The sequence below is a fragment of the Bufo gargarizans genome, chromosome 7 (assembly GCF_014858855.1).
Source record: "Bufo gargarizans isolate SCDJY-AF-19 chromosome 7, ASM1485885v1, whole genome shotgun sequence".
In the NCBI taxonomy this organism is placed as follows: domain Eukaryota; kingdom Metazoa; phylum Chordata; class Amphibia; order Anura; family Bufonidae; genus Bufo; species Bufo gargarizans.
Window position 1 is genome coordinate 28,699,772 of NC_058086.1, and position 144,179 is coordinate 28,843,950.

Genomic DNA, 144,179 nt, shown 5'->3' on the forward strand with positions numbered 1-144,179 from the left:
CGAGGTCCATATGGAGTAGGAGGTTGAGGAGGTGGTGGATGTGGCGGTGTAGGTGGAAGCGGCGGTGGAGAAGGAGGAGGTAGCCTACACTGCTTTTTGGTTTTAAATTTATTTTTATTAGGGTACACCCCAAATCATTGGGAAGGGGCAAGCTAGTACCTCCAAGACGTAAAGGGCAAGAACAGGCCATGTGCCCAATTTGGAGACCCATCAGTCAGTTCGTGTAGGCGTGTGCACACATTCTGCCCCACCATGTCGCACGTCATCGTGACGTCCACAAACCATTTGGATATCTTCTCTATCAACTTTCGATGTTCTTTTCTGAGCCTACCATGTTGATCAGGGTTATCAGCGAATCGGGGTTCCACTCCAGAGAGGGAGCGTGAGAAAGAGAGACCACATCCAAGGTAGATCAATGGATGAAATTTAATTGTGATCGAGCGGAAATATGGGAAAAGTTATTAAAGCAGAAGAATCGAAGGAAAGGAGGGGGTGCGCGGCAATTACCCACTCCGTCCTTGGGGAGCTAGTGACGATAAATAACAATACAGGACTGTTAAGATGCCCTGTTATTGGAATGATCAATACAAAATTATAGGGAATGTCACTGGGGTATTTAGGATTTGGAAACATTAGACAGGAGAGGCCCTGCTGCCGCTTTGTTGACTCTAGATAACTTCTGCCTGATCGCACGTCCCCGTGACGTCCACCATCCATTTGGATATCTTCTCTATCAACTTTCGATGTTCTTTTCTGAGCCTACCATGTTGATCACGGTTATCGGCGAATCAGGGTTCCACGCCGGAGAGGGAGCGTGAGAAAGAGAGACCACATCCAAGGGAGGTTCATTTTTTTAAATTAAATACGATCGAGCGGAAAAGTGGGCCAAATTATTGAAACGCAAATGTGGGACAAGTTAGCAAAGTTGAAGCATTGAATGAAAGGAGGGGGCGCGGATCAATTAAATAAAAAATTTTGAAATTTAATTCCCTGTCACCTATGCAAAGCATTGTATATGGCAAAATTGGTAAACTGTCACCTTGTAACAGACGATTTTATGAAATTTAGGTCCCTATCACCTATGCAGAGCAGGGGTTTAATCACTGCAAAAATGGTCAAATGTAACAGACAAAGTGATTTTTTTTTTTACCTGTCTACTAGGTATAACAGTGGTATATTACACCCAAAAATTGGCGAATTTCACCCAAAAATATAACAGACAAATTAGTGAAATGTTTTTACCTGTGTACTAGGTACAGCCGGGGTATATCACACCAAAAAAAATTGTGAATTTCACCCGAATATGTAACAGACATATTAGTGAAATGTTACCTGTCTACTAGGTAGAGCAGAGGTATATCACACCCTAAGGCCTCATGTTGTTGTGTCCCCTGTCCGTTGTTCCATTTTCCGTGATTTTCTGCAGACCAATTGACTTTCAAAATGCACCGTTTGTCATCCGCGTCCGTGATCCGTGTTTCCAGTCCGTGAAAAAAATAGGACCTGTCCTATTTTTTTCACGGACAACGGTTCGCGGACCCGTTCAAGTCAATCGGTCCGTCAAAAAACATGGATGCACACAAGATTGTTATCCGCATCTGTGATCTGTGTCCGTTTTTTTTCCTATCATTTGCAAGGCAAACTTGACTTAGATTTTTTTTCACTTTCCTTCATGTCTTATGATCCTCCAAAAATCAAGGAAGAAACACGGAAACAAAAACGGAAACGGATCACAGAACAAAGGAACCCTGTTTTGCGGACCGTGAAAAAATACTGTCGTGTGCATGAGGCCTTAAATTGATGAATTTCACCCGAAAATGTAACAGACAAATTAGTAATTTTTTTTTAACCTGGCTACTAGGTAGAGCAGTGGTATATCACACCCAAAAATTGTTGAATTTCACCCTAAAACGTAATAGACAAATTAGTGATATTTTTACCTGTCTACTAGGTAGAGCAGTGGTATATCACACCCAAAAATTGTTGAATTTCACCAGAAAATGTAACAGACAAATTAGTGTTTTTTTTTTTTACCTGTCTACTAGGTATAGCAGTGATATATCACACCCAAAAATGGGTGAATTTCACCCGAAAATGTAACAGACAAATTAGTGAAATGACATAAAATAAAATACGTACAAAAATAAATAAAAATAAATTCATTTATGAAGTGGAGGTCCATATGGAGTAGGAGTTTGAGGAGATGGTGGACGTAGTAGGTGTAGGTGGAAGCAGCGGTGGAGGAGGACGAGGTAGCCAACACTGGTTTTTGGTTTAAATTAAAAAACATTTTTAAATTAGGGTACACTCCTAAAGAGAAATCTGTGAAATATCCAAAATACAATGAGCAATTGCGCTGCAGTATAACAATGGCTGGTTGAGGCCGGTATACATGTCTATTCTGCACAAGGTATGGACAAGTCCTGTGAGATCCATGCCTGGTTCATTTTAAAGAACGTGAGCTTGTCTACATTGGCTGTGGACAGACAGCTGCGCTTGTTTGTGATAACGCCCTCTGCCGTGTTATACACATGTTCAGATAATACACTTGCTGCAGGGCAGGCCAGCACCTCCAAGGCGTAAAGGGCAAGCTCAGGCCATCTGCCCAATTTGGAGACCCAGAAGTTGAAGGGGGCAGACCCGTCAGTCAGTCCGTGTAGGCGTGTGCACACATACTGCTCCACCATGTTGCTGAAATGCTGCCTCCTGCTAAGACGTTCCATATCAGCTGGAGGTGCTGGTTGTTGTGGCGTGCTGACAAAGCTTTTCCACATTTTGGCCATGTTAACCTTGCCTTCTGAGGTGCTGGCGGTGCCCCAGCTGCATTGGCGACCTCTTCCTATTCCTCTGCCTTCGCCTTGTGCTTCCACTGTGCCCCCGCTGTCAGGTGGGAATGCCACCAGCAGCGTGGCTACCAGCGTGTGCTTGTACTCACGCATCTTACGATCACTCTCCAATGAGGGAATTAAGGGCAGTACGTTGTCCTAGTACCGGGGATCCAGCTGCGTGGCCACCCAGTAATCAGCACAAGTTACAATGTGGGCAACTCGGCGGTCGTTGCGGAGACACTGCAGCATGTAATCGTTCATGTGTGCCAGGCTGCCCAGAGGCAACGAAAAGCTGTCCTCTGTGGGAAGTGTATCGTCTGTGTCCTCTGTATCCCCCCAGCCACGCACCAATGATGGCCATGAGCTGGTCTGGGTGCCACCCTGCTGTGAACATGGTTCCTCCTCCTCCATCTCCTCCTCGTCATCCTCCACCTCGTCATCCTCCAGAACTGTGCCCTGGCTGGACAATTGTATGCGTGGCGTTTGTGGGTGCAGGAACCCACCCTCGGAGCTACTTGTGAATGACTGGCCGGAAACCCTATGAAATGATCCCTCTTCCTCCTCCTTTGCCACATCCTCTTCCATCATCGCCAGCAGCGTTTTTTCAAGGAGGCATAGAAGTGGGATAGTAACGCTGAGAACGGCGTTATCGGCACTGGCCATGTTGGTGGAGTACTCGAAACAGAGCAATGAAGAACACAGGTCTCGCATGGAGGTCCAGTCATTGGTGGTGAAGTAGTGCTGTTCCGCAGAGCGACTCACTCGTGAGTGCTGCAGCTGAAACTCCACAGTCTGACCAGCATGTGCAAGGTGTGGGCACGTCGCATACGAGGCGGTGAGCGGGAATGTCGAAGTTAGATGCAGCGCTGACAGGCGAGCAGCAGCAGGGTGAGAACACCGAAAGCGCGCACAGATGGCCCGCACTTTATGCAGCAGCTCTGACATATCGGGGTGATTTTTAAAGGAAACCTGTCATGTGGATATTTGATTATAATCTAACTAATTATATACAATCATTAACTACTAAAAATTGCCTTAGATGTATTCACTTACTGGTGTGACAGATGGTTACCTCATAATATACACACAAAGATGCCGCATGCCGCATGCTAATGAGCTGATTTAAGTCCAGCGTGATGTCATTGAGTCCAGTGTTTATTTAATTCAGAGCTATAGCCACGCCCCTGCCCACCTGCTGCTTATTCATATGGAAAATAACTGTCACTCAGCAGCAGGTGGGCGGGAAGAGTCAGGAGCTCATGAATATTCAGGACTCATCGTTATCAGCTGGAGCTTTTCAATACAAGATGTTGGCAGATTGACTGGGTCAATTAAAGAAAGTGACCCAGCATTTTGCTAAGAGAGTCAGTCACTTATTTATGTTGCCCTTAGTTAAGACACCACAAAACTGGTGACAGGTTCCCTTTAAGGAATCTCTGCACCACCAAATTCAGCACATGCGCCAGGCAAGGGATGTACGTCAAACCGGCTAGTCCCAGAGCTGCTACGAGATTTCGCCCATTATCTCACACCACCAGGCCGGGCTTGAGGCTCACTGGCACCAACCACTCATCGATCTGTTGTTCAAGGCCCGTCCACAGCTCCTGCGCGGTGTGGGGTTTGTCCCCCAAACAGATAAGTTTTAAAAACTGCCTGCTGTCGTTTACCCCTGGCTGTGCTGAAGTTGGTGGTGATGGTGTTACGCTGACCGGATGAGGAGCCGGTAGAGGATGAGGAAGCAGAGTAGGAGGAGGAAGCAACAGGAGGCAAACTGAAGCGCCCTGCAATCCTCAGTGGTGGAAGGACATGTGGCAAACTGCTATCAGCCTCAGGCCCAGCCACCACTGCATTTACCCAGTGTGCTGTTATGGAGATATAACGGCCCTGACTGTGCTTACTGGTTCATTTTTCCTAGTGAGGTGCACCTTGCCACAGATGGCGTTGCGCAGTGCACACCTTATTTTGTCCCCCACTTGGTTGTGCAGGGAAGGGATGGCACGCCTGGAAAAGTAGTGGTGGCTGGGCACGACGTACTGTGGGACAGCTACCGCCATAGGGCTTTTAAAACTCTCCGTCTCCACCAGACAGAATGACAGCATTTTAAAGGCCAGTAATTTTGAAATGCTGGCCTTCAGGGCCATGGATCGTGGGTGGGTGGGGGGGGGTACTTCCTCTTCCACTTCCACTCCAGTGTTTGGCAGATGGAGAGCTCAACGCTTCCGTGGGACATTGTGGAGATGCTTGGTGACCCAGATGGTGGTGTTGCTGGTGGATCCTCTGTTTGCGGGGTGGCAAATGGCACTTTCACTCCAGAGGTGGATGAAGAGGCTGAGACTGCAGCAGAAGAGGAATCAGGAGGAGCCAGAGACCTTTCTTGGTTTTTGAGGTGTCTACTCCACTGCAGCTCGTGCTTTGCACTTAGATGCCTGGTCATGCAGGTTGTGCTCAGGTTTAGAACATTTATGCCTCGCTTCAGGCTCTGATTGCACAGCGTGCAAACCACTCGTGTCATGTCATCAGCACATTGTCTGAAGAACTGCCACACCAGGGAACTCCTTGGAGCTGGCTTTGGTGTGCTCGGTCTCTTGCTGCGGTGGGCAGTAGCAGGCATACTGTCTAGTGGACGGCAGTTCCGCTTGTGCAGCCTGCTCTCTCTTCTGCTGTGCTGGTGGCTCTGTGCGACCACCGCCTCTTTCCCCGAACTACACAGGTCACTTGCATGACCTTGATTCCATGTGGGGTCGGCGACCTCATCGTCCTCCACATCATCTTCCACCCAGTCTTCACCCCTGCCCTCCTTGTCGGTCTGTACACTTTCGAAAGCTCCAGCAGTTGGCACCTGTGTTTCATCATCATCCGAGACGTGCTGTGATGGTCCTCACATGTACTCATCTTGAAACATAAGTGGTTGGGCATTGGTGCACTCAATCTCTTCCACTTCTGGGGCAGGGATAGGTGGATGGCCCTGGGAAACCCTGCTAACAGAGTCAACAAACATCAGAAGAGACTGCTGCATGACTTGGGCTTTAGACTGCTTGGCTGATTTGCAAGGGGATGAGGTGTAAGACAGATGCCCATGGGCTGCAGGTGCCAACTCTGCGGTTTCAGCAGGGGACAGGGTGGGAGACAATGTGAAGGAACTAGAGGCACTGTCAGCAACCCAATCTACTATCGCCTGTATTTGTTCTGGCCTCACCATTCGTACAGCCGCATAAGGCCTGACCAAATACGGCTGAAGGTTCTGTTGCCTACTTGCACCTGAGGAAGGTGTTTCACTTGTGCGTGTATCTGACACAGATCGAACAATGTCCTCTCCCTGCAACAGGAGCTCCACCAGCAGCACCACGACCGGGGCCACGTCCCTTATTTGGCGCTCTCCTCATATTTCTCAAATTTAGGATCTTGCCCAAAATGGGTGTTTTTTTTAATAACAGAATAGAACAACAGTATCTAACGCATGTATCTCACAATGACAGATGCAGCAAAGGCTGCAAAATTAAGATTTTTGCCCTAAATGGGTGTTTTTTTAATAGCAGAATAGAACAACAGTATCTAACGGGTGTATCTCACATGTACAGATGCAGACAAGGCTGCAAAATTAAGATTTTTGCCCTAAATGGGTGTTTTTTTTAAATACCGGAATAGCACAGCAGTATCTAAAGCGTGTATCTCACACGGACAGATGCAGACAAGGCCGCAAATTAAGTATTTTGCCCTAAATAGGTGTTTTTTTAAAACCCTGAAAATTATTGAAGTATTTAAAGCTTGTTTTAACAATAACAGATGCAGCAAATGCTGCAATATTAAGTATTTTGCTCAAAATGTTTTTTTTTTGAATAACAGAATTTGACAGCAGTATATAACGCATGAATTTCACACGTACAGATGCAGCAAGGGCTGTAAAATTGTGTATTTTGCCCAAAAAGGGTGTTTTTTAAAACCTTTTTTTCACATGCGCAGACCGGAAGGACGGATCCGGCATTCCGGTATTTTGAATGCCAGATCTGGCACTAATACATTCCTATGGGAAAAAATGCCGGATCCGGCATTCAGGCAAGTCTTCAGTTTTTTTCGCCGGAGATAAAACCGTAGACAGAATATGACAGCAGTACTGTATATAGCGCTTGAATTTCACACGTACAGATGCAGCAAGGGCTGTAAAATTAAGTATTTTGCCCAAAAAGGGTGTTTTTTAAAACCCAGAAAATTATAGCTGTATTTCTAGCTTAAATTGCACACTGACTAATGCTGAAAAGGCACCAGATGTAAGATATTGCCAAAAATGGGTGAGTTTGGATTTGAATGTCACAAAAGCACATATGCTGTGCTGGTGCACTGAGCTTGCGTAAAATGGCCACCACTGCCCACCTAACAGAAGAATAAACTTTCTTTTTCTGTGTCACTGGGCTCAGGGCAGGGTAAAAAGATTGTGCACTGCACCCACACAACTAAATCTATGTAGATGGCTGAGTTAACAAGTACTTCTGATTAAAGATTCTTTCCTATTCTCTCCCTCACAGCAGCAGCATCCTCTCCCTACACTAGTAACAGTGCAGCGCTACGTGACTCTAGCTTATATAGAGCCTAGGTCACATGCTGCACTGGCCAATCACAGCTATGCCATTACCACGACTCGTTACCACGAAGCGTGAGGAAATTCGCATTCATTCAGAATCAAATTTTTCCTGAAATTTCGGAACGAATTCGACTTTGTCAGCTTCGATTCGTTCCTCTCTACTGCTAATATTAAAGAAAGACTTCAGTAATAATGTTCTTTTATTGATAGCTATTCCAGCTATAGATACAAAACTGAGGTTATTACCATTATATTTTTTTTTTACATTTTTCTATTTAAATATGCAGAGATTTCTTCTGTGTGGTCACATGACATAATGGTGACCATCTGTGTGTTACTGGTCTTTCTGTTCCAGCCAGGGGTCTCCATCTCATGCATGACCAATTTCCTGCTGCCTAAAAATCCACCTCCTTTGTTTGCTAATTATAGGGGGATCTTGGGAAAGGTAGTAAACAGCAGGGCAGCATGATTCAGGGGCAGGGCACAAAAAAGGAAGAACTTCAATGAGAAGGAGAAAGATGTTTCCAAGGATGCTTGTCAATCCTGAAATTGAAGAACTAGTGGAAACGGTAAGAGCTGGAATCGTGCCAAAAATGCAGTTGTTAACAAAGACTACTAATTTCTGAGCAGAAAACTATATTATGAAAAAATAAATAAATTAATAATAAAAACATAGTTGTTTATGTAATACGTCTGTATAGCTGAGGATACCTAATTTACACTTGTCAACCTTACAACTGTCTTACTTAACTATATACTGACTCCTATAATTTATTAACTGGACTCCTATAATAAAGGGACTCATAAAATAAAGCATTTAAAAAAATAAAAACTTTCTCCCACTCCGCAGTACCTGAGAAAAAAGCTGTATTTACCTGCTCCTCATCACTCCATTGCTCCCCCAACCAGACTTCCGATCCCCGTCCGCATGGAAGGGGGTCACGTGCACCGCTGTAGCCAAACACTGGTCTCAGCAACCACATTTCCACAAGCAGCACGTGACCCAGCAGCGGCATGTCTTCATGGGGACATGTCACTACCTTAGGCCAGTCATTGGCTGCAGTGGCACACATCACCATGTCCATGTGGAAGTTGACAGGCGGGGACTGGAGGTCCGGTGAAGACAGCGGGGAGTTGTAACTGAGCGGCTAGTTGCAGGTAAGTATAGCTTTTTTCAAAGTGGGTGGCTTGGAAAAGGGGATACTTAAAATAAAACTATCCTGGACAACCCCTTTAAGGATTATATTCTTTAGCTAAATCGCTATTTTGCCGTAACTGCATATAAGAATCTATTTACCTTGATTTCCTAGGTACTGTACACTGATTATACAGTATGGTATTTTTAATTAACGTTGTATGTGACTGTACTGAAGCACTGAAGTGCTAGATTATCAGAATCTTTAATTTTCCAAGATGTTTCTTCTCACAATAGTCTTATATTTGGAATAAGTATTTGGAGTAGAAGAATGCTTAAAATGGTCGTCTCACTCCAGCAAATGGCATTTATCGTGTAGACACAGTTAATACCAGGCACTTACTAATGTGTTGTGATTGGCCATATTGCCTCCTTTGCTGTCTGGATTAATTTTTCCATCACATTACACACTGCCCGGCCCCAGGGGTTATGACCACCGTGCAATACAGCAGTAGTGGCCGTGCTTGCACACTATAAGAAAAAGCGTCTTCCGGGAAGGCGGGAGTGAGCATAGGAACGCATGCGCAGCAGCTTCCTTTCTGGCCACCTCATATCTGCACGGCAGTCGTAACCCCTGGAAACGAGCAGTGTATAATGTGATAAATAGATGAATACAGCCGGCAAAGGAGGGAATATGGTCAATCATAATACATTAGTGTCTTGTGTTAACTTTCTCTACATGATAAATGCCATTTGCTGAAGTGACACGACCCCTTTAATTTACATTCCTGGGATGTAGTAACTGAAAAGAAAACCAGATTGTCCTGTGTGATTTTAAATTGTTGCAAGATACTAGATGATTAGTGTCAGTATTTATTTTACTCATTAATACATAGTGCTGCCATATTGGATCTAATAGTAATGCACACATGTCAGTGAGAGATGCTTAGATAATGCCTTGGCAGTGGCTATTGTGATTTGTACTACAGGATGAAAATGTTCGAGCCACATTTATATGTTAGATATAAAAAGGAAAGCTTTTCATTAGCAGGTTTCAAGAGAGGCAGGACAGCATACATCCAGGCATATATCATACTAAGGGCTGGTGCACAAGAACGTCTTTTGTTTCCATGTCCATTCCATTTATTTTTTACAAATTGCTTGCTGGCCCATTCATTTCAATGGGTCCGCAAAAAATGTGGACAGCACACCGTGTGCTGTCCGCATTCATATGTCCGTTCCGTAGCCCCGCAGAAAATATAGAGCACGTCTTATTCTTGTTAGTTCTGCAGACAAGGATAGCATTGTTACAATGGATCTGCAAAAAAACTCATGCAACACGGAGGTCACACGGATTATCCTTATCTTTTGTGGATCCGTATTTTGCAGACAGCAAAATACATACGGTCGTGTGCATATAGCCCAATGGTGAAGCAGATCTTACATCAAACATTCAGGTATATATTTGTTGGTGAAACCCTTGTTCATCTGACGGCTATTCCTCCTAACCCCTCATACACTTACATGCCAGGCTCAGCCAAGCGTGCATATCTCCTGAATGGAGAGGGAGGAATGAGTCCTTGATAGATACCACTGGTGGCATGTCGAAAACCAACAGCTGATCCTTCTTTCCCCCAAACTTATGTATTGGGACACATTATATAGTCTTCTGGTCCTGCCAAAACCAGGGGATTTGGTTGAGAATGACTTATTTTTTTTTATCTTTCAGCCAGTCATTTTATTGATTGCCAGTTTGCTCTTGAACTGTGTTGGACCATGGTGGCCTGTAGAGCTTTTTTAGATACTGCTCAACGACAGGATGGGTAGAAAATATAGTAGTTTGTCTTTTGGATGAAAGGGCCATGGATATAAAATGATAAAGTGTAAGATATAGATGAATTCTTAAATTTATCAAAGGTCATTAGACTCCTAGACGGATGGGGCCAGTGGTCAATTTTTAGATTTTTTTTTATCATTCTCATATGTTAACTATAAGTTGCCTTAAAAAATGTGAGCACATGGACATACTTTCAAAGTTTTGCTCTGGAAAACTGGGGAGGTGGAGGAGACATAGGCTGTGGTCCTAGCACTGTCTCTTTGTGTTCAGAGGTGCTTACTTGAGGTGCTTACTTGAGGTAGAAGCAAATTTAAAATGCTTTGTCCACAACCTTGCCTGTAGATATTCTAAAAATACCCGTAACTCTAAAAAAATTAAATATATATATAGTATAAAGTATAGCTAACTTCTGACAATGTACTTTGTTTAAATTCAATTCTGTATTTCCACAAATTCTAATTTAATAACATACACTGACGGGTAAAAAGGTAACAGGGTTTTTAACTTTTGACTTTCAGGCTCCGAATCTCAGCATCCACTACAGCTTTGAACGTAAGTTGACGAAAAAGCTGTATTCGTATACAAGTGAGTCGAACAGTGTACACCAACATTGGGAACGTATAGAAGAGACCTGGGAACAGATTTCGGTCGAGACTTCAATCTGATCTAGAGCATGCCCAGAAGGATTCAGGCAGTGCTGAAAGCTAAAGCTGGATTTACAAAATAATAAAAATTAAAATTTAGAATTTTAGGAGCAAAACAGCAACATGCAGTTACATGACAAGAATCTGCATAACTAATCAAAGGCTAAATAGTTGCAAGTCCAATTAATGTATGAGAGCCAAGATGATTGTCTATAAAATGATGGTGGTCTCACGTTCCAAGCTGTAGTGGATGGTGAGATATGGAGCCTGAAAGACAAGAGTTCAAAACATTGTCACCCTTTTGCTCGTCAGTGTAACTATAACATGATCAGGCATTGGAAACCCAATCAGGCAGCCTCTCCATTTACACAGAGCATGTTCACATCCAATTTATTTCATTTGCATCCAAAACAATGTTGTTATCAGTGCACAGAAATCATTACAGGGTTACTCCAGCTCTCCTTGGGATAAGCCACCAATATGAGATTGTTGGGGGTCTGACTCTCAGTCCCATGTCAATTAGCTCCTTTTCAGGACTGCATGCCCTTCAATATACAGTAGTGGCTGTTCCTGGTCCTCGTCTGTGCTGTAGTACCAGACACAGCCACTCGAAAAAGTATGGAGCTGTGCTGGAGCGCCATGACCCCTACAATTAGCTGATCAGCAGGGTTCCAAGAGTCGGCACTCCACCAATCTTATATTAATGACTCTATCCTAAGGATAGTCCAACAATTTAAAGCTGGGCCTAGGCATAGTCCATTAATTTTAGAACTTGAGAACCACTATAATAAATGATAGTAAGTCGTACGTGAATTAAGCCAAGAATTGCTCCTGATAGAAAAAAGCTATTCAATTAAGAACATTTTGGAATTTGAGAAGAATGTTCCAACAAATTTGGGTTTGAAAGAATTTTAATTTTGTGTGATTTGTTTCAGGAGAAGAGAGAGAGTTTTTAGGCAATTGCGCACTTGCAATTCAGGTTGCATTTATTTGGAGCAAAAAAGTCCAAATGGATCCAGCGAGTAAAATCAATGATTCTTTATTTCTTCATTAAAAAAATGTATAAACAATAATCTTCCTGCATGTGCAGATCCGTGCAGAGCAGGTCCGAGCACCTTTACCACTTGAGAGCTGGACTTTGTTCTATCTACAAGCTGCATTTATTTGGGCCTTAAACAAATTGGACGACTGATTCGGACCTGAGTTGAATTCTAAGAAAGTCGTTCATCCCTAGTCTCTAGCAGCAGGGGATTGGCTCTGAGATTGTCCCCTGCAGAATCTTTAGGACCCATCACTGTGAGAACCATCATCATTGGGCATTCTGTTGGGTGAGTCAAATATTGGGCATTCTGTTGGGTGAGTCAAATATTGGGCATTCTGTTGGGTGAGTCCAACTCTGATTGTGACAAATATTTTCATTAAATCTATGATTATAATAATTAATCATAAAAATAAATCATTGTAAAAATTAAATCTTCATAAGTAGACCCAAAATCTGTTTTCCCTGCATGGGTGAATGAAATAAAATAAAATACACAAACCGAGCACGTTATATATAACCATAACAACGTTTTATTACCATTAAGACTAAACTTGTATTGAAAAGATTTGATATAACAAGACAAGAAAAAGCAATAGCAAATTGTAACTATCAACTAGATTATGCATAGTGAGTAACTTTTCCTAGTACTCAGGGAAGAGCAGAACATTTTTTATTATGTTTTATTTTTTAAAATATAGAACGGTACAGAGCACAAACATACTAAAATTATCAGTGCACTGGATGTGGGAGAGCCGATTCTTCCTTCGTCTTTAGCCCATAGCTCTGTTCGTGTATCCATCAGAAGTACATTAAAAATAAAGACCCAGTTATTATTATTATTTTTGTTCGTTTCTACTGTGCATTAAGAAAAAAGATTCACGACAAACATGACAACATATCAAACAATATTTCTACACAAGTTACCTTGATACGCTTGTCAATCAAGTATTATAAGAAAAACATTTTAAGACATATACAAACAGAACTAGCAAAGGAGTACAACTTAATAATAAATTAACAGAAATTCAAAAAGAAAATAACTTTATATATATATATTTATATAATATATACACGTACACACACAAGAAATGACACAATAATATGCTTCTTCCCATAGTTTAAGTAAACAAATAAATAGACTAGCCAAACCTGCTATATTTGATATTGGCCAAATGCATTACATCAGCAATTAAATAAATACGTGTTGCAAGCAACATAAAAACAGTGTTTTAAAATGTGCCAACGCGGCCCCGTTATATTGGAAAGGGCCGTAAAGTGAACTCGAAAACCCTTTTTTAACGAATTTAAAGCAAATGTTTCCTTTTATTATTCTAAACACATTACATTTAACTATGATACTAAGATATGTAAATGATTTTGTAGCACCTACAGCTCAAACTAAGGAAGTTTTTTTGCCCCGCCCAAAACAAGAAAAAGTAAAATAAGTACGTTTTCTTTTGTTCTGCAGATATCCCATACTGATGACTTAAAGAAAAAAATTGTCTTGCAATGCACCTCTTGCTTTGATTTGGGTTTTGACTGTGTGGTTTTATTTTTTTGGGGACCTGTGCAGTACACTCTCCCTCACTCAATAGTATAGTTTGCATTATGCTATGAAAAGATACGAAGACCAACTGTTTGTAATCCATCTTTCAAAAAACATTCTACTAATCCAATTTAAAACATATCTTGTTCTCTAAAAAGTTACCAGTGCAGTATGAATGACAAAGTTGTCAATTTTTCCCCCTAAATTAGACAGTCAAAATATTATTTTATTTTTTTTCTCAAATCCAGATTCTCTTGTAAAAATTCTTTATATTTTATAAAAATAGATTTTTCTGGAAACCCATTTTCAGCAAAGAGACAAACTCTTTGGCAACATTGTTCATTTATTTAAATGGTTTTGCGTCATCAGGTATTCTGACCTTCATGGTCCCCTCGGAAATCTCCTTTCAACACCTAAGTCAAGAAACAATACAATTGAATGCAAAAGTCATTATTTTTGTTCCCTTTTTGCACAAACATACTATATTGTTTCTTTTATGTTTTTTTTTAATTACCCTTTGAGTGTCAGGACCTTTGCTATATTCCCACACTAAAAGGACTTATGGAAAGGAGGGGGGGAACCGGTCACCAATCTGAAAGGATTTATTCAGTGAACAGAAAAGAAAGCTGAAAAAGAAAAGAAAAAACACTTTTTTCTTTTCTTTATAGTGTTACACTTGTAAAAATCGTTTTTTTCTCAAGTTTTTTTTAATAATTTTTTTTCATTTTTTACTTCTTCAAATGAACTCATGGTCATCTTAAAAACAGCCACCTTCAAAGAAGGTGTAAAACTAGCCGGCTGGGTTAAAAAAGCCCTGCTCATTGTAATCTATGTATATTATATTCAACGACAACAGCTATGAAAGAACATTCAATGCATCAAAGTTTTTTTTTCTTATTTTCTTTTTTTTTTCTAAGCGTTATAAAATCCTTTCCGGTTTATCACAGGATATCCAATGGTAATACTTAGGCAACATTGGCTTATAAAGTCCATGGTTGGTTATAAGCCATTGAAAGTCTTTTTTTTTTTTATATTTTCCCTCTTCTCTTTGTTCGTGAACAGAATTTTTGTTTTCAGGTTGATGTATATAGGCTAGAAATTCAAGACTTGTGGGTTTTGTTGGTTTTAAAGGAAACCTGCAGAACTCTGTCTCCCAGGCGATATCCATTAAGGCTGGCAATAGCCATAGCTGCTTCATCATAATTGGTCATTGTGACAAAGCCAAATCCCTTGCATTTGTTGGTGTTGAAATCACGGATGACTTTGACGTTGTTGACTGCCCCAAATGGGCCAAAAAGCTGCCAAAGGACACTCTCATCTGAGTCGGGGGAGAGGTTGTAAACAAAGATACACCAGCCTGTACCCGTGTGCCCAGGGATGTTCATTCCAACCAGGCTTGTCATTCCATCAATTGTAATTGGAGAAAACCTAGAAGAAAAGAAAGTAGAGGTCATCAATGATCAGAAAATATTAATAAATCGTAAAAGGAAAAAAAAAAGTTAAACACTTCTGACCCAATCTTTAAATTCAGAAACAGTCAAATAATGAAAAAAATAAAATAACAAAGATAATATTAAATAAAAAGACAATTTTGTACACATTTCCACTTTCTCCTAGTGGAACCAATGGAATGGCTCTTCGATAACATAAGGGCTTGTTCATATACATCCAGAGGTCAAACTCAGTTACCTCCTGCTATTATATATAAGTTTGGGAGAAACTGATGGCATAACTGTCCCCTCTGGTTTTTAATAGGGTGTGTTTCATGCCAGACATCTTTCAAAGCCATCAATTTAACCTAAAGGTGTGTTGCTATATATTCATTTAGGGGGTACAAGAAGTCAAGCTAACTCTCTGCTGAAAGGAAAGGATGGGAACTATATATGGGTCCACTGTACCTATCTACCAGATTGACATGACCCATGTCAAACTGATACATATGAACAAGCCCCCCCAAAAAACTAACCAAAAAAAAACATTTAGCTGCTATTGTAATCTTATAGCCTGAATGTGTAAAGTTTGTGTGCTTTTACAGTGTTTATATGGATTTACTTTAATCATATTAGTTGGCTAACTGGCTTTCTATGAAACTGAGACCTCTGGGTATGTGCAGCATTAGATTTAATTTTTAAAGGGAGGTTGCCAGCAGTTTTGCCCATTCTAAACTGCTGCTAGCACTAAGTAAAGGCAAGGGAGTGAAGCACAAACATTTTTTTCTCAGCTTTTATTATTAGGATTAGTGTGAATTGAATCTGCCAGATTTTGCACCAGAAAGTGCCCAGGGCACAGCTTCATTGTAATGTGCTCTGCGCACTGAGCGCCTCCCCTTTTTTGAAATGCACTATCAAAGGGAGGGACTCTGCAGCTCAATACATAGGGCACTTCACAGTGAAGCTCCAACTCCAGTGCACATAAAGAGCAGAATCTGGCAGAATGAAACATCATAGTCACACTACTCCTGATAATAAAAAAAAAACTCCACAAATCTCTTCCACACACTGCAGGCAGGAAAATATCTGTGCCAATTGACTTGTGGTGCGGGATTTAAATGGGTAGCCTGTAAATTCTTTCTGAGAATTTTTGCCTCAGATTTAACCCTTTGCACAGCATAGGGTAAAATCTACAAGAAGATCCATGATTTTTAATGTAAAATATGCCCAATCGTGATCTACCCAACATCAGCTGTTGGAGGAGAGCAAGGAGGTCCCACATTAAATGATCAAACATGTCAGCATCAATGGGTTTGACTGACAGATCAAATGTTGTGCTTGATCTGACCTTGAACTAAAGGTCACTGTAATGTTGCACTCGATATGACCTTGCTATGACTTTAATGTTGCACTTGATCTCACCTTGAACTAAAAGTCACTTTAATGTTGCACTTGATCTGATCTTGAACTAAAGGTCACTTTAATGCTGCACTTGATCTTATCTTGAACTAAAAGTCACTATAATGTTGCACTCGATCTGATCTGGAACTCAAACTCACTGTAATGCTGCACTTGATCTGACCTTGAACTAACGGTCACTGTAATGCCACACTCAATCGGACCTTAACTTATTGGTCACTTTAATACTGAACTTGATCTGATCTTGAATTAAGGGTCACTTTAATGCTGCACTTGATCTGATCTTGAACTAAGGGTCACTGGATGAAATATTACATATTGTGGATAATTATAATTTACATTAATTGTTAACATCTGCTACAATGACCAAACCAAAACTGCATGTTGGATTTCCTGACTACTGGTTGTTTATTAGCTTGTGTATCTCAATTAAATTAGGTAATTGCATTAGCTTCATTGCATATACACAACACATTTGGAGAGGTGTACGGAATGTGTGAAAAAATAATAAAAATCAAATAATCTAAACATTTTATCAGAGTTATTAAACCTGCAAACAAAAGAAAACAGCGAGAGTTAAGGCGCTGACAGCTCCACGGATCATTCACATTCATGGAGGCCACCTAATCTATTGGTGCTGAGTAGTGTTGAGCGCGAATATTCGAATATCGAATTTTTTTCGCGAATATCGGCACTTCGCTAATTCGCGAATATTTCGAATATAGTGATATAAATTCGATATTTCGAATATTCGTTTTTTTTTTTTTTTTTATTGTTATATTTTTTTCTTTCCCACTTCCCTAAAGTTGTTCTTACCTGTCCTTTGGATTCCTGGCTTCCTGGCTGCTCCAGTCAGTGCCCGTTGCCGCTTCTGCCGACTTCCATGCTCATGGAGCGTCCCCATCACCATGGGAACATCTCCATATACTAGAATGTACTGTCGGATTTGAGAATTACGTTGAAATCGCAATTCGATTTTTTCAAGTTATAATAATCGAATTTCGATTTTAACTTAGCACTGCTATATGCCATATTAGTTAGCCTAATATGGCATATAGCAGTGCTAAGTTAAAATCGAAATTCGATTATTATAACTTGAAAAAATCGAATTGCGATTTCAACGTAATTCTCAAATCCGACAGTACATTCTAGTATATGGAGTCGTTCCCATGGTGATGGGGACGCTCCATAAGCATGGAATATGGCTTCAATGGCTTGGTAGAATTAGCGAATTGACGAATATATTCGTTATATTCCACAAAACGAATATAACGAATGTATTCGTCATATTCCACAAAACGAATATAACGAATGTATTCGTCATATTGCACAAAACGAATATAACGAATGTATTCGTCATATTCCACAAAACGAAGATATCGAAGTATTCTGCATCTTCATTTTAGCTACCTATTCATCAATTTCGCTAATTCTAGCAATGATATAGGAAAGTTGACTATAGAGACAGCTAAGTATAATTCGCTATGCGATTATATGACAGCTTGTGTTTATAAATAGTATAATTATAATAATTATCAGGTATTATAATTATTCTATTTATTTAAAAAAAAAAAGCAGTAATATAATCGCATAGCGAATTAAACTTAGCTGTCTCTATAGTCAACTTTCCTATATCATTGCTAGAATTAGCGAAATTGATGAATAGGTAGCTAAAATGAAGATGCAGAATACTTCGTTATCTTCGTTTTGTGGAATATGACGAATACATTCGTTATATTCGTTTTGTGGAATATGACGAATACATTCGTTATATTCGTTTTGTGGAATATAACGAATATATTCGTCAATTCGCTAATTCTACCAAGCCATTGAAGCCATATTCCATGCTTATGGAGCGTCCCCATCACCATGGGAACGACTCCATATACTAGAATGTACTGTCGGATTTGAGAATTACGTTGAAATCGCAATTCGATTTTTTCAAGTTATAATAATCGAATTTCGATTTTAACTTAGCACTGCTATATTCCATATTCGTTAGCCTAATATGGCATATAGCAGTGCTAAGTTAAAATCGAAATTCGATTATTATAACTTGAAAAAATCGAATTGCGATTTCAATAGGAGAGTAGCCTTTAAGTTAAAATCGAAATTCGATTATTTAAATCGCATATTAATCGCGATAACAAGAATAATGACGAATATTCGATTTCGACGAATATAAAACGAATATTCTATCGAATATTCGCGAATTTCGTCGAAATCGAATATGGCACCTGCCGCTCATCACTAGTGCTGAGATGTAACCTGAAGCTCCTGGGCTCCCTAGCAAAATCTGAATCGCCTCCCCTCCTTACCACCACCATATACCACAATACAGGTGTCGGTTCATGTGGCAGAGGGGCTTTGGACACCCTCAGATGCCAGGGTCTTAGCGTGGCTGTAACCTCGAGTGTGACCTATAGCTACTGCATGCTCCTGCATTGATAAAGCTTTTCAGCTTAAAATTTTGAAAAATGGTGGTGAATTAAATTTCACCATCTTTTCTTGCAGGTTACCCCCAATACATTTCTTAGGTAAGTGGATTTTTTTTTTTTTAGCTACATAATACAACTTTTTAGATTCAGCAGATAAACTAAGTACTAAACTAAGGGTTGAAAATGAGTTAATGCTGACCCGTTACTTCTCCTGACTTAGTAAATACGCATATTCCCTATGCAATACCAATTCTGAAGGGTTCTCTGTGTTATGGTGTCCCTCTGTTATTTCCTATAGAAAATCAGAACTAGATGACTGGGTGTTTCTATTCTCCTTGACAAAGGCGACGTCACAGTCTGAAAATTGTAGCTTTTATTTTAATGGACAATCAAGGAACACCCCCCCCCCCCCCAACTGGTAACACCCAGTAGTCAAGTTATTAATACATTTTTAGGAGAAATAACAGAGGAATGGCACAACATAGAGTTTTAGGAATATATGCTTTGGAATTATCTTCTGGGGAAGGTACCATAAGTATTTACTAAAACAGACACATCTGGGCAACAGACAGGTCCTCTTTAAATCTCAGAGTACAATGCTACCCATTCCGTATCCTTTGTTAGGGCCTATAGGTCTCTTAGTGGGGGGTTATCTTGCAATGGCTACTGAGGGGAAGGGTATGGCTAGTGAGTTGGTGTCTTCAATACATTCCCTTTAATGTCACTGCACATGGACTCTGCTGACGGGTAGATAAGCTACAAACAACTGGGTGTAGCGGCCCTACCCTTAACCACAGGGCATCAATATATTCTATTGACCAGTGTAGCTGTCGCACCTTAACCGCCAATAAAGCCCACCTGTGAATAAAAACCAAATAGTGATAAAAATATGGAACACCACAATGCACTGGCATCTTCAGAAATGAAAACCAAGTCCCAACATAAAAGAACAGAATGTCACATGCTGGTGGGGAAAAAAAGAGCAATTAAACAAACACAAATAAAGTTAGTGAATTGAAAAAAAAAAAAAAAGCATAACAAAACAGAAAAGAAATAAATTATAGCGCCAATCTGTGCCAACATGGACATCTGGCATTCTGTGAAATTCTAATTACCTCTTAACGCCATAGGCCATATTAAGCAAATTGTCCAGCCTGAAAGAGAAGGAGTGTCTTTGGGTTAATGTCTTACAGATGGTAAGAGAGCTCAATGGAGCTGTTATTAATGACGTCCCTTTTCAACAGAAAGACAAATCTTCTACCATTTGATTAGGCTGATAGAGCTTCAGCATGTAGGAGTCAATCAAATCCCGGAAAAAAAAACTCCAGAAATGTAACATGCTGTCTTTTAACCCTTGCTCTGAACCTTAGGCTTTGGCCAGAAGGGGACTTTGGCTTCTCGCGTTACTTGAAAAGAGGCACCGATAGGTGTGACACAATTTGTGCAACATAAAGGGGTTGTCCAACCCCATAAAATTGTTTCAAAATTGATTACAATGGTCCAAAATACCAAAAGGACTAATACTCACCTTACCAATCCACAGATGGTCTAAAGTCAACACTTCCCTGGTACCCCGCCAATCTTTGTTAGGCTACTTTCAAACTAGTGTTTTTGCTGGATCCGGCAGGGTTCAGCAAAAAAACGCTTCCATTGCTTATACTGTAATACAACCATCTGCATCCGTTATGAACGGATCCGTTTGTATTATCTTTAACATAGCCAAAACGGAACCGTCATGAACTCCATTGAAAGTCAATGGAGGACAGATCCGTTTTCTATTGTCTCAGATTGTGTTAGAGAAAACGTATCCGTCCCCATTGACTTGCATTGTGGGTCATGATGGATCCGTCTTGCTGCACATCCCAGGACGGAAAGCAAACCGCAGCATGCTGCTCTCCAGTATGAGAATGGAACGGAATGCATTTTGGAGCACTCCACTCTGTTCAGTCACGTTTGGTCCCAATTGACAATCAATGGGGACAAAATGGAAGCGTTTTTTCCGGTATTGAGACCCTATGACGGATCTCAATACTGGAAAATAGAAACGCAAGTGTGAAAGTAGCCTTAACCTGGCTCCAGATGTGGCATGTTGACAAAACAGGTGACTACTGTAGTGAGTCACTGGTCACAGCGGTGTTTGCTGGCAGGGCACAAGGGAAGTGCTGGCGTGGGAGTGGCAGGGATTGGTAAGGAGACTATTACCCCTTTTGTGAAATACACATCTTGCAATTTGAGTCAAGTGATCAGTCAGTATCTGGGACATAGGACTGGTCATTGTCTACCTTAGAGTGTTCTGGGATTTTCCTCAGGATAGCTCATCAATAGGAGATTAGTGGGGGTCTGACTGTCGGCTGTTGGAGGAAGTCGCAGCTCTGGTGAGAATCGCTGGTTCCTCGCAGCTCACCAAGCACAGCACTGGACATTTGATAGTGGCAGTGTTTGATATCGCTGCTCAGCCCCATTCACTTGAACGGAACTAATCTGCTCCTAGGCCACATGACCGATAAATGTAACGTACTGACCGAGGAAGAGGACTAAGCACTCATGGAGCTGTTCAGGTGCGACGATGGGGTTCAGATCCCCATTGATCGCATACTGATGACCTATCCCAGTGATGGCTAACCTCCGGTACTCCAGCTGTGGTTAAACTACGACTCTCAGCATGCTCCATTCATTTCTATGGAGTTCTGAGAACAGCCAAGCAAGTGTACATCATGGGAGCCGTAGTTTTACCACAGCTGGAGTGCTTAGAGGTTATCCATCACAGACCTATCCTGAGGATAGGCAATCAAAATGAAAATCTTGGAAAACCACTATCCTTAGGACAGATCATCAATATCATTTTGGTGGGGTGCTGACACCAGGCACACCTGCTGATCAACAGCTTTTTTCGGCAGCCACTGGTGCTGGAAACTAAACAATGGACAGGACTTTTTGCTTTTGGTTCAGTCCACTATGTAGTTTCCGGCACTGGAGTACCACAGCTCGGCACTACATTGGTATGACTGCTGCAGAGTATACATTTGCATATATATATCGGCAGATTTACTACTCACAGTGGCTCAGGCTGGATAATAAATGTGGTGAGTGGCTAGACACACTTGTCTACCATCATGCCAACTATTGGTTAGCTTACTTTGAGCTTAAATTGTGGCGCAGCTTTGGTGTGCATTGTTGCGCCTTAGTCCACCCCCCCATAGCCAATCCATGCCTTCATGTTGGGCTACCAGACCGAAACAGGTGAACTAGGTGCAGTGGATTATTCTTTTTGCAGCATTTGCTTTATAAATAGGTCTAAACCTTGATGCGACATTACGCACCCCAAGTGCGCCAAATTTTAGCACATTTTACAAAAAGTCTAGCAGCAACCAATATATATATAAATATATATATATATAAAAATTAGTGAGTCATGAAAACTTCCTTATTACAAGCTCTTCTCCTTTAAAGGTTGCACAGCTGTACGGGGTATAGCAGAATACGTGATATTAAGTTAATATGCAAAAATGTGCAAAGCAACTCCACAATCTGCCACCCGTTTGCCTTTTTTTTTCTCCTTGCAGTCAAAAAATGTTAATTATACGTACTGCTTGAATTGCTCCCTGATCGACAGCAAATAATGGTTCATGCATTTTGGTCCTCGGCTGTCAGAATCGAGATGATTTTCGCCAGTAGACGATTGCTCCATTTTTGGAAACAGTCTTCAGACTACAGGATGTTACATTTTTGGAGGGTGTGAGGAAGAGGAGGGGCGGGTAGTGCTCACCAAAAATAGTTATACATTTTGGAAGAAGGCAAGCCATAATTCATCTTTTTTTTTTTCAGGCTCTGCATGCACAGATATTAAAAAATGATGACCAGTAAAGGATTTCAGCTCCCCGGCTCTGCCTGCCAGCTCTCTGGAGCACCACGGGAGAATATTGCAGAGAGGTTGATCAATACCTTCTGAAACTTGGCAGAAGATTAGTTCTCAGCCTTGAATAAAATGGGCCTTTGAGCAGGTCTGAGTGAATAATCAATCTATCTTACACAGAGACGAGGAGACATCCTCACTTACACCGTATTACCCTCTGAAAAAAAAACCTTTAACCCTTTCCAATGTGGCAGACGTGGACACAGAGAATGCTAATCCAGTGCCGTAGCTCGAAGGAAGCGGTCTCTTCCCGTCCTTCAGCACTGCGTTGGCTTTTTCATTGTATGAGTTCTGCATATCCAGACGCTTTGGTCTTTATTTGCATATTTTCCAGCCAGCCGTACAGTAAGTAATCTCTTACTATACAGATGAGGAAACTAGCCAACAAATCAATGACAGGAGATACGCGTATTAGCATAAACAACGTCTTGTGCTGTCGCTACATATGTCTTACCAGGCCTCGCCGCTCTCGATGGATTGAATGAAGAATGAGTGATTTATTATAAGGCAATTAATTAAAAGATATCATACTCAGTACATTCATGATGGGAGGCGATGAACCTAAATGTACCACATTGGGCTTATAGTTACCTGAACCGCTGTGCCTGGTGGTGGAGAGGGCCCGGGTAGCGTCTGTTGGGGGACTGGTAGAGCTGCGAAAGAAGCGCTTGGCTGGTTTTCTGACTGGGGTTGTTGGCGAATTTCACAGTTATCGGTTCAGTTGCTCCACTTGGCTTCTGTCCATTCAATCCCTTTATGGCTTCCTCGGCCTCTATTCTCTTGTCAAAACGAATAAATCCAACTCCCCGAGACACACCTGCAGAGGACACATTGTGAATCCTTTCTGTCGAACCTCAGTAGCTTTTGTCTTTAGCATCAGTCAAATGCATAGGAGTGTGAATATGTGCAGTGATACCATTCTCCTTAAAGCGGTATTCCAAGAGGTTGCCCCTTTTTAATTAGCCCACAGACTGTTATACACAGTATGGCCGTGGGACAGGTGCTTCACTGAAGCCAAGGATTGTCCTCAGTGGTGACATGACCCCAAGCAGCATGTGACACAGTAGTGACGTGCCACTTTAGGACATGTCACTACTGAAGCCACTTATTGGGTACTGTGATGCACGTGACCCCGTCCGTACCCCAGCCAGAGGTAAACGAGTCTGGGATCAAAAGATAGCCAAACGGAGCAAGAGCATAGGAATGGAACAGCGTGCTGCAGGTGAGCATCATTCCATTGTTAGGTACCCAATGCTAAAGGGGCTGGTTAAGTAGGGTAAAAATCCTGGAATAGCCCTTTAAGCTGGACACACACATTAGATGAAAGTTGGCTGAACCTGAAGATTTTGGCAGGATGGGATGAATATTTAATGTGTATGGGTCTCCTGACTCTCGGCCAATGGCAGATGTTGGGGAGAGAAAGAATGGACAATTGGAATTCCGTATGTCCCATCCTTTTGTTCTCAATGGAGATAAGCCACCACCAGTGATGTTTGATAGAGGCTTACTTCCCTCTCCCTACTGAGGACACATGCACACTTGGACAACCTTTAGAATGGTACATGTATTAAATAGTTCTAGATATAAGTATCTTAAAGGCGTCTATGACATAGGAAAAGTAAAATTTTTTTGTTAAAGATCCCATACGCTGTGTTTGCATGCTGCGGTAATAGGTCACATGGCCAAAGCCACAATGCGTTTTACCATGAATAATTGCAGTTTTTCAGGAAAAAATAAACACTAAAATACAGTATATTTCACCCGGAAAAAAGGAGGGACCAATAACCACATCAGAAAAGGGCTGCAAATCATGAAAAAACGTGGTTTTGCTGTAATTCTATTGGCCACATGGCACACTAGTGTGATGTGCAAACACAGCCTTACTCCTAAGTACCAATATGAGAAATACATGGTTTCCCTTTCATGTTATCAGCCTGGACAGGGTTTAAGGATAACATTTAGAAAAGGACACAGGACTACATCTGGGTCATGATCATAAAGCCACGTGACATCACTTTATAAGATGGGAATGCTGCTTTTAATATCATTTTTTTTTTTTTTTATAGTTGAAGATGCCACGTGCAGATAGTGGGACAACTTAAAGGTATCTATTTCATGTGCAAACTTTGAGACCAATTAGAAAACATATGTCCACGCACTACTGTTCCATAAAATTGGTTCCACTGACACATAGAGTAGATTTTTTTGTATTAACATGCCTGTTTAATTAATGACAGGATTTAAAGGGGTTCTCTGATGCAATAATGTTTTTTTTTTATCAGCCCATAGTAGCCCAAATGCTGCAAATTTTGCCCCATATACATATTTTTCAGGTCAGCACTTTCCGTTCCCTGTTTTCAGCATCACTGCATCCTGGCAGGATGTTTGCATGCAGAACTTCCTGTTTTCATCAGCTTCCTGCTGGGTTTTCTAAACAAACCTAACATGTTTTGCTCTGTAATGTTTTGTTCCACCCTTCAAACTGTGCCCTCTGATGTAGTTACGCCCCCTACACCTCCTCTTTACATGTTAGTTTGTCGAACCAAGTCCTGGAAAACATTACCGAACAAAGCATGCTCAAACCCAGCAGAAAGCTTATGAATGCAGGAAGTTCTGCATGTAAACTTCCTGCCAGGGTGCAGTGATGCTAAGAACAATGGAAGAAAATTGTCAACATAAAAACAAGTATATAGGGCAAAAGTATGCAGTCTTTGGAGTACTTTGGGCAGAAAAAAAAAATTCATTATACATACAGTAAGGTGGCGTAACAATAAGCTTTAAAGTGAACTTATTGGCACATTGAAAAAGTCAGGAGAAGATGAGCAGTTTAATATATAGTTTTATGGGAAAAGATTCTGTATAACTAGTAATTTATTCATTAAGCTCTCTGCTCCTTCTATTTAGCACTCCAGTGGGCGGTCCTACTCAGTGGCTGATGGCTATGTCTGTATGTACACTTAGAAAGGGAAGGCTGTCAATCACTGAGTGTGACCGCCCACTGGACTCCTAAGTATAAAGGCATAGTTGTCAAGTTTTACTGATATTTTACCATAAAACTATATGAACCTTCCTTATAGAATGAATATGCTTTATTTAGATGACATTGAACAACTCCTTTAATCTGAGTGATCCTTAGGCCTCATGCACACGACCGTATTTGGTTTCCGTGTCCGTTCCGTTCCGACACTGTGTGCTGTCCGCATCAGTATATCTGTTCTGTTGCTCCGCTAAAAAAATGGTGCACATCCTATTTTTTTTCTAGTTTGCGGACAAGGATAGGCATTATTACAATAGATCCACAAAAAAAAATTATCCGAAAAAAAAGGATGCCATACGGAACGTCATCCGCTTCTTTTTTTTGGTGGATCTGCAATTTGCGGACCGCAAAACACATACGGTCGTGTGCATGTAGCCTTAACCAATATACAAATATGCAGTTACTTACCTGTAACTTGATCCACTAAGATTCTTGAGGTGATGATGCGTCCATACTGTGAAAATAATTGTTCCAGTTCTTTCTGCGTCATAGTTTTTGGAAGGCCGCTGACATACAAGTTAGCATCACGAATTGATGCGGAACTGGGCCGGGCATAGGAAACCTGACAAAAATGAGGAGTTTGTCATCAGATCACTGGTAAAGAATAGACAAATGATATCTTGTTAGGGACAAGATGGCTGGAACCAATCTGGAACAATATTAAAGAGGTTTTCCAATCAGGGACATTTATGGCATATCAAAAACATACAATGCATTTGGAAACTTTAGTCCCTTTCACTTTTTTCACATTTTGTTATGTTTATGTTGCGGCCTTGTGTCAAAACAAAAACAATTCAAGTTTTCTCCCATCAATCTGCACTCAGCCCCCAATAATGAGAAAGTGAAAACAGAATTTCAGGAATTTTTGCTAATTTATTAAAGAAAAAACTCAAAATTTGCATGGACATAAGTCTTCAGACCCTTTTCTATGACTGCGGCCTCCCATTCCTCTGGATTATCTTTGAGCTGTTTCTACACCTTGTTTGAAGTGGTAAATTCAGTTGATTGAACATGATTTGGAAAGACACAGCCCTGTCTATATAAGGTCTTGCAGGATTGTGTGGAGGCGCAGATTTGGAGAAGGGTACAAAAAAAATTCTGCTACACTGAAGGTTCCCGAGAGCAAAGTGGCCTCCATAATTCTTAAATGAAAAAAGTTTGGAACAATGAGGACTCTTTCTAGTGCTGGCCGCCCCACCAAACTACCTAATGGTCACTCTGTCTGAAATCCAAATATCCAGTGTGCAGATCGGAGAAACTTCTAGAAGGTAAACCATCACTGTAGCACTATATAAGTCTGGGTTTTATGGCAAAAAAGAAGCCTCTCCTCAGTGAAAGACACATGAAAGCCCACCTGGAGTTTGTAAAAGAAGAGCACCTAAAGGACCTGATCTAGAGGATCTGGACCTCAGACTGGGCAGAAGATTCACATTCCAACAAGACAATGACCTTAAGCACACAGCTGTGAATGTCATTGAGCTGCCCAGCCAGAGTCCTGATTTGAACCCGATAAAACATCTTTGTAGAGACCTGAAAATGCCTGTCCACCGACTGTCCCCATCCAACCTGACAGACATTGAGAGGATCTGCAGAGAAAAATTGCAGAAAATCCCCTGGCTTGCAAACTTGGTGGCATCACACCCCAGAAGACTGGAGGCTCTAATTGCTCCCGAAAGTTCTTTTTCCTGAGTAAAGGGTCTGAATACTTATGTCAATGCAAGATTTTAGATTTTTCTTTTCTATAAATTAGCAAAGATTTCACTTCTGTTTTCACTTTCTCATTATGGGGTATTGAGTGCAGAATGATGAGGGAAACATGAATTTGTTTTAATTTAAACACAAGGCCTGAACATAAAATGTAAAAAAAGTGAAAGGGTTTGAAGACTTTCCAAATGCACTGTATGACATAAATGTCCGATAGGTGCTGGTCCCACCTCTGGAACCCTCCTGTATCTCAAGAACTGGTCTGGGACTTCTGAATATAGCCAAGCGTACTCGCTTGCAATATTTGGAAGTCCCATAGCAATAAATGGAGTGCAACAAGAATGCTCTCTGTTTACAGTGATTTCCTCACCTCAAGATAGGAGCAGGTCTTAAGGGTGGGACTCACACCCATTGGACATTTATGGCATACCCTAGTGATGTTCCAGATGTTCCAGATGGGAATACCCCATTAAAGTATAGTTCAGCCATTTTTTTTAAAACCGGTTACTGTATAAAAATGAAAAGTAATATTCACCTCACCAAGCCCCCACAGCTCTCATTCCAATGCTTCCCTGGTCCCCTGCCAGTCTCTGTTTCCTGTTCCTTCAATCACTGCCATTGAGTGGCTGCGAGGTCGTTTCCTGGGTGTTGAGAAAGACCAGGAAGCAAAGACTGGAGAAGGACCTGGAAAGTGTCCAAACGGCAGGACATAATTAAGATGAATATTAATTTTGTTTGTGTACAAAAAAATATTGGCCCGGCAACCTCTTTAAAGGGAATTCCAGTTTCAAATCATAAAACATTTTCTAATACTACAGTTTTCAATTCCTCAACGTTTTCAAGATCTCTTCTTGCAGTCTACTTCCAGAAAATGAAAACCTGTCCTGGACAAGTGATAATCACACACACTTATTATATTAGAAAATTACATAACCAAACAGTGACATAGCGTGGGTTGCCAACACCCGGGGCAAGCCAACCATTGCTCCCTTTACCTGTGAAAATGCCCCTTTTCACACAGACGCAGCCTGAATCTGAATGAGGATCTCCTCTAATCTAAACTCTGTGTCATTTCTCTTTTCTCTCTGCTGACTGTCCGTCTGTCTGTCCCTTATCACTGCTGCCACAAAAGCATTAGACTCGGTGTATAATGTTCTGGTGACACACAATTCTTTTAACTCAGTAACTCATCTGATGACTCAGGATTCTTTAACTCAAAGAATTGAATGAGTCTATAACTAAGTAGAATCATTCGATTCTTTTAACTAGTAGACTCTCATTACATTCTTAGGGTACTTTCACACTAGCGTTATTCTTTTCCGGCGCTGAGTTCTGTCCTAGGGGCTGAATACCGGAAAAGAACTGATCAGTACTTTTATCCTAATGCATTCTGAATGGAGAGCAATCTGTTCAGGATGCATCAGGACGTCTTCAGTTCAGTCTTTTTGCCTTGTCAGGACGGAGATAATACCGCAGCGTGCTGTGGTTTTATCTCCGTCCAAAATTCTGGAACACTTGCCACAATTCTGGAACACATGCTTTACCATTGAAATGCACTAATGCCGGCAAATGGATCAGTTTTTGCTGTCTGCCCATGCTCAGACTGCAAAAAAAGTGAAAAAAAAAAAAAGCGTTTTCCGGATGACACCAGAGAGACGGATCCGGCATTTCAATGCATTTGTCAGATGGATCAGGATCCTGATCCGTCTGACAAATGCCATCAGTTTGCATACGTTTTGACGGGTCCGGCAGGCAATTCCGGCGACGGAAATGCCTGCCGGAATTCTCTGCCGCAAGTGTGAAAGTGCCCTTAGACTCAGTGCTTGCTTCACAGATCTGATTGGTTGCAGGGCGGGGAGGGCAGGGGCTGGCAGAAGCCTGCTTCGACTCTAGGATCATATTACCCAAGACCTGCTTCTAGAGTCTCTGCCGTGTACTGAGTCTGACTAAGCAGTTTCAAACGGATCAGCTCAGTCAGTTGAATCGACTCCTCCAGTTCAGTGAAAAGAATCGATTAAAAAAAACGATTCGTTCATGAACAGGACATCACTAATGTCTAGAGAAGTGCGCCAGCAGGGGATAAAGGAACGTTTTCAGAGCTTTTGCCGCCTCTGCCCCTCAGGAACAAAATCAGAAACACACTGCTGGCTACTCTCAGGTACTGCTGGTGGCTTCAGATGGTTTTTGGAGGTGACAGGTTCCCTTCAATCATGGATCCGATATTCCTAATCTTCATAATGAAGCTTTAATTTGGAGCCATTTTGGTTTTGGACAATTGCTATATATGTAATTCCCAAATACAGTCAAGCGGCTTTGAGTTTAGGTTTCCATATGAGGCTGTTTGCAGTCTATTGCCAAAATGCTGGCTCCGATCCCTAAGTGGTAAACAGTAGTTGTTCCAAGATCAGGAACCTCGTCTAAAAACTGGATAGGACAACCACTTTCCATATGCCCTATTATAGAGGGAGTCCGTTGCTCAGGGCCATATGCTATGTGCACGACTGGCGAGCCCTGTGCATGATTATATACAGTGACACCTCTCCAAAAGACTACCTCTTAGAGAAGACCACCACCTTATCAAGAGCTGATTTCCTTTGGCAGATTTTCTGGTCCACCATATATTACACATACTACCCATCTTCTTTGAAAAGACCACCCACCTAGAAAAACACTTTTTAATACAATTGGTCTTCTCAAAGTTTCACTATGTTACATGGTTCATAAGATTGTAGTGAGCACCATGAGTGGCGGCCCTGAGCTTCACCCTCTAACAATAGATGATCACCCTTTTTTAGAGAGGCCATAAATATTAGCAGCACAGCTTATCTTTTTGTTTGAGACCCCTTAAAGGGATTGGCCAATTTAGGGCTCATTTACATTGCCTGCAAAAATAACGGAAGAGACAAATTTTTCAGATGATGGACAGCAATGGCACCCTATGGACTCCGTTGACTATAATTGGGCCTGTCGGGTTTCCATCATGGTATCTGCCATTTTACAGGACAAAATAGTGCAGCGTGCCTCCAACGCAGATGTGAACACACCCTCAATGTCATTCTCTTACTGTTATACGAGAATTGCTTGGTATAGTTCTGAGGATCTGTGTTCTGCAGACACAAGATGACATGTAAAGTGCCTGCAGTCTGCTGATAACACAGTGATTGCTTTTCACTGCAGGCTGTACTCTCCTGACAGCAACCACAGGCAACGTAAAACTTGCAGAATGAAATGAGCATTACAGATAATGACATTATGTTTAGGGAGTTTTGCAATTCCTGAGAACCCCTATATTAACCAGTTGTAGACTAGGCCATTCCAGCCGTTCGTGACCTGTCATGTTTTAGTATGTGCAGCTTTGAAAGCAATAACTTTTTTTTTTCGATAGACTATATAAATAATTTGTGCTTTTTTGGTGATATATGGGACTTTATTTTATGTCATTTTATTATATTAAATTTTTTTCTACCTAATTGTCTTTTTTTCACATTTCTTCAATTTTTTTTATAGCATAAAGTGCAAATAAAATACCGGTACTTTTTAAAATTCTGTCCGCTTTATGTTATGGTCACTCGCGGAGGAGGGCAGGGCTAAAATCTGTGGTGTGGGCCCGCGATGGTGGTCTTTTTTTATTTTATTTTGTCATTATTTTTTACTTTAAACATTGTGCTTCTGGATAAGGTCATAAAGGTCCTTTGGGGGGCATTTTAAGTTTACATTTTTTATTACAAATTTCTCCTGTTACTTTGGCTAATACATACTGTATCGAGATAAGCAAATACATTCTTAACTCATCAAATTCAACCTGAATTTTGTGTAAATTTGATTTGCATTCGAATCCAAGTTTGTGGTAATCCGATTTGCCCAAATTTTCAGAGCGAGAGAAAAAAAAAAAAAAAAAAAAGAGAGAAAAAAATTTGTCCGAGGAGACCTCCGAGTGTCATACAAAAATGTTCAGGCTAAGTGGAGCGCTTTCGATTAAAGTAGAATCAACTTGGACCCAAATTGACTCTTCGACTGAATCCGAATTGAATTTTGATTGATTCGCTCATCTCTAACACTGTATTAGCTTCACTTACAGGGGAATACAGCCTCCGGAGCCTCACTGCAGAGCTTATCTGGGTCTGCTAAGACCCAGCAGCATCTACAGTTACCAGATACCTGGCGATCACATGATCACCGGGACAGAGACAGGAAGCATCATGGCCACTATGTAGGCTGTGATCGGGAAGGCAGAGATGGTAAATCAAAACTGACAAAGTGGAATTCGATCTGAATTTCATAAAAAAATTTGATTTGCACCGAATCTGAATTTCCTCGTGATTCGTGGTAACGAATCACATTGTTTCCTAAAATGGCTGTTGCACATATGATGACATGGAGCAAGGAACTCTGGGAAGGCGGGATCACTCATAATGCCAAGCATTCAGCCAATCAGCAGCCAGCCAGCCCTGTGATGTCACAGCCCTATAAATAGCCTACAGCCATTCTGGATTCTGCCATTTGCCAGTGTACTTAATGCAGGAACATATGTCAGAAGACGCTAGGGACAGTGCTAGAAAAGACTTTATTGTGCTAAAAAACAATTTACAAGTGCAGGGAAAGATTATTCAAGGTGTAGGGAAAGGATAGGGAGGAATCATTCCACAGCATCTATGTTGAACAGGGTTCAGTAGGGGAGGTTATAGCCTGAGCAATAGGAACAATCCTATTACACCTTGCTGCACTGACTGCGGATCCAAATTGCCATTATACAGCTCTGTAATTCCAGCAAACTGTTCTTGTTATTAGGATGCAAGTGTTTTTTGACACAGGCATTAACAGGGTTTATTACAAGGAAATATTTCTACTTCGTATTTGCCCTTCTGCGGTGCAGTTATATGTTCTAAAGCATTTTTTGGCTTGTATTAGTGGAAAAATAGGGCTTATTAGCCGTTGTGTGGTGAAGTTGGAAAATTTCAGCCCTTTTTGTCGTGTATTAGTGGCAAAAGAAAAATCTATTTGCCGTTCAGCGGTGCAGTTATATATTCTAAAGCCTTTTGTGGTGTATATTAGTGACGTCAACACAAACGTACTGCTGACACCCTCTCCACTCTGTCGGGGGGGCTCTACTTGTATAAGCGTTTAATAGAACAGGTTCTGTAGACATCTACGTGGAATCAGCTGACGACGGTGTAAAATGAATGCGCTTCTTCTTGGCGCTAACATCGATCTGTAAGGCTGAGTTCACACTTGAGTTATTTGGTCAGTTTTGGCCCCGTGACTGCCCTAATAAGTGATGTGTGCAGTGATTCTAAGAGCGACGCCTGTCATCTGCATGTCATATGGACTCACAGTATTATTTCACTACCACAGCAGACTCCCTATACGTGTCCTACACCACTATAAAGGCTCTGTGCAGCCAGGAAATAACCGTTTTTAAACAGAATTTGCAGAGAATAAATTCGGAACTAACCAAAGTTTTTCAAACCGGTGAACCAGCCAAATCGAATTTTTGAAAAATTCGCTCATCTCTAGTAATAAACTGTCTCTGCCTTCTCTCTGCTGATCTTCATGCAGCTGCAAACTCAGCAAGGATGTTTATAAAATACGTCCCTGCAGAGCCCTATGCAGCCAGCAAGTGGTTAAATATCAAGTCGCCAAACAACAGTCAATAGAAATACAGTACTCAATAGGTCTGATACTAAAAAAAAATTGGGCAAAAAAAATTGCTTTCCATTAGTCTTGATATCTATTAGATCCCCCTTCAGACACATCAAAGCCGACCAACCCCCCAAACACAAATGATCGGTTTCCATCTTTATCTGTTCTGCGTTACAAAAATAGCTGTTGACTCAACACGGAGAATGTGACTAATGTTAGATTCAGCAGAACGGGTAAAGAAAGACGGACTTGCAGTTTTGTATGATTGGCTGAATGTGGGTTTTCTAGTTCAGCGCTCATAGTAACTGTAAATACTGCTTGTAAAATTCAGTCTTGGAAACATGTATCTCAAATGTCATTTGTAGGTCAAACATTGCTTTGTGATTTCAGCTTCCAGTCTGCAAGAATAGCTGCAATACCAGATAGGAAGAAAGCCAGGGAACAAAAAAAATAAATAAAAAATCCTATTTCTGGTCTGGTTTCACAGAAATGCATTTTTTAGTAAGACATTTTTAAGTGCCTTCGCTATAACACTATATTATAGGTCCATTACAGAACATGGTGACCTCAAATATTTTAAAAGGGTTGTCCCACAAAAAATATTCTGCAGTTTTCCAACCAGCACCTGAATCTGAATACTTCTGTAATTGCATGTAACTAAACATTTAGTATAGCCAATAAGTTATTCAATAAAATGTAACTGTATAGCGCCACCTTAGTTTTATTTATTTTTTATGCTGCAGTCTACGACCTTCCCGCACTAACGCCAGGTCTAAAAAAGTGGACGTGGCATGGGTGGGTAAGGGCGTGGCCCGACAGGCCCTTTTCATTTACCATTTTCTACGCCTGTTTTAGGCATAGAAAATGGTCTGCTCGGAAGCTACACATTAAGCTGATCGATCAAATTTAACCCCTTCCCAACCTCTACCCTACATGCACACGATATGTCGGGTCTTTAAAAAGGAATGTGTCTCCTATTAAAAAAATTCTGCCAGTTAAAACTAGATAGCGACACCTCTCCTTTTTCTCTAATCTGTTCTATTTCTAATTGTATTTTAAATTCTATTTACTCAACATGATTATGGGGGCGGCCATCTTGCCTGAGCATTTAGAGACGTGCTTTACAGCAGCCACCATGGACCACAGACACAATGGACAGGAGGGAATTCTGTGGGGGAGTGTTGTAGGCATGCTCTGTGACCTGTGCAGACGTCAGGAGGGAGTAGATAAGCTGTGACATCACCTACTGCGAATGGTGGATCCTGTGTTATTGATATATAGAGGTGATATTTGTCATTCTAATTCTGCATGTAATGATAAGCAGATGACTGCAGTTAAGTGATCTGTACAAACTAAGAAGTGGCACCTTAGTGGCCTGGGCAAAAACTGAAGAATGTTTTATTTTTCCCCCCCTTTATAATAGATAGTGGCATGAAAAAAAAAAAAAAAAAAAAAAAAAAAAATATGTTTAACTTAATAAGCTGTCATTTTCTGATGACACATTCTCTTTAAAGATGCCCCCCAAGTGCTGCTGTTTTTCACTGCAAGCATCCATGACCGGAGACAACGCCGATCATTGACATTTAACCACTCAGATGCTAGGTCTAGGCTCATATCCCTCTGACAAGTCACTATGAAATGTTGAATCTTTTCTTTCATAAGGTGGCCTTTAAGTGATTATATCATAGATAGGTCATATGATGTTCTTCAGACCAATGTTTACAGCACAACTGTTATAAAAGAATACATTATAGCATCCCTAAGCTTGAGCGTTAACATAGATGTGTCCTCACCTTGATGGTTTTGGTTTGTAGTCTGAGTCCATTTAAAGTGTTAATGGCTTTTTCTGCATCCTTTGGATCAATGTAATTAACAAATCCATATCCTAGACTCTGCCCTAGATGGAAAAGAAACAGCAAATTAGGGAACAATCATCTTATCCGACTGAAAACATGATTTACATAGAAATGATCTTCACCAAGGTTGACCAAGCTATGAAGGTCAAAGGACCTTCTTTTTTGTTATGACAGTCAGAACAGAGGCTGGAACGATATGCACTGATCTTGTTAAAAGGCAACCGTGAAATTTTCTGAACAGATAAACATTTCAACCTGTCATGTAAAATTAGCGAGGACTAAGGCCTTTAATGTGTTTAGGAGAAGAGGGTTTTTCTGGTTTTAATGACATTTATTGGTTTGTGGCAGAAAAGCTGGCCCGAGGCACTACAATCTCATAACGGAAGCAATGAATTTTTAACAAGACCTTCCTCTTGATTAGTATGAAAAATCCCCAGTAAGAATGGTCATTTTATCACACATGCGTCTTTATGTCCTCGAGACCTCTGCAGTGTCAGTCTAAAAATGCTCTGTATTTAGGATAGAAAAGGCAATGATGGCTTCAGGTAGACCTCTCTGTATTGAGGTATCTATCAGATGTCCTTATAGCACTGTACCGGTGGGTGTAACAGCACCAATGGAGTAGTCCCCTTGTTAGGGACTGACTGGAGGTAGACACTGTATGCTTAAACGCGTTGTTCAGTTCACCCGTGGAGGCGTTTTCCACCCCCCCCCCCCCCACCAGCATGGCTGAACCATATTTACCTAATCCCTGCCATTGGGCTCTGGCTTCATCAACCTTCCTCTGCCACAGCAGATCTTAGGTCTCCCCGCTTCAACATCTGGCTTTACATGGGTCACGTTGCCATTGCAGTGATGTGTCACCCTGGTCTCATGTCACTGGGTCACATGTCACATGGGCGACGCGTTACTGCTTCAGCCAGTCATTGGCTGCGGCGGCTATGTGACCCGTGTCAAACCGGATGTTGACGCGGGGAGATCTGAGACATGCAAAGCGTGAGGGGGAGCTACGGAGCTGAAACATAGTGGCAGGGATAAGTTAAGTACAGTTCCCGCTCCAGGTCAAGCCAGGATGTGGGGTCTGTAGAAAAGGTCCCCAGGAGTGAACAATCCCTTTAAAGGGGTATTCTCATCTTAACATTAACAGCCTATCCATACTCCATAAATGTCCAATAGGTGCAGTTTCCACCTCTGGGTCCAGCCCTATCTTGCAGCGGCTGTAAATGGAGACACATTCACAACTCTGTTCATTCACTGAATGTGGAGTTCCGAAAAAAGTTGAGCAAGCAAGATGAAACTTAAAGGGCTTCGGTCACCCCACTAAAGTGATTATTTTTTTTTGGGCTGGTGAAATTAGTTATATTGCGATATATGACAATATAATTGTGTTACTTACTTTGATCCAGCAGTTTCTGCAAAAAACGAAGTTTTAATATATGTAAATTCGGTCTCTACCAGCAAGTAGGGCGGCTACTTGCTGGTAGCTGCTGCAGAAATCCGCTCCCTCGTCGTGTTGATTGACAGGGCCAGCCGGGATCTCCTCCTCCGGCCAGCCCTGTCGGCATTTCAAAAATCGCGCGCCTGTGTTGATTCGGCGCAGGCGCTCTGAGATGAGGAGGCTCGTCTCCTCAGAACTCCCTCAGTGCGCCTGCGCCGATGACATCACCGAAATAGAAGACATCATCGGCGCAGGCGCACTGAGGGAGTGCTGAGGAGACGAGCCTCCTCATCTCAGAGCGCCTGCGCCGAATCAACACAGGCGCGCGATTTTTGAAATGCCGACAGGGCTGGCCGGAGGAGGAGATCCCGGCTGGCCCTGTCAATCAACACGACGAGGGGGCGGATTTCTGCAGCAGCTACCAGCAAGTAGCCGCCCTACTTGCTGGTAGAGACCGAATTTACATATATTAAAACTTCGTTTTTTGCAGAAACTGCTGGATCAAAGTAAGTAACACAATTATATTGTCATATATCGCAATATAACTAATTTCACCAGCCCAAAAAAAAAAAATCACTTTAGTGGGGTGACCGAAGCCCTTTAATGGCAATGTGAAATATGGATTGGGGGGATGGAGGGTCTGGCATGGCATGAGGTCCCAGGTACAGGGTAGAGGGAGTATATTTTCACAAGCATCAGAAGGAAGAGTTATAATAAAGTTTTGATAATAAGGGAATACCCTGTATCTATATACACCAGCCAAAGCAAAGTAGCTTATTGGCACCCTTCGTCCTGGCACCCTCCCAGAATATGGAAAACATGTCCACTAGGCCCTTTGGGTGTTTGTCCTTCTTTTGAATTCCTAAGGTGAATCATCTCATCCTCAATCTAATATCTTTTAAAGTTATCCCTATCATCCAAGTTTTTGGAGTGGAGTGGATCCAGCAGAAAGGAGAAGTCCTTCCTTTCATATTGGCCATTCCATTTGAATACACTTCTGGCTTTGGCTAAAAAAAAAAACTGCATCAAAACCTGAAGTGTGTTTTTTTTTCCCAAAAAATCTTGTGTCTTATAGAGGCTGTAAATAGGAAATTCTAAATGTCTAAGGGTATGAATTGCCTAGATTTGGTCTACACGCTTGTTTGGTTCAATCTGGAACCATAAAGAGTTGTTTGACCCTCAAAGGATTTTAGTATTGATGGTCTGTCTTCAGGATAGGCCATTAATATCAGATTGGTGGGGGTCCTACATCCCAAACCCCCGCTGATCAGCTGTTACCCTGTAGTTCAGGCTCCAGACGTTGGTGCTTGAGCTACACAGGTCCATCCATTGTGCAGGGGATAGAGTGTGTAACTCCAGTGCTGATCCCATTCACTTCAATGGGACCAGTGCTGTAGTTACAACTTCTATCCACTACAGAATGAATGGAGCTATGTAGTATTGGCACTGGCCACTGGTGCTGAAGCTACATGGTAACAGATAATCGACAGGGGTGGTGGGTATCAGCCCCCCGCCAATATGTCAGCATGTCTTTTAATATCAGTATTCTGCACAGCCCCTGTAAGGAAGGTGCAGAGGCACTAAGCACTATATTTTCTGTAGCTATTCTATACCGGACATCAGAGAACGATCCGATTTTCAACTTTCACGGTGTGCAGAGACAAATTTTGAAGCCCATGAAAGAATAACAACTCAGCAACTAACTATTTATAAGACTGAGGGGTCTTTATCCTTATTAAAATATCTATTCGCTGCCCTATACTTCGCACATTCAGCAACCACCTACAAGTTTTCGGCAACCTCCTCCTTAACCACTAATGGCTGACAGCTTGTCTGCGCAAGCTCTTACATAGGATGTGATTAGAAATGAAGTATTGATGTTCACTCAAATTGGCTACAGACATTAAATAAATAGGCGATAAAAATTATTGTACAAATGGCAACTGTTCTCCATATCCGATAAGATTTCATTTCGCATGTCTCATGCAGTAGCCGTCAGCACCAATAGTTTTAGCAATTTTTTTTAGGAAATAGAGGGGACTTCTACCTAAATTTCATCAAGCTTAAATATTAAAAGGGTCGTCTAGGATAAACTGGTAACTTATTTTTTTTCTATTAGCAGGGAAAGGTTTTGATTTTCTGTTGCTCTAGAGCCACCGCTTCGGTGCTCCCTGCCGGTCTTTAGTTACTTCCGTGCATCTGATCACGTGTCAATCACTGGCTGTGTGTAGATTGGCCGCACAGAGACCTGCGGGGAGCCCCCGGAGTGGCATCTGTGCCTATTAAACAGATTAGTATTTTGCTAGCAAATTGATGCGAAACAAATGAGATTTGACAGAAATTTTGTAAAAATTTGAGGTGAATCCAAATCCAAATTTTTGCTGATTCCATTTGGGCAAATTTTGGAGACAGAGAAAGAATAATAATGCAAATTTTACTTAAAAAGTAAGAAGCAAGAGAGAAAAAAACATGAGTCCTAGGCAACTTTGGAATGCCATACACAAATTTTCAGGCACTTTCAATTTGGGTAAAATTTATTTGGACCAGAATCGGTCAAGCCACAATTCAATTTTTTATAATTTGCTCATTTCTATATTTTGCTTTTTTTATTTTATTATTTTAAACCTGTTTTTTACCATTCATGTCCTGGCTTTACATTTTGTTTTAATCCTAGACAACCCTTTGAATTTGTTTGTTTGCTACAATGAAACGTCTTTGAGACGACCACCTAAAATTGCACTGAAAAGTGGTCTTCTTGGCAGATGGTTTTCTCAAAGTAGATAACCAGTATCCATAATATATGGTGAAACTCACAATCAGTCAAAGGAAATTTGATTTGGATATGGTGGTGGTCTTCTCAAGGAGGTGGTAATTTGCACTGTATATGTGTTCCTAGGAACGTTGGGCAATGTCATTATAGCTCCCGTTAATCTTATTGCTATGAGAGGAAATTGATATTACTGAATGATGAACAAATTATAAACTTTTTATGCTTTTGAAGACTAGCAGAGTTTATGCTATTTGCAACAATCACAATTGCAGCTCAATACGTTCTGTTTTGTGTTCAGAAATAACCATCATGTCTTCCTGGTCTAAGAAATAAGAAATTGGGTCTCGGCTGAAAATTATGATTTCTATAAAAGAACTGAAGCTATTTTCGCATGGAAATGATGCTGTAGTTCAAAAGGGTTAAAATGTACAAAATATTGCATCCATTAAATACAGGTTACTCTACACACAACACTACAACTCCCAAGACCATACCAATGAATTTACCTAGAATACTCCCATTATACTATATACAGAAAACGTCAAGCCTCCCAATATGATCTGCCCACTGGACCTCAGCATAATATAATTATATTATACTCTATACAAAGAACACAGCCCCTCCTAACATGCCTTGTCCTATGGACATAATTCCCAACATGATCAGACCACTAGGCAAGACTACATTACAATAATATATACATGGAACCCTACACTTTTCAAACATCACTATAATACAATTTTAATATACTATGTAGGCAGTGACCCGCTGGTTCACTGCTAAAGGGTTAATACAGTGATTCACTGTTAAAATGTTTATACTCCGGTTTGCCACTTCAAAATGTTTGCTGTGATGATGATTTATGCACTGTTTATACCAAAGGGTTATATATAGGTAAGAAGTAGTTACTGGCAGTCTTTAGTTGGTTGCTGGGGGACAGGCTGGTCCTGATCCCCTCCCTTGGCTTTAAGAGTAGAGAGTTCCTAGTCAGTAGAACTACAGACAAGACCTGTGTTGATGTGTTCTGCCAAAAGAGTTCCTAGCCAGCAGAGCATAACCTTCTTTGGTGAGCTCTGCCAAGTAGGCCACTAAAGAGAAGTCTTATCCAGGAAAATATCGTTCCTAAAAATGGAAAGCTGCCAGAAAGAGCAACTTTGCTAAGAACTAAGCATTGAATATTTGTAGAAGCTTGTGAACCATTTTAAAGGTTGTGCTGCATAGAGACAGTAAGGTAAAAGCACATTTATGGCAATAGACTTTACTGCATGTAGAAAGGGTCAATTGCTTCTGGTGCCTGCCACATTTCTGAGATGGACTAGCCGACCGAATCTATGAGTGTGCCCCGCTACTGAAAAATGCAGAAAGTATATTAGGAGTAACTGAACGCCTGTGGTTTATTTGGAAGGATTGCATAGTGTATCTAGAGAAAGACTCAGGGGGGATTACTACCGCCATTGCCGCCTCCTAGATCCAACCTTTGGGAACAGTCTACTCTGTGCAAAACCTGAGAAATGTGCCTGTTACTTAGATTTCTACTGTAACTCCCATAAATTGCTTAGTAAAGAGAGAAATTATATTTATTATAACCAATTGGGCCTGATTGGCTCCACTATCCATCTGCAGGCTCCCTACTCCAGCCCCCCTGCCTTGCACTCTGATACTCATCCACCTAACATCAAGGGGACCAGGACCGTCAGACAGGAGCCTCCAAAAGTCCAGAGTGTGTCCTGGGGGATGAAAGGGTGCACACTTCTCTGACTGCACGACTAGCTACTGTGGTGTACTACACCCTACTGCACCCTACACCCTCAATGCCACCATTTTTACTCCTATCCTCTCCAGTTTCCAACCACTACACCTCCCCTGCAGGCCAGTAGGCTGCATATACACTGAACACTATACTATACTTTCCAATGTGACCATAATACAATACAATTCTATTATACTACATCTATAAAACACTACACCTCCCAACATGATCTGACCACAGTACAATTGTGTATTTACTCTATACATAGACGACAACACCTCTTAACATGCCAAGCCGTATGAGCATGACTATAATACAATTCTAATATACTATACATATAGAAAACTACACCTTGCAACATAACCTGACCACTGGCCATGACTACAATACAATTATATTCTACACATAGAACACTACACCTTCCGACATGATCTGACCATTGGGCATGACCACAATGCAATTATATTATATTCTATACTGTACATATACCTCCCAACATGGCCTATAATACAATACTATTTTACTATATACATTCTGTAAAACACTATACCTCCCAACATGATCTACTTGTTGGACATGACCACAATACAACTGTACTATACTCTTCGCAGACATAGGACTTACCCCAACATGACACAACCACTGGGCATGCCTATAATAAAAAATGCTAGTACACTGTATACATAGACACTACACATTCCACCCATGATGTGATCAAAGAGAATGGCCATGAAACAATTCTACTACATTTTATATAGACACCACCTCCCAATGTGACCTCACCCATTGGCATGACTATGATACTACTAATTGACTGCTAATACCACTGCTACAGTGCTTTCGTTAGACAAAGAACACTACACCCCTCATTATCCTCCCTACACCATTGAACATGACAAACCCATATGTACACCTTTGTCGTAACATAAACGCTCACATCCTTTGCAAGCTTTTCCTGCTTTTAGACAAACATTCAAGTATTTTTCTAAATATAATATTCCACGTTTCCAGCTTCCTTCTTTGCATCTCAATCATGCATTAACATTATGAAGCCAAATCATTTCTAAACTCATTTCTGCTTGCGCTCAGTCTATTGAATAGAATTGAAGCTTAGTTTGTATCCAAGGGCAACCAAAAAAAGCCTACAAAAGGCAATTAGGTATTGATGAAGATGAAACAGTGTATCTGGTGAATGTTGCAGGATGTGCGGGATGAAAAGTGAGCGCACTATTGTTACCTGAAGGTGACTATGTTATTATAACCACCACCAAACAGCAGACAATGTAAAATATGTATTTATCCCCATGTGACACTACTTTATAATAAAGGATCGTAAGAGAAAAAAAAACAAAAAACACATGCAATGGCATCTGGGCACCAGCAGCACGCAGCATAGATTGTACTGGTCAGCTATTCATTACGCAGCAATGGGATACTCTCAGCAAATAATCTCCTCAAGGGCACTTTCAAATGTGGAACTGGGCTTGGAAACTGTATAGCATTAGAGCGGATCGGCAGTACCTAGTGTCGATGGCTAAGGTTCGCCATATATCTGCATGGAGTGTGTATGTCCTTCCTATGTATCTGTAGGTTCTCTCCAGTACCCTGATTTCCTCCCACATTTGGAAAAATGGAGATATGTTAATTTGGAATTTAGACTGGGAGCCCCAATGGGGCCAGGAACTGAAGTGAGCGCTCTACAGAGATTGTACACCACTGCAGAATATGTTAGCGCTGTATAAATGAATAAAATAAGACATCTTCTGACCCTGACATTCCTAAAAGTGACTTGAATCGCAAAGGTCCAATAGTCCAAATTTTTTCAACGTATCTACCTATTTAACAATCTATCGCCAAAGTCCCAACCTGACCAATACACTTGAGTACAGAACATCTTAATGAAGACAAAGACAATCACTACTGAGCCGACGGATTTTTTCTTTATCGTTTGTTTGCTTCCTAAATACAACATTAAGCGACCTTCTAAACAATCTTCACTGAAAAGGTCCCACCACTTTGCTACTGTAGAGCGTGTGTAAGTCCTTCACCTAGCTGCTGGTGCTGCTGAATCTGCTCTCCCCCCTTCTGTTAGTGTTAGAAAGAGCAGCAGGAGATTGTACACAACAAATGTGAGTGGGGAGAGACGAAAACACCCAAGGAAGGACATCTCACACCGACTGTAGATCGAACTGTAGACAGAAGGAAAGCACACACAAAAAGGCAGTTTGTAGGGGAAAGACAGCAGCATCCTGGACACACAGGCAAAGCATGTATTACTAGGAGGGACATGTCCACATTGAGAAAAGTCTGAAAATAGGAGCAGGTTGCAAACTGAATATTAGGAGGTCTGAAGATGAATGAAGGAATGAAGATTGCAAACTAAACCAGTGCAGCTTTTTTCACTTACCTCCATGTCTAAGGCGTCTGTAATCTTTAATAAAGATGCAAATATTGTTTTCTATGATACCTGGCAATGACTAGACTTTATATGGTACATGAAGTGGATAATATCTTCTGACTGGTAGTAATTATAGGGTCATAGTTTCATTTTTCAGCCATCTTTGCTCCAGTGATGCTATAGTCTATTAGCTTTTCTGTCTCCTCTTTGCAAACCTTTATTACTCTATCGCAATTTACGTTATAATCCACAGTGCACCCCATGCCTATCAAATGACACGTAATCTGAGTATGAGTTTGCAAAGTGGGCTGCATGTATTTCTATAGGCACAGACGGTACGGTATATAGCACACTAGCTATTATTGGATTCCTGCTGCACAAATGGAAGCCTCTCTCATGAATAATGCAGGACCTATGCCGTGCTGAAGGCGGCGGCAGCAGATGTGCATACAGAAGAGTCAGCAGTGTAATTCTAAGGTTAAAATAATGCAATCCACAGGGATCAAAAGGTAAAAATAACCCTGCTCTTACGCAGAGACAGCAGACTCAGATTCATTCTGCTGCTCCCTTGTATTCTGCTGATAACACACAGTCCTTGTCCAATGTCACCAGCAGCAGACTGGTGGCTCTGAGCATTCAGCTCATCACACTGATCAAAGCAAATGCTGAAAAATGTGACTTATGCACACTTCAGTTATTACCCTAGTGTATCTGAATATTGGTATGTTTTGTCTCTTCCCTGCTGACTGCACTGCAAAACAAAGGAAGGGGCGCGAAGGCCTACGTATACCATTCACTAACAGAAGGAACTGACTACTGCTTGGCTTTACTGGTAAAACGTGTTTTAAATGACTTGAACTGAATAAGTCAAGCTATGCATTTGCAAAGATAGATAGAAAAATACACTAAATAGAGCATAAATACATATAGGGGGTCGTTTATTAAGACCAGCGTTTTAGACGCCAGTCTTAATAACCCCTGCACTGGCGGTGGATCCGCCAAAGTTATTTAGGGGAGCCGGCCACTACATCTGTCAGTCTAAATCTACTCCAGCTTCCTTGCTGGCGTAGATTTAGAACATTTTCTGGGCCTAAAACAGGCGGGGCATGAACGGGAAAAAGTGGAGGCTCAAATATCTGGTGTATATCAGTTGGTAAATGACCCGCATAGTGTATAGATGTCACAGTACGCAAAATACAGTATGCCTCCTCCAGAAGAAAGAAAACTGCCTCTCGAGTGCTACATATAAGTAAGCACTCCGTAAGTCAATGCCCAATGCATAATAGAGCCTTGAGACATGACCAAGGTTATAAGCCAGACCAGAGACACACATCTGTAGTACTGTGTTAGCGATTTTCACTCCTTATCAATATGGAGTATGGTCTCGGTTGGCTACATGAGATTGCCTTTGAAGCAGCTTTTAGAAGGTACTGGTTCTTCTTGTGAAGATCCAATTAGTGTGCTTTTCCCAGGGTGCATTGCATTGTCGACACTAGCTGGGTCTCCTGAAGTAGAAACCGTACCTTCCAAGAGATTCATAATGTAAAACCATCAACAATGGGCTAAAGAGTATGTACTACGCCATGGAATGAATGGCAATTTAATAAATAATAATAATGTTCAGAAGTATAAGTAAAACTATTGATCTAGAACAATCTCTCCAATTCAGAACAGGGCAATGATAAATGTATAACTGATGGATATGTAATGTATCTAAATATAAAGTCCAGATACTGGCAAGGGGACCCATAAATGAACTGGGGTGAGGCTGCCCAACACCAACGCAGCCAATCATGCATGAACCACATGCTCAGGCAAAACCCTCTTTTCAAGATCTCCATGCAGATGTTCACACTACCACTGTTGGGTTTCCACTGGGCGTGGGTCTGTTATTTTTAATGGCAAAATAGGACAGTTAGTAGTACTATTCTTGCCATCAGAAGTCTGAAAAACGCTGACAGACACCATTGTGAATCAACTTGGTTTGTGAGGATCTCAATGTATCAGTTTTAAATTGGCCCCAGCATAGCTGCCATGGTTCTGATGGTCATGACACTAGTATGAAGAGAGCCTAACATGTATGAAACCAATGGTGGAAGTAACAAATACAAGCAAAATAAAGTGAATAAAAGCAATAATGCCTCAAATCTACGATGACTTCGCTTGTCCCTTCAATCATCTGTACATATCAAAACATATATATATATATATATATATACTGTATATATACTGTATATATACACAGGCATGCATTAGGAAACTCAAGTTATTTGCTTATGCATAAGACACATAAGATCTTGTGTATCACTGAAGTCATACCCACGCTCTAAACTGATAGGCTGCATCATAATAAATTGAATGTAACATATATCTATTTATTATGTTTTAACGGTGGATGATTCAGCATTTTCTGCAGAAATGCTCTGCTTAGGAAAAATCATTATTAATTATCCTCATTAAGAATAACAGCAACTTCCATAACACAAATGTAGTTATCTAGAACATGCAGGAAGCAGTCTGAGCAGAGATCAGTCCAGGCAGATACTTAAGCCAATCAAGAAGATCTGTACAGGATAATTTCTAATCATCTATTCTATCCTGTTCTGTGAATGCTCATGAATTAAAGGAGAATATCAGTCTAACACACACTTTTAAGGATACTTTTTGGAATAAAATATTTGTGTAGATGAGGGATAGCACTGTATCTAGTCTTGCATTTATCAGCAGTTTCCCCTTCTGCTGGCTCAGTCTCTTATTATTCTCCCCCCTGTGGTAGCTAGTAAGAGACTGGCTGCCATAATGTCTCCCATACACAGGAGATTATGCTTTCTAACACTCACTCGCTCACTCAGAAGCACCATATAGGACATTAGAGAGAAGTACTAAACTGTATTGATGTGAATAAAGCACATGGATGAGATTTAAAGCTATTAGCTGCAGCAGCCTTTATGTGTATGTCTCTGTTTATCTCTCACTTGGAATCTCTTCCTTCTCCTCTGTCTGTGTGTGTTTCTCTGCATCTTCTCCCTCTCCCCTCTTCATAGACGTTTATTGGCAGCATGTAATCTGATGGCAGGGGTGGTGACCAATTAAAGAACCTGTGCCAGCTCTCTCCTTACCGAGCTGCTTGGTCTCTATGAGAATGTTCTTAATTTGGATCCCAAATTCTATTTCTTGACCTTCTAACTGAATGAGCAAGAAGAGAAGAGTAAAGCGGAAACAGATAATTTCATACAAATCCCTCGGCAAATAAATGGAAGAAGTATTTATTCATTAGAGACACCAATGCACATCTACGACCTTGTGGAGAACCAATGGTCAGTCCCATTCAGTAAGAAGGGTTGATGTCACATTAGGTATTAATGTTACGGTTTTAGAGGGGGATGGAAAAGAGTGGCCGGAGATGTTTTGTTTGACCCAGATTTCATTTTTTTAGCTTTTAGAGGAAAGGGGGGCAAACTTTTGGATCATTAGCCTTTAGCATTGAGTTCCACGCTATGGGCAGCTATGCCAAATTTATCCAACACAAGGGTTAACCTTGAGCTTAATGGGTATTACAAAATGCTGTATTCCATATCACATACACAAAACGGCCCTGAGGAGCCTTCAATGTGTAAGACATTGTAGACCCCTCTGTCACCAAGCTAGATTGTATTAAAAAGCAGTAACAAACACTACTGACCTTTCCCAAAGATAGGGCCCTCTTCAGTAAGGGATTTCCATTTTGTGCCAGTAGCTAAATCCTTCAAGTGTTCCTCCAATTGTGGGCCTATGGCAAAAATCCTTAGTGAATAGGGCCCAATAACAGTTACAGCTTGGTATATTTAGTGTATAGATATATAAATATATAAGGCATGCACAATATGAAAATTTGGGAGCATTATACTCCTGCAGAAATACAGGAGAATATCAAATATAACAATAGAGTATATTACAGGAAAACCATCATACAGATGCAGCAGACGTTAACTTGATGCTTAATGCCATAAAGGCACATTCATTTTTCAATGGCTTTTGTTGTGTCAATTTAAAGTTTGCTGCAACTGTGTATTTAACGTGTCCAGTGTCAGGTTAACGTTTGCTGCATCTGTATTATGTACACATTCTGTTTTAAATTAGTTAATATTTGTCATTTGAAGACATTACTCTATGGATAGGGTCAATATGGAGGTGACCTAGAGGACTACCGAACAACATTACTGCAGAACTTCATGTACGATGCTCAGCATGGCTGCTCATTTGAGGGTAAAAGACTGTTTTATTAAAATTACAGCAATAATCAACATATCTTAACTGGTGTTAAGGCAGCTCTAGATATTAATGTGACCATACATGGTCCAAAGAATGGATCTGATGACTAGAAGCAAGTGACACTGCATACATGAGATTTAATGACCCCTCCCTATAGTTATAGCAATATATTACTATGTACAAAAAAGAAAGAATCAACCCCACCTCCCTCCCCTGGTGCCAGTGTTGCCTAACTATAGGTAGATATAGATATCTCACCAACCATTGATGGTGGACTTAGGGATTATCCCATAAAAGGAATTTATCACTTATCCTCATGCGCGATCTCTAGGGGCACCACCAATGACAAAAATGGGGATACAAGCCCCCATCATGCAGGAGTTTGAAAGTACAGGGTGGTCCAAAAGTATGGAGACCCCCTGAATAAATAAAAAACGGTGGTTGGGAACACCATCCTCTTTGTGGCATGTTGCTAAGGGGAATGGGGCATTTCCAAAAAGGTGGCCATTTTGAAAGCCACCATCTTGGAAGTTGATATTTTCAAACGGAAAGGGGTGCATGTGACATATTTATCTGATATCAACTTGGTTTCAACCTTATTGGACACTACCCTTCACAGATTGGACCCCTTCCCTTTAGCAACATGCCACACACAGGATGGTGCTCCCAACCACCGTCTTCCTTTTATTCGGGTGTCTCCATACTTTTGGACCACCCTGTAGTGGTGGTCATGCATGTACACCGTTGACCTATTCAATCGATGAAAATAGTCAAGTGCCATCTCCGTCAGTCACATAGACTTGAAAAGATTGGCAGTGCACGTGCAACCACCATGTCACTCAGGTTCCTCCATAACGGTGGCTTGGGACCACTTTCTGGTGATCATTGGTGCCCCCATCAAACATATCCTCTTCTTTAAAGGGTTTGGATGAGACTTGTATTATATTTTCCAGAAACTGTGCCCCTCTTGATTAGTGTTGCAGCTCAGACCCATTTACATAAAGGGGGCAAAGCTACAATACTGGTCACAGCTCATTGACAAGAGTGGTGCTTTTTCCAGATTTAAAAAAAGCAGACCCTTTATTCTAGTCTCATAAAACCCTCAAAAACAAGATGCTTTTTGTGTCATTGATCGCAGAGCGAATCTCCGCTATGTATCCGGAACGAAGAGTCTCTGTAAAGAGTTATTTCAGGAATAAACATGTTTTGCAGATCTTATGGTTAATCGTAAGGGAGAAGATTCTAGACAGCTGCCATTTCCTTTACAAACCCCTCTGCGCTTTTGTAATGTCCCACACATGGGAACAAAACACATTTGATTGTGATTGAGGGGGGGGAAAAAAGGCCAGAATTTCAAATGCAGAAGGGGAGGGTGCGAGCGCAGGGAAGGCGAAGACAACCAGTCTGGCAATTATAGCTGCCAATGTAGGCTTGATCGGACTATCACAAACAATATACTGGGCCTTTCAGGATTTCATTCTCATCTGAGGGAAAGATCACTTAACTCTTCTGTGGAAGGCTTGGCAAGCTTAGCATGAATTACAGCCTAAGCGTCTCTTGACGGGGATTTCTTCGCATGCATTGCATGGGATTAAACAGATAGGGGCATTTACTGCATTAAAGGGAACCTGCCACCATAGAAGAGCTGAACTGTCTACAGGAAGCATTTTATAGAACAGGAGGAGCTGAGCTGACTGATATCTAGTGTCAGTAAAACTTGTTATTTACGCATATAAACCCCTGCTCTTTCAATGAGTCGTGTGAGTGGTCCTACTTATTGATTGACACCTATTTGTGTATGCTTAAAGCGGTTGTCCCTTGAAAAATATTCTACATATTTCAAATCAGTATTTGGATCTGAATACTTTTGCAATTTTATGTCATTAAAATTTTTATATAGCCACTGAAATCTATCTCTATAGCGCCACCTGCTGTCTGCTCTTTTTCTAATTTTTCTGTCCTGCTCACTTAGTTGGAAGCACATGCTCAGTTCCATCCTTCAACTGCCACTAGCTGCAGCGGACAGGACATGCCCCCTTTTCATTTTTTTAATTAGTCAAGGGATAAACCCTTTAAGGCCCTATTAGACTGCACAATCTCAGGCCAATTATCAAGAATAAGAACGCTAGTTCCCGATAATTGCCCTGTACAATCAGGCAGCCTGTCAGCTTATGATGGGCATTTTTTGTTACCGATGATCTGCAGGATTATCTGCTAGTGTAATACAGTCTTTAGTCATGCAGGGATAGTGATCAACCACTGATTTGGACCGGGCAAATGACATGTCAGATAATGCAGTGGTTCAAGGGAATAAATTACAAATTTAAATGAATTGTTTCCCATATATGTCGCCTGCTCAGCTCCTCCTGCTCTATACCAAGCTTGCACTGCAGAAAGCATGGTTTCCTTTAATACCATTTCTTATTAGGTGCTACCATCTAAAGATTTCCCACAGAATAGTTAATAGCTTTGCATAGGTATTAAGCAGAGAATTTAACTAGTTAGCTACCGTTATAGAGAAGAGCATATTGAGCAGTGAGTGGCTGCCCTAAGAAGCTCCCCCTTGGTGCTTGATTGACAGGGTCGAACATCTTACCTGGCCTTCACAGTGTTGCAACTGCTTTTCTGAGCGCAAGCACAGAGGCTCTGCTACTTCTACTGGAGCAGCTCTGGTAGCACAGCCTCTGCGCTTGCACCGCTACTCTGAGCAGCGGCACAGTCGTGAAATTGTCAGGACCAGTCAAGCTGTCCTACGCTGTCAATCAAGCAGCAGGGGGAGCTTCTTCAGCAGCAAGGGGACAGCACTTTCTGCTCAACAGATCGATTATCTCATCTCTTAACAGTTTTTTATCACGTTCCCAGCTCTTGCACATTTTTCTAAATCCTGGACAACCCCTTTAACTGATTGTTGTATTCCTCTTCTATAAGTCCATCTATACATTTATATAAAATATAAGGTGCTAGGGAACATGTGAAGGACCTATACTAAACCCAGTATTGCCACTATATTGGTGGGACAAACACGTTCACAATATGGATACAACATTTGGGCATATTTTTTTCAGGCCTAATGCACACCGTTCTGTTAGGGCTCAAGTGTCACTTGTGGCTGTTATAACACCTATAGAGGTCTATGGGTCCATACTGAGATCCCCGGTGGGCCTCTGTTTTTATATGTCATATTCTTATAAAGTCAAACAGAGATAATACTGTGTTCATTGCTACACTGCATGCGTTACATTGTACGGTGGAGGTATTTTCAAAAGATTTACTACTAGAAATTTAAGAGTATGACCACACTGTCAGGTTTCCTTAGGCAATTTGGGGAGAAAAAAAATCAGCGGTGGGTCATAATAGGCCATAAAGTATAAAGGACAGATGCAACTTCTTTTTTTTAATTTACTCCTGATTTTGGCTTCCAAAACTGCATGCAGAAACCTAACCCCTAAAGAGGATTTGCAGAATTAGAAAAAAGGGGTATATATTTTTCTAGAAAAAACACCAAGTTAGCCACTTTCCCTGCTGGAATACAAAACACAATCCATGGAAAGGAGGGGGCCTTTCTCTAATGCTGGACAAACCCTTTGAATACCAGGAAAGAGATGTTTCTACTGTAAATCCATCAGGCATCCATGTAGACATAATGTCAGAGTTGGACTGCGGTTCCTTAGGCCCACCGGAAGAAAACAGCAATCATCAAAAAAGTCAGATTGGTTTTGAATGCAAGAAATAGACCCTAGTGGCAGGTGCTTGGCTCCAAAAAGTGAGTGGGACTGATCTGTATTCTCTCGCACTTATTCCAAGGCTCCTGTCTCCACAGGGGTCTAGGCAGAACATGCAGAACAACAGGACCACGTTCCTGGAGCCAAATCTGCAGGCTGGGGAAGATAACATTTATTATTGATTAAAGTGTTGCTAATGGATGCTACATTGTAATAAAAAAGGAAACAACTTGGAAACTGTTCCATCTTATGGGATTTGCCTTTATGCAAAACTGCTCCTGTGCACCGGAGCTGACGCGGGGTCACGGGCGCTAATTCTTCGCATGCTAACACAGAATGGCTTGCATAGATTGTAACACATTAATCTTGTTCCTGCCGTCTTTGAATCCATCTTGCAGCAGGTAGAGTGCTTGCAGACTGCTTATTAACCTAGATCAGACATGACTTGCTTTCACTGTCTGTCACTTGAGCTGTTCACAATTTAAAGACTTTTCATCCCCACCGCCACCCCCAGGCCCTGAAGCAGCTCTCTGTCATGTGTGTTTGTGTGTGTCGGGGGTGTTTTTTTTTTTTAACAGCTGCCATCCCTACCCCCTCCTATGCAAATGATGCTGACTGGCACGCACGCTGCATATTGCTTTATCTGCACAGCATCGGGCGCTCTGGATATGTATGGATTCTAATTCTCTTTGAAAAAGCAGCTCATTAGAAATACATCACATGATTTCAGGTCTCCCGTGAGATAAGGCTCTAAGCAATGCAGGATATTACAGGAGACTTGTACAATAGTCATTCATTACAGACTATAATATTTTTTTGCATGGATGTCATCAGCATTTACATATGAATTATAGAGAGAAAAAAAAATTATGTATTTAAAAAAAAAAAAAGAAAGGTTCTCCCCAAATGATATTTTTATGCTCGGAATTGGCAAAGTACCAAATGTGAACAGCTGCTAGCATGGTCTGGTCCTAGCAATCTATTTCTCCATGGAAACTTAAAGGGGTTCTCTGGGAATTCGATATTGATAGCTTATCCTCAGGATAGGTCATCAATATCTGATCGGTGGTGAACTCCTGCTGATCAGCTCTTCGAAGAGGCTGCCAGTGAGGTCCCGTTCATTGGACACATGGCCTATGTGCGGCTCATCTTGGCTGCAATACCAAGCACAGCCATTATACAATGTATGGCGCTGTGCTTGGTAAGCTGTGAGAAGGCCGGAGAACTCATCGGGGTACACCTCAGCCTCTTCAAACAGCTGATAATTGGGAAGTCGGATGTAGGACCCCTAACAATTAGATATTGGCAAATTACCGCATCCTGAGGATAGGCCATCAATATCAAACTCCCCTAAAAAACCTTTAAGGTATTCATACACCTTCAACAGCTGTCAGCCGAATGCTTGTTTGGCCCACAGCGATCACCCCCCCCCCCCTTCACACACACATGCACTTAAATTTCCGTCCGAGCATTGCATGCGTTCTCTACGGGGAGCCTCTGTCAGACACCTCTGGCAGCGGCTTATCTGCCTTGAGAACAAAGGATAAGGTTTGCTGAATTTCAACATTCCCGTTCTTTTCCCCCCTAACATTTGGCAAACAAACGATGACTGAACAGTTTATGAATGTTAGATGGTTGGCTAGACCCGCCAAAATTGGGGATTCGGCTGACGCTATGACTTGCAGAGCTATATCCGAAATGAAGTGTATGTGGGGTTTTTTAAATATATTTTATATATCTTGTAGAAGATTTGTGCAGAAAGTAAAAAACTGCAGCTGGTGATTCAGCACAGGGATTTTCCAGGACTTTGATATTGATGGCTTAGACCAGGCATCCTCAAACTGTGGCCCTCCAGCTGTTGTAGAACTGCAACTCCCACAATGCCCTGCTTTAGGATGATACCTGTAGGCTGTTCGGGCATGCTGGGAGTTGTAGTTTTGCAACAGCTGGAGGGCCGCAGTTTGAGGATGCCTGGCTTAGACCAAGTTCACCCTTCAGTTATTTGGTCAGTTATTTCCATCAGTTAGGGCTTGTTCACATGAACGTGTGAATCCCGTGCTGTGGACCGCAAATAGCGCTCCGCTAAGCATGGGCACCTGCCGTGTGGCAGCCGCATAGGGATCGCAGCCCCATTCACTTGAATAGGTCCGCGATCCCTCCGCTCTGCAAAAAGATAGAGCAAGCTCTATATTTTTGCGGTGCGGAAGCACCGAATGGAACCTCAGAAAGCACTCCGTAGTGTTCCGTTCCACACCGTTCAGCATCTCCGGATTTGCGGACCCATTGAAATGAACGGGAACCGTGTATTGCGGATCCGCAATACAGGCACGGGCTTCACACAGTGGTGTGAACGAGTCCTTATAATGAGCCAAAACCAGGTGCTAATCTTGCCATTACACCTCATCTCTGCGTAGGCTTCACTACTGGTTTTGGCTCACAATAACTGATTAAAATAACTGACTAAATAGCTGAAGTGTGAACTGAGCCTTATCCTTTAGACCAGGGATGCCCAACCTGCGGCCCTCCAGCTGTTGCAAAACTACAACTCCTAGCAAGCTCGGATAGCCTACGGCTATCAGCCTACAGCAGGGCATGGTGGGAGTTGTAGTTTTACAACAGCTGGAGGGCCGCAGGTTGAGCATGCCTGCTTTAGACAGAATAGCAATATCAGATCGGTGGGGGTCTGACTCCTGACACCCCCACTAATCAACTAATTGAAGGAGCCGAGGCACTCCAGCGTTCAATGTATACTCTTCCTGACGTCTAAGGCACAGCGCCATCCCTTTTGTAGTGGCTGTGCCTGCGACTGCATCTCTCTGCCGCTCGTTCCCATTCAAGTAAACAATGGAGTTTCATGGCCTCTTCGTTTTTTTCATTGGTGGGGGCTCGAGAAGTTGGTTCCCTGCCTATCTCATATGGTTGCATCAAGGTCACAGAAAACACCTTTAATCGGGTCTTATGCTTCAGATGAATAACTTTGTAACAACATTGTATCACTTATTTAATCCCAGTGCAGAGCTGCTTTCACGATTCCGCTAGCAGTTGGTGGACTCCTCCAATGCAGATCTCGAGAACAAGCGTTAATGCGGCAAGGACTGCTGGGAGAATTCTGCTCTGCAGCCTCCGGATTGTGAATGGAGCTTTGTCTATAATACAGGCTGTAACTAAGGATCGGCACACGATAAACGATACAATGTTATTTCATGTTTAAAAAAAAATAAAGATTAATTCTATATGGGAACTGTAAATGGTTGAGCATATGTAAGCCTCCATATCTTGCTTTGCACGCCCAGTAAAAGTAACGTTATATAACTAGTCTTAATACTACGGAAACAATATGGGGAAGTAACAGAGCAAGACGTCATTGTGCTTTTTCATAGGGCTGCAGATAAATCCATTTATCGTACAGGGTTAGAAAAAAAGATCTATATTTTTTGGGGTCCCTCTGTTAATGGGATGGGTCTGGTATTGCACATCGACCCCATTCATTTCAATAGGAATGAGCTGCAATACCATCCACAGCCCATGAACAAAGGTGGCACTGTTTCTGGGCCATGAGATGGGGGGGGGCAGATTCTTTTATTCTAATCTTGGAAATCACTATTACAATGGGTAAAGGGAGACTAAAGTTTTGTCTTGTCAGATTAAGGAGTCTTATAGTATAAGCCAAGCAATACTACCTGGAACAGAGGACTATGAATAAGTTCTTATCGAGGAGGACCCAATCTGGCTCGTTAGTGCCACCTATAAGGAAGACTACCATATAAGTCATGTTCCAAGGCCTGTTTAGAGGGCCTGACATTAACTTCTTGGGTAGCTATCCAATAGAACCCCCCCCCCCCTCTTCCTGCATAATAGCTTATTTACACGATGGGTGAACGAAGGGTTAAGTAGATTCACCTTTTATAGCCCATGGTACGTAGTTGTAGGCTACGGCTGTAAAGACAATAAAGCCATTCATTAATCCCTATATATGGGCCGCTGTGCATTCCCATTAAGCAGGTTTATAAAGAGCCAGCACCCAGCGCCCATTCATTGCACTCTAGCCTCATTTATTCATCTCGTTTTTGCTGAACAGGTAATAAAGTTTATTTTTTTTATTTTTTTTTCCATCCTGGCCTCAGTACAACGGCAAGGGTCCTGGAGGGAGCCGTTTTATTGTTAATTTAAAAAGCCAGAATTAATTAGGTTGTGGAAATGAAAGTTCTAATAAGCTCACTTTGTGGCCACATTGCGTCTTTCCAGCTTGCTCTATCTCAGCATCTTTACAAGACAATACCAGGTATGAATCATAGCGACTGACTTCAGACTCGTCTTATTTATGTATTTGTTTTCCCGTCATAGCACTTATCCCTGTGCATTATTACTCAGAATATACTATGAATAGTCTTGGCGGTGACGGGCTTAGCTCACAGCAGGCGGGATCCGATATACGTCTTTTAAGTGACAAAATGGGAAATGCCAAGATATCCGCAAATTAACGGTATCATTAAACCGCTCATAATGAAATCATCATACAATGCAGAGCCTCCAAGGCAATTGTGTTTTCCTGCCTGGTCTTAAGATCTATGCCAGTCATTATCTATCAGATGGTTGAAGAAAAACGTAACAAAATCCGTTGGCAAAAAATGGCAGTTTCTGTTCATCGTAAACGATTAATAGCTTTAGGCCAATAGGTTATTTTGGAGCCAGTGTTTCTCTGTCCAATGGGGGCTATGGCCATTCACTTTAAAAAGAGGCCTGCAGGCCACTGGACTCATCAGTCCATCGGACTAGGGTGTTTTCTTTATGGTTCTTCCTAAATCCAAACTAAACTATTCCCACTCCCTGAAACAAAATATATCACTGTTCCCTTTATGAATCCAATACCAAACCAATACCAATCCCTATCATGATGCTGCTTTCAAGCAAGTATTAATGAAAGCCGGATCTCTATCATAGAGCTACTTGAAGAAAGCTGGATACATATCATGACACTGCCTTCAGGGAAGTATTAAATAAAGTTGGATCCTATCATGGAGCTACCTTAAAGGGGTTCTCCAGGAATATAAAAAAATAAAATACTTAAATATTATTTTATAATAAATATATTCACAAATACTTTTCATTACTTAGAATGGCTTGTTTTGTCTAGGGAGCAATCATTAGGAGAAAAAAATGGCCGCCGTCCTATCAGTACACACAAAACCTGTCCTAATCACACAGCAGGACAAGTTACTTCACCGCAATGAGCTGCCTCGTCCTCCTCTCTGCTTGTCAGGAATCATGATCATGAATACAGGTGAATCTCTGTGGGAATGGAGATGAGGAGGAAACATGAGAGGAGGGTGAGCTGTGGCTAATGAGCAGTAGCTCTTGCATGCAGTCTCCATTGCCACAGCAACACATTACCACAGCCTGTCCTGTCCATCCGCTGTACTTCATGTCTTCTCATGAACTAAATTCTCCAGAGATTCAGCTAAAGTTCTTATCATGTGTTTTCAGGATCATAATCCCTGACAAGTAGAGAGGAGGAGGAGGATGAGGCAGCTCTTTACCTCAGTGTTGTAAAGTAAATTGTCCTCATGTGATCAGGACAGGTTTTGTGTGAACTAATGGGACAGCAGCCATTTTGTTTTCCCTGATGATTGCTCCCCAGACAAAACGAGCCATTATAAATAATGAAAGGTAATTGAGAATATATTTATAATAAAGTAATATTTAAGTATTTTTATTTTCTTAATTCCCGGAGAACTACTTTAAAGGAAGTTTTGAAGAAAGCTGGATCCATGCTACGGTGCTGCCTTCAGTGAAATATTTAAGAAAGCTGGATCCATATCATGCCACTGCCTTCGGGGAAGTATTGAAGAAATCAGGTTCCCTATCTTGATGCTGCCTTCAGGGAAGTATTGAAGAAATCAGAGTCCCTATCTTGATGCTGCCTTCGGGGAAGTATTGAAAAAATCAGGGTCCCTATCATGGCACTGCCATCAGGGAAATATTGAGGAATGCTGGATCCCTATCTTGATGCTGCCTTCAGGGAAGTATTGAAGAAATCAGAGTCCCTATCTTGATGCTGCCTTCGGGGAAGTATTGAAGAAATCAGGGTCCCTATCATGGCACTGCCATCAGGGAAATATTGAGGAATGCTGGATCCCTATCATGGCACTGCCATCAGGGAAATATTGAGGAATGCTGGATCCCTATCTTGATGCTGCCTTCAGGGAAGTACTGAAGAAATCAGGGTCCCTATCATGGCACTCCCATCAGGGAAATATTGAAGAAAGCTGGATCCCTATCATGGCACTCCCATCAGGGAAATATTGAAGAAAGCTGGATCCCTATCATGGCACTGCCCTCAGGGAAGTATTGAAGAAAGCTGGATCTCTATCAAAGCACTAGCTTTAAGAAAGTATTAAAGACAGCTGGATCCCTATCATGGAGCTGTCTTCAGGAAACTATTGAAGAAGGCTGAATCCTTATCACAGCACTGCCTTTAGGAAAGAATTTGGGGATGGATAATTGTACAAGTTATTTTCATTGTCATGTGTTAAACAAGAATCTGAACCCGAATACATCCCTGAGGGCAGCGCCATGATAGAGATCCAGCTTTCTTCCTTCCTGTGTTTTCATTCTGGCTTGTCTGACTGTCTGGAGCAAGGGCTGCAGCCCAGGTTATCTAATACTCACACTTACAATGGTGTTGTGCCTACAGGTAGGTGCATCACTGTCTCTTTTTTTATTTTTGTGTATCATTATTATGGTCCTTCCCATAAGGCGCTACTCTGTTTTCTCTTTTGTACAGTCATATTTGTCCCAGTATGACCTTCTTGGACAAAAGCCTACATATGCCGGAGCTGGCCTTGGTTGATGAGCATTACTATATCGTCTCGGAGCACATCATTGACAGCACAGAGGTTTCTGTAAACACGCCACATTCTTATATTCAAGCTATAGTTATATCCAAGCTATATTCTACTAGATATGCCAACTATTAAACATAAAATTACATCCTATCTCAGGATGGGGCCGGGTCAGCATAAAATATTGAGATCTAAATAGCTTCAAGCAGCTTAACCTTTAAAACATCAATTTTAGCAGATATTTGTTCCACCGAGTAAAGCTTTGCTGTACTACACTTTTTGACATTTAATGCTTGCATAACTTGCACAAGAAAACATTATTGACTACTTAATTACAGGGTATCCATTATCTATGAGCGTTAGACTTGAATTGGCCATATATACAGTAGATTAGTCTGTCATGTACTGGCGGGATACTCCAATGTGTATGAAGGGTGAAGACTGCTCATGCAGTGAAAGTGAATTTTTTGGGTTTACTCCCCCATACTCCTCTATAGAAATAAACATTCACTTTAGCTTAGCCAAATATGAAATGGGAGATTGGGGGAATGATATTTACTCATGGGAATTCTGGTCTTCTCTATATCCGCTTACTATATGTTTTCCTGTTTTAAGTTTTTTTTTTCTGCAGTGAAGGGTAAGGCTATGAAGAACAGGGTAGAAAAAAATAAAAAATTGCCTCCTGATGGCTCTGGTTTGGCTGTTTTTCGCCAAGATCAAGGTCTCTGTGGAGTCAGTAATGAGAGGGAACTAAAGGGAACTTAAAGGGAACTTATTTGCAGGTTGCCTGTTATAGAGCAGGAGGAGCTGAGCAGATTGTTATATAGTTTTGTGCATCCTCACACAAGGCTGCCTTTAAAAAAAATCGGACTGCCCACTGGGCTCTTAAGCAGAGAATTTGCATGGATTTAAATATATTAAATACAGGTTCTACAGAATCTTTACCCGCAAAACTATATATCAATCTGCTCAGCTCCTCCTGCTCTATAACATGCTGCCAGCAGATTGGACTACACTTTTAGTGTGACAGGACCACCTTGACCTAAAGTCTCTTAGAGTAAATTATGTAGAATTGGGACCCTAGCATAGGTTCCCTCTAAAGATTTTTTCCGAATGGCATCCCAATAGAAATAATATCAAATGACTTAACCAGACTAGTAAAAGATACAAGAGACAGTAAATTAACATGAGAATCCATAGGCAGGGTTGTCGTGGCACCAGGTAGTGGTTCCCCTTCTAACATATGTGTTACTGCTTATAGTTATCTGTTCACCTTGTCTGGTTAGAAATCAGAAGACAAACTGTCTACGCGTACCTGTGATTTTGTCCCGCACCAGCTTGCAGGATTCTATCTCTCCAATGCTGCCAAACAGACTCCTGAACTCTTCTTGCGTCATGTTTTGCGGCAAATAGTTGACTATGAGGTTAGTTTTGCTGTCATCTGTAGCTGCCCCTGTCTGCATAGGAGAAGCACAGTTTCGACTATTACTGGATGGTCCATTGCTCGTATTGGAAGTTGGGCCATTCGACACCTGAGGTTCCATGGTGCTAATTATCTGCAATGAAAAATATGAAAAGGATTAGCATATTATGCTCATCTGCAAGAGCGGCATTATCGTAGGGTAACCATGGGAGCCATCGGCCTACTAGAACGTATGGCTGCCTCTGCTTTATATAGAATACAATGCTCTCTCAATTGTGTTGAAGAGCCTATTATTAAAGAACACGGTGGTTTTTATATTTATTGCATTCATGTAATACAAACAATGATCATAATCCAATACAAACCACTTGAAAGTAGAAGAAAGTAATTCATCTAGATCAGGCATGCTCAACCTGTGGCCCTCCAGCTGTTGTAAAACTACAACTCCCACAATGCCATGCTGTAGGCTGATAGCTGTAGGCTGTTCAGGCATGCTGGGAGTTGTAGTTTTGCAACAGCTGGAGGGCCGCAGGTTGAGCATGCCTGATCTAGATAATATGTTCAAGCTACTTAACCCAATGATCTGGAAATCGTCTGTTTTATTAGTTGCTGTTTTATTAGTTTTCTCGTATGCAACCTTCTCCTGACTACTTATAGGCAACTCTTATACAGCTAATCAGCAACATGTGCTCGACATAACCACAGACCTGAAATGCAAATACAGCATTAATTCTGCAAAAACCATTATGCATTTTTGTTGTGCTGTCCTTGACAATTTGTGATAAAAATAAATGGCCTCTACTGAATATGCAGACTTTCTGAGTAAAATTGCTAAGGCCTTCTTTCAGCTGAAATCCAGCCACATAAACAGTTAGAAGGTGATAATATGTGAGAAGCAGCATGGGGCTGATTAAATGAGGAAAGACAGAGAACAACAAATGACCTGTCTCTTTGTACGTAGTTGTCCCATGGATGTGTTGGAGCAATTAAGTTACTCATGAACACAATGGGGGAGTTTTATCACAAAGGGAGCTTTTAAAGATTGATTTGAAGGAGTCTGCAGTGATTTGTATCAAATTTATCATACTTTTCTGCTAAATCTCTTCTCAAACTCTTTCAATCTGGTTTTCACACCCTACAGAAACTGCCCTTACCAAGGTGTCTAATGATCTCCTGACAGGGAAAAGGAATGACAACTACTCTCTAATGATTCTTCTGGATCTTTCTGCAGCATTTCACTCTGTCAACCACACACTCCTCCTCAGTATACTCCACTCTACTGGCGTAAAGGACACTGTTCTCCCTTGGTTTTCCTATTTCTCTAATGGTTTCATCAGTGTATCATTCGCCAGATCTACCTTATCTTCTTTTCCTCTTGCTGCTAGGGTTCCTCAGGGTTCATTTCTAGGTCCTCTCCTCTTTTCTCCTTTCACAGCCCCATTAGACAGACCATTAGCAGATTTGGTTTCCCGTACTATCTCTATGTTGATGACACTCAGTTATATATCTCTTCCTGGGACATCACTCCAACAGTACTTCAAAACACCAGTAATTTTCTGGCAGCTGTCTCTAAAATGATGTCCTCTCTCGATGTGAAACCGAATCTCTCAAAAACTGAACTTCTTGTCTTTCCCCAATTTACTAACCTACCTAAAGCTAATATTTCAGTTTCAGTCTGTGGTACTATAATAACTCCTGGGCAGCACGCCCGATGTCTTGGAATTATGTTTGACCCAGAGCTTCCCTTTGCTTCTCATATTCAATCGCTGGCATGCTCATGTCATCTGCACCTCAAGAACATCTTCAGAATCTGCCCTTTTTCAAAGTGAAAATGACCAAAACTCTTATTGTTGCTTTGATTCATTCTTGTCTTAACTACTGCAACTCATTACTGAATGGCATTCCCCTCACAATATGCAATATTGTTTTAAAGAAAAAAAAAAGAAAAGAAAAAAATCACTTGTACCACCGCAAGATCCAGTATAAAATATCTTTATTAAGGATAGCAATTAAAAGTCCATAGATAAAAACACTTTTGGAAACCAACCAGCAAATTCTTTTCTTTCTTTTTTTTTACTCACTTCAAGACTTTTCTCGAGCGGCATCAACTTTCTGGAATGCACTGCCTTGGAAAATCAAGTTAATTCCCAACTTCCTTAGATTTAAACGTGCCTTAAAACACCCTTTTTTTGCAGGATTATCATGTACCCTAAACAGACTCTTCCCCGATTAAATCTTCCCCACTCATTCTTCAGTACTGAGTGCCATCTTCTGACATTAATTGCCACGTTCAATGCACTCGCTCATTCAGCTCTGCCTGCACAACTCTAGTTAGTACAACGATGGCTGGACCACTTTGGAAATCAATCAGTTTTCCTTTTTGTGTCTACCTAATTTCCTCATAGATTGTAAGCTCTTGCGAGCAGGGATCTCACTCCCGGCTGCGGAATATGGCGGTGCTATATAAATAAAGATTATTATTATTATGATCATTATTTTTGTTATCAGTAGCTTAATACAATTGGTCCATTAATTCTGTCTTGAGAAGTTACTCCACTTTCTACGCCACTCCTTTAATGGAGTAAGACAGCAATCATTTTTGCAACTTTTAAAATATGCACAGTAGATTAATCTTGCTTGCAGGGGTTTTCTGAGACTTTAATGCTGATGACCTGAGGTCATCAATATCTGATAGGTGGGGGTCCGACACCCAAGACCCCTGCCAATCAGCTGCAGTAGGGCAGTGGATTTCTCTCAGTGTGTCACGTGTCCTAGGCGCAGCTCAGCCCCATTGAAGTGAAAGGGGCTGAGCGTGATACCAAGCACAGCTATACTATGTGACGCTCACAGGAGTGCCAGTGTCTTCTCAAACAGCTGATTGGCCAGGGTCCCAGGTATTAAATCCCCACCGATCAGATACTGAGGATCTATCTAGAGTATATGTCATCAGTATCAAAGTCATGGAAACCCCTTTCATTCAGTTTAACATCAGACCATTTACCCTTCTTCCTGACCAGATATACTTTTTTAATACATGTGTCTTTGAAAAACATAACTTTTCTTTATTTTTATGTCTTTTGAATTTTAGTATTTATTTTTTATTTATTTCACGTGCCTTTATATCGCTGACATACAGTATTCCACAGTGCTTACAGACATTTGCACCACTTGCTCTCCACGGAGGAGCTTACAATTTAGATTCCCTATCTGTATGTCCTTGAAGTATGGAGAAAACGCGCGCAAACACGGGAATAACTTAAAAACTCCTTACAGTTTTTTTTAACATTTTTCATTTTTTTAAATAACACAATGTACCAATTTTTTTTTAATGATTTGAGGTAGTTTTGATGTAGGGGTGTATGGGTTATGTTTTCCGAGGGCAGGGCAATTAAGTGTTTATTGTTATAATTATAAATTTTATAATTATGATTTCTTTATTTTGTCTTTGTTCCTCCCATTAACTTACATTTTTTTTTTTTACCTCCCCAGGGAGGTTGTACAGAGCTGATCTGGGTCTGCTAAGACCAAGCAGCTCGTGCAGATACCGAGCCACCACTGATCACATAATGCCTAGGACTGGAGCAGGAAGCAGAGGCATTGACATTTCCTGATCTGTATATATCACACTCATTGAGTGATATAGATGGCATGAACTGCCTTCTCTATGGGGAGTTTTGTTGTGGCCGATAGTGGGCTCCTGCAGCTTCATGGTTAGCGTACAACTGCCATCTCTGGAAGGACGCTCAAGAACCTTTATAAAAATATATAAACTCATCCATATAACTATATAGATGTGAAAATGTAACCCAGGGGTAAAGTGCAAATTATCCAATAATTTTTTTCAACTCGTCCATCAATCAGAAGGAGACCATAAAGTCCATTACCTATAATACAGCATTATAAATGTTTCACATTTACAAATTAGGTACATTTATGTAGGAGAATCTATGAACATATTTAAAAGCCAAATGACACAACACTGAAAAGACTAAAATAAATATCTCATAGGAAATGCCACTGCATTGATGCATAAGAGCACTTCACCTGTAAGAACGTTATATACAGAACTCCCAGAGCTGTTACACATCTAAGGCATTAGAAAGATTCACTCCCATTGTCAATCTCTATGACACAAGTTGTTCTAGATTGTGTCTACGGGAATAGTTGCTGTACCGCTGCAGAAAATGAACAAGAACGAGTCCATCAATGGCAGGAAGATAGACTGCATGTGGTGAGCGCAGACAGAAGAGCGCCCCATTGTGGGCACCTTCATGTCCAATGGGTAATTTGCAAAACAAGCCGACCATCATCAAACTCTCTCTTCTACTGTGAACCAATTTCTCTGCCGAATCATAATCCTTCAAACAATTGTGCCAAGGTAATCGTTCTAGTAAAAAGTCTGAGGGGTATCTAAGGGGGTTGGTGGGTGTAGCAGCAACAGGATACTCAACCTGGGCCATGGTAGCTAGATACAGGGCTAGGGCGGTCTTTAGGGGGGGAGGACATTTATCAATGGCTGAGTATAGGTCAAGGGCAGACTGGAAAATTTAAGTGGCCCTGGAAAAAAAATTAAAAATGCCTCCTTTTTTATAGAATGTCCAAATTCATAGAAGATGAGGCGACACAAGCAAACAGGGCCAACACAAATAGGCAGGGGAAGCAATACCATAGAGCAGCAGTAAACACCCTCCCAACAGAACCAAATACCACAATGCAGCACAATATTACCTGAGTTCTGTCCCAGGTTGTCACCTCCGGAGCAGCCTTTTCCAGCCTGTGTCCCTATGCCATTTGAACATTGCCTTATATAGTGGCATGTGGCCTATGAAGGTGAACAGCAGGGCAGGTAGTCATGTTATGTACCCGGCCAGCGGCAGTGAGGAGGGCTTGGTCAGCCCCCTGGGCATTGGCAAGTCCACCCCTGGGATAGGTCATCAGTATCTGATTTGTGGCAATCTCACTCCTTTTTGAAGAGCCCCCGACTTCTACCTAGGCCACTGACGTCACGTTCATGACTTAGACTCAGCTCAGTCCCTTTTAAGTGAATGGGTCTGAGCTGGAATACCATGGATAAATCATGAGTATTAAACACTTGGAAATCACCTTTAATTTCAAAGTAAAACCTATACATATATTATTGTGGTGGCGGCCCCTTTGTCTGTACAACCCCCCTCCCCCCATGTTATAGACATATATGTGTTAAGGTAAGTATAATAATACGCGGATGAATTTTTGAAACCGTGTCATATTGTATCAGAGGGATGATTTTGACTTCAGGCTCCAGGCCGTATCCTGTGAAGTTCCCACAGTAACAGGCTGCTCTCATTTCCCAGAAATAGTAAATGCGCTTTCGTTTGTTGTCATGCATCATGCAGAAAAAGCCTCCCAGAAGCGTCTAAAGTGATCGAAGCTCAGTCACATCTCCCTAGTTCCCTGGCAGGTCTATTTGAGGCTTTGTGATAAGCAGGTCCAATCCAGACCCACCTGTATCTAAGGCAGTCACCTTGTCACCCCCTCCCCCCCTCCGCCGTTTTCCAGTTCCCCCATTCAGCCTTTAGTTGGATGCCCACCGTCCCTGCTAATGGCACTTGTGAAGCAGCCTCCATCAGTGTGGAAAGAGAAATCTTTCAATGTGTGTATGACACTCGGTGCCACTTCGCACCTGCTCTGCAGATCTGCTAATTTCACGCTTGCCGCTTCATATCAGGAATTCTCTCAGACAGATTGAGGTCCCTTAACCACCCCTGGTGTATACGAGTGAGGAGTGTGCCCTTACGAACGCTTAAAGATATGACTTGCAATATGGATTGGAAGGTCCCCTTTGCTGCATTAGAGGAGCCCTCTCTTGTCTTCATGACCTTTGGGCGCCTGAGCAGAAGCAGGAGTCATTTTCACAAACGTATACCATATATTGCCTTCCGTTTTCTACCACATTGTGAACCGACGAGCCAAGGTTGTTAAAAAAAAACAACATAATGTAGAAAATGCATCAAAGCAAATACATTTATGGAAGGCGAAGTCGTATCACTCGCATAAATATAATCCATATACAGAAGGAGAAGTATTCCTCCACTGAGGTCGCCTTGTGCCTTTTACAGAAGACCCATCACTCCTCCTGAAATGACAATTCTGGAACATCTATTGTTTGTAATATAGTAACATAGGGGCACATTTATTAAGACCCGCATTTTACAACTCACAATCCAAATACAGGTTTAAAGGGGTTGACTGGGAGTTCATTACTGACGGTCTATCCTCAGGATAGGTCATCAATACCGGTCAGCTGTTTGAAGAGCCACTACCTCTTCCTAGACAGGTTTGAGACAATATTGGGTTGCACTCTGTGTCCTGATAAGTGAGGTGCAGAGTGCAACGGAGTCTGTCCAAGTCAGCGCATATCGTGCTGAGTCTATATGTGCCACCCCCCCCCTGCAGCGCTCTCCACCGTTCCATGCGGACTCCACATCTTTGCATTATCTTCTCTCCTTGTGACAAGGTCCACAAGAGGACGGAAACGTGAGAATCTAGTCACATTACTTTTGTTACCCATTATTTGTTTTTGGATTGAATTTGGAAAATATTGCATACATTTGGATAAAACTCTTCGATTGCATCATATCTTGGAGAGAGCAGTGGTAACTTTGTACATCTTCCCATTCCTCAGTCACATGGCCTATGTACCAAGAACCAAGCCCAGCGACTATACCATGTACGGGGCTGTGCTTGGTATAATGTGCGGAGGCCACATCACACACCAGCCTCTTCAAACAGCTGATCAGGTATTGATGACCTATCCTGAGGATAGGCCATTAATATTGAACTTTACGAAAAAACCCTTTAACCTCTCTGCATGTTTTCGCAAACACAGGGAGGACTTCGGTCAGATTCGAACCCAAGACAAACAGTGCTAAAAACGGAGTCGCCATGCCGAATAAACCACATATTATAGATATTCCGGTCTGTTTTTTTAGAGCATAGTCACAGGGTATACTATACATGTCTGACCCTATACCAGAAGAAGTGGCCGCATCCAGACCCAAAGACGAGGATGAGTTCTGGAAAGTGCAGAGCAAATGCCACCAGGACAGTACGTCCTATAGACTTGAATAGAGAGAGCTCTGCTAGCCACGGCTCTTTACTGATTTGGGGTCATTGCGAAATATCAGGAATAAAAGAGAATATTCCATGACTGCGCTTAAGTTAAATTATACATTTTCTCCGAAGCAAAGACCAAATCCAGCGTGCGTCCATCCAGCCGATATATTTACTTGTACCTTTAGAAACATTCGTGCGCCTCTCGCTTTTCAAATCAACAGCTCCATCAATACTTCCGTTTGATTCCAGGGTTTAAGACGAAACCTGTCTCAACATTGATAATTTGTCATCCTGCTCCAGACAAAGCAGCCTCGTACGTGCAGCCATTTTACTTCTTGATCTTGTTACTCTGATTCATTTGGCAAAATCTTTATATCGGTTAGTAAGGCTGAAGCGCGCCTAAAGCCTGTGCGCCGCCTGTTATCACTCCTATTCCCTTCTTTCCGCTACCCGACAGAACGCAAGCTTTTTAGGCTGCAAGACTAATTCTTCCATGTCTGAATGCTTTGAAAAAAATAAAACATTTAAAAAAAAAAGCTAATTAATTCTAACAGTTAATGATTTAAATTGTGGCACGACCCCTATCTCTGATTTGCACTTGAATTATTTATCCAGGGAGAGGTGCAGTCAGGAAATCTGAATCGTACCTTTTTTACTGCTTAAAATGCCAGGCTGATTAATTAAGATAAATATATCAAAATGGGGAAAAAAGTTACACTTGTCAGCGATTAGAATTTAGCTATTGCCACCGGCGTTCCATAAAACAAAAAAAAGGGTATTTTTACTTCTACAGCCGAGCTCTACGGCACTGCCTATTCTCAGCAGTTCACAAAGGCTATATTCCCTCACGAGGATAATGTGTAGGAGGAGGATGCGTCTGTAAAACGGCAGCAAAATGATAAGAAAACAGGGCAGTTGATTTTCCCGTTATTTTCTTGAAGGGGCTGAGTACGTTTCTATTATTTTATTATTTTATTTTTATATAAATTACCATTTGTCCAGATGCCTGGCCTGTAGCTTGTTTTTGGTGTACAGTGGCTGTGCTTATCATGCCCCGTTTTTATGAAGTAATATGTTGGCTGCTAGCTTCTCGCACCCATCTGTGTGAGCTCCTGTCTTGCACATGCTCAGTCTCATCCACCTCTCCTTTCTCCTGCCTCTTCTTGCCTCATCATTTGGACTGAGCAGACACCAATAGGAGCATCACTTATACTTCTGCTCTGCCACTTTATTCAGCTTTCGAGGCCTCTGTTTCTCTGACCACATTCCCTTGGGATGCGTTCGGAGCATATGCATTCTGAAATCCCTCCTGCAAGACACATCCCGGGAATCTGCGCCATAACAAGAAGGATGGCAGCGCGCAAAGGGCTAATGGACAGATGGGAGAGGTTAGCTGCCAATATATTACGTCATAAATAGAGATGAGCAACGTTTTTGAAAATTCAATTCGGCTGCTTCGCCAAAATTTGCTTTGTGACAAATGACTTCATCATCATGAAGCGCCTTTTTGGTAAGTGGCGGGTGCAATGACAGGGAGCTGCGATAGCGCCAACCCCCATCATTGTACCCCTCAGATGCAGAGTTCATACATGATCGCAGCATCTGAGAGTAAAAACTGTGTAAAATTAAATCATACTGCCTCCATTTGCTCACGACGGGCCTTGCTTAAAGATCTGGCGCAAAATCTCACACGGCCAGTGTGGTGACGTCATATCAAGATGGCGGCGGCCGGCCCGTCGCGAGAAAATGGAGGAGGTAAATATGATTTTTAAAAAAATACTATTTCAGGTTAAATTGATTCGCTACCACGACGCATGAGGAAATTCGGCTTCGTGGCACATCGAATTTATCCAGAAATTTGGATAGAATTCCACTTTGTTGGATTTGATTCGCTCAACTGTAGTTATAAGAACCGGCTGCGATTAGCACAGCCACTGTATACCTCTGAGAATGCACACCAAAAACAAGCTACAAGTCAGGCATCAATGTAAGTAGCATGTATCAATGAAAAATAAAATAATAGAAAAGTGGCCAACCCCTTTAACAAACCAGGTCCAACCTTGACCAACCTACCAATTTCAGTGGCCTCGGTTAACTATCCTCTGTGTATGTTTAAATTTTAACACCCAATCCTTTTGTTCTTCATGGATATAAGCTGCGGCCAGATGTGTCTGGCAAAAACGTATTCTTCTCTTCTCAATGGGAGCACATGCATGCTCCTAGAAGGCAAGTGTCTGAGGGAGTCAAGAGGAACATCAGGATTGTTCAGCCGACAACTACTGGAGATGTGTAGACACCTGCTTATTCATGTTGTGCACATTTGTAATATGGCACCTATAGAAATATATAGGCCCTTTCTATACCTTTCTTGGCTTCCAGTTCCAGACTTTCCTCACAATTTTAACATGATTTGTGAGAAAACTAATTTGGCATCAGTTGCCATATTATGGAGGTATTGTCCCCTAGAAGCATTGGTCATCAAGACAACTTTGAATTCCCCATGGTGCGCCCACAGCTTCTTATTATGGAGCTGTAGCCAGGGTCGGACTGGTCAGGCAGGGTATCAGAGAATCCTCTGGTGCGCTCAGGCTCTGATGCAACGTTGGGCCCCAAATGTCCAGAAAAAAAAAACATTTGGAACCGCCTTTGGAGCCAGTCACTTTCCACTATGGTCTATATCTTTGATTCAAAACCTATTAGACATTATGAAAGATACGGAGCTTGGACCCCAAGAATAATTTCCTCTGGTGGGAAAGAACCCCAGTCCAATACTGGCTGTGGCATGGGTTGGGGGAAGTAGAAAGCAGCACCATTGAGGTACTGTAGAAAGATGTCAAAAGGCACAAATCTTTTAAAGAAGCAATTTTTGGAAATTGTCCTTACAATTATTCATGTGGAACACAGCACTGTAGTACCATAATCACAGCTCTTACATGCGGTAGTCCACATTGCGATAATTTCTTAATGTATAATTTATACTGCGATTTATTCAGATCGATAAGGATAGCGCCATACAATCGCAATCAGTAGGATATGTCTTAAAAAAAAACAAAGTATGAGATTTGATAAGGTTCCATTTGTTTCTTTTGTATCTCCGGGTGCTCAAGTAAAACGTAAAAAAAAATCTGAAATGTTTAATGACTGTGTTTCTGTATTCTGTAAATTGGCTATCCTCTAGGAGGAAGAAAACTGTCCATAGTGAAAGCCCATATTTTATTGGACCAGTATGTGGCTACATTCACACTGCAGTGTCCATAAGAGACGTACAGTACGTCGTATGTGTACCTCAAATAGATACCGTAGTGTGACACACCCTGATCAGGGACTCCTATGTTAAAAAATGTATAGTGCCTGGTATACGCTGTTTAGTGCATGCATACTGCGCTATCCCATACAGCATGCCAGGGGACACTCCACTGGGTGAAAGAGGACCAGTGGGTACACCATTAGCTGTCTTATGGCAAAAACCTAGAAGAAGGGATCATTTCCAGATGACCTTTTCTGGGCATATGGTACTTTCCTCTTGGGCCAATAACCTATTCAGGTAGTCACACAGGGCACATTGATATGGGAGTACCGAGTGGCACTATTGCTGTGGTTGGCCTTATTAGTGGTGCATTAAAGTGATTCTGTCATTAAATCCACCCTATTAAAACCAGCTTACATGTCCGATGAGCCCCTGACTGCTGAATCTAACGTTCTTGCCCCCAGGTGGCTCTGTGGCCTTATTGCAGAGAAAACTGCTTTTTAAATCATATGAAAATTGGTCCCTGGGTCAATGAGGGCGTTGCCTCGCCCCCACCTTTTTGACTGAAAGGGCCAGGCGTGTAGACTTCTGCACGCATGGCCCTGAAGTCTCGCGGCAGCGAAATTGCCACGGCGTTTGGTTGGCACACGGTTGAAGCTCGCCAGGTGCTCAGCAAGCTTCATCCCTTGTACTGTAGTGGGATTTTTGTGATGGGTCATGGTGGCTGTGTGTGTTTTTTATTTTTTTAAATATAGCTTTTTTACGTTATGAAACCACTGCTCCTTTCACTGTTTTGGAGGTTCACAGCAGGTGGCGGAATTACAAAAGCATTCAGATCCTGGTGCTGGTTAGAAAAGTGTAGAATATTTTAAAGGCAGAGCATTGTTTTTACGTTATTTGACTCCATAAATTGCCACCTCTCTCATCGGTGTCCCCAACGTCCACCGTGGCATGGCTACCCATCGACCTGGTCCTGCTATAAACAAAGCCAAGTTATTGCAGCTAATCCACACTAACCTTCATTGCTTCTCCTTCCAACTGTGTCTCTGCTCGCCTTGTGGGCGCACTATAAAACAGAGCTCAGGGTTTCATTAAATCCGTGTTGCTCCAAATACAAAAAAAAATACAAAAAAAATATTAAAGTGACCACCGGAAAGATGGTTGTAGAGTCTGGAGTTCATTTGCAGCTGAAGTAAACACAATTACAGATCATGACAGTCTACACATGAAATGCATGGTGAAATGGAAAATACAATTGCTGCAATTTACTTGTAATAATATGATTTAAACCCTGTGGCTAATGCACCCGGCAGGCCAAGGTCCACTATTAGCTGTCTTATTCTCTGAAAGCACCATAGTCACAAAAGTCAATTAATATTTCCGCATTTCCTTTTTCCAAATGTGCTAAAATAGTTCCGGGGCCGAGCAACTAGTGACCCAAATATACAAGATCACGTGATTCTTCAAACGGTGTTCAAAAGACTCAACCAACTCAACGCTACCGAGGAGCCCCTGCGGCTATGAGTAATATCCATTCTCTAGATTCCCTCACCTTTCACTGCATGGAGCTCAATATAAGAGCACATAGTCGCTATGTAATCTAAAAACACACTAAAAATACACTGAAATAATGCGCCATTCTACATTTCATATCTCTCCCATAGAAACCATTTAACCATTAATCGCAGTTGTCGTAGAAAGCTACCAATATGTCAACGTAATGTTCTGCGATGCCAGTCTTGTCCTACATTTGCCCAGATGCAGATTTCTACTGGGAAAGGCATCATTGTCCTAGCATTAAAAGTTGTATCATAAAACAAAAACATAATTGAAAGGGTTGGAAAAGGTCACCTTTCCCCCCAGAAATAGCACCATTCTTGCCTATGGGCTGTATCAGGTATTGCACTTTGTTCAGTTGAAAGGGGTTAAACCGCAAAAAGTATGACTATGCAATGAACAGAGCATTATAGTACAAGTATTATTGTCCTATAGATGCAATTCTGTTTTCCTCTTTGGTAGCGCCCCCTGCTGTTTATCCTTCAGAGCCACCTTCTTCTGCATTCAGAAGTGGACTGACATGCTCAGTAGGCTCCCTGCTCCCTCCTCTCAGTGGCTGGTGAAGTGATCTCATAGAGAATGGGATAATGCAGCCCAGACACCATTCATTCATTCCTACTTTGACATTCATGGGAACATATAAGTTATTACTCTCTCTAGAAATTGGGAAAGGAAGTTGTGGGGGTGTTCCATGAAAATCTGCTACCCGTGAAAATCTGCTACCCTCGTCACTCCCGGTAGTGACGTAGCAGCATCGGAAGGCTGAGAAGAAGGTGTGTCTCCGAGCTCGCCACCTCAGTGGCTGAAAAGAAGGTGTGTTGGCGCCTGTGCAGAACCAACTGGTGTAGCGAAATTTCACGGGGAGTGCATGTGAACGCGCCGAGGAAGGGTAGGTTAGATGTACGGCCCACCGCGCATGTGCGCAGCAGGCAACCCTATTGGCTGGGGAGGTAGGGACATGTAACAGGTAACTCGAACAGCAGCATCTGAACGCGCCGAGGGGGGGGGGGCGGTAGGTTAGATTTATGGACCACGTCTCCCTACTTCCCCAGCCAATGGGGTTGCAGGCAGCGCGCATGCGCAGTGGGACGTAAATCTAACCTACCCTCCCTCCGCGTGTTCACATGCACTCCCCGTGAAATTTTGCTACCCTAGTTGGTTCTGCGCAGGCGCCAACACACCTTCTTTTCAGCCACTGAGGTGGCGAGCTCGGAGACACACCTCCTTCTCAGCCTTCCGATGCTGCTACGTCACTATCAGAAGTGACGAGGGTAGCAGATTTTTATAGGTAGAAGATTTTCATGGAACAGGGGTACTACCTACCATATGGGGGGTACAACCTATCTCTGGGGCTGTATGTAAGGAACAAATTGTAGGATGGGGAAGAAGAGGTTAACAAGAAAATAAATCTTCAATGCAATGCATCCTGGGAGATACAGGTGCTTGACTGTCTCGTGTGAGCTTCTGCATACCCACAGAAAGGGAAGAAAGTCCTCAAGATAAGCAGATAAATAAGCAAAAAAGTTTTAAATTCATGGGATAACCCCTTTAAGTACCGTAAATAGGGCTGAGAGGCAATGCCAGAATAAGCCCTTGGACAGAAATATCACTGTTACTGGAAACAGAAGCAGACCAGACCCCTTTTCAAATCCTGGGCAAATTTTAAAAGCTACAACGTATATATAAAAGATAAAATTCTTAGTTTGGAGTTTTCTTACAATAACCTAATGCAAAAGTTCACCTCTATATCCATATGATTAGTAAGGCTTGGTAGGTTCTCAAGTGCAGTATGGCTAGGGCCTTGTACACATGGTCATATTATGGATCTGTGTTGTCCAGATCCGTAATACTCTGCCCATGGCCGTCTATCACCCTATACTGTGCTTCTGTGTGCTTAAAGGGCATCTGTCAGCAGATTTGTCCCTATGACACTGGCTGACCTGTTACATGTGCGCCTGCATTGCTGAGAAAAATAAGGTTTTATTCTATTCAAATTTGCATATATTAAAACCTAATTTTTCTCAGCAATGAGGGCACATATGAACATGGGACCGACACAGATGCCTTCAGCTGCCAAGTGCACATGTAACAGGTCAGCCGGTGTCATAGGTACAAAACTGCTGACAGATGCCCTTAAGATTCCATGCGTAGGCACACGCAGGTTGTTTTTGTTTCTCACAGATTGATAGATTCTTGAGGCACAATCAGGGCACCCTTCAACACCTGCTGTATTATGCAGACATTCCCTCATATCAAGGCATAGAGAGTACCTACAGGTCCTAACGTTGCGGTCACTGTATTGAATTAATTTGTTCGTTCCTGTGATTCTGACAATATAACTGTCAGAACTTTTTTTTAAAGCAGCTATAAAAAACGTAGGTAAAAATGAGATTGCATATAAAATGCATCATATAGTTACCCACATTTTTTTTTTTTTGTAATGATGAATGGAATTCTACTATCACACATTTGGCAACACTGTTGTATATTAATACGGAAGTCATCAAGAATTTTGCCAGGAAGCGAATGTGCAACTTCTGTTCTGCCAGCGTGCATATCAGCTTGATCCGTGACAGGTCTTAGATAGCGAGCTCATCTCTACCCAAGTAAGCATTGAGCATGCACTGAACTTCAGACTCATGAAAATGTGCCCAGAATGCTGCATTTATTTTGCTCACTTTGTATCGGCCGAGCATGGTCGCTCAACACTAATCTGCAATGGAGTTTGTATGTTCTCCCCATGTTTGCATGGGTTTCCTCCGTGTACTCCAGTTTCCTCCGCAGCGCTTTACAGACATGATCATTACTTGCTGTCTCCAATGAGGCTCACAGTCTAAGGCCGAGTTCACACGAACATGTGTGACCCAAGCTCGTGCTGCGGCCTGCAAATAGCAGGCCGCAATGCACAATCGCCGGCCGTAGGTCAGCCGCATCGGATCGCGGACCCATTCACTTTAATGGATCCGCAATCCTCCCGTTCCGCTAAAAGATAGGACATGTTCTATCTTTTTGCGGAACGGAGGTACGGGACGTAACCCCACGGAAGCACTCCGTAGTGCTTCCAAAGGGCTCCCGTCCCGTGCGGCCATTCCGTGATTCCGGATTTGCTGACCCGTTGAAGTGAATGGTGGTACTCGGCCGAATACCGCATGTGCTCGAGCGCAATGCTCGAGTCTCCTCCCTGCACGTTTCGCGGCTGCTTAGCAGCCAATAAACGTGCAGGTAGGTACTGGCACGCACTGTAATTTAGTAGCCATGTTGGGAACCTGTCACCGGGATTTTGTGTATAGAGCTGAGGACATGGGTTTCTAGATGGCCGCTAGCACATCCGCAATACTCAGTCCCCATAGCTCTGTGTGCTTTTATTGTGTAAAAAAAACTATTTCATACATATGCAAATTAACCTGAGATGAGTCCTGTCCCCGACTCATCTCACCTACAGGACTCATCTCCGGTTAATTTGCATATGTATCAAATCGTTTCTTTTACACAATAAAAGCACACAGAGCTATGGGGACTGGATATTGCGGATGTGCTAGCGGCCATCTAGCAACCCATGTCCTCAGCTCTATACACAAAATCCCGGTGACAGGTTCCTTTTAAGGACTATTATATGTGACAGCAGCAATATATATTTTTAGCGCATCCTGCGCTAAATAGCGTTTAATAGGCTGCTGCGGACAGTTAAATAATCAGCGCCACATCTCCTGTGTAAAGTGTGCGACTGCACATCCCTAAAATATCAGTGACATCCAGTGTACTTTTTCCATAGACAGTGCCCGCTGCAGACAGTTAAATTAGCTGTGCCACATCTCCTGTGTAAAGTGTGCACCTAAAAAAATATCAGTGACATCCAGTGTACTTTTTCCGTAGAAGGTGTCTGCTGCGGACAGTGACATTAGCTGTGCCATATCTGCAGTATAAAAAATGTATCAGTGACATAGAGTGCACTTTTTCAAAAGACGGTGCCCGCTGCGGACAGTTACATTAGCGCTGCACCACATATCCTGTGTAAAGTGGGTGCCTAAAAAAAATCTCTGTGACATCCAGTGCACTCTTTCTGCAGACGGTGTCTGCTGCGGACAGTTAAATTAGCTGCGCCTCATCCTCTGTGTAAAGTGTGCGCATCCCAAAAATATCTGCGACATCCAGTGTATTTTTTCCGTAGACGGTGTCCGCAGCGGACAGTGACATTCCCTAGGCTAAATCTGCTGTATAACGTTAGCGCATCCAAAATATATCTGTGAAATTCTAAGTCTTTCTTTATTTCTTCTTGTTCTTTAGTTCCTGGATTTTGTTCCTTGATGTTTTCCTGCTCCTCTGATGTATTAATGTCCATGGAGCACATGCTTAAGATACTTGCATTATCACCTAATGAAGAATCTTTCGCTTCAGAGAACTCGTCACGCACTTTCCTGTTTTGAATGTCAGATGCTTTACTGGAATTTTCATAACCTGATCCAACTGAAATGAAATTTCCCTGACGGCACATTGGGTGAAAGTTGTGGAAGCCGGGAGCAAGTTGGCTGTTGGCACCAGACTTGCCCTCCAATAGATCCTCGTTGAAGGATTTAATCGGGTACTCATTCCAATAACAGCGTCTTTTAAGAGTCCTGTATTGTTATTTATCACCATTACCTCCCCAAGTCAGGGGTAATTGGCGCGCCTGCTGTCTTCCTTGGATGTGGTAGCCGTTTCTCAGGCTCCCTCTCCAGAATCAAACCCTGATTCCCTGTTACCCGTGGTCACCATGGTAGGCGCAGAAAGGAACATCGAAAGTTGATAGGGCAGACATCCAAATGGATCGTCGCCGTCACGGGGACGTGCGATTGCCCAGAAGTTATCTACAGTCAACAAAGCGGCAGCAGGCCCTCGCCCATAATCTTTTTAATGGCCAGCTCACCTACAGGCCCTCGCATATAATGTTTTACAGGGTCAGCTAAGCAGCAGGCACTCTCCCATAATTCTTTTAATGGTCAGCTCAGCAGCAGGCCCTCAACCATAACGTTTTAGAGGGTCAGCTCAGCAGCAGGCTCTCAACCATAATTTTTTTTGATGGTCAGCTAAGCAGCAGGCTCTCAACCATAATTTTTTTTGATGGTCAGCTAAGCAGCAGGCACTTTCCCATAATATTTTTAAATGGTCAGTTCAGCAGCAGACCCTCACCCCTAATGTTTTAGCGGTCAGCTCACCAGCAAGCCCTCATCTACAATCTTTTACAGGGTCAGCTCACCAGCAGGCCCTCACCTACAAGTCCAGTCTCACTATCACGGAGTCTGGTCAACACAATCCTCACCGCCGGGGGTCATGTAACTAATTAGCACGGAGGAGTCTCATTCGTTTTTGGTATTAATCAGACAAATCTCTCCACCCACTCAGAACGGCCATGCACCACCACCCACAGAATCGAGAAAGAGCTATCCATCTGTCAATCCTTTCCGTGTTGCGGCCGGGTGAGGTTCCCCATGTGCAGTCAAATTAATCCACAGGCTCCACTCCTGGTGGTGCCCTTCCGTCAATTAGTATAAGTTTCAGCTTTGCAACCATACTCCCCCCGGAACCCAAAGACTTTGGTTTCCCGGAAGCTTCTCTGTGGGTAATGGGAATAACACAGCCGGATCGCCTGTCGGATGGTCTAAGAACCTCCGACTGAAAAGATTCTTGGCAAATGCTTTCGCTGTGGTTCGTCTTGCAATAGTCCAAGAATTTCACCTCTACCAGCGCAATACGGATGCCACCGGCCGTCCCTCTTAATCATGGCCCCAGTTCCAAAAACCAACAACATTTTTGGCAGAACTTGCACTTTATATACAAGTAAATATACAGGAAAGAATGTTTCCTAACAATTTTTCCTCTAAAATCGAATTTATCTTTGGTTTTATACGTATTATTGTCAGTCTGTAAAAGCTGCGTACTACTCACACAATATCATTCCCAGCAGCGACCTGGGAGTTCAAGATGCATCCAGACATCCTCCCCATGCTGTTCCCGAACCATTTCAGTGGTGTTTCTATCAATTTCTGAACTTTACCTATGAACCAGGCACCCTCCCCTCAGAGCAGGGGGTACCTGGTTTAATGGTCTGGTTCTCCCATTGACTTCCATTATACTCAGGTGCTCGGTAGAGCACCCGAGCATCCAGATGTGCTCGGCCAGAACACCCGAGCACTGTGGTGCTCGATCAATACTATTGCATGTCCTTGGTCGGATTTGAACCCAGGGCACCAGTGCTGAGCCACCTTGTTGCCCATGATGAAAAGTGCGAGTTTTATACACAATGCAAGCTTGAAAACAAATATAGAAAATACTATGAAATCAAAGAAAAAATTCCTTCACATTCCTTAATCTCTAAATTTATTTAGGTCAAATGGATGGGACATAGTTGAGGGTAGAAGGGCTGGCAGGATCGGAGGGGGCAGTAGGGAGGGTCACCAAAAAAGCCACTCTGCTTATAGTAGGTCAGGATGCAGAGCTAGAGTTCTGTATTGGGTGAATTCTACCAATGACTCCTGTAAACCACTGCTATATATATGACAACCAAAAGACCACCAAAAACAAACCTGACTAGGGCCCTCAAACCACTACGTTTACAAAGAGACAAGAAAAAGGCTTATATCGCTGCTATAGATGTCCTATCCTGAGGACAGGTCATTCATATCTGGTCAGTGCATCAGAATTAGTTCTTGAATGGAACAGGAAGCAGACAGCTCTATTCAAAGTGCAGTGGCCATGCTGGGTTATTGCAGCTCAGCTCTGATTGAGGTGACCCAGTATGGCCACTACACTTTGAATGGAGCTGTCTGCCTCCTGTTCCATTCAAAGTGCTAGTTCCAGCGACGGGAGCTGCAGGGAACAGTTGATCTGTGGGGGATCAGGGTGTCAGGCCCCTACTGATTGGATATGAATGACCTGTCCTTAGTATAGTTCATGAATATCATCAGTAGGAAAACTCCTACTATTCATAATATGGTTGACCTGACGGCAATGCAAAATCACAATATGAAGTAGTTGTCCTTATTGATTATAATATATATATATTATTTGTGCTAAATTTCTACATTTGATCCCCCTGTTCCCTACATCCACACCTTCTATTACCTTCATTTTGTTAACCAAATCGGATGATGAAAATGTCAATGAGTTGGCTACGATTAGAAAACAGGGTTGATCTATTTTCCACAGAAATAGCGCCCCTCTGGTCCATGGGCTGTGTCTGACATTGAATCCCTACCCCATTCACTTGAATGAAGCTGAACAGGAATACCAGACATAACCCTTAGGCAATCGGGGGATGTTTTTTGAATAAGAAAAATAATAGCAAGCTTTTTTATATCAGTCAACGCTTTTAAGTGGTTGTAAAATGTACTTTAAATATATTATATAGGGAGAGAATTTCTGGTTTTTCTGCCAACTGAATTGATGTGAATTAATGTTTTGGACCCTAAAAGTAGCCATTATTCTGAGGTCCAATGTATAGGGTATACTGTATGTATGGTAGGATAAGGATTACCCAAAATGTCACCACTTAACCTTCTGCTCAGTATAGACAAATATAACAGATCCACTACAGCAGACATGGGTGTACTGAGAAAATTCAAAGACCAGATTAGATATGAGTGGTTCAATTCAGAATTTATCCCAAATTTCACCAAAAAATGGATTGTAACAACCCCAACTTTCTTGTAATTGGTTTTAGGCGAATCATGTGAGAGAAAGAGACCTATGTGTAATACTCCAATTAAAATAAGACATGTAAGCAAGTTCTCATTACAAAAGGACAAGAGTACTGATTGGCAAGAGAAAATGGCCTTGAGGGTACTCTTGGGATGCTCTTTCTCATTAAGGAGACCACCAAATATGCATGAGAAGTATCATAGTCCAGCCAACGCTGCTCTGCCTTTTTCGGAAACATATGTACACATTTTTGTATCTTACATCTGCAGGCATGAGCCAAAGACATTAGTGGGTTCAAAAGGAATGGGAAAAGATAAAGGAAGGACTAAATCCTGGTCCACAAGTAGATTTCTGGTGTGGATTACATGAAAAAAAAATGTTGGGTGATTGTTTGCAATGAAATACCATGCTGCCCTTCACACAGCCATGATTTATTGCCATGGAAATAAAACCAAGGCATAAGAAGCAGCATGCCCTGAATCCTCGCTGAATCCTCGCACTGTGGTGCGTTTTTTTGCATATTTATTTTTGCACAGATCGTGCCAAAAAACTGCAAGCAGAAATGTGGATTTGCATTGAAGTATACACCCCCTTAAATAAGCATGTCAAAATCGCACAAAACAAATCACAGTAAAATCAGCGTGGATTCAGCGTTGATCTTAAAAGCGTTTTTTAATAATCCATGGTGTGAATGTATTCTTATACTTCTCCTTCTGCCTGTATCCACGTCTGTTTTGGCTTAAAAAAAAACTGAAAAAAAGCTGAAGTGCCATTAAAAAAAAAATATTATAAAAAATAGCCCTTAAAAAAGTTTATTCGAAAATATAAAAAACTAATTTACAGATTCCATGGAACAGTGCCCCTAGTGGCCAAATTAGTGTGTAAGAGGTTCGGGAGAGCAACTTTGATAGGGGGTACTCTTACTGTAATTTGTATGTTCGCTGTACGGTAGCATTGAATATGCAGGGACTGCCCACACCTTGGGCGGCATTATCATGAGAATCATGACCAGGACGCGTCTATTTATATGTGTCCAACTGCGGTTTGTTTGGAACACGTCACCCAACGGGATTCCAAAGAAGTGAAATATTAGGGAAGAGACAGAAAACATGCTGTTACCATCCGATCCGGAGAACAGATTGCTATTCTTAGCAGCCTGGAGAAGTCCAAAATATTATCTCCGCACAAGAAACTCTTCCCTGCACCTTTGTGCCAGGAACAGAGATAGTGGTAAATTGCACTCATGAACTATTCATGAGCTCTGATTTCATATTATTTCTGCTCTTCATTAATGAAAACGTGTCTTACATCCGGCCATAAGGAAAGGGATTTAAATATAAAATGTTGTATGAGTCAGGGCAAAGCTAAAGCCAGGCCTAGATTCCTATTCTTTGCTCCATCGACAGCCTGCATATCTCCTCGTATGGTTATATAGGGTCCTATGTACAATTCGGACACGGGGGTGCGAGCTATCGCTGTGGGATAACAGGTGATTGATACATTTGTAGAAGGCCTCATGCCCACGACCGTATGTATTTTGTGGTCCGCCAACTGTGGATCCGCAAAATATGGATACCAGCCATGTGCAATTTCCGCAGGCCTCCTTGTCAAAACGCCTTTTCTTGTCCACAAAACAGACAAGAGTAGGGCACGTTTTATTAATTTGCTGGACGGACATGCAGACAAACAGGTATGGACAGTACACATACAGGCATTATTTGGCAGCCCTATTGAGATGAATGGGTCCGCATTGAATTAGCCAAAAATACAGATCGGATGCAGCTTTTGGATCCAGACCAGCGACGTCTGCATAACGGAAATGGGACGGATCCGTTTTGCAGCCCATAGACTTCTATTATGACGGAATGAATAACGGAATGCCTCTAAAGGCATTCAGTCATAGAATTGCGTTATGGTCCGTGGTAACGCAATTCACCCTTTTCTCATCTCTAGATACAATGCATGCATAATGTGTTACAAAAGGAAACATTTCCTTTGTTTGCGCTCAGCGCCTTTGATCCTGCAGGTATATCTGCTATTAGGACACGGGTTCGTCAAAATGATATTCTTTCATTAAAGATCTATATCACGCCGTCGTAGGCTTTGTCATAGGAGGCTTCTCAAAAACCAACGATAGACAATGGTCATAATATAGAAAATGGCAATGTATGCATTCGATATGATTTGTTTACTTGAAGCCTCCGTGCGTTAACAATTGTCAAAATGAGTCATTTTACAGGGAGTCTATTGTGCATATTAAGGCTACTTTCACACTCGCGTTTGGTGCGGATGCGTCGCGGATCCGTTCAGATAATACAACCGTCTGCATCCTTTCAGAACGGATCTGTTTGAAAGTCAATGAAGGACGGATCCGTTTTCTATTGTGACAGAGAAAACGAATCCTTCCCATTGACTTGCATTGTGTGTCAAAACGGATCTGTTTGGCTCAGTTTCGTCAGATGGACACCAAAAAGCCAAACGGAAAGCTAAAATGCCAGTGTGAATGTAGCCTTATGTACATATGGGCAGCAGCAAAGATGAGCCCAACTCACTACACAGAGAAGAAAAGACTGTGGAGTGAAGTGAATTGCAAAAAAATGATTTTTAATGCTTGAATATAAAATACCAACACGCTCATTTACTAATACACTGCAACTAACCTTGGAAATGGAGCAGGTAGGTACTACGGAGAAAGGATAAAATACTAGAAGCTGGCAAAGCATGAGCGCAAGTTTATATAACCACCTAAAAAAGCCATTGATTCACATAAAGATGACTCAAGCTGTATCGACTCAAGGGTGAGTACACGCATACGGTTTTTTATGTTTTTTAGTGGTGTTTTTTGGTGTGTTTTTGCAGTAAAATACATCAGCTCCAGCGGTTATCTGAAGGTCTTTGGGAATGATAAAATATATGATAGACAAGCATTTATTTTTTCTACTGGTGTTTTTGTTCATTATGCCCCCTTGTTTTTCTTTCTTTCTGGCTTCTTTTAAAAAATGTAGGCGTTTTCCCATCCCCTTCTCTAAGGGGGAAAAATACCATGAAAAAAATGCTAGTGGTAAGATACAATGGTCCAGATTTAATAATAATTACTATTATTATTTCCCCTCTATGGGCAAAAAAAATGCCATCTACAGATTTGTTTTGAAACAAAAAGTGACAAAAAAAAAACATGAAAAAAAAACATGAAAAAAAAAAACTGAATGCAGTATGAAAAAAAAAAAAAACATAAGCAGTTTCTATGGCATTTTTGTAGCGGTAAAATAAAAGTTAGGGGCCCTAACATTGACTTTGCAAAAGGAAAACACATACAATGTTTCAACTCTTTCTAAATTGGGGGTGTTTCTTTACACAGGGTTTTGAATATATACATTTAAAGGTGTTACCCAGGATAAGAGAAAAAATATCCCCCCCCCTTCCCTGAAACAGCATTGCAATTGACCATAGGCTATGTCTGGTATTTCAGTGCAGCCTCATTCACTTGAATAATTCCCATAATTAATTTTATTTAATTTTTTACTTAGATCATAAAATATATACCAATCCATGTGCGGGTCCGCATCTGTGCAATCCGGCCACAAAAGATAGAACATGCCCTATTCTTGTTTTGCACACATAGTATGCATTTTGACAATGGTGCCCACAGACAGTGCTGGATGCACACGACCGGTATCTGCATTTTGCAGATTGATTCTGTGGTTTGTGGACTGCAAAATGAATACGGAATTGCGAATTTAGCCTTAGGGCTCATACACACGAGCGTATTGCGGACCACAAACAGTCCATTGACTTGAATGGCTCTGCAATCCTCAAGATACGGAGAGGTGTGGAGCCCCACGGAAGCACTATGAATCGCTTCTGTGGGATTTCAGTCCGTGCCTCCGCACTATAAAAAAATAGAACATGTTCCTATTTTTTTGCACTGAGGACCGTCTCTTGTGGATCGCGGGCCCATTAAAGTCAATGGGTGTGCATCCTCAAACGGCGTGCACACAGACGATGCCCATGGTCCGCAACAAGGGCACGGGGCACACATGCTCGTGTGCATGAGCCCTAAATTGGCAAGTTCTACATTTTCTGCTCACTCTTATTCCATCATATGGCCTCATGCACAGGACCATTTATTTTTCCCGTTTACGGGCAGTTTTTTGCATTCCGTATACGGAACCATTCATTTCAATGGGTCCACAAAATAAACTGACCCATACGGAAATGCATCCGTATGTCTTCCGTATCCGTTCCGTTTTTTGCGGAACCATCTATTGAAAATTTTATGCCCAGCCCAATTTTTCTTATGAAATTACTGTATACTGTATATGCCATATGGAAAAACGGAGCAGAAAAATGTAACAGAAACGGAAACACAATGGAAACAAAAAACGGAACAAAGGATCCGTGAAAAACGGACCGCAAAACACTGAAAAAGCTATACGGTCGTGTGCAATAGGCCTAATCCAAATAAATATCAGACTCTGCTTTGTACTACATTCGTATTTGAATTCAGTAGAGGAGCATTGTCACCAAAGAAAGACATTATAAAATAAAATTGTATTTTTCATGTTTTTTATGGTACCTGATTACCTAACCAATTAAAGATTGATGGGGTTAGTAGATGAGTATTGGAGATCAATGGGGATTGAAGAATGCACCCAAACTTTTAATGACTTTTATGCACTAGTGCCAATTACAATACAATACTTAATTGGGTATTCTACATCTAGACTGCTTGACTTAGCAGGCAATTATCAGGTAGGGACTGATCCCAATAACTGTCTACTCGTCAGAGGAGGTAAGAGCTGCATTTATATGCAGCAATCTCCTTCATTGTATGAGGACAAGGGTTGGCTACTGCCATCACTCATCCTCATACAGATTAATTGTTTCTGGGCGGAACATTACTGTTTACACAGGATGATCTGCTGCCCAGAAACGATAATTTTATGGGCCGCATCAACGATGAATTCACATGGTTCATTGGGTGATCGTTCAGCAGATTTACACAGACCCATTATCGGGAATGAGCAATCGTAGTAACGTTTGTTCCTGATAATTGGCCCTAGAAATCCGCCTTTGGTCATTCCAACAATATGGTATCTCATAAGAAAAAGTTGCTATAAAGTTTGGGATTTTGCAGGAATCAAGTTAGAAATACACAGAGGGGCCAAGACATCACCTTAAGGGCTCATGTACACAAACATATTTTTTTCCATGTCCATTCAGTTTAGTTTTTTTTGGAACCGCTCACTTAATTGAAGTAAATGGGTCCGCATCCATGATGAACGGTGGCCCGTGTATTGCAGATGCCACGGTGCCCGGTGCAAATGCGGTCCGCAATACGGCCACGGAGCGCACATGTTCATATGAAAGAGGCCTTAGGCTGATCATAAGGTGTCGTGTGGATAAGACCCCAATTCCACTGCAATAAATGAAGTATCAAATGACTAGCTTTATGATCAATGAGATGTCCATGTGATGGACAACTGTGAGCGGTTCTTTTTGTGGTTCACTTATATAAATGGAAAAAAGATCAACCTCAAAGGGAACAATACCCAAAATACCTTATCGACTGGCTTCTATTTGCCCTGGATAAAGGATACCTATACTATTATAATAGAAAAGTAATATAGTACCACCACAAAATAATAAGTAAGAGGTTCAAATCCTTAAGGGGCTTCTGAATATGAGCCTTTTCATATGAAACTCAATACAAAATATTCCAAAGTACAATGAAATAAGGGATCCTTTATTCACCCATTGCAGTGTTTCAGCCTGGCTCATCAGGGCCTTCCTCGATTTTGAAAAAGGCCCCATTAAGATGGGTTTCCTCCTTTTTATATGTTTTTCAATGAATAGGGCACAAACAGGAGATCATATCCTTCAGGCAGCACCAAAAATCATCATTTGTTGGTGGCACATTGTCACATGTAAACAGGGACGTGCTACCAGCCCTATGCAAACTGAACAGGAGACGAATGATTGTTCATCCACCATTCATTCTCATGAAAACAAGAGCCGACCGACTTGTATAACATTGAAAGGTGCTTTTTCGGGGCTAAAATTGGCCCACGTGAAAGAGCCCTTACATGTGGTTTACATGCATTGCTCATTTTTGCTATACCGCAACCTCCTGTAGTGACGGAGATCAGTTCTTGTGGTCTGAATTTGAATACACTTATTTTTGAACACCACGTTGCCTCCATAACATTAGCCCTATTTTTTTTAAAAACCATAAAACCTTTTTAAACCACATCTATCTTATCTTAGGACAGGAACTGAGACAGCTTACAACAGTGTTTCCCAACCAGCAGCTTAGCAGATACATGTGGCCCTTGGGCCCCATGCACCTGGCTTCGTAGCTGTTAGAAGCAGCACAATTAACTCTATACATAAGAGCCCTTAAACTCGATCATATTGACCATACCTTTCACTTTTAATAGTCACCTGTCACATTGAAAAGTGGCTCACGACCTAAAAAAAAAAAAGTTTGGGACCTTTGGCCTATAAAGTAAATGCAGGACTTGCACAAAAGCATCACATTCTATGGAATAAAATGCACTACTGCTGGGTGGAAAGCCCTGAGGTATGTCATTGTTGATTTGTATCCTTGTTCAACGGTTCATGTTTTACAGCAGAAAACCAGAAAACTGGATATTCTCATTGGAAAATACATTTCTAATAATTCCTCTCATCTACCCAAAACTGTGGTTTGCTTTGCTCCAGGCTCTTCTACAGCACACCAGGAGCTCCAAGAAAGCTCAGAGATAGGGCTCTGCAAAGCTGACAACTTCCACGTGGATGTGATAATTACTTCTCTATTGCAAGATCCTGCACATCTGGCTTCAGCCTAAAACTAATTGAGAAGATGATCAACTTTGTTGAAAGAGGTCTGTTAAAGCTGAAACAAAAAATGCCCAGTATTTAACAGAACTTCTACATGTTGAAATTTGGTAAACTGGATGTGGTAGATGCAACTATACTGTATTTTGTGTAGATTATGGTTTACACCCAAGGTTGGTCCACCAGAGAAGATGAGAATGAGGGTCGTCACCCGTCATTGAGCTATACCGAACAGAACTCATTGGCCTTGTTGAGGCTGGAGCCTTTAGTGGGCCAGTCTGACCCTGTTTGTGCCAAACAAATGCAAAGAACCATCAAAATGTAAATATCATCCTTACCATACATATGTAGAATATCAAGTCAAAAAATCTGTGTTATCATACCTTTTATTTCTCCTGTGATCCTTTTCTATATGCATTAAATGCAATATCTTATAGTGTTAGGGCTCAGCCTCAGGGTAGACCTACCCAAGAGAACAAGAAGAGTACCAGACGATAACACCAGGCCAGGCACAATATTGGACTGTTAATATAAAATGGAGGCTCAAAAGACAACCCAATTTGAAGGTGAATTTGGAACCAATTACTTCCTGCTAGGAGTTATTTCTTATAGATTAATTCACAAATAATCAATTTGTCCATCACTAAGTCGAGATGGGACTAAGAACCAACCACCAGGTGGGCCAGCCCTCTGCTGTTTCAGTAGCTACCACTGCAGTGCAACAGGCCTCCCTGTTGTTTCCCGGCCACCTGGGCCAACCTCTTTAATATGTTATGTGTGTGAATAACTTCCACTGGTGGGCCAAAGGAATCCTAGCCCAAAACTGGTCAACCTGGGTGCTGTTTTTCGGTTGCTTGTAAATGTCAACATACAGCAGTCCTTCAAGTTACAATGGCCTTAAGTTACAATATTTCACCATGTAATGGAGTTTCATAGGCCATAGATTTCCATCTTGTATATTAGTCTAGTTAGTTTATCTCTACCTTTTTGAAACCTTTCCAAAAGACGACCTCACTGAGAAAACCACACCTTTATCCAGACCTGATTTCATTTGACAGATTTTCAGTTCCACCATATATTATACATACTGGCCATCTCCTTCAAGAAGACTATCCCTCTTTTCTATGTATTTTTGGGTCACCTCAAAGACTCCTCGCTGTACTAATTTTTTGCAAGTTATGATATTTTCATCTTAGGCCTCTTGCACACAAATGTTTTTTTTTCCCCGTTTGCGTTCCGTTTTTTGTATTCCGTATACGGACCGTATACTGAACCATTCATTTCAATGGATCCGCAAAAAAAAACGGAAGGTACTCCGTATGCCTTCTGTTTCCATATTTCAGTTTTTCCATTCCGTTCAAAGATAGAACATGTCCTATTATTGTCCGCATAACGGACAAGGATAGTACTGTTCTTTCAGGGGCCAGCTGGTCCGTTCTGCAAAAAACGGAAATGCACGTGGACGTCATCCGTATTTTTTGCGGACTGCAAAATACTAAAAAGTTTGTGTGCAAGTGGCCTTATAATGGTCTTCCTGGAACAAATTAATATCGTTACTTGAGTGACCACTGAACATGGTTGGACGGGAAAGAAGATGGATGCCTCACTAGAATGCACAATACTTCCCGATCCTGGTGAGGTTCACACAACCATACCCTCCATCTTCTGACATGTGTTCTTTCCCTACCTTCCCATCTATATGGACAGTACAATCTACAGATGGTATCACTGTAGCCAGGAGAAGAATGGCAATTACAATTTTGAATGTCATGATTTTCTTGATGATACTTTACAGAGAGACATACATTCCAAATCCACAGAATCTTTGACGTTCTGCTATCTGTATTCCAGCAATGTAACCGGATGTAACATATCTGCCTTTAACAGTTTTCTCAAGGTAGAACATAAAACCAGTAATGTGATAATGAAAAGCTGATACTAAAATATATATTTTTACCAATGTACATGCCAATCTTGTCAACCACATGCCCCCAATTTGAAAGGAGCTCTGGTCAAGTATGAGCACCACCGCTCCAATAATCTTTATAGGACTGTCAGAGTACAGCGCTCAACTATTTCCGATGGTCCCTCAGAAGTGCATGGAACAGAAGTGCACATGTTCAACCAGCGAGGGTGAAGGGTACCCCATTCTCGTGATCTAGGGGATCTTTGCAGTCAAACCCCCACAGATCTGTGAATGGGCAAAATCTTGTTCTAACGAAAAAAATCCCCCCGTCAAAGACCCAGGACCTGACCATCACCTAGTGCCGGCTGAATCTGTAAAAAGGCAATGAAAATACATAAGGCAATTGCCTCCTCTGACCATAATTAACTTCCTCGGCATTATGTTATTAAAATGAATTTATGAGGAACAAACAATACTTGGCCAGTCGGATCACGCACGCACAAATTCAATCCGATATTAAAAATAGCCCAACACACAATCGTCTTTTTAATAATACCCAAAGATATTTCATGCAAGGAAAAAAAAATGCTAATTTGAAATGAATAAACTAGCAGGAAAGGAGTCTTTGAAAATTAAATAAAACATAGAAATATTAAGAACACAGTGTTAATTAAACTCTCAGGGGGTGATGATTTAGCTAAGTGCAAATGCCTTATAATTGTATACCTGGAGGATATCAAGTTGACAAATAGCTTCATGTTAGAAAAAAAATAATATAGCAGCTAATCATATAGCGAATGACAGACCCGAGAATATCCGTATCTGACCTGCTAGTTGACCCTTTTACTGTACAAATGTAGCAGAGCTGGATTTGTTTTTGCAGCAGGTGATGATTCTCATTTTGGCATAGACCCACTTTATTACTATAAAGAGCTTGTCTAGGATTTCAAAAACATTTATTAAAGCAGGGCATGTGATAAAATGTAACTAACTACTAACCACTTAATTCCCCGCCACTGCAGTGCCACTACTCCTGGAGGTCACCGCTCCCGGGGGGCCACTGCTCTTGGGGGTCACCGTTGGGCTTTGTTTACGTGTTCTGCAGTAATGATGTCAAACACATTCACTTGACCGCTGCAGCCAATCACTGACCTCAGCGAGGTGCCGTGGAATAGATAGGACCATCGGAGCAGTGATGATGGAGCAATGGGGGATTTACCAGGTAAGAACTGGTTATTTTTTTATTTGATCACATTCCCTGCTTCTTAGTCTGCAATTTGCGGTCCCCAATGCACAGGCAGCATCTGTGCGGCAGTCGGGACGGATCAAGACCCATTCAACTTGAATGGGTCCGTGATCCGTCCGCACCGTAAAAAATAGAACATGTTGGTGCGGAGGCACGGACAGAAACACTACGGAAGCACTCTGTAGTACTTCCGTGGGCCTCCGATCCGTGCTTCTGTTCGGCACTGCACCGCATCTCCCGGATTGCGGACCCATTCAAGTGAATGGGTCCGTATCCGTAATGTGGAGTGCACATGGCAGGTGCCCGTGTACTGCGGACCCGCCGTATGCAGACCGCAAAACGGCCATGGCCGGGCAACGGCCGTGTGTATGAGGCCTAAGGGTGAGTTCACATCACTGTTAAGCTTTCTGTTCTGATCCGTCAAAAGAAGAGAGAGAAGAAAAAAAAGAGGATCCTGTGAAAAAGAGGATCCTGTTGCATAAGTTGTCATCCTTTTCAGCCATATCCGTCTGAAATCTTTTTTTTTTTTTGACGGGAAAAAACCCCCTGCATGCAGTGCTTTTTCTATCCCCAAAAATGGATCTCAGATGGAAATGACTCAAACGGGTAACAACATTTTTTTGTATAGAATCCTGTAAAAAAACTGATGCAACAGGATCTGTTTTTTTTGCGGGATGCTGTGGATATTTTATTTTTTCTGCCTGGGGTCATGTCATCCTCCTTCTTCCTCTTTCCTCTCCACTGATCTGAAAAATGGCTAACGCCATATTGGGAAATTCAACCAAACTGAATTGCCCAAAAAGAATTCTGATCTGGATTTGAGCCAAATTTTTGGGGAAAATTCAGGTCAAATCTGATTTGTTTAGAATCCATTCGCTCATCTGTAATAATTGCATGTTTGGATTCCACAATACGGTGCCCAACAGAGGCACCATATGGCAGCACATGGAGTGCTTATGGTTCTGTTGTATGAGCCATAGCTATCTGTAAAGATCCGCATAGTCTGCACATCGCCGAGGCCGCGATCAGCCACTTATCGTGATGCACAACGGCTGAATGACAAATTGACCTCTGCTACATCGATATTGCTACAAATTGTGTTCCAATGGTTTGCATTTTGCCGGAAAACAAATCACTTGCTCCGTTTAGCTATCAATACAGTCGAGGCAACAGGACAGAAATACTATATCGCCAGACCCCATGAAACTATTCCATCAGCCAGTGTCTCCCCTATAGCGTTTGATTATATTTCCATCAATTCAATACGTCTCCGCTGTTTTTAATGACTACATTAAGGACAAGCTGGTCGCTGGTGAAGCCAGAAACACACTTATTTCCAGAATAAACTCGAAACGCGAGGACTCCTGGTTCTCTCTCACTTCTTCTCCGTCTTTGTTGTGAATGCAGAGATAATAATTAGTAGCTAACTAAGCATCACATACTGTGAGGAGGAAAGCACAATCCTATAGGCAGGCATTGAAAGCTATGCGCGAGCTCTGGAAGTTGTACAATATGGAGCCCGGGTCGCAGATAGAAAATGGAGAATTCCAATTTGGAAGAACAAAAGCATGTCGACCCAATAGATGAGACAAAGGACCTAGATGAAGAGCATCGAATGTTGTTTGGAAAGGCAGATTATTGAAATTTGATGTATTTAGAACAGCACAACTGCACGGGCTGATACATTGCGGATTTTCCGTCTAGATTTTGCAAATGGAAAATTTGTGCAGAATCCGCAAGGAAATTGGCGATATTAAAACCGCATCATGGCAATTTAAATTTTTTATTTTTTATTTCATCCTTTGCAATACATAGTGGCAAAACCGCAACAAAATCAACAACTAATCTGCAGGTATCTTAACGTATATGGATTTTGCGGCAGATTCGTGGCAAAATCTGCGCTGATTTTTTGCCATTCACTTTAAGTACAGTGTGGTAACATCCGAATAATGTCATTCTTCAATGGCCTCATGCACATGGTTGTCCTGAGTTACGTGGAAGTTGGAACCTTAAGGCTGGTTTCACATGGGCGTTGCAGGAAAATGTGCGGGTGTTATTTTCACTCAACCCCATTCATTTCTATGGGGCCTACGTTACATGAAAAACGCAAAATATAGAGCATCCTGCGATTTTCACGCAACGCACAAGTGATGCGTGAAAATCACGGCTCATGTGAACAGCCCCATAGAAATGAATGGGTCGGGATTCAGTGAGGGTGCAATGGGTTCAACTCATGCATCGCATCCGCGCAGAATACCCGCCCGTGTAAAAGGGGCCTAAAGGGTTTGTTTCACTTCAGCAAGTGACATTTGTCATGTAGGGAAAGTTATTACAAGGCTCTTACTAATGTTTTGTGATTTTCCATATTGTCTTCTTTGCTGGCTGGATTCATTTTTCTATTGCATTATACACTGCTTGCACCTAGAGGTTACGACCACCCTGCAATCCAGTAGCAGTGGTCGTGCTTGCATACTATAGGAAAAAGTGGCGGCCTCTCTGATGGCCTGGTTCGTGAGAGCACACATAGTTACGCTTGCGCAGCAGCTCCCGCTCCAGCCACCTTGTATCTGCGCTGCAGCTGTGGTCGTAACCCCTGGATATAAGCAGTGTATAATGTGATCTACGCCATGTAGTTCCAGTGCCGGCCTACTGAGCTCAGCTCCCTTTCACTTGAGTGGTAGCTGAGCTGCAGTATCCCGGCACGACCACTGCACAGTGTATGGAGCTATCTTCTCTGTACACTATATAGCCGCTGGCACCATGGCCACCACTGATCAGATATGAATGACCTATCCAGGGGGTAAGTCGCCAATATCTGTAGCCCAGAGAACCCTTTTTACCAGATAATATAGTCTTTGGACATGTGGCAATTGGCTAATGGAGCCTCTGTAGGTCCGTGTTATGGAGCTATAGACACTTCACATATGGTGCCTCTACCAGAGAATGCCTCTATTCAGGGTAATGCTATGTGCCACGTTTGTTCCCTGTGGAAATAAACAAGAGGACATGAAGGAAGAGAACGGGACTGGTTATGAGGTCATTATTACTGGATTTATAATATGGGCTTGTGCACGAGGCTTTATATTAAAATCATCATAGTTTCTGATTAATTAGTACATGGATTACACAGATTTACAAAACTGACTAAAAGAAAATCTGCCATTGTTGCCCATGGCAACCAATCACAGGGCAGCTTTCAGGTAACAAGAGCAGAATACAAAATGAAAGCTGGACTGTGATTGGTTGCTATGGGCAACAATGAGCCTTTCTTTCATTTTCTTAAATCTCATATGTTTAGACAATCAGGACGGCATTAATGGACAGGCGTGGTTCACATGGCAGCATTAGGCATTAGTATTTCACGTCAGCATGTAAAGAATAAAGTTTGGGAAATGTAAGGCCGGACCACCCGGGAATGGGCAAAAAACATTTAGGATCTTCCAGAAAAGCACCTACTCGGGGCCTTAAGGAGTTTACGGCCTGCCCCTTTACGAGATTGTCCTACCAAAATGGAGCCTCTTGGCATCAGTAAATTTGAGAGAAAACCCGGAGAGGAGCCTGCACAGAGTAAAGATATAGTAGAAGGCTTTGCTCGTCTTCAGTGTTTTGGACCCACAACTGGTTTTAGCTTGAAAGGGGATGTCCGGGTTCAGAGCTGAACCAGGACGTACCTCCATTTTTCCCCAGGCAGCCCCCCTGACTGATAGAATATTAAATAGATATTAGATACCGTAGGTAGATAGATAGATATTAGATAGATAGATAGATAGATAGATAGATGCTAGATAGATGCTAGATAGATGATAGATAGATAGATGATAGATAGATAGATAGATAGATAGATAGATAGATAGATAGATAGATAGATAGATGCTAGATAGATATTAGATAGATAGATAGATGCTAGATAGATAGATGATAGATAGATAGATAGATAGATAGATGCTAGATAGATATTAGATAGATAGATAGATAGATAGATAGATATTAGATAGATAGATAGATAGATAGATAGATAGATAGAAGCTAGATAGATAATAGATAGATAGCAGCGTTGACAACACTGCTGCGGCTTTATAGGTGGATACTTGTGTCTATTAGGATATTGGAATCCTAGTAGAGAGCCACATAGAAGGAATTAAGAAAATCAAAATACTTAAATAGGAGAGCATCGGAGCATGAACTGCTCCGATGCTCTCCTATTTAAGTATTTTGATTTTGTTAATATCTTCTATTAATTAAAGGGGTTTTCCAGGTTTTTAATGTCGATGACCTCTCCTATCCAAATAAGCCCAAAAACTTTTTGAAGCCAAAGTTCTGGAGTGCAGGGATTAATACATTTCCCCCATAATTTTTTTTTAAAATTGTGGCTCTCTACTAGGATTCCAATATCCTAATAGGCACAAGTATCCATCTATAAAGCCGCAGCAGTGTTGTCAACGCTGCTATCTATCTATTATCTATCTAATATCTATCTAGCTTCTATCTATCTATCTATCTAATATCTATCTATCTATCTATCTATCTATCTAATATCTATCTATCTATCTAATATCTATCTATCTATCTATCTATCTATCTATCTATCTATCTACGGTATCTAATATCTATTTAATATTCTATCTATCTATCTAACTACAGTATCTAATATTTATCTATTTAATATTCTATTTATCTATCTGTCATTATATGGTGCATTTGATTCTTTATTAACAGACAGCAGCACCAGGCCCCTCGTCATGTTCCCAGCACACCGCTATACACTGGCCAGGTGGCAGCTCTTTTTCTGGCCCCCTAGAGACGGAGCCTTGCTGTGACTCTATGATATTGCATGTAACATTTGTTTAATATATTTTCAGGAATTGTAGGCAGTTGGTGAACTAAAAATATGAATATTTTTTCAGAAAAAGGAGTTTGCATTGCACATCACAGATGTAGCAGAGCAGAAATTGCTACATCGCATAGCGATATCTCAATATCTTATCGGTGGAACTGCAGATAAACATCCACCCATCGCTATTCACATGGCAATATTACTGCACAGGCAGAAGCATCATAATAAAATACAAAGATGGAGTAAAAGCATTGTTGCTTCCAGGAAAAAAAAGGCTCAGCATCGCCGGTGAATAATAGGGTTAACATTTCCTGCAGGAGAGGGAGCACGGAGCTGCATTTTGTGAGCTGGCTCTGCATTTTGTACTGTGCTGCAGTCACATCTTTGCAAATGTGCGTGTGCATCCATTTATCCGACCTTCTTACCCCCTCCCCTTCCCGCGCGCACATTCACCCTTGCCATGTCTCCATCCAATTTAATTAAAGATTCTCTGTGCTTCTAAACACTTCCTTAGCCTTTCAAGATCACCTGATCCTCTGGGGATACAGAATAATGAGGGATGGCGGAGCAAAGCAGGAGGAACTCCGAGTTTCCAGTTCTTCTGGTCTTTGGAACAAGTCTGGGTGAAAAATGATGCAAGGCCAAGTCAATTAAAGGCCATTTAAACCACCTCATTGCCCTTTCATGTCGGGGGAGGGGAATTTTTAGGGATGGTTTTCAGAATGTATTAGTGGACGGTATAGACACTCGGATCCTCCTCTGTCCTCGACGAATACGAAATGTGACAAAATGGGTTCGCGCAATGATTTCATGTTGTGTATTGCTATTTGTCCCCAACATGGAAATTAGGAGATTACTAATTAAAGCCGATCACAATGATAATGGATCAGTAAGGATTCGGTCACGCGCTCAGGCTTCCTGATGCAGTTTTAGAAGCCAACATCAGAAAGTATAAGGCTCATGCACATGGCCATATGTATCATCCATGTGCTATCTTCTCAGGATAGCACGCTGACCCATCCTATAGGGCCATGCCCACATCTGCATTTTTTTGCGGATCCGCTCCATAAATTATAGAGCATGTCCTGTTCTGGTCCGCTTTGCAGACGAGAATAGGAAATTCTATTGATAAGGTTGAGAAAAACTCAGAATGCACATGGAAGGTATCCGTGGTTTGTGGATCCGTGGTTTATGGACCAAAATAAGGATACGGTCGTGTGCAGGGAGGCCTGAAGGAGATATGCAGCTTTCGTGTTTTTTAATTCAATCCTGGTTTTGCTTCCAAAACTGCAGCAAGAAACCTGACCGTGTGGCCATTCTCTTATACAAGGGGATAGTATTAGTGCTAATCTTCAAGGCCTCATAGGTTACGTTCCTCCCACTATGGTTGGATACAGGGGTGCACCTAGCCTTTCTGCTGCCTGAGGCGAAAACCGAAACGGCGCCCTCCCTTGATACCAATTTCTTAACCTAACCCCTTTGCCACAATGAAAGGGCTCATTGCCCATAGCTCTTCTGCTGCCCACCTCTTGCCCCTACTTGTTGCTGCCTCAGGCGATCGCCTCACCTGGCCTCATTGGGGGTGCACCCCTAGTTGATCAGCTGCAAATTCTCCCAATATACTGTATATATCTGCTGTGCACAAGACATCCATATTAGACAGTCGTAGTACCTATTGGCAGATGTTTGGTTGGTATATGCCAGTAGTATACATCCACCTCAACTGTTGTGCTATATAATATATATATATATATATATATATATATATATATATATACCAACTTAACAAATAGCGCTCAGTTCTATTCACCCGGGCACAATTTGCATAGTGTGCACTTGAAATACACTTAATATATAGGACGCTGCACTACACAAATAGCATAGCACTATGTCATACAGTTGCTTCCGTATTTCTGGGAGCAAAGCTGTGAACCTACCCTTAGTAGCCATGACCATTAAGTACCAGCAATGCCAGAGACAGTACAGTACACCATACATTTCTTATTCTAAGACCAAGTAGAATGGTTACATAATAATAATAATTATTATATTATTATTATTATTATTATAATACAAATGCTATATTATTATATGATAACTTATTTGATGACATGACTATTAATATATTATTCTACAATTGCTACATTATTACTATTGTCATATGATTACTATTATCACGATATGGTTATTAGCACATTACTATTATACAACAATGAAGATATTATCATTAGGTTACTATGATAAGTAATACATTCTTATTATTACATAATTGGCATCTTGCTACCTAACAGCATTCCTGCTTGTAGCATTGACCGCCTGCACAGACTCCTCTCCCCCTCATCTTGCATTACTAACTAGTATGATATAGATTTTAATATTTTATTACATGTGAATAGATTCATTTTCCGAGTGTCCCCGCAGATTCTATTCATATGTTGCAAACTGTATATATAATATAGGACAGGGATATACCGTATATCCAGCCAGTAGATAATGAATTCCTATATATCAGACAGAATGAACATAGCAGCGGACAACTCCATACAGCCTGTACTGGGAGAGTCTCTTTACTGTACGTCCCAGTTGGGAGAGCCTTATTTAAGTGTGCTGGGATTCAAATGCAAGAGTACCACATGCGCTGGAATCTTTTTTTCCCATTGACTTTTAATGAAGAAAAAACATAGTGTAAAAATGTACATTATCTATGGTGTTAAATGGAATACTAGTTTATGCTACGCAGAACCTTAAAAAAACGGTATCCAAAGGTAGACCTATCAAATGCGGGCTAAACCCCCTATTCTTTTGGCATACATTTGCCCCAGAAATTGATGAGAACGTCACAATGTTCTTCATATGGCCCAAACGTACTCCCAACGTGAATATTGATAGTGCCTCTATTAATACTACAGATGTGGATGACTTTAATGGTGTAATACTTGTACTACTGCTATTCACAGAGGAGAAGTTTTTGTATTGGACTATAGAATTTTTGGGTTGATTGGTGAGATATTATTCCATTCACCACCTGTAATGTCAGTGATTTTATATGATATGTCTTTTCAGAATCTTATCATACAAGGTCAAAGAAAACACTAATTTATGGTATTTTTGGTAACACTGGCGTCTCTTATGTGCATTTTTAGACACTGGACCCACTAAAATACTCAAGACCATAACTGTAATTGCACACAACCTGTTACGTAGACCACCTAGAATAACGTGAGGAAAATCCAATAGTCATGTATAGATATATTAGATAATGGGAAAACTGGACCAATATCACTGGTCCAATACATTACATTCTTCTACTTTGACCAACCCAATCTGTCTTTTCAATATGATGCTAGGGACGGTCTAGGCTTCTATTAGAAGGGTTTGCATCACACATAGTCAGTGCGTAATCTAATTCTAATAAAAACCTAAAGGGGTTCTTTGCTTTGGACCCCCATAAATAAGCTGGCAACAGTGGTGTGCGGCTGAGCGCCTCCTCTGTAATCTATGTGGGAACTTGGCAGCAAACTGCTCTGTTATCCTGCAGCATTCCTACAGGAGAAATGAGGTATTACATGGCGCAAACTTATATTAATTAAGGTGTCTGTGGCAGTGTGGCATTCAGGACTGGTCGAGTCCACCAGAGAGGCTCTTCATAGCCAATCTCTGCTTTGGGTAACTGATAGAGGTTCTGATTGAGGAACCTTCACTCTTTTAAATCATAAAGCCCTAATACTACCGTATATTTCAAGTGGTTGTTGAATCTAAAAAAAACTTTAATCAAGTGGATTACCTGAAAGTTTTACACATAATAAAATATAATAAGGGTTATCAGAGGCCTATGAGTAAGTGTAGATGGAAGCCATTTTTGCTTTTCTTCATACCCTGCCCGCTCACATCAATCTACCTCCTTGCGCATACAATAATACCGCCAAATGTCTATTGGACTCAACAAAAGTCTTTTCTCTCTTTTATGAGCTGTCACGGAGCTGCAAATATTTGCATCTTAATCCTTCCTTTATGCATCAGCTCTTTCTTGTTTTCCGGATGGCTGCGTCTGAACGGTTATGTTTATAGCTTTATAAGACTATCCTTTATGGTGCCGTAAATGTGACAGTGCCCGGGGTCAGGGGTCGTTACAAGAGTGCACATTTAAGCGTCCCTAGGAATCAATGTAATGAGGAACAATTGACTACACAAGACATAAACTCTGTCCACCCTGGAAGACGGCGCCTGGAGCTATAAGAACGAGGGGATGTCTAATTTATTCAATAAAGTGTTTATTTTAACCTGCTTATTCTTATGGTGGATTTTGGGGCACACGTGTCAGGCGTCTGCAATGCTCCTTCAGTCTCTTACTGGTTTTATATCAGAGGGCAGCTATAGATTTTCAGCAAGATCAGGTTTCTGACGGACATAGACTAACCACATACTTAAAGGGAACCTCTCATCACCTTTATGCTGCCCATACTAACGGCAGAATAACGTAGAGACAGGTGAGCTGATGTCAGCGGTCTATCATTTATAAGATAAAAGTAAGTGGTTGCCGAGAACCAACATCACAATCATTGCACACTGGGCCTGGAGAAGAGTCACGGCCACCTGAGAAGAGTCCTGGTTATTCATGACTTCCTGCTCTCCTGCCCACCTGCTGATGACTGACCGTCTAATGCCGAGTTTTCTCCCTTTCTCTCTAGGAGAGAACTGCCAATCATCAGCAGATGGGCGAGAGAGCAGGAGATTATAATAACCAGGACTCTTCTCAGGTAGATGTGACTCTTATCAAGGCCTGGGCTGCAATGATTATGATGCTGGTTCTCAGCAACCACTTAGTATTAGCTCATGAGTCACACACCGCTGAAATCAGCATTTCTGTCACTATTTTATTCTGCACCCAGCACTCTGCCCTGCCTCTATGCTGGATGTTGAATGAGGCATTGGTGTACATTTTGGCCAAAGTGTAATAAGCCACTCACCACGTCAAGGTCGCCTCCATGAGTGGTCCCTAACACTAGTTCCTACCTGTTATGGACTTTGGACCTGGACTTTGTGTGGCTTTCATGGCCCATAACAGGTAGGAACTAGTGTTAGGGACCACTCATGGAGGCGACCTTGACGTGGTGAGTGGCTTATTACGCTTTGGCCAAAATGTACACCATCATACAACATCCAGCATTAAGGCAGGGCAGAGTGCTGGTTGCAGAGTGTGATTGCATTTGTGTTTTTGCGTTTGTATCTGTATTTCGCCATAGCAATGTGCACCTGCTAGGGGTTGTGCTGACTGAACCCCCCACTATTTTATTCTGCCCTCAGTACGGTCAGCATAAAGTTGATGACAGGTTCCCTTTAAATCCTTGCATGCGCCATTAATTTAGTGCATTTTACAGAATTAATGGATTCTACAAGTTTCAAATTTTTCCTCGATAAAGATGTCGCAAAGTTTAGTTTGTCAATTAACTTTACGTTTGTGCATGGAGAATACTATTACAACCGTCTACTTTTCTTTAATGTATAAATATCTATTATAACATATGTATAAATACGTATTGTGATATGTTTATAAATAAATATGGTAAAGTTGCCTATAATGTGAATTAAGCCCCCCTCCCTTTACAGCTGTGCATTCACTGATGTAGCAGAGCTGAATTTTTATACTGCTGTATCCTTTCACATCACGATTGCTGATAAAATAGCCCTAAATGTCTATCTGCGATCCCATGGAAAAGTGTGAATAACACACTATATCATCCTGCTCTATGCTACATGACAAACTCAAACTCTCCTAGATATGGAATGTTTCTCTTTTATTACTTCACGTTAGATAATGATAATGTGCATTACGTAACACCAGACCAATGGTAAAGTCATCCGTTTTATTTTGACGGGGCGTTTACTTCGTACCCTCACTATTTTGGGGGCTGGTCCAGAAGAAATTTTAAACTGAAGCAGGTGAACGTCCCAGAGCAAAAGAAGAGCGACTGTTGATTGGACTCATGGAGTAACCTTCACAAGCTGTCCCCTTTGTGGATAATTGGTGAACCTTGAAATTATTTGCCAACACAAAAACAGAGGGAGGAGAAATTTAAGGATGTATCACCCCCCCCCCCCCCCTTTCCATCTGACAGGCAGCTTGGAAATTAGACATGCCTTTTATGACGTCCCACCAAGTACAATATTTGTCTAACCCTAAACACCCTTATGACATTGAAAAAAATACTGCATTGCAGCACTTTATTCTATACGTCCACACACTCAGCTGTCCCATAGACAAATAACTGAGTGGCATGGCATGTACGCCGCTCAGCAAGTCCGCCAGGCTTGGTATCAATATATGTCCCCTGGGCGAAGGGATATTTCTCATCTATATTTCTGTTATTTCTCAGGCACATTCCTATCACTATAAGCGAAGAGCCTAAACGCAGAGCGGGGACAGGACACCACTTCACCCCACAGTCCAAAAGGCAAATGGAGGACAACCGATGGAGGTGTTCAGTGCAGGACAAGCAAAGATTACAGTGCCGATGCTCTGTGCATTTGGCAAACAAAGAGGTAAAGAATAAAAGGGAGGAGGGGGTGTTTCATGGAAATCAGTGGCTGCTGAGAGACAGTGATCATTTCAGAACAAAGGAAATGAGAGGGAATTGGGTTTTAAATTCACAAAAGAAGATCCTAAGACAGCGAAGACGATGTCAGTGTCTGAGACTCGAAAAAAGGATTGACCAAGGCCTTTAAGCTGCTGGCCGTGGTGCTGAACTGTTAGCATATCGAGAGAAGCCAGGATAGTCTATGGAAGAAGAATGTGGGAACAGCCTTCTCACCACATGAAGGGCATCGATAGTCCACATTATTGGTTTGAGATCATTCGGCTGAGGTGTCCGTGGAAGCTGTGAGCTCATAGCAATAGATGAAGGTTTGCATTAAGCCAGGGAATTCAAAAGGGTTTTTAACCATTCCATGTTCTACGATTCTAAATCTACAGCGCAAACTATTCTTTTCATCTGCACAAACCATGAAAAAAATCCACACATCTGTGTTTCCCGCTCTCCCTACAGAGCATAGGGTTATTCCTTTTGGCTACCCACAGTAAGGGTACGATCACATGGTCAGGTTTAGAACCCCAAAAATCAGGAAGTGGATCATAAAGGTCAGATAGGACTTCCAAAATTGCATAAGAAAACCAGACCGCGTGTCCGTACCCTAAAGGATGCCCTGACACAATACCACATGCATGCAATGCGCTAATAACTGGAGACTTTGTTTTCCCTCTACTCTCCAGATAGCAAATCCAATGATCAGACCTCCTATCGAGCATGTGATTGAGCATCCTTGCACAACATATTTATGGGCACACCAGCGATGTTGAAACCTAAGCCACTTCCACACCATTTCCAATCTCAATGAAAAAAAAACATCATAGCAGATTTTTTTTCTATTGAAGTTTCCATCACTCCAGCCTCCTGCCATAGACTTCCATATTCCAATGGGAATGCAGTAAAATAAGGACATTTTTTCCTCTTCTCATCCCCCCCCCCCCCAGGAAGCTCTGGGCAATGCAATTCGTAACAAACAGGAAGTATTAGTCCAGGCGTACAGTAGCTTGGATGGTAAGTCAATCAGTGTCTCTATGTTTTTTTCATCTTAGACCAGCAAGGGAAGGAGGTGATACACAGAGATAGCCCTCAATATTACTAAATACACCTTATAATGGGAATGTGATATACCAAAGGACTGTTAGCTTGGTCTAACAAAATGATTCTACTCTAGGCTCTACCAAGGCCAAAAGCACTTGCCATAATGCATCAACGCCCCATACACACAAAAACTCCAGTGCACAAACCACATGCAAATAATGGCCAAGATACATGGGAGGACAACAAGATGAGAGGCATGCCGGAGAGGAACACAATGTAACAATTGCCTTCTGTTACAGGCAGTCTCTCCATTATAGAGTCTGTCCTTCTATAACATTATTCATTTAGTCAACACGATGGAAATTGAGGCGTTGTGTGCACTGGAGGGAAACACATCTTTTGATTACAGGGTTTATATGTCCCCCTCTTACTGATGTATGAATTTCTATTTTCTTACTCAACAAAGGCTTAGACACCGAACAGTCCAAATTCCCAGATTTTCCTAACTTTTTGTTGAAATTTCATAAAATGCAACAACACCAAAAAATAATAACAATAAAATCCCATCAAAGCATCACCCTATGGTGATCTAAAGGCATGTTGGCACTGATTGGCTATGTCTATCTCGGAGAACCTATGGAATATACTAATTAATACAATACTTTTTGGACTATAGGCTGCCATGCCCAATCCGTAGACACCACTCCCCCCCCCCCCACCACCACCGGCACTTTTTTTTACTTTTACAATTTCTTTTTCCCCTGCCTTTTTCTAGACATTTATTTACCTCCTACCGCTAGCTAACATTAAAGGTGCGAAAGTCAAGAAGGTAAAACGTGGGCTCCTTTCAGAAGATGAAAGCTCCAAGGCTCATGGAACATTCTGCTGTCTGCTTAAAACCAGCTGGGGGACTGTTCCAACTCAACCCCCTGCTGCTGCCGGAAAGCCCATTTTTGAAACATGTAAAATAAACTATTGAACTGTTTTGCTATAGGATATCCGCCTTGTTCGTAGGTAGCTGATGGAGAAAGTAGAGATCGAGGACGGTATACATATAGCTATACCTCAATGCACCTATGTAGCTGCCTAGTCGTATGGCATGTATATCATGTAGAGAAAAAAATGCAAATAACTACATTGGACCAGATCTCGCTCTTCTTGCTCAGTATGCACAAAACATAAAAAGATACAGAGAAACAGATGCTTAAAAATAGTGTTCGGTAATTCTCTGTGCATCTGCGCAGGGATGTAATTAGCACCTATATGTACAGAATAATTAAAGTTGTGACTGCTATAAAGCAGTGCAGATAATAGCGGTAACCTCAGTCCTTTTTTTTTTTCACGCCGCTTGCTATATTCCCAAATGATTGCCACCTGCTCCCCTATCTCCGCTCTTTCCCTAGTCGTTTCCTCGGCAACCTTTCTCTGGCTTCCCCTCGGAGCGATAGCTTTCGCTTAGAATGCTCCATCTAATCTTGTTTGTTTTACACCCATCAAAACACGGCAGACAAAGACAATTCCTTAAGAATGAAGCAAAGGCTCTTGGAGGAGATCAAGAATCCTCAAATTGCAGGAAGAAAAAAAAAAAAGAAGGGAAAGTCGTCTTTTTTTTTTTTCTCCTCTTCTCCTTCTTAAAGGTCCGAGTCTACAACAGGTTTGAGGGGGGGATTAAAGGGAAACTGTAGGTACAATGTGCCCTGCGTCCCTGCAGCGTTTAATGAAATGCCATGCAGGTCACGACGGCAAAGATTCAAGTGTGGCACTTTACACCCATTGTGAGAATAGCACACAAAAGGAGCGTCAAGTAGCTACATGCTCAGTGTTTTTTGGGGGGGAAATGAAAGAAAAGACAGCTGCACTTATTTAACATATGGGCATTCTGCGGCAAATGTTTTTTTTTTTTGGGGGGGGGGTGGCTTTTTTTTTTTTTTTTTTGCTTTAAGGCAGAAAGCTTTCACCAGGAGCGAAAGGAGGATGAAAATCCTGACACGGCCAAAGACTCATGTAATTCAAATGAAGATTACACAGCACCAAGTAATTCTGTGATAGACGTGCACTGACATTATAGTTGTCAAGGTCCTATCCTAGATCGGAGGCAACGCGGCAGTCACGGGTTTCGACATGAATTACCCGTGTTAAAAAAAAAATCAAAAAGCCAGATGAAAACGCAGACGTAATTGGACATAATTGCTTAGAATCGGAATTGCAAAAAAAAAAAAAAAAAAGGGAAAATAATAGCATTGTATGTAAAGCACTTACCATCTTTAAGCCATTCCACTCCATCTGTGACTATTGAGATGGAGCCTTCAAGCTTGTCACAGTGTCAAAACCAAAAAGAGCGTTATGTAAAAACTGACATTCCTTCTTACAGTACTGCTGGCAAGAGATGCTACGAAGGACACACACACACACTCACACACATACATACACAGAGTGCGCTCTCAACCACACGCCAGCCTCCTCCTCCTTTATGAGGTCACGGCAGGGAACTCTGAAATACAATATGCAGCATTTACCAAGCCCCTATATATTACTCCCGTGAAGGATTACCATACTGATGGAGCGGACCAACCGAAATTAGCAGCATGGGCGAGATTTTTCTTTTTAAGGATTTTTTTTTTTTTGGTCGTAGGTTTTAAGAGTCTTTGTGCGGAAAACACAATGGCAGAATAGAAGCCTCAAACACACACGCGATATCATGGGTTCAATGGAGACGGATGATCACAAGGCTATACACAACACATAGGGTGCTTTTAATTTGTCTTACACAAGCGTGCAATACCAGAATGACCTTGACAATAATAATATGCATTCTAACACAGCCTTACTAGCACGTGACAAAGCACTTCAGGGAGAAATAAATCAGCCCACCACCAATACTATCACCAAAAGCAGCAGCAGCAACACGAATGCCCACAGAACAAGAGATGCAGACACAACATACTGTATCGACACACACACAAAAATGCACATAAAAAGAAAGAAATGCCATACCTACCATCACCATTCTTAATGGTTAATATTTTCTCGCCGCGTGCTTCCGACTTTTCTCCTTGCAACAGTTTTTTTCAAGAACGCTTTATTATATGTTTTTGGCCAAAAAATAAAAATTAAAAAAATAGTTTTTGTGTATTTTTTTTTTTTTTTTTGAGGGGGAAAGGGGAGGAGGAGGAATGTCTTTTTGTGTTTTCCAAATCCACGAACTGCCCAGAAAAATAAGAAAAAGAAAAAGAAACGTCCAATAAATAAATAAATAAATGAAATAAATAAATAAAGGAATAGTAAACTGTCTCTTGTCTTTTGTGAGAAGTAAAATAAAGGAAATAAAAGAACCCCCAAAAAAAAATAAGGAAAGAAAAAAAAAAGAAAAAGAAAAAAACACAGAGAAGGAGAGAGAGAGACTGTGTTGATGCCTCTCGAAAGTAGGGTGTAGATATGAAAATTGGATAGAGCCTAGCTAGAAAATTGGCTGGCTGCTTGCATGCATTTATGGGACTATCTGTCAGATAAAGGCTGCGCCTGATTGGCTGGGAGAGCTGGGGAAGGCGGGGCTATGCAAGGTGCTATTGAAATCGCCTTCTAACAGCTAAGGGAGCTTAACTCTTTGTCTGCTGCAGGAGGCTTTGCTGTGATTTTTTTTGAATACGCGGCTGCTGCTGCTGGAGCCTGGGGGTTAATAGCTGGGTGACAGTCATTGAAATGTGCTTTGTATTTAGCCATTCGTGACCAGATGGGCACTTCTGGCTCGGCACTCTCAGTTCACAGGTCATTTCTAGCATGCAAACTGGACTAATCCAAATTATCGATTTTAACATTACACTCTCGAGTTGAATGAAAGAGGAAAACATAATCAGAACAATGATGGTGGAAAGGGAGAGAAGAGTCATTTTTCTTAGAATCTGCTCAGAAACTTGCCAAAAAAAGCCCATGTGATCTGAGCTAGAGGATATCACATGACCAAAAGTTAGAATAATTATTTATTTCTTTAAATTCATTATTTTAAAGGAAGCTGCCAACCCTGCTGAAAAAGGTAGCGATGACAATTTACAGTATGTACAGCACCGCTAAGTATGTCGGTGCTATATAAATTTGGTAAAAGGTATAAAAAATACTTTTTTTTCGGTATAAGGGGCAAACAGGGGTGTTCATGCTGACTTTTCTTAATGGTCCATTCACACGTCCATAATTTGGGTCCGCATTCGTTACCGCAATTTGCGGACCCATTCACTTTCAATGGGGCTGGAACGGATGCGAATCCGCATTTCCGTGATCCGCATCCGTTTTTTGGGGATCCGCAATTCCGTTCCTGAAAAAAATAGTACATGTCCTATTTTTGTCCGCAATTGCGGACCACAAAAGGCATTTTCTATTATAGTGTTTGTGATGTGCGGTCCGTAAATTGCAGATCGCACATTGCAGGTGTCTGTGTTTTGCGGATCCGCAATCTGCGGATCCGTAAAAAACTTACGGACGTGTGAATGGACCCTATGAATGATTGATAGGGTTGCATTCCAAGATGTTCTGCATCAGCCTCCTTAGAATGCGGCGGCAATATCTTGCTTTACAAACGTAAACGAAAGTTCTTCCTCTGACTTTCACATCCACTAAAGATTTTCCCTAAATTTTTCTTTTAAATGGCGAAATTTCTGAAGGCCAAGAGGATGTCCGTTGTCCTCATGATTTCCTTTCTATGTGTATAGTAGGGCTTGTTAAAATAGAAGCTTCTAAAAGTAAATTTTTTGGGCAAAGAGCAATGAGAAATCCACCAGCGTTAGACAGCAGCCACATCTGCGCTGAGCAGGAGGGGGAGCTGAGTCCTCAGTCTGCAGCTAGGATATTGGAAGGTGGACCAGATGAGCTGACCATACATGGTGCAAGTCAACCATGGAGGCTAATACAATGAATGTGGGGCAAACCCATAATATAAGTTATCTCTGGAAATGATGCAAGTCATTTGGGCCCCTTCCAAAATGCTTGCACTTATAGAAAATCTACAGTAGATACATTACAGTATTGAGCGTAGGCACACTAGGCTTTACAAAGAGGAGCCATATACTAAGGTGACTGTTCTGAATTGCCCAAAAACCATCAGGGTATGTTCGCAATGATTTTTTTTGGCGCATATTTTGACATACATTCTGTGAAAACAAAAAAACGTGCAAAAAATGCATGCAGGGAATTAGCATGAGCTTCTTTTTAGCTTTTGGTTTAAAAAAAACGCACCTCGGAAAAAAGAAGTAAACTGTCCATTCTTGACACGGATTCCACGTGGAATCGACTTCCAGAATTTCCATTGAAAATGGTGTAGAGTAACCAAAAACACATCCTACAAAATGAGTATTCTACATCAGGTTTTTCTCAACCCAGAAAATACTGTGTGTGAACAAAACCTTAAGGGTGCACAGATACACGGTGTGTACAACTGTGTAGTTCATCCACGATTATGATCATGGCACCATGGTAAGAGTATTTATTAGGGCTCATGCACACGGCCATTAATCGGCCGTTCCGTGCTTTGGGGACCGGAATTTGCGGTGTGGAGGCATGGACAGAAACCCCACGGAAGCACTCCGTGGGGTTCTGTGCCTCCATTCCACACCAGTTGCACACGGCCGGTGTTTGTGGGTCACAATACGGGCACGGCCAGGCAATGGTTGTGTGCATGAGCCATTAAGGATAAGACTGGGTAGAAAATTAGTCATATCCTAAAATACTATTTCTACAACACCCAATGTCCCAATACACCTCATTATCTACAGTAAATATTGTGCTAAATGAAATCAATAATTTTTCAAACCAATGAAACTGAGACGCCCTAGGCAAGTGCCTAGTTTGCCTTCATGGTCAACGCAAGCCTTTTACAAACACTATAGTAGGTGTGGCCTATTGCAAAAACATGGATTTTCAGGCAGTATGGACCAGTCCTATAAACAGATTTTGATTTAAATAATCTACCTTTGAGTTGTTACTCACCCCCCCCCCCCCCCATTGCTTTACAGGGATGTATAAAGTAGCTTTATACTGTATCCAATTAGATTACATCATCATCCTAATATTAAGTCATACATTATGCAGAGCGCTTAAATCAACCATGACCCAGAGCGGGGAATTACTCTGTATCAGAAAACTCCACTTTTGAGTCCATTAGTTGCATCATATTTACAGGAAGCGTCTTGGGACAATTCTTGCATATTACTGATCTGAAGATCGATAACAAATTGCTTAGAAGGATGAGTGTTATTATAACATTAGACAGTGGCTTCTACTTTTTAGTTTCCTGATACATTTGTATTTTTCCCTCGAGGAGCTGAGATATAAGACTCTCCATAATGTGCAGGAAACATTTTAAGGGATTTTTGTCCCTATTGATTAAAGTAAACACAGAGAAAAGTCATTACTGTGCAGAAATGCTGAAAGCACAAAATGTTTCCACTAAATTAGTGAGTCAGAAGTGATTGAAGGATACATCTAGTACAATGCAATGGCAAGAGGATACAGTCCTGACTTATAGTCCAGCACTGGATGATACCACTAGGGATACATGTGTATTACTCAGTGGCCATGGACTCTCTCAGGGCAATAGATGATATTTTATCCCAATGTGGAAAATAGAAGAAACTCCGGCATTGCCTTCAAGGCAGGTTTATGGGACATGAAGGCTCGGGCTCCATAACAAGCACAACTTTTACTTTACTTTGGATTAAATGCTCAAAAACGAAATCCACAGGCCAAGATAACAATAAACCGCGTAACATTGCTAATGCAACGTTTTATGGAAGTATAACATCACAAGGTACACACAACATCTGTCATATATAGTATATACTGAAGACCTAGAAACCGCAAACACTATCCTAGGCCTTTCTATCAGCAATGGCTACACAACCTGAATCTAATCTAATCGATCTATCTATCTATCTATCTATCTATCTATCTATCTATCTCTATCTATAATCTATCTATCTATCTATCTATCTCATATCTATCTATTATCTATCTATAGCCATCTGTATCTATCTATCTCCTATCTATCTATCTATCTATCTATCTATCTATTATCTATCTATCTATCTGTCTATCTATCTATCTATCTATCTATCTATCTATCTATCTCTATCTTTACTCTCTTTCCACAGTCCATTGAACCAATCAGTAGAATCTGGAACAGTAAAATCCAGCAACCAATGAGATATTTGCTTTTATAGTCCACACTGCAGTGTAATAATAAAAGCTAAACTCTGATTGGTTACAGTGAGAGTGAAGCCACCATATTAGCAAATCACACCACGTTAAGAGTGGCACAGTCCACAAATGTCTATTCATCTAGGTCTATCTATCTATAAATCTATCCATTCACGTCTGTCTATCTATCTATCTCTCGGTTTGTCTATTTATCTTTGTCTGTCTATCTATCAGCTATCTATCTATTATCTATATATTATATATCTATCATCTATCTATCTATATATCTATCTCATTACCTATTATCTATCTATCTATCTATCTATCTATCTATCTATCTTTATCCATCTATATCTATCTATCTATCTATCGCCATCTATATCTATCTATCTATCTATTATCCATTATCTATCTTTATCCATCTATAGCTATCTATCTATCTGTTATCTATCTATCTATCTATCTATCTATCTATCTATCTATTATCTATCTATTATCTATCTATCTATCTATCTATCTATCTATTATCTATCTTTATCTATCTATCTATCTATCTATCTATCTATCTATCTCTATCTTTACTCTCTTTCCACAGTCCATTGAACCAATCAGTAGAATCTGGAACAGTAAAATCCAGTAACCAATGGGATATTTGCTTTTATAGTCCACACTGCAGTGTAATAATAAAAGCTAAACTCTGATTGGTTACAGTGAGAGTGAAGCCACCATATTAGCCAATGACGCCACGTTCAAAGTGGCGCAGTCCACAAATGTACATAGATATGACGGGAAAATAAAGCAGAGCCATTAAAGCATAAGCATTCCTTTAGGATACTAAAGGCAGAACATGCACTGACAGATGGGCATAGGAAATTCATAGGTGTTTACCGTCATTTCCTAGTACTATATCACTTCTCAGCATGTCTTTACATCACTAGGATATAGTAGAGCTGATGATTGAACATACAGTCGCATACAGTGTAAATGGATTATAATCGCCGGCCAATGCAAAGGACATACAGTATACAGGCATAGAGTATGCCCTATATTGTGTGACCCTATACAATAATACTCCATATGCTTATGACCATATAAACAGATAATAACTGGGTCACATTATTGCTTACTGTTATGGCACCCTGCAGAATTAAAGTCCCGTTGTACTGTGTAAGGGGGCGCTATCTGTCCAGTCTGAAAGTTATCATTTAACCCCAAATGTTCAGTAGGCAGAGAGAGAGAAGAAAAAAAAGACAACACATACTAAAACTAGCAAGACAGGTGGCCTTGGTCACAGTAAGAAGTCACCAATAAGACCCATTTTATCACGGTTTAAAGGTACAAAACACAGAGCAATAAAAAGTGCACACAAATAGACAGACAATGGAGTGAGCACATGAGATGCATTATCATAAGAACGTCATCACATGAATACTTGTATATATTCAGCTTGCAAGTATACATTAGGACAAGGTGACAAAATGAAATACACTTGATCCAACTTCGCTTACTGAATTCAAGGACAACATTTGTCCTGGTGATACTAACAGCCCATTAAAATATTAATTATTCCGACCGGCCATTGAGTCTCAAGCCAAAGTTACAACTTTATTCCCCCCCCCCCCATGACACATAATGAATGATATTTGACATACCATGCAGGGTAATTCAGATCTAGAGGATCATACATAGTAAGTGGTGTCTATTAGAGCAAAACATCTAAAACCCTCTGCTCCCCCTCGCTGTGTACCTGGTTGGTTTGGCTTGAGGTATCGTTCTGGTAAACCATTAAGGTTCTGTACTGGACATATAGCAAATGATATTTCTCTATCCAAAAACTTGCAAGCCTCTATATACAAAATTCGGCTTCTACGCGGAGGATGCCCCTCTTGGTATAAACTTGGGTAACGAATACAAAATAAATAAATAAATAAGAAGCTGTTAGGATTCTGCACTTGCTAAGATCAGCTATGCTGAGGACAACACTGCAAGGCACAAACAGAAGGAAGACAAAAAAATAAAAAATAGAGACAAGGAACTCGTGCACAGACGATTCCTCCGAAATCAAATCAAAAGGTGATTAGATTGCCTTACCCTAAATGAGCAGCCTTGTAAGTCATTAGCGGCAGCAGATGCATGTAAAAGGGACGGATTCATAGCGTATCTCTCAGCCTGTCTCCAGCAAACATCCTTTCCAAACGGTATGGACATCTTAACATCACAAGAAATCTGCAGCGTCTCTTATAGTCCAGATGGGCTACACCACAAGCCAATTCAGCATTAATAAACACCTACTCTGGGCAGCTTGCAAGTCATACTTCGTACTACCATAGGCAACAGCAGGCGACTGACGCACTCATTAACCTCTATGCTGTCAAAAGGACTAGGAACGCAATACACTGGAAGCCCCCTTGGCTGCAAAGAGGTTTCAAGATCGCGGGAGGGAAGAGTAAAAAAAAAAATCTTGAATTTTTTTTCCCGCAAAAACCACAAAACAACAAACCCTCTTTTTTTTTTTTTTAAATGTCAAAATCAGGTTAATTTGTCTTCATTTAGGAAAAAAAAAAATTGGGACTCATTCTTCATTACAGCAGTTTAAGTCAGCACGGGAAAATGTTAGAAAGTGTCAAATTGTTACCTCATTATTTAATAAAGCAGCATTAAGGGTCCTGGTGATTTCAAACATCTTGCCAGAGAGTAAGAAAAAGGAGCCTTTGCTATGCTCCGTCTGCAAAGGGTCTGTCCGAATTGTTCTTTTTTTTTTTTTTTCCAAGAGAGTCAATAGGAAGATTCCCTAGAGTTCGCACATCAGAGCTTCTATTCAGCTTGCTGGATTTTCCCCCTGATCAAGCACACAGAGTACAGATGGATAAAGCAGCATGGACTGCTCTCTTGCAAGGTTACACTGCTACAAACATGGCTGGTGTTAAAAGTATTCTTTCAAAGTATCAATTCAAAGCATATCCACTAGGTGGTTCGGGAGCGAGCATGCAAATAACCTTGAGTAGAGAGAGGGACCTGGAGCTTCTTGGTTGGACGTGCTAAAACAGGTATATTAACAGCATGCACCCATCTTGCTGTCCCTCCAATCACCCCTCGTATACTAAATGACTTGTCACTGCCCACTGAAATCCCCCTTCCCTTTCTGAACGAAGAAAGTGCTTGCAGTCTCGCTCGATCCTGGAGATTAATTCCATTGAGTGAACATATGCATTCCTTGGAGATTGTTGCATTGGAACTGCAATCCGCCGAGCTTCACAATGAAACGGATGGGACAAAACAGGACATGAAGGATAGCGATACAAATGGGATATCGTCCTGCTTCCTAATGTAGCATTCTGAATATATTACTGTGACTCTGTAAAAAACAAAACAAAAAAAAACAAAACAAAAACAGAACCTGCTTCTGTGTGTATGGTGCAGGCTTATACTCCATCCATGCAGGTACTGATGAGTGCTTGTGTAGTCGAAAAATGCGTCTGTGTCTGGGATGAAGGCGACGCCACCAGCTGAAGACGTTCTACCAACCCGGTCAGACACTGAGACGGTGTGGGAAAGGGCACAAGAGAGCAAGGATGATATTCTCCATTTTCAATGGGATGTTATGTTATATTTATTTATTATAGTTATTTGACGGAGTAATATATTGGATGATTCTGCAAAAGGCAAAGATGGGAAATATGTGGCTGCGTGGAGAAACCCTTTAGTGTCCATGTTGCATCCACTTTGAAAATAAACCAATGTGATGTCTACAACCATGACTATAGTTAAAATTAAGTCAAGGGCGTATGTATTAGGTCAGGAAATACAAAAAAGATATACCACAGCACTCTCATATCTTCATCATTCCAACGTTTAATCACCAAATCACAGCGACGTTTCGACCGGTGTGGTCTTTTTCAGCAGCAGGGTCTGACTCTACCAGTTGTACAAAGTGCTTATTGCTCCTAGAGGATCCTGGCCCTTCAGGTACCAAATTAAATTCAACTCCACCACTATCCTCACATTATAACTTTATTCTTGACTCATCCAAAACCAATTGGATTAAAGAATATGTGTCACCTCTCCTAACAGAGTAACTGTGTTTTACAGGCTTGTATTCTTTAAAAAGTAGGAGTATGGTAACACCTGGTTGTCAATTTTTTCATAAATTACTAGTAGGAGTAACAAAGGAAAGGCAGAACACAGTTATGAAAAGATTCTCCAGCATTCATGGGGAACAGATGTGTCAGCAAAGGTGATGGGTTCATGGGGTCATGAGTCCCATTTTGGTCATATCCAGTACTTGGGCTAGATTTACAGATACACTGTCATAACCTGTAGAGCTTTTCCATCTAAACCAGGGATGCTCAGCCTGTGGGCCTCCAGCGTTTGTAAAACTACAACTCCCACCACGCCCTTCTATAGGCTGATAGCTGTAGGCTGTCCGGGAATTATGGGAGTTGTAGTTTTGCAACAGCTGGAGGGCCACAGGTTGAGGATGCCTGACCTAAACCATGGTGTGTCTTTGGCCCGAGATGTTTGGCCCTGTCCATCAACAGGAAGGTAGGTGCTTGTCACCACCAGAACTTTGAGAAGTTCTGATAGACATTCTTCAGTACCTCCTGCATGATCTTCTTTTGTTTTGCTTTCGTTTTGACATCTCTCCTCCCTCTCCCAGCTGTCATCTATTAGCAGTGATTGCCTTACTATATATCTCCTCCCCATACTGCCTCACCTTGCGGTTTATATTACATCCTGGATTGTGTTCTCTGCTAGAAGTTGCTACAGCTGGGTTTTCAGATAAGTCTATTTCTGTATTTGTTGTTTTCCTGTTGGCTTGGTTCTAGGTGACCCTGACTCCCTCCGTATTAAGTGCAGGGATCTGGTGTTCGTGTCCCCTCACTATTATAGGGTTTGCAGGTGTCATTCAGTCTAGGTACGTGGACATGCAACCTTCTATCACTGAGATCTTTGCATGGGCTGAGAAGACAGGGAGAGCTTCAGGGCTTTAATAGGGGTCACCCTTTTGTTCCTTAGTTTTGGATCAAGCCAGTCGGATCCTTATTTTGTAACTTCTTGTTTTCTGTTACACCATCCGTGACAGTGCTTCTTCATCTGATGCAGCCCCTCACAGGTGAAGAGCTCTTGCCAATGAGACCAATCAGACGAACCATGGTGTGTCTTTTAAATGTCTTTCTTACTGTGCCTCCCTTATTGATATTTTTGTGTCTTCTTGAGTTTAGAGTTTCTTCTCATCTATCAGGTCAACTACTGCTTACTTCTCATGGCTACTAAAAGGGTTATCAACAACAATTCTGCATGACGAGTAGTTATTTGAGAGTTGGAACTGCTGAGGTTATTGAACCTTCCATGGAAGATCTGGGAGGATGGCAAAGATAGAGACCTTCGAATGAAATCTTTTTATTCTACTATAGAAGCTCATGTAAAGCCATATGTCCAAAGTAGGGATGTGTGTCTCATTAGCAGGAGCTGTTTCCTTGTGAGTGGCTGTCCCCACAGATGAAGAAGTACCCACATGTCTGTTGATTGACAGGGCCGGACATCTCATGTCCTGTGCTGCTTCTCCGAATAGTGGCACAGGTGCTGAAGCTTAAATTCGGCTTCAGGAGCAGCAACTGTGCACGCATCACTACACTTCTGGGAAGTGGCACAAGAGCAGTCGCTGCTCCTAAGACCAAATTTGAGCTTTGAGCAATGGAGCAGATTGTCAGGGCAATGCAAGATGTTCAATCAACAGGAAGGTGGATGCTTCTTCACCTGATGGGAAGCTCCTCACAGGTGAAGAGCTCCTGCTAATCTCTAGTCCAAAGGTGTATATACCGTATCATAAATGTAGACCATGAATCTGCAATGGGGAATCTAGAAAATGGGGGCCTGGGCCTGGTCTGACACACCACTTTTGGGTATTAGAGGGTGGAGGAACCTTTGCAGGTTCTTTACTCCAGAGGAACTATAGGGGTCATTTATGAATAGATACATGCCAATTTTTGGTGTATACCTGTCCCAGATTCGGTCACAAAAGGGGATTTGCTGCCAAATCTGCAACTTCTTTCCCATCCACGCCACATACGCCAGTTCTAAAAAAAGGGGACTAGCCGCTCCATCTCATTTATCATTTTCTACGCCTCTTCTAGACGTAGAAAATTATCTAAGTCTATGCCAGCAAGAGAGTGAGAGTAGATTTAGGCTAGCAGTGGATGGACCAGAAGAGGGTGGACCAGCCGCTCCATCTCATTTATGATTTTCTACGCCTCTTCTAGACGTAGAAAATGATCTAAATCTACGCCAGCAAGGGAGCGGGCGTAGAATTAGGCCAGCAGTGGATGTGCTTAAGTTATGTAGAGGCCAGCAGCTCTACATAACTTAGGCACATCAAGCACCAGCACAGGGTGATTAAGACCGGCGTCTAAAGTGCTAGGACCTTGGTGGACAAATCCGCCACCGCAATGGGGGCTAGAGGCAATTTGGTCCTAGCTATGGGCACCCACTGTTTTGTATCTACAAGTACTTTTAGAAATCCAAGGATTTCTTTTTCCAAGGAATACAGAAACCATGGGGTTGTTACTCATTTTCAGAAGGTAAAGGAAGGAAATAACTACTGAGCCTTTAACGGGGTTACGTAAGAAATGTGCCACTAAATGGACACGTTTTATCACATAGGAATTGCCAATTTGTATGTTCTTTAGCACAATACAAAGAACTCTTTCCACCCGTACAATAAGTACATCATCTTGAAGATGTGACAATGGCCGACAAAGGGCTTATCACACTGCTAAGTGCATCTCAAGAGCTATGTGTTATGTCTGTTCTAGTTAAAGCTTTACTTTAGGACAATTCACACTGTGTTTGTATTGTAGATTGAAAGTAGACATCGGGAGGATTTCCCAATGTATACCTCTGATGGATGCCACTGTATAGCCAGAACAAAATACATTTGCCCCATGCTTGCATATACAGTATGCCATGCAGTATTCTGTACAGAAGAAAAAAGGTAAAAAAGGGAGTCTTGAGTGAATCTAGCCTAATCCTAGCAATTCATCTGCCAAATGTAGAGTGTTCCTTAAAGGCTATGGATACCTTTGGGGCAATTCTGTTTTATGATTGCAGTTTACTGATTTTGGGCTAAAAATAATTAGTTGGTCTTTATTAAAAATCTTCAGCCATTTTTGAGATTCAAGGGTTAAAAAATCATTGTGTTTGCAGAGTATTACTTCACAGTCCCATCAACTGACAGCTCATAAGAAGCCCTGACCTCACAAACACTCATTTAAGCCACATACTTATCAGTTTAGTGTTTGAGATCAGGAGATCAAAAGTTTCACATGAGCCATCAGCTGACGGGACTGAGAAATTATACTGAAAAAAGACAGATTTTTTAACCCTTGGATCTCAAAAACAGCTGAACATTTTTAATAGAGGCCAACTGAAAAAAATATTTTTAGCCCAAATTGAGTAAAATGCAGCCATTAAATAAATTGCCCTGAAGGTGTCCATAGCCTTTGAAGGGAATACGTTGCCAGGAAATTCACGATTAAACCAGAAACAATGCCTTCCATGGCTAGTTCAGCTGAATGTAATGATACAATACAAGTGAATGGACAGTAGAGCATTCCACATGGTACTGTATGCTTTTTTTCCCATAGTCGTCAATGGCATATGTATACAACTGCATAAGTAAAGGGTGGCACTCTCAAAGTCTATTTCACCATAGTTTTTCATGTTAGTGCCTACAAGGTTCCTAAACTTCAGTGAATGGACAGTATATTTACCATTGAACAATAAGGTCATGGGAGAAAGACTGCCATCCCGATTGGATGGTGCAGAAGATTAAAGAAAATTTTCTCCATTAATATTATTTTTATTATTTTGAACAAAAGCTCTAAAAGTAAGGGCTCTAAATGAGCAACATGCATTATACTTTTTTTTTTTACGATCTATTCCGTTCATCCTTTTTTGCAGCTTGTCCATATTCTTTTGGAGTTGCTCCTTTTTTTTTGCTAAATACAAAACATTTTTTGACAGTTTTTGTAAAGTTGCTCAAATATGAACAAACAGGCAAACGCCGAACATGTACTTTACCGTAAATTCAACCTATACACTAAAAATGGTACCCATACTATGGGAGAGCCTGAAGATTGTAAAAAATGCCAGTTACATAAAAGATGGATGTAAAATAGAGATGAACGAATCAATTCAAAATTTTAGAAATTTGGATTTTCCCAAAATTTGGATTGGTTATAGTCAGAATTTTGCAAGATTCAATTCGGGAGAAGAGGAGAGAGAACTTTAGATTCGGGTAGAATGTTTTCAGAATCGGACCAAAATCGAATTTTAAGAAGGTCACAAATTTCTACAAATAAACATTTATTTTCAATGAAAAAATATTGAATTAAAGATCTTTTCAGGTACTTAGATGTTAATGGCCTAGGTCATCAGTATCAGGTCCATGGGAACCTGACACCTGACACCTCCACCGATCAGCTGCCAGTGCCAGAACCTATACAGTGGACTGAGCCAGAAGCAGAAGGCTCCATCCACTGTGAAATGGCTTTGTCAGGATACTGCCACTCAGGTGTTAGGCCCCTTTCACACGAGCGTGACAGATTAGGTCCGGATGTGTTCAGGGTGTGTTCAGGGAAACTCGCACCATTTTGCAAGCAAGTTCAGTCAGTTTTGTCTGCGATTGCGTTCAGTTGTCCAGTTTTTTTCCGCGCGGGTGCAATGCGTTTTGATGCGTTTTTCATGCGCGCGATAAAAAACTGAAGGTTTACAAACAACATCTCTTCGCAACCTTCAGTGAAAAACGCATCGCATCCGCACTTGCTTGCGGATGCAATGCGTTTTTTACTGAAGCCCCATTCACTTCTATGGGGCCGGGGATGCGTGAAAAACGCTGAATATAAAACATGGTCCTATGTGTTGAGAGAAGACATTTCCTAACAATGAGACAGATCTCATTGCTGTAAATAGCAGAAGATGAGAGGTTACTTATAATACTTCCACAGTATTGATGCTGCATTTCTATCTTAAAGTTCCCACATAATTATTCATGTTGACGGTGTCATTGTCTCTCCCGGAAAGAAAGGGGTTAATTCATCAGCCTGATAAAAGGCACATGCATAAAAGAAAAAAGCCACAAAAAAATTAATGTCTTCCCCTGTTCTGCACCCGTCCACCCCCAGGATGGTTTATCTGATCAATAATAACCATTCCCCGTTGACATTACACCATCTGCCTTGCTCTAGTGCTAAGTGCAAGTCAACTGTTAGAAGAAGACTTATCTCGGCCTCTTAAAGTCAGAGCCCCACTTAGCAAATTGTACAGAAGATGCAACAGACTGAAAGGATGTATCCTGTGACATCAGGGTCATGGACTTATAGCGCTATTAAAAATTGTGGCTTCCTATTCTTTGTGATTGTCTTTCAAGTTTAATGGAATATTCACTTGGCTAGTAATGGGCTGTGGGCAGACTGCCGGTTCATGAGATGGTTGCATCTGGTCTAATAATGTGATGGGAGAAGGCATTGAGGTTTACAATGGGCTCAGATTGTTCCTGTGACAAACATGACTTTATCCTAATATATATTGGTGTGGTTTTATTTATGGCCTCATATTTCTCCATACTTTGAATCTCCTTTGTCAAGAAGACAATAGTCTGTTGGTCCAGTGGTCCAGATCCACCTTAGGTGCCCAAAACTTGGAGCTTGCACATGGAAGGGAGAAAAGTGATTAGCGTAGGATTGCTTCTATACTCCCTAGAATTTGTGTTCATAGAAGTTCTTGGACTTTCAAGTTTGGTATATCCACTCCCACTTCATGAAACATAGCCATCATACAGCAAATCTACGGGACCCTACGTCTGTATAACTCAATATCCCCATACTATAGTGTGCCACTATAATGAGGCAGCATACAGACGGGCAGAAGATAGACAATCAATATCAAAGCCCTGGAGAACCCCTTTCAAGGGGTTTTCCAAGATTTTTCCTGGATAGGTCTTCAGTATCTGATTGGTGGGAGTCCCTCACAATCAGCTGTTTGAGAAGGCACCCTCACCCACAGTAGTGCTGCAGTCTTCTCTCAGCTTTCACTAGGCCATGTGATGCCACGTTCATCAGCCACGTGGCCTAGGTGCATTGAAGTGAATGGTGCCGAGCTGTGATACCAAGCACAGCCGCTCTACAATGTATTGCGCTGAGGTAGGTGAGCTGAGAGAAGACCATGGTGCTACTGCCAGCACCGGTACCTTCTCAAACAGCAGATCGGTGGGCATCCCACGAGTTAGACCCCCACCGATCAGTTAAAAAATCCTGGAAACCCCATTAACATGCCATCTTTTGGATTTAATTTCCCTTTCTCTGCCTAGTTAACTGGATGCATTTCCACAGTAAAGAGGCACAATGGGGCTCTCTGGCTATAAAACTGTAAATTAGTCTTTTTGTCATTTTCATGGCCACCTGTGACCCTTAATTTGCAGCATGCTCTTTGCAGATTAGTGATTATTCTTCTAGGAAAGCAGTATCTGCGCTTCCTAATAAAGACTAGAACTGGACAAGCCCTGAAGAAAACATTCCAGCCAAAATTGTTCTTCACCCTGCACAATCTGCACCAGATGCTTGTGAGATGGTTGCTTCCTTCCCAAAACAGTGCCTCTCTTGTCCACAGGTTGTGTCTGGCATTGCAGCTCAGCACTGCTGAAGTATATGGGGGTGAGCTTTAATACCGCGCAGTGAAATCTGCATGAAATTCTGTGCGGAAAATCTGCATAAACTACTGTACTTTGCTGTGTGCATATACCTTTGGGGTTTGAAAGGGACACTTGGTTACCAGTGATGGCCAGTTTGCATTGTTCACCTGCGAACATATGCGGGCTGCCATCTTTTTTCACAAGTCCGGCGAGGCACAGGTAAGCCCTTACATGTGCCTGTGCGCGAGCCGGTCTGAAAACAAGTGCGGTCAGCGGGAGCAGGCAGTTCCGAGAACAGCCACCGGGGGCCTTCATCGGGCTGTTCTTGGTACTGCCTGCACCCAAAGACCGCATTTCATTTCAGACCGGCTCGCGCACAGGCACAGGTAAGGGCTTACCTGTGCCTCGCCGGACTTGTGAAAAAAGATGGCAGCCCGCATATGTTCGCGGGCGAACAATGCGAACTGGCCATCACTGTTGGTTACCTTCTTAAGGTACATGGCCCGGTTGTGAGCTATTCGGGGTGCGGCTAGCTATGGCTGAGAACCACGTGGCCAATTAAGAAGCAGCTGGCTCATATTTAATTAATGAAGACCGCACTGTATAGCCTGTCTGCATTGTTAACGTCTGCGCGGTACTGAAGGTCATTAACAATGCAGATTGGCCATACAGTGAGGTCTTCATTAGTTAAATATGAGGCAGTCTAAAGCCTCATTCACACGTCAGTGTTCGGTCAGTGATTTCCATCAGTGATTGTGAGCCAAAACCAGGATTGGAGCCTCCACAGACATAAGGTATAAGGCCCCTTTCACACCAGCGAGTTTTCCGTGCAGGTGCAATGCGTGACGTGAACCCATATCACCCGCACTGAATCCTGAACCATTCATTTCAATGTACTGTGTACACGAGCATCAGTTCTGCGTTGCATAAAAAACGCAGCATGTTTTATATTCTGCGTTTTTCACGCAGCCCTGGCCCCGTAGAAGTGAATGGGGCTTCAGTGAAAAACGCATTGCATCCGGAAACAAGTGCAGGTGCGATATGTTTTTCACGGATGGTTGCTAAGAGATGTTGTTTGTAAACATTCCGTTTTTTATCACACGCGTGAAAAACAAATCAAAACGCATTGCACCCGTGTGGAACAAACTGAACGCAATCGCAGACAAAACTGACTGAACTTGCTGAACGCACCCTGAACGCATCCGAAGTCAATCCGTCAGGTCAGGATGCGTTTAGTGAAACTCGCACCATTTTGCAAGCAAGTTCAGTCAGTTTTGTCTGCGATTGCGTTCAGTTATTCAGTTTTTTCTGTGCGGGTGCAATGGGTTTTGATGCGTTTTTCATGCGCGTGATAAAAAACTAAAGGTTTACAAACATCTCTTAGCAACCATCAGTGAAAAACGCATCGCACCTGCACCTGCTTGCGGACACAATGCGTTTTTCACTGAAGCCCCATTCACTTCTATGGGGCCAGGGCTGCGTGAAAAATGCAGAATATAGAACATGCTGCGATTTTCACGCAAAAACAGAACTGATGCGTGAAAAAAAAACACTCATGTGCACAGCCCCATTGAAATGAATGGGTCAGGATACAGTGCGGGTACAATGCGTTCATGTCACGCATTGCACCTGCGCTGAAAACTCGCTCGTGTGAAAGGGGCCTAAAAGTATCTGCACACAGGTGCAGGTGAACACAGAGAAGATCAGGCCAAATTTCCAAGTGGATTTCTGTGCGTTTCTGCACCCAAACTTCTAATTGCGGTTTTTGGTGCAGACTTAATGACGTTTTGCCGCAGATCTCACAATTCCATTGAAAAGGGTGAAATCCACAGCTAAAACTGCAGAAACTTGACGAAGATTTGGAAATCCGCACGGCACATCGATTTCTGTGCAGAACAATCCGCAGAGTGTACATGAGACTTGTCTATTCTCATACACTTTGCTGGTACTGTAATAGGCCTCATGCACACGCCTGTTGTTTTGGTTCCGCATCCGAGCTGCAGTTTTGGCGGCTCGGATGCAGACCCATTCCCTTTAATGGGGCCGCAAAAGATGAGGACAGCACACGGAGTTGCTCCGTTGCATGGTCGGCAAAAGAAATATAACCTGTCCTATTCTTGTCCGCGCTTTGCGGACAAGAATAGGCAGTTATTTTAAACGCTGTCCGTGCCGTTCTGCAAATTGTGGAACACACACGGACGCCATCCGTGTTTTGCATATCTGCGATTTGCGGACCGCAAAACACACAACGGTCGTGTGCACGTAGCCATACTCTGTGGTTAAGCCTCATGCAGACGTCCGTGGAACGTGGTCCGTGAGATACCGGACTGGCATTGCAGGAGCGCACGGCGTCATAGCAACCAATGACGTTGTGAGCTCCTGCAACGCCAGTCCAGTACGTCTGCATGAGGCTTTATTCTGCACGGGAATCTACGTTATCATCCGCATTGTATGCATGTACCCTTAGGGCGCCTTCATATATGGCAGATTTTGTCGCAGATATTTCTGCAACTGCAAATTAGTTCCACTCATCTGAATAACGCTGTTTAGATGGCAAACGTGGATTTATGTAAGACCCATTCTGCAACCATATCTGCTGCGGGTGAAGGCGCCCTTTCGTTACCTGCACATGGGTGCAGGGCTTCGAAATGAAGATCCACAAGACTTTCCATGTGCATTTGATGCGGTTTTGCAGCAGATTTCGCCGTTCATTAAAAAAGGGTGAAATCTGCAGCTAAAACCTCTGGCAGAATTGACACGCCTTCAAAATCCGCACGGCAGGTCAATTTCCCCATGGAAAAAATCCGCAAAGCGTACATGAGATCTGTGCAATCTCATGCTATACCGGTACCGTTCTAAGAAATCACCAAATCAGAAACACACATATAATATAACACCATAGTTTATTGGTAAGACAAATCATACAGCATATAACATATCACATAATAATTAAATAGCAGCAATGCATAATGGTACTATGACAGTAATAGTCCCCCCCGGCCATTCGGGACCGCACAGTCAATTCTGCAAGGGGTATATGGTATCGATAAATAGTGGACCATCATGTCACTAATATCTTATAAAGTGCGCATATACAGTATAAACCCATATAGCTACAAACAATATTGCACAGATCCCCTAAATAACCATGCCAATAACTGCAATAATGCTTCGCAATGTGTCCCAACAGGGAATAACCCCAAGAGGAAGCGAGGCGAAACGTGCGTCGGGGTTGGTGTTCCCTCCTGGCTTCTGGTCTGTATTGATCTCTGCATGCTACTTTTGCACAGACTGTTTATATATGCTTTTTCTTACCCTATAATTTGTTATATGGTGCAGCCACTCTAACCATATCAGGGATATTCCCTGTTGGGACACATTGTGAAGCATTATTACAGCTTTTGGTTATTTAGGGGATCTACGCAATATTGTTTGTAGCTATATGGGTATATACTGTATATGCGCACTTTATAAGATATTAGTGACATGATGGTCCAATATTTATGGATACCATATACCCCTTGCAGAATTGACTGTGCGGTCCCGAATGGCCGGGAGGAACTATTACTGTCATAGTACCATTATGCATTGCTGCTATTTAATTATTATGTGATATGTTATATGCTGCATGATTTGTCTTACTAATAAACTATGGTGTTATATTATATGTGTGTTTCTAATTTGGCGATTTGTTGTGCACTTTCACACATATTACAGTTCTTATGGATTGTTATATTTGGTGGTGGTGGTACCGTACTAAGCTGCGTTTTTTTCAGCATTGAAATCCGAGCAGAGATATTTTGTGTATACCATTACGTATGCGGGTGGCCTAACTCTAGCCAGATACACACGATGCATAGTACTGGAAACACAAGTGGTCGAACTGACGTGTCTGGCCACCACTCGAATGCTTGTATTTTATGGGATCTACTTTGTAGAATACTTTCCTACACAATAACGTTCCACCCAATGCAAAGGTTTGACATTTATCTTTGATTTCCCAACTCATAAAGCATTCATTTCCATTCCTGGTCTTAAGAGAGCAAATGCACATTTGCATTATACATCTCCCTTCGGAGTTTACGCGTCACTTCAAAGCTCTGCCCTGAAACAGATCATACCTACGGTAAATGACAAGGACACATCACTGGTGAGAAGACAGGAGGAATACTGTAACGCAACATGAAACGCTTCACATTATGAATTATTAACCTTTTACCCTTTGCTCCGGTTCCTCTTCTGCTGCTCGCCTCTTGGCTCTGAGACTAGCTTCTGCATTGCAGAATACATGATAGGAACCCTGGCGCACGCTCATACTAATGGCCGCTGAGATGTTGCAACCATCGAGTCAATGGTCTTTCTCATACAAATTAGGATAAATAGCAGCACGCTTCCTGTCTCATTGGATGTGGCGCAGGGAATGGAATGAATTTCAGCTATATGAGGAAACAAAGAAAGTAATGTGTCATTTCTAATTTTCACTGTCCAAGGCCTGTGATTGTCTAAGGAAGGAAGTCTGAAAATTGGTATTATGACGGGGGTATGGGCAGGACACGTGGCATTTTATGTAGACAATAGACTTCAGTTACATAAGAGACAAATCTGGAAGAATGGCCCTTTCTTCTAACTTTAGGGCTCATGCACATGGCCATATGACACATCCGTGTCGTGCCGAGGCCCCATACTGTACCTCTGTGCGCTTCTAATTTCATACGAAGATATATGAATCTTTGAGAAAAGAATTGTGACATTTCATACAGGACCTTACCCCTAGAAACAATGGATGCCCCACACATAGGCAGATGGAGCGCCTACATAGACTGTGTCTGTGTAGGGTCCATGGACAGAAGCATGAGCCCTTAGTTTTAACTGGTATGTTCATTTTAATGAGCACAGCTTAAAAGCAATCCATCCCTGTGATCCTGGACTATTATCTGCTGTAATACCTGTACACAAGTAGTGATGCACGTAGGGAGTCCAGATCGCCATTTTATATGTTTCTGTTTGAGAGCTCTCAAAGCTGCGCTAAAAAACAATGTCAGGACTACTGCGCATGCGAGCAGGAGTCCATTCTGTAATGTTAGCCTAGCACAGTAGTCCAGTACATTTCAGCACAGCTTTGCGTGGTGACAGTGGAGAGACAGGGAGAAGTAGAAAAATATAAAGTGGTGATCTGGGACTCTTTATCTGGACTCATGTGCCCAGGATAATAATAGTGCACTCTACATTGCCCTACAATTTTGTAGGCTTAGGCCCAGGTGAGGCAAGTCTGATAGTGTAGGTCCCTTGACGCTGGTAGATGGGCCCGACACAATTCTGTCATTAAAATGTGCACAAAGAGCTTCTAATTTCCATATACTAAGTACAGCTGTAAGCAGTTTACATTTATTCATGTTTCTAGTGTTTGCCTGAGTCTTTGCTCATGGCAGTGTGCTGTTACTTGTAGTACTTGTTAGCTTTATCATTGCAGCCATGGCAGCGTGCACCTGAACCCCCTTTTTTCTTATTGTTTGAGGTGTTAGTCTGTCTTTTCCTTATCTGGACTACTCATATCAGTATGCAGATAATAGTCCAAGATCATGGTGACAAATTCCCTTTAAAGAGTGACGTTATCCATGCACCTTAGACAGCTGTTGGCTGAACACTCGTTCAGCGGACGGCTACTCCTCACAACCCCTCATCAGACACGTGCACATTCGGACGTTTGTTCCCAGTAGCAACTGTCAGACACCTCAGACGGCAACTTATCTCTCTTGCCAGGTATGTTGATATACAACATGACTGACCCGTCTTTCCCTCAACGTGTACTGTTCGGGGGAGACGGGGCCCCCCCAAACACATTGGTCGGATAGTCCCAGTCCAAGTGATATTCATCTGATACGTACTGTCACCTTTATACGTGTTCCACTTAGAAGTACACATAACTCCTTTGATGAAGCTGCCTCAAACTACTTTATGTACCCTACAGCTCTCCTGACGATCTGTGCCGTAGTGACCTAAATTATACAATGTGCCACTGTGACGACACCACTTCCTGCCACTAGGGAATCAGTGGTAAGTAAATTTGCAGCACGGTGGCTCAGTGGTTAGCACTGGTGCATAGCAGCGTTGGGGTCCTAGATTCGAATCCAACCAAGTTGAAGTTTGTATGTTCTCCCCGTTTTTGCATTGGTTTCCTCTGGGTTCTCCCGTTTTCCTCCCACACTCCAAAGACACACTGATAGGGAACTTAGATTGTGAGCCCCATTGGGCGTGATGCCAATGTCTATAGAGCGCTGCAGAATATAGTAGTGCTGTGTAAGTGTATAAAATAAATAATATCAGACTGCATGTAACTGATAGAAAATGGTATTTGTCAGTAGCTTTTCTATGCTAAACTACTGACAGCACTAGGTAGGTGCTGGGAGAGTTGTACAACTATTTTGTGTAGTTTTTATTATCAGGGGTAGTGTGAATATAAACGTTTATGCTGCCAGATATTACTCCTGCAAGCACTCAGGAGGCGAAGTGCTCACTGCATTGAGTTGCTTTACAGCCTCTCCCCTGTGCCAACCAGGAAACTACTACAAATGTCACTCACAGCCAAAAGGAGGAGCTTTCAAGTAGCCTAATGCAGAGAGCAGTTCATAGTGAAGCTCTACCTCAAGTGCACTTTTAGGAGCAGAATATGGCAGAATAAAATGTCATATTCACACACCTTCTTATAAAAGCTCTGCAAAAGCTATGAGTGTCCTTTTTTCTGTCCTTTTCTGTTGTATACATCCAACTATAAAATTAATATTTAGAATGGGTAATACCATATACGATAGTATACATTAGTGGTCCCTAACCTTTTGAAGGCTGCAAGCCACTTTTAGACATGAAAGATAGTGTTGGACCACCCACAACCATCCCCATATGACAGTAGAATGGATCCCTTCTTAGGAAAGGTTTATGCAATTCTTGGTCCTTTTTGATGATGTATTGAATACACTCAGTGTTAGAACTGTTTATATCGCTACATGCACAAGTCCTATATAACCAGAGAGTGGGCCTGAAGAATTATTTTTTCTAGTGGGCCCAAAGTAACCAGGTCTAGCCGTGAAGAACATCTACTGATGTTGTGTCTACTACAAGAAGCATTTCTGCAGAAAGTCTTAGGCCCTGATTTATCAAGACCGGAGGCTGTCTTGATAGAGCCGGCACTGCTGGAGTAGACATGAAATGTATGATGAAGCGCAGGCCTCCTCTGGCAGTTCGTGTGCCAACCTGAGAGCTGCCGTAGATTTCGCTCATTATTTACGCAAGTTTCTTGAATGTGTTGAGGGTCATGGTCACATCTACACTCCACCACACCCCTTTTTCAGAAACTGGCATGGGCGGCCTAAAAATGGCAGTTGCGACAAAAAAAGTTGAGTTTTGCAAAAAAAATTTACGCCAAAAAGAAGCAACGGGGGAATGATAAATCTCCCCTTTAGTTTTCCATTCTATTTAACATGACTAGCAGAAGGACCCGGCTTCGCACAGGTATATTTCATTTAATGTTTGTGTGTGTCGTTAAAAGATATCGACAGTATCCCCCATAACAGTGACCTCTACAGCACCCCGCCCCTTTAACAGTGAACGCCACAGTCGCCCACCCCTTAACACTGACCCCCCCCCCACAGTGCCCCACCACTTTAACAGTGAACGCCACAGTCACCCACCCCTTAACCCTGCTATCTTAACAGTGACCTCCAGAGTAGTTGCCCCTTTAATAGTGGCCCCTGCCCCCTTAACAGTAACATCCACAGTGAACGCCTCTTTAACAGTGACCTCCACAGCGCCCGCCCCTTTAATGCTAAGGCTACACAACGACATGTGTCGCGCAACATTTTGTCTCAACAATTTTTATAATGATAGGCTATGGCGTCGCATTGCGAGATGTGACATGCTGCGACTGCAACACGACAGTCACAGAAAAATCCATCTCGGATGGATTTTTTGCAACTGTTGTGTCGCAGCATGTCACATGTCGCAGTGCGACACCATAGACTATCATTATAAAAATTGTCGCGCAACATTGGTGCAACATCAATGTCGCGCGACACATGTAGCAGTGTAGTTTTGCCCTATGTGTAGTGCGACTTACTGTCACACAACATATGTCGTCATGTAGCCCTAGCTTAAAGCTGACCTACAGCAGTGAAAAAATGGCTGGGTTGTTATGGAAACCTGGAGTAAAACTATATGTATGTGGAGACAAAGGGCCTGCAAGCTTCTATTGGCTGATAAGGGTCATGTGACCGTGTGTATGGCAGTTGGGATATGAAGAGAGAGACTTGCAGGCTTGTATTGGCTAATGCAGGTCATTTTTTGGGGAATATCTCAGGAACGGTACGTCCCAGAGAGCTGAGACCCCCACAAGATTTCTTTCCAGGTAGCAAGGGATGTGTATACCAAGTTTCGTTGAAATTGATGGATGCGTTTTTGAGTGATCGCGGAACATACATATATACGTCCTTCTTTATATACTGTATATAGAGTCCTAATACATTCAATATACATTTTTTTGGCATTTTGTCAGTCAGGATTAGAGCAGCTTGTATCTTACCATATGCAGTCTGCCAATTTCAAGCATCTTCATGGATTTTATCTTCTTGCATGTAGGCTCATAATTAGTGTGCTCTAATGGTCTATTATAGCATTACATTAGCACACAGCTCGGTGATATGATTAGGGCTGCACATACGCTGTAAGGCAAGCATGGTATTGCAGGAATTTGTCACTGTTTATGCTCCATTACTGGAAGTAAGAGTCATTTTTTAGTCATCACGCAGGCCTAGGTAGAGACCACAGCACAATTTGCACACACATATCTGTATCATTTTAAAAGCCGTTTAGGAAATTGAATGAAAAAGCCATAAAAATGAACTCACCCCCCATCAGAAACGTGCACAGTTCTAGGGGAAGCTGCTAGGCCGCGATGCCACATAAGGCACCCAGGCCCAAGCACAACTGCCACATCTGTATCCCCTATAGCTACATCCCTGTAACATTTATGTAATGATCTGATTCTTGAGTTTCGGGCCTTTATATCTTATACTCAACTTCAAAATAGTTGGAAATGAATGATATTTTCAATGCAAACAAAATAGCAAGGTGCACTGCACTTATTTTCATGCAATATTTCTTAAAAACATAGATTACAAAAATACTGGTACGGTGGAACCCCTTTATTACAATTTGGTGAAATCTTCTCTGGGAAGAACAGCGCGGAGAAATGTCTTTTGATGCTATGAAAGTTGGGGTTCACTTTCCGAGGGATCTTGGACCACTCCTCCATCCCAAAAAATTAAATTTCCTGGATGTCACTTTTGTAGGATCTTTAATACAGACAATGGATTTTCACTGTTTAGGGTCATGTTCTAACTTAAGGGTAACGTACGGGCACATGGTCAGGTGTCTGCATGTAATTTTGGAAGCCAAAACCAGAAGTGAATTCAAAAAAGAGAATAAGTCATATCTGTCCTTCTCTCCTTTTATGATTCACTTCTGATTTTATCTTCCAAAACTGCATGCCGAAACCCGACCTTGTGGTCATATCCAAAAGTTCAACCTTCTGGGCTAAAACCTCTAGTTCTAACTGGAATTTACTATATTTTTTCTTTTCACAAGATCTCCTGGTCCTAAACCATCAATGGTTCACCATTAAAGGTGTTATCCCATGACTAATGTAAAAAATGAAAATCAGACATCTTGTAGAACAGGCATCCTCAAACTGTGGCCCTCCAGCTGTTGCAAAACTACAACTCCCAGCATGCCCGAACAGCCTACAGGTATCAGCCTACAGGAGGGCATTGTGGGAGTTGTAGTTTTACAACAGCTGGAGGGCCGCAGTTTGAGGATGCCTGTTGTTGAACATGACAACCTTTTTTTAACGAAGCTAGAACCATCCCTGTACCTTACATGGATCCAGAGATCTCCCCATTCATCGCTCTGCTAGATTTATATTAAGTGGTAAGTTCAAGGGGAGTGTCTTTTCTGCTGCAGCTCAGGGGAGCGTGTCTCAGCTCTCCCTATCAAAGCACAGGGGGCGTGTCTCAGCTCTCCCTATCAAAGCACAGGGGGCGTGTCTCAGCTCTCCCTATCACAGCTCAGGAGGCAGTTGAAGGAAGAAACTGAGCATGTGCGGCCATCACAGTGAGCAGGACAAAGAAATAAGAAAATAAAACTGTAGGTGGCGCTAAAGAGATACATTTCACTGAATAACTTACTGGCTATGCAAAATTTTTAATTACATGCAATTACAAAACTATTCAGACCCATGTTCTGGCTCGAAAGCTGTAGAATATTTCTGGTGGGACAATCCCTTTAAATGTGATCCTATGCTTTTTCTTTGTATGCTGTCTCTTTATTTCATGCAGACCAGTAATGTTTTATAGGGAGCCTGTCAGAAGGAATTTCTCTTTAAAACCAAACATAATGCCTGGTAGCGCTTGTGGCGTATAAAAAAAATGGTACCTTTCTTATTTTCTCTCTATTGCTGCATTCCCCCCAAAACATGTTTTAATCAATATGTAAATGAGTTTGTAAGTGCACCAAAGGGGCCCCCAGGAGCTATGGTGCACCTTACCTCCTCCACTGTTTTCTTCAAGCTCCTCCCTCTCTTTGCTGACAGACAGGGCCAGGCATCTGAATTGTCCTCTCACTCAGTCCTGTAATCTCACGCCTGTGCAGTGCGGTACAACCTCGACACGTGCTCAGTACAGCACATACTGCCTGCTGTGCAGAAAAGAACTGTACTGCGCATGCACCTAATTATTAGTGATGAGAGGCAGGGGCAATATTCGAATTTGCGATATTTCGCAAATATTTGGGCGAATATTCATCCTATATTCGCAAATTATTATTTTCTTGATTGGGAAAATCGGCAATGTAATATTCGCGTAATGCGTGTGCGCAATACAGGCGTGGGTCACTGTTGCTACATTTTTCAAGCTGCTAGAAGTTTCCTGCTATATGCAGATAGAGCGCTCCAATATATTCGCAATTGCATAATCGGCAATTAACGATGCACATATTTTTGCGCAATACGTGCAACTTCACATTTACCAGGTCTGAGTAGATATTACTGATTGGTGCACTAAGTATTGTTGTGACATCACAGCACTATGTCTGTAGCAGGTATGTATGGACAGCAGAACCTATCACACTACCTAACACCCTGCACTGGAACCTATCAGCTCCACTATATCAGGATATAACCTACACTGACTATCTCCCACTAACTATCTGTATTATATAAATAAGCTAACTAGCTAACTCGAATGTAATGACACAGGAAAGCGCAGAGCACAGCAATGTCACTGCTCTCTCTCTCTCTCAGAACTCCATAAAACTACAGAAAGTGGCTGCCGGGGAGGTTCTTATATAGTAAGGGGTCGGCAGCTTTCCTATTGGTTGCTAGGGATGTTGCTAAGCTCTGACAAAGACATTGCAGCCTTCTCATTGGCCCACAAGCAAGAAGCAGGGAGGGATCATAGGTTCAGATGGAAAAAAATCTAGAATATTCAAGAATATGAATATATAGCACAATATTCAAAATCTTCACAAATTCTCGAAGTGTCGATAATCGCGATGAAAATTTTGCGATTCGAATATTTGTGCCCAACACTACTAATTATACCACACAGCGCATGCACTGGGACCGAGAAGAATTCAGACTCCTTGCCCTGTCAATCTACCATGAGAAGGAGGGGCTTGATGAAAACAGAGGCGCAGCTAGGGAGCACCTTGGTGCACTTAACAGCTCATTTACATACTGGATAAAAAGAATTCCGTAAGGGAGAGAAATGAGAAAAGCGCAATTGTATTATACTCTGCAAGGCCTACCAGGCATTATACTTGTATCCAGGACATGTGCGCGCTCACTTTTAGTAATTTTTGTTATTATTGCACATACGAACGTTGTTTCCGTGTCCGTTCCATTTTTTTTGCGGCTATATAGCGGACCCATTTATTTCAATGGGTCCGCAAAAAATGCGGACAGCACACCGTGTGCTGTCCGCATCAGTATGTCCGTTCCGTAGCTCCGCAAAAAAAATTGTGCATTTCCTATTTTTTTTATAGTTTGCGGACAAGTATAGGCATTATTACAATGGATTTGCAAAAAACAGATCCGCAAAAAAAACAGATGCCATACGGACATCATCCATTTTTTTTTGTGGATCCACAATTTGCGGACCACAAAACACATACGGTCGTGTGCATGTAGCCTAATCAGCAGTAGGGTTTAGTAGGTAGTTTTTGGTTCCAAGGTCAGCTCCAAATTGTCTTCTGTTAGGCCTTAGGAACCCTGTTTTATAAGTGGCCCATTATTGCGTCATAGCTTGGGCCCATCAGAGGACCCTCTGGTACTCTGGCGGGCCGATCTGACCCTGTTTCAGCCAGCGAGTACGCCAAATTTATCTTTATTTACGATTGTTTTCAGGTGCAAATAAAGACGGAAATCTAGATTTCATTCTGGCACATTGACTCCAGGAGGATAAGCCTAGTTTATGATGAGGTCTGCGCTTCGTCATAAATCAGTTGCATCCTCTAGCACCGCAGAAGATTTCAAAGACCGATAAATCTCTCCCTAAATTATTGCATTCCTTTGAGCTGCAATGATTCTTGGCAAAGTAACAGGGCGAGTTATAGGATATCAGCAGGTGAAGTAGCCTCCTTGGATATAACACTTACAGTACATGTCAGTGAATAGGATCGGCCTTTCTAGGTCAGTGAGATAAATCCCTGTTCAATCAAACTATTTACTATCCACAACACAATTTCATGACCTTCTAGATACATTTCATTCCATTCTATAGGAGATACCGGTTTAACCTGGAATGTCTTGAAGCATATAGGAATGTAAGCTTTCAGAAAATAAGGCAACCATGAAGTCCTATTCAGATTCCTGGAGCTTTTGGTCACTTTTCTTGACCTTATATGTCAGTCACTATTCTGTTTGTGAGTCTTGGGTATCAAAACATTTAATCATTTTCAAAGTTCTGCATGTGCCCTTCTACAAGGCTTGTAAATTGCCACAAAAGGGGTAAATTTGATATCTGGAATAAACTGCGGAAGAAAAGGAAAGAATCTATGTGTAAAATATGCCATTTCTTTGTTAAATTTCAATTTAGTTCTCTAGCAAATTTATTAAAAGGAATGCGTCATCAGAAAATGACCTATTATGTTAAACACATTTTTAAAGAATTTTTGGTAATTAAAAAAAAATCAATATTATATATACCGTATTTAAAAAGAAAATAAAATCCTGCCGTTTTCACAGTGACCATTAGGCTTAAAGGGATTTGAGGTATAGAGCTGAGGACATGGGCTGCTAGATGGCCGCTAGCACGTCCGCAATACCCAGTCCCCATAGCTCTGTGTGCTTTTATTGTGTAAAAAAAACGATTTGATACATATGCAAATTAGGCCTCATGCACACGACTGTATTTTGTTTCCGTGTCCGATCCGTTTTTTTTGTGGATACGATGTGGACCCATTCATTTCAATGGGTCCGCAAAAAACACGGACAGCACACCATGTGCTATCCGCATCAGTATGTCTGTTCCGTTGCTCCGCAAAAAAAAATAGTGCATGTCCTATTTTTTTCTAGTTTGCAGGATAGGCATTATTACAATGGATCCGCAAAAAAAAACAGATCCGCAAAAAAAAACAATTTGCGGACCGCAAAACACATACAGTCGTGTGCATGTAGCCTTAACCTGAGATGAGTCCTGTACGTGAGATGCGTCAGGGACAGGACTCATCTCAGGTTAAATCGTTTTTTTTTTACACAATAAAAGCACACAGAGCTATGGGGACTGGATATTGCGGATGTGCTAGCAGCCATCTAGCAACCCGTGTCCTCAGCTCTATACACAAAATCCCGGTGACAGGTTCCCTTTAAACTATGTGAAAGGGTTTATCCCATGATTAATGTAAAAATGATAATCAGACATCATAAGGTACACGACAACTTCTTTCTAACAAAGCTAGAACCAGCCCTGTACCTCCCATGGGTCCAGAGATCTCCCCAGTCTTTACTCTAATTGCATTGCTAGATGTATAACAGCTCAAGAGGAGTGTTTTTTCTCATGTCCTTTGTGGGCCAGACATACGAATGCGGAAAGCACACGGATCAGAGATAGCAAAGACCACAGGTATACTGATTGTTGCTGGTTGAAGCCAGGAGCCCTTAAAAGAGTATCTGTCAGTTGTTTTGACCATGCTAAACTGCTGACAGAACTAGGTAGGGGTAGAGGAGAATAGTAAAATATTTTCGTTTTTGTAGAGCTTTTATGATCAGTAGTAGTGAGAGGATAAACTTTTATTCTGCCAGATTCTGCACCTGCATGTGCACTGGAGAGGGAGCTTCTCTGTGATGTGCTCTCTGCATTGAGCTGTTCCTCTCCCCTCTGTTCCGAGTGGCAGCTGTAGTGGCCTCCTGGTTGGAGGGGCTGTGAAACAGATCAATGCAGAGATCACTACACAATGAAGTTCCCGCTCCTGGGCACTTGCAGGAGCAGAATGTGGCAGAATAAAAGTTCATATTCACACTACTCTTGATGATAAAACTTCCACAAAAGCTATGTTTCTATTGCTCTCCCCAGTCCTGCTCAGTGCTGTCTTGTTTATTATAGCCAAAACTGCTTACCGATTCCCTTTAAAGGGCATCTGTCAGCAGATTTCCACCTATGAAACTGGTTGACCTGTTACATGTGCACTTGGCAGCTGAAGGCATCTGTGTTGCTCCCATGTTCATATGTGTCCGCATTGCTGAGAAAAATTATGTTTTATTATATGCAAATGAGACTCTGCGAGCACAGGAAGCATTCTCATTGCACCTAGAGGCTCTGCTCTCTCTACAACTGCCACACCCCTTTCCACTTTGATTGACAGGACCAGGCAAGGATCACATTTACATTGCCTGGCCCTGTCAATGAAAATGCAGAGAACACGGCAGTTGAAGTTTTAATATTTGCAAATAAGCCTCTAGGAGCAACAGGAGCTTTGCCATCACACCTAGAGGCTCTGCCCTCTCTGCAACTGCTGCTCCCTCTCCACTTAGATGGACAGGGCCAGGCGTGATGATGTTTTCACTGCATGGCTCTGTCAATCAAAGTGGCACGGCAGTTGCAGAGAGAACAGAGCCTCTAGGTGTAATGGCAACGCCCCCGTTGCTCCTAGAGGCTCATTTGCATATATTAAAACGTAATTTTTCTCAGCAATGCGGACACATATGAACATGGGAGCAACACAGACGCCTTCAGCTGCCAAGCGCACATGTAACAGGTCAACCAGTGTCATAGGTACAAAACTGCTGACAGATGCCCTTTAAATTATTATTAATAAACACTACATATTATTGCACTGGATCAATGCCTTCATCAGGTGTGACTAATATAAGTTACGTAAAAATAATCTTACTTTACAATGCATCATTGATACTTAATCATAATATTCTAGAGAGCATTTTCTTCTTTCTTGGTTGAAAGGGATAGATTTAATTTATAGAAATGCAATTTTCTTACCTATAACAAAGTATCCTTTGTACATAAACAATATACTCCCCCGGGTTGGAAAGAAAACCACATTTCTACACAAGAGCACTAATTACTAACAAGATCAGCCTGTATTAAAGCTGATCGGTGGAAACGTTGTGAAGACAGAGAGGAATCCACCCACCAACGAGTGAGAATTGCTATTCAATTAAAAAATACGGGAGGTGAACAGTTTACAAAACATGCATCGCAGACACAAATACATTTTAATTATACAATTATTGCTCAAAAGTAAATTATGTGCCTTTTATGCCTGTAGACACATTATAAATCATAGGCGCATGACACACATTTCTGCTTTTAGGTCCCTTTATTAGCAAACTGTCAAAAGGAAAAAAGGTGGTGGATTTTGTTTTTATTATAATTTTTTTTTCTAATTACCTTCATTATAATCATGGTTTATGTATTTCTTGGGTTATCTGAAATAATAAAACCCTGATGCAAATACTAGTCAACTGAGAAAATGCTCATAATTGTCTAGATATATAATGAGATTCATGAACATTTTAGATGCCTTTTTCGGCTTGCATGTTAATTTTGTTTTCTTGGATTTGGTATGGAATAGTTTTGCATGCTGTCCAAGCGAATCACATCACTGGAGCACTCAGCTGAATGCTTGTTTGGCCAACGGGTATTCATTCTTAGGCCTCATGCACACGACCGTTTCGTTTTTTGAGGTCCGCAAACCGCGTATCTGCAAAACACGGAAGCCGCCCGTGTGCCTTCCGCAATTTGCGGAACGGAACGGGCGGCACATTGTAGAAATGCCTATTATTGTCCACAAAAGGGACAAGAATAGGACAGGTTATATTTTTTTTTGCGGGGCTACGGAACGGAGAAACGGATGCGGACAGCACGCAGAGCATCTTTTGCGGCCCCATTGAAGTGTATGGGTCCACATCCGAGCCACAAAAACGGCGGCTAGTATTCAGACCCAAACAACGGTTGTGTGCATGAGGCCTTACGCCTTCATAAACATGCATATGCATGCTCAGTTTTGACCGAGCATGCATGTGTTATCACCGGGAAGCTACTGCCACAACCTATTTCTCATGACCTTTGCAAACAGCTGGGAAAGCCACAGCCAGACAAATATTTCTCCTGTAGTGGCCACTACAGGGGGGTTTTAGTATTACATGGAGGCCATTCAAGTGAATGGCTGTCCATGTAATACATACAGTACAGACCAAAAGTTTGGACACACCTTCTCATTCAAAGAGTTTTCTTTATTTTCATGACTATGAAGGCATCAAAACTATGAATTATCACATGTGGAATTATATACATAACAAAAAAGTGTGAAACAACTGAAAATATGTCATATTCTAGGTTCTTCAAAGTAGCCACCTTTTGCTTTGATTACTGCTTTGCACACTCTTGGCATTCTCTTGATGAGCTTCAAGAGGTAGTCACCTGAAATGGTCTTCCAACAGTCTTGAAGGAGTTCCCAGAGATGCTTAGCACTTGTCGGCCCTTTTGCCTTCACTCTGCAGTCCAGCTCACCCCAAACCATCTCGATTGGGTTCAGGTCCAGTGACTGTGGAGGCCAGGTCATCTGGCGCAGCACCCCATCACTCTCCTTCATGGTCAAATAGCCCTTACTTTCAAAGTTTTCCCAATTTTTCGGACTGACTGACCTTCATTTCTTAAAGTAATGATGGCCACTCGTTTTTCTTTACTTAGCTGCTTTTTTCTTACCATAATACAAATTCTAACAGTCTATTCAGTAGGACTATCAGCTGTGTATCCACCTGACTTCTCCTCAACGCAACTGATGGTCCCAACCCCATTTATAAGGCAAGAAATCCCACTTCTTAAACCTGACAGGGCACACCTGTGAAGTGAAGACCATTTCAGGTGACTACCTCTTGAAGCTCATGAAGAGAATGCCAAGAGTGTGCAAAGCAGTAATCAAAGCAAAAGGTGGCTACTTTGAAGAACCTAGAATATGACATATTTTCAGTTGTTTCACACTTTTTTGTTATGTATATAATTCCACATGTGTTAATTCATAGTTTTGATGCCTTCAGTGTGAATCTACAATTTTCATAGTCATGAAAATAAAGAAAACTCTTTGAATGAGAAGGTGTGTCCAAACTTTTGGTCTGTACTGTAGATGGCTTGTTGTGTCCACTAGAGATGCTTCATAGAGGAGGATCCAAAAGGGGGACCCCCTCCCATGACCTTCATATGCAATGACAGAGTATATGGACGGAGGTTGTCTTTTAAAGTTTAATGTTCAGGGCTTGCTCCTCAAATGCATTGTACTATCCAAAATTAGGTGTATCATGGTCATTGGGTTCACTAAGGGGCCATGGGAATCTGTCACAATCTTGGATTATCTGCAGCACTGCATGAATAGTCCTGCAGATAAGGAGTCCAGATCACACTCAAAGTTGTAGTGAAATACACAGTCTGGACTGCTGCGCTCTCCTTACATAATAGAGAGGACTCCTGGGCGCACGCACATCAGTTATCACGATCGGCGTAACTGTCACATATGTGACACAGAGGGAGGGAAAGAGGGAGGCCCTGCCCTAGTGAGAGGGAAGGTGGTGACCCCTGACTCACCTTGCGACTGGCGCCTGGCTGCCCTGTCGTCCCTAGACGGGTTCCTCACCCGTACGCCGATCACGTGCCTAAAACCCTGGCTTTCCCTAGGATGAGCCCTAGATGGTGAACAGGGCGGTGGGAACACTAGTCCGCACCACTAGCTCTAAAGGAAAACACCAAGGGGAGGACAGACAATACAAACTAAACATATAATCCCAGGAGGGCAACAACAGGAGACAACAAAAGCTCAACAGGGATCCGGAGGGAAGCACTCTGGAACAACAACCAGATTCTCAGCTCCAGTGGGTCAGCATAGATGTCCAGGCAGGAAGCTCTATAACTGGCAACAAGAGAAGTGTGAGAGGAGAATATAAGGAGTTTGGGAGTGGCAGACAAGAAACAGCTGAGGAGGAGAAGCTACGGATCCCTGAGTGAGACAAAAAGGATAGCAAGGCAAACACAGAAAACAAACACTAAGAAACACCGTGATCTTTAGACATAGAGCGCGCAGCCACCCGCTGCGACTTCCTGACCCCGGGTATAACGGAGTCAGACGTGGCTCTTGACACCCTCGTGACAGTACCCCCCCTTTCACGAGGGGCCTCCGGACACTCAGGACCAGGTCTCTCCGGATGAGAGACATGGAAAGCCTGAATCAACCTGTTGGCGTTTACCTCTGACGCTGGAACCCACATTCTTTCCTCGGGACCGTAACCCCTCCAATGCACCAGATACTGAAGAGAGCGGCGGACCCGACGAGAATCAACAATTCTGGATATTTGAAACTCCAGATTACCATCCACAACAACAGGAGGAGGTGGCAGCGGTGATGGTTCTAGAGGTGGAACATACTTCTTGAGCAGCGACTTATGGAAGACGTTATGGATCTTAAAAGTCTGAGGTAGCTCCAGGCGAAAAGCCACAGGGTTAATGACGGCTACAATTTTATAAGGACCAATGAACCTAGGACCCAGTTTCCAAGAGGGAACCTTCAACTTACTATTCCTAGTAGACAACCACACATAGTCATTCACTCCTAGGTCCGGACCTGGTGACCGTTTCTTTTCGGCCATGCATTTGTATTTACCACTCATTTTTCAAGTTAGCTTGCACCTTCTGCCATACCGATGAAAGAGATGAAGAAAACCGTTCCTCTTCGGGAACCCCAGAAGACCCCCCCTCTTTGAAAGTACAAAATTGGGGATGAAAACCGTATGCACCAAGAAATGGTGACTTGCCAGTGGATTCCTGACGGCGATTATTTATGGCAAACTCGGCTAACGGTAAATATGATGACCACACCTCTTGGTTTTCAGACGCAAAACACCTTAAATATGTTTCTAGGTTTTGGTTGGTACGCTCAGTCTGTCCATTCGACTGAGGATGGAAAGCTGAGGAAAAGGATAAGTGTACCCCTAAACGGGTACAAAAAGCTTTCCAAAACTTAGAAATAAACTGGGTTCCCCGATCCGAAACCACATCGGAAGGGACCCCGTGAAGCTTCACGATTTCACTGATAAACACCTGAGCAAGAGTCTTAGCATTAGGAAGTGCGGGTAGCGCAATAAAGTGTACCATTTTGCTAAACCTGTCTACTACTACCAAGATAACTGTTTTACCCGCAGACAACGGTAAGTCAGTGATGAAATCCATTGACAGATGTGTCCATGGTCTATTGGGGATGAAAAGTGGCAATAAAGACCCTGCTGGACGTGTATGAGAGACTTTCGCGCGTGCACAAGTAGAACAAGTAGACACGAAATCTATTACATCCTGACGCAACCTTGGCCACCAAAAACGACGAGACAATAGCTCCAAGGTTGCTTTACTACCCGGGTGCCCAGCAAGTGCCGAATTATGATGTTCCTTCAATAACTCAAGACGCAGGTTTAACGGTACAAACAATTTCTCTGAGGGGCAAGAGGCCGGGGCGTCCCCCTGGGCCTCTAACACCTTTCCCTCTAGAACAGAGTGTACAGCAGAGACAACCACTCCTCTTTGTAAAATAGGTACCGGATCACTAACATTACCTCCTCCAGGGAAACTACGAGACAATGCGCCTGCCTTGGTATTTTTTGCCCCAGGACGATAGGTGATTACAAAGTTAAATCTGGTAAAGAATAGCGACCACCTAGCTTGTCTAGGGGTGAGACGCTTAGCCGATTCTAGGTACAGAAGGTTTTTGTGATCCGTAATTACCGTGACGGGGTGGATTGCTCCCTCTAAGAAGTGACGCCACTCTTCAAACGCCAGTTTAATCGCCAACAGTTCCCTATTTCCAATATCATAGTTCTTTTCTGCTGCAGATAATTTTTTGGAAAAGAAAGCGCAAGGACGCCATTTGCCAGGAGACGGACCCTGAGACAATACAGCCCCCACTCCCACCTCCGACGCATCAACTTCAACAATAAAAGGCTGGGAGACATCAGGTTGAATTAGGACAGGTGCCGAGGTAAATCTCTCTTTTAGAGAGGAAAATGCAATTTTAGCGGCGTCAGACCATTTAGAAAAATCAGTCCCCTTCCTAGTCATGTCAGTAAGGGGTTTAACGATCACTGAATAATTTTTAATAAACTTTCTGTAGAAATTTGCGAAACCCAAAAACCGTTGTAGAGCTTTAAGGTTCTCAGGAAGATCCCAATTTAAAATTGCCTGGACCTTCCCAGGATCCATACGGAAACCTGAAGCAGATAATAGATATCCCAGGAATTGTATTTCCTGAACGGCGAAGACACATTTTTCAATTTTCGCATATAATTTATTCGTCCGTAGGACCTGCAGTACTTGCCTGACATGTACTTCATGTGTTTTCAGATCAGCCGAATAAATTAAGATATCATCTAGGTATATGACTACAAACCTGCCGATGAGATGACTAAAAATATCATTAACGAAATGTTGGAAGACAGCAGGGGCATTGGTCAGACCGAAAGGCATGACTAAATTTTCGTAATGCCCCTCAGGGGTGTTAAAAGCTGTCTTCCACTCATCCCCTTCCTTGATACGAATCAGATTGTAGGCCCCCCTAAGATCAAGTTTGGAGAACCACCTAGCACCCGCAATCTGATTAAAAAGGTCAGGAATGAGAGGAAGAGGGTATGGGTCTCGGACGGTTATCCGGTTTAACTCACGGAAATCTAGGCAAGGACGCAGGCCCCCATCTTTCTTTTTAACAAAGAAAAACCCTGCAGCCACGGGTGAAGAAGAGGGTCTGATGTGTCCCTTGGCCAGACTCTCGGAGATATAATCTTTCATGGCTTGTCTCTCGGGACCCGAAAGATTATACAACCTGGACTTGGGTAATTTTGCACCGGGAATCAGGTTAACCGGGCAATCATAAGGACGATGAGGTGGTAGCTTCTGACAACCCTTTTCAGAAAAAACGTCCTCAAAGTCCGAAATAAATGTAGGTAGGGAAGCTATGGAGGCGATTAAGCAATTGTTATTTAAGCAATTCTCTCTGCAATGCTCACTCCACTCCAATATCTCCCTGGCCTGCCAATCCACCACTGGATTGTGCGCTACCAACCAGGGAAGACCCAATACCACAGGAGAGGGAAGGCCCTCCAGAACGTAACATGAAAGACGCTCCTTATGGTGGTCCCCTACCCGAAGATGTAAGTTATGGACAACGTGAGTGAGGTTTCTCTGAGACAGAGGAGCAGAGTCAATAGCGAATATGGGAATGGGTCTCTGCAGCGTACAGAGAGACAAACCCATAGTGCGGGCAAAATGGGCATCTATCAAATTTACCCCTGCACCACTGTCTAGAAAAAAAGAAATAGACTCCGTCTTAACACCAAAAACAATAACCGCTGGCAACACAAATTGAGATGTTCGTATGGAGGAAACGTATACCCCCCGGCTGACATCCTCCGCACAGCCTGGGGTTAGTAGTTTTCCCGACGGTCTTTTGTTTTTGGGAAAGGAGGGACAGACATTAATGAAATGACCCTTCCCCCCACAGAAAAAACAAGCCCCCCACCTACGGCGAACCTCAGGAGGACGGACCTGACGAGAAGTTCCTCCTAGCTGCATAGGCTCATCCAAGTCAGTGCAGACTAACTGCTGCTTGGGAGAGGTTACCGATTGCTCAGGAATTTTCGATCTCTCCCTAAGACGTCTATCTATCCTGATAGAGAGGGACATAACAGCATCAAGGGAAAGGGGGGTCTCATACAGCGCCAGCGCATCCTTTACCCTTTCAGATAACCCAGAGCAGAACTGACTCCTGAGAGCCAGGTCGTTCCACTGAGTATCCGTAGCCCACCTGCGGAACTCTGAGCAATATTCCTCTGCTGGCCGATCTCCCTGTAGGAGTCTCCGTAACTTCGACTCAGCCAGGGCGACACGGTCAGGGTCATCATATATGAGACCCAAAGCCCCAAAAAATCCCTCCACTGACCGGAGAGCCTGGGAACCAGGGGGTAACGAGAACGCCCAGGATTGCGGGTCCCCCTGAAGCAGGGAAATAACAATCCCCACCCGCTGTTCTTCATTACCTGAGGAGTAAGGGCGCAGCTTAAAATATAATTTGCAGGCCTCACGGAACAACACAAATTTGTCCCTTCCCCCAGAGAATCTGTCAGGAAGAACAACCTTGGGTTCTGTAACAACCTGGTTACCCATAGCAACCGCTGGGCTTGCGGTCTGCTGCATTTGCTGCTGTTGTTGGAGGACAGACGCCTTCAATCCTGCCACCTCCAAAGACAGGCCTTGTAGCTGTTTTGCCAAAGCAGCAATAGGATCCATATTGGATTCTAAGTAGAGAAAAAAAAAAAATTATATATATATTTTTTTTTTTCCTCAAAAAAAATAAGGGCCAGTTATAATATCACGATCGGCGTAACTGTCACATACGTGACACAGAGGGAGGGAAAGAGGGAGGCCCTGCCCTAGTGAGAGGGAAGGTGGTGACCCCTGACTCACCTTGCGACTGGCGCCTGGCTGCCCTGTCGTCCCTAGACGGGTTCCTCACCCGTACGCCGATCACGTGCCTAAAACCCTGGCTTTCCCTAGGATGAGCCCTAGATGGTGAACAGGGCGGTGGGAACACTAGTCCGCACCACTAGCTCTAAAGGAAAACACCAAGGGGAGGACAGACAATACAAACTAAACATATAATCCCAGGAGGGCAACAACAGGAGACAACAAAAGCTCAACAGGGATCCGGAGGGAAGCACTCTGGAACAACAACCAGATTCTCAGCTCCAGTGGGTCAGCATAGATGTCCAGGCAGGAAGCTCTATAACTGGCAACAAGAGAAGTGTGAGAGGAGAATATAAGGAGTTTGGGAGTGGCAGACAAGAAACAGCTGAGGAGGAGAAGCTACGGATCCCTGAGTGAGACAAAAAGGATAGCAAGGCAAACACAGAAAACAAACACTAAGAAACACCGTGATCTTTAGACATAGAGCGCGCAGCCACCCGCTGCGACTTCCTGACCCCGGGTATAACGGAGTCAGACGTGGCTCTTGACACCCTCGTGACATCAGTCATCACAAGAAAAAACTACTTGAAGTAAAATATCTTAAAGGGGTTGGCCCATCTCACACTTAGGTGGCATATCGCTAGGATATGCCACCAATGTCAGATAGGTGCGGATTCCACTTCTGGGACCTGCACCTACCTCTAGAATGAGACACCCAAAGTGAACAAGCTCAAGAGCGGCTGCCCTCTATTCTCTTCTATGGGAGTGCTAAAAGTAGCCGAGCACTGGCGCCCGGCTATTTCCGGAATTCCCATAGAGGTGAATGGAGATATGGCCACGGTTGCGCAGTTCTCTCTCCATTCACTTCTAAGTGAGCTACAGGAATAGCCAAACGCATTCGCTTGGCTCTTTTTGGAACTCCCATAGAAGTGAATGGTGATCATGCCGTGCATGCCGGGTGTGCTCTCCTTCGCTTTGGGGGTCCCGGTCTAGAGGCAGGTTCAATAAGCCACCAAAGTGTGAGATGGGCCAACCCCTATCCATTGATGGTACGTTGCTATACTAGGCCAGTATGCCATCAATGTGAGATAGGGGCAGGTCCCGCCCCTGGATGCACAGTATACTGTGTATATGCGGCCACCCTCTGTTCACCACTATGGGGGTTCTGATAATAGCTGAGCACCAGCTTGCCTATGTCCTGCCGTTGCATAGCTGAAAATGGAGTAGTGGCAGCGCTTGTACAGGGTGCTCTTCATTCGCCATTATGAGACTTCCGAAAACAGTCGAGTATGCTTGCGCGGCTATTTTCAACGCTCACATAACAGTGAATAGAGGAGTCATCCATGAGCTTGCCTTCACTTTAGGGCCCCATTGTGGAGATAGGAGTGGGTCCCAGAGGTGGTGTATATAGTATACTGTGCGTTTAGGGGCGGGACCTGCCCCTATCTGACATTGTTAGCGTATCATAGTGAAATGCTATCAATGTCTGAGATGGGAATACTCCTTTAAGTTTATGCAAGTTTCGGAACATATCCTGAACAAGATTATCCTGGAGATAGTGAAAGGCCGCAGTGGAGGCTTTCTTCCGTTACTTTTATA

General features: G+C 42.1%; 1 protein-coding gene across 7 annotated transcripts; it reads right to left on the reverse strand.

Annotated features, from left to right (window-relative positions):
• Positions 1-14,332: 14,332 nt before the first annotated feature.
• On the reverse strand, positions 14,333-103,985 carry ELAVL4 (ELAV like RNA binding protein 4). 7 transcript variants are annotated; one of them, XM_044300959.1, is made up of 8 exons: positions 103,920-103,985; positions 59,532-59,772; positions 47,084-47,170; positions 34,983-35,086; positions 26,254-26,407; positions 23,400-23,625; positions 20,011-20,049; positions 14,333-15,036 (listed from the first exon to the last, which is right to left on the reverse strand). In XM_044300959.1, the coding sequence occupies exons 1-8, from the start codon at positions 103,941-103,943 to the stop codon at positions 14,709-14,711; spliced, it is 1,203 nt and encodes a 400-aa protein (XP_044156894.1). In that variant the 5' UTR covers positions 103,944-103,985; the 3' UTR covers positions 14,333-14,708. The 7 variants fall into 7 exon arrangements, with proteins under 7 accessions (XP_044156894.1, XP_044156896.1, XP_044156897.1 ...); XM_044300962.1 differs by lacking the exons at positions 47,084-47,170; positions 103,920-103,985 and adding an exon at positions 18,811-18,833 and having other exon boundaries at positions 14,709-15,055; positions 59,532-59,766; XM_044300960.1 differs by lacking the exons at positions 47,084-47,170; positions 103,920-103,985 and adding an exon at positions 16,427-16,455 and having other exon boundaries at positions 14,709-15,036; positions 20,019-20,049; positions 59,532-59,760.
• Between the last annotated feature and the right edge of the window lie 40,194 nt (positions 103,986-144,179).

Coding starts and splice junctions, on each gene's coding strand:
- ELAVL4 (XM_044300959.1), bottom strand. CDS start 103,943: ATGGAGTGGAATGGCTTAAAGATG. Junction 26,408..34,982: donor TACAAACCAAAACCATCAAG/GTGAGGACACAT, acceptor CATTTTTGTCAG/GTTTCCTATGCCCGGCCCAG. Junction 15,037..20,010: donor ATGGCCTATGGCGTTAAGAG/GTAATTAGAATT, acceptor CTTTTCTTCTAG/GTTTTCTCCAATTACAATTG.